The sequence below is a fragment of the Clarias gariepinus genome, chromosome 10 (assembly GCF_024256425.1).
Source record: "Clarias gariepinus isolate MV-2021 ecotype Netherlands chromosome 10, CGAR_prim_01v2, whole genome shotgun sequence".
In the NCBI taxonomy this organism is placed as follows: domain Eukaryota; kingdom Metazoa; phylum Chordata; class Actinopteri; order Siluriformes; family Clariidae; genus Clarias; species Clarias gariepinus.
Window position 1 is genome coordinate 17,132,427 of NC_071109.1, and position 144,179 is coordinate 17,276,605.

General features: G+C 37.2%; 6 protein-coding genes across 16 annotated transcripts in view; 3 read left to right on the forward strand and 3 right to left on the reverse strand.

Moving 5' to 3' along the window:
* Nucleotides 1–5,427, reverse strand: part of sh3tc2 (SH3 domain and tetratricopeptide repeats 2) — a 14,233-nt gene extending 8,806 nt beyond the window's left edge. Inside the window, exons 1-7 of one of the 4 annotated variants that reach the window (XM_053506004.1) lie at nucleotides 5,093–5,427; nucleotides 3,478–3,578; nucleotides 2,910–3,008; nucleotides 2,365–2,487; nucleotides 1,909–2,036; nucleotides 1,677–1,782; nucleotides 1,441–1,584 (exon numbers count right to left, since the gene is read on the reverse strand). In XM_053506004.1, coding sequence (XP_053361979.1) covers nucleotides 1,441–1,584; nucleotides 1,677–1,782; nucleotides 1,909–2,036; nucleotides 2,365–2,487; nucleotides 2,910–3,008; nucleotides 3,478–3,556 — 679 coding nt within the window. In that variant the 5' untranslated portion in view covers nucleotides 3,557–3,578; nucleotides 5,093–5,427. The other 3 variants (XM_053506007.1, XM_053506006.1, XM_053506003.1) reach the window with 3 other exon arrangements.
* Nucleotides 5,428–16,958: 11,531 nt separating this feature from the next.
* Nucleotides 16,959–95,077, forward strand: ablim3 (actin binding LIM protein family, member 3). 6 transcript variants are annotated; one of them, XM_053505918.1, is made up of 22 exons: nucleotides 16,959–17,396; nucleotides 29,188–29,325; nucleotides 46,867–47,050; nucleotides 56,203–56,318; nucleotides 58,850–58,976; nucleotides 59,360–59,453; nucleotides 65,382–65,469; nucleotides 66,298–66,428; nucleotides 66,982–67,137; nucleotides 73,632–73,661; nucleotides 73,786–73,915; nucleotides 74,374–74,472; nucleotides 75,586–75,636; nucleotides 84,049–84,183; nucleotides 86,092–86,162; nucleotides 86,379–86,532; nucleotides 90,746–90,775; nucleotides 91,008–91,063; nucleotides 91,156–91,216; nucleotides 91,352–91,359; nucleotides 93,317–93,397; nucleotides 93,600–95,077. In XM_053505918.1, the coding sequence occupies exons 1-22, from the start codon at nucleotides 17,390–17,392 to the stop codon at nucleotides 93,711–93,713; spliced, it is 2,061 nt and encodes a 686-aa protein (XP_053361893.1). In that variant the 5' UTR covers nucleotides 16,959–17,389; the 3' UTR covers nucleotides 93,714–95,077. The 6 variants fall into 6 exon arrangements, with proteins under 6 accessions (XP_053361893.1, XP_053361888.1, XP_053361889.1 ...); XM_053505913.1 differs by lacking the exons at nucleotides 93,317–93,397; nucleotides 93,600–95,077 and having other exon boundaries at nucleotides 73,771–73,915; nucleotides 91,352–91,849; XM_053505914.1 differs by lacking the exons at nucleotides 93,317–93,397; nucleotides 93,600–95,077 and having other exon boundaries at nucleotides 73,771–73,915; nucleotides 84,064–84,183; nucleotides 91,352–91,849.
* A 5,756-nt stretch (nucleotides 95,078–100,833) lies between these two features.
* On the forward strand, nucleotides 100,834–127,206 carry afap1l1a (actin filament associated protein 1-like 1a). Of its 3 annotated transcripts, none has more exons than XM_053505976.1 (19): nucleotides 100,834–100,944; nucleotides 115,594–115,719; nucleotides 116,781–116,864; nucleotides 116,955–117,037; nucleotides 117,831–117,942; nucleotides 118,905–118,988; nucleotides 119,383–119,591; nucleotides 119,836–120,018; nucleotides 120,247–120,348; nucleotides 121,738–121,807; nucleotides 122,050–122,202; nucleotides 122,410–122,624; nucleotides 122,814–122,959; nucleotides 123,058–123,115; nucleotides 123,545–123,650; nucleotides 125,250–125,417; nucleotides 125,865–126,040; nucleotides 126,124–126,249; nucleotides 126,499–127,206. In XM_053505976.1, the coding sequence occupies exons 1-19, from the start codon at nucleotides 100,923–100,925 to the stop codon at nucleotides 126,526–126,528; spliced, it is 2,253 nt and encodes a 750-aa protein (XP_053361951.1). In that variant the 5' UTR covers nucleotides 100,834–100,922; the 3' UTR covers nucleotides 126,529–127,206. The 3 variants fall into 3 exon arrangements, with proteins under 3 accessions (XP_053361951.1, XP_053361952.1, XP_053361950.1); XM_053505977.1 differs by lacking the exon at nucleotides 100,834–100,944 and adding an exon at nucleotides 101,426–101,539; XM_053505975.1 differs by lacking the exon at nucleotides 100,834–100,944 and adding an exon at nucleotides 112,109–112,418.
* A 1,332-nt stretch (nucleotides 127,207–128,538) lies between these two features.
* On the reverse strand, nucleotides 128,539–131,093 carry pttg1 (PTTG1 regulator of sister chromatid separation, securin). The gene is made up of 6 exons (XM_053505978.1): nucleotides 130,978–131,093; nucleotides 130,232–130,332; nucleotides 129,994–130,133; nucleotides 129,856–129,919; nucleotides 128,784–128,936; nucleotides 128,539–128,711 (listed from the first exon to the last, which is right to left on the reverse strand). Exons 2-6 carry the CDS (start codon nucleotides 130,317–130,319, stop codon nucleotides 128,629–128,631), a joined length of 528 nt encoding a protein of 175 aa, XP_053361953.1. The 5' UTR covers nucleotides 130,320–130,332; nucleotides 130,978–131,093; the 3' UTR covers nucleotides 128,539–128,628.
* Nucleotides 131,094–137,544: 6,451 nt separating this feature from the next.
* Nucleotides 137,545–139,533, reverse strand: foxi3b (forkhead box I3b). Its single transcript, XM_053506288.1, has 2 exons — nucleotides 138,792–139,533; nucleotides 137,545–138,653 (listed from the first exon to the last, which is right to left on the reverse strand). The coding sequence occupies exons 1-2, from the start codon at nucleotides 139,381–139,383 to the stop codon at nucleotides 138,103–138,105; spliced, it is 1,143 nt and encodes a 380-aa protein (XP_053362263.1). The 5' UTR covers nucleotides 139,384–139,533; the 3' UTR covers nucleotides 137,545–138,102.
* A 1,023-nt stretch (nucleotides 139,534–140,556) lies between these two features.
* On the forward strand, nucleotides 140,557–141,499 carry syce3 (synaptonemal complex central element protein 3). The gene is made up of 3 exons (XM_053505046.1): nucleotides 140,557–140,638; nucleotides 141,000–141,108; nucleotides 141,215–141,499. The coding sequence occupies exons 2-3, from the start codon at nucleotides 141,000–141,002 to the stop codon at nucleotides 141,385–141,387; spliced, it is 282 nt and encodes a 93-aa protein (XP_053361021.1). The 5' UTR covers nucleotides 140,557–140,638; the 3' UTR covers nucleotides 141,388–141,499.
* The last annotated feature ends 2,680 nt before the right edge of the window (nucleotides 141,500–144,179 follow it).

Consider the following 144,179-nt stretch of genomic DNA (forward strand, 5'->3'; position numbering starts at 1 on the left):
AATTTATACTAGCTATTATTGATACATATTTTTTTATTTCATATATTCACGAAAGTAGTATGATATGGTCTTTGGTTGTGATCCTCATTCACAGGTACAAGGGGATATCAAAACGTTTTGAGATTTACGTGCCACAGATCAGGTTGCTTGCTGTAACGTCCTCCTTCAGACACCTTAAAACCTGGCAGTGGAATTTGCTACTGAGGATCTGGCCCCTGGAGACGTATTCTCGATGCACAATGCTGCAAATGTTGAAAAAGACGATGAACATGAACTTGGTCTAGCTGCGGATCTGCCTGACCTTATTCGGTAGTGGAGATGATGCGATCTTTTACTATGAAAACTGTTGCTTCGTTTTAGGGTCATACACATACACCCAAGTATTGTCACCGTAAATAATCCTTGAAGGATTCAATCATGAAAAACAGGTCATCCACAGCATGGGGACGGAGTTCTTGGCAGACTTCAACGTGATGTTCTTTTTGCTCCTTGGTCAGCAACCTGGGGACGGGATGAACTTGGCAGCAGCACGGCTAATGTTAAAATCACACATGAGGATTTCCTGTGCTGTTCCGTATGACATACCAACAATGGCAGCAATGTTGTGGATTGTTCTCCGATGATCATGCACAAGTTGCCGAATGGTTTCGACATTTTCGGGGGTTGAGGTCTTTCTGATCTCTTGTCATCTTCCAGTAATGTTCTTCCACTCTTTAAGTGCTTGTAACAACTTTGAACGACTCATTCACAAGTCTTTGTGCCAGATTTGCCTATTTTTACTTAGACCTTTTTGTTTACTTTTTGTTCTAACTTGTTTTTTATGAGGAAATAGCAGATGTAGCAACACATGTGGTCAGAATAGCACCAGTTGCGCAGCTCTAGATTGTCACAAGACAATGTCTTTTGGCACACCGACTTATGAAGGTCGGTGCTCCCTTTGACATGCGTGCAGCCTTGTGCTGTCATTTGTTGGTGTGTTACAAAACTAGTCTCGAAACTTTTTGATACCACCTTGTATAACTGAATAAATGTTGACAATCTTTACTGACCAAGTATTTTTTAGCCTGGAATAACAGTCTCTGTGTTCCTAATTATATTAACATTGAAAAGTTATTTTAATATGCCATCAAATGGATCAAATAAATAAACAGTGTGGCCAAAATGGTTTTAGAAGACACAACAGAACTGTTCTTGGTCACACTTACACACAGCAGTGAAACATGTTGTGACTACCAAAAGGACAAAGAAAGATATGGATCTTCCAGAAAACCTTGAATGGCTGCTGTGTCTTAGTGTATAGAACCATTTTAGCTTTGGATTGATTGGCTAAGAAGAACTTAAGTCTAAATTAGAAAGGTTCTTAATTATAAACCATGAATTAGAAAGGTAAATCTTAAAATACATTACAATACAACAGTAAAGTATCGATATATTTCTTACCTTCCTGAAGTAGAAGGCCCAGATAGAGGGTAGCTAGATGTTCCTCGTCTACTGTCACACAAATCTCTACATCACTGAGCAAAAGAGGGTCCAACCAGAAAGACTGGTCACACAGGAAGTTCTCCAAACATCTTGCCACATATCCTGAGACACCAACACCAAGATTGTATATTGCGGTAGATCAGTGTTTCTACACAATTATGGTGAATATTGCTCATGTGCATTTGCTGGCTCACCTAAAGCCAGGTATGTTGAAAACTTCCAGATTTCCTCCACTGTCTTGAAAGTAATGACAAAATGGTCTTTTTCAGCATGCACTGAAACCAAGCGTGCAGAGAGTTCCTAAAAACAGACGACCAAGAGTAATTAGAAATGATTGAGCGCTGTAAAAAAAAAAATATATATATATTAATAGTATTATAAAGTATTAATTTGATTTTAGTTTGCACAGATACTTAAAAAGCTTACTTTAAAAAGCTGAATGACGTCTTGGCTGTTGCTCTCTACGACCCTCAGTCTAGTGCGCAATGCCTCCTGCAGCACACTGTCTGGCTCCAAATTGGAGCGCCTTCTCCCACTGAACAGGAGTAGCACATCTGGACCACAATGCAGCAAAGGAAGTGGACTTTTAGAAGTCAAAAGCCTACTGTTTATTAACATAAATGGTGCAAACACGTAAAGCACAATGAAGACTTTATTCACTATTTATGTATAGAACTGACAGTGGAGTCTTCTTTGTGCATGAAACATTCTACTACACTGGCCTACTTCTGACAGGATATGATTATGCTGAGTGCAGGCATTAGGGTTGTCTGAAAGGGCATTAGCTCTAACATTTTGCTGAATCAGGCCTGCCATTACTGTCCATTATGATGCGTTTTCCACTCTGCTCTAAATGGCAATTGAAATCAAGAATGCAAGTACCTGAAGAGAAGTGATCACCTACAGCCAAGGAGACAGTGCGAAGAACTTCCTTCCTCTTCCAGTAATTCTCACCAGTGATCCCATCATCCTCCACCTCAGCCTCTGTTTCCACTTCCTCATCTCCTGTGCCAGACAAAGGCACAGCAGAAGAAAGAAAAGAAATACTTGTCAGGCCTTTGCACTGAACAGCAATGTGTCTTCACACACTTGGAGAAATTTGTTTTGTACTAATCTTATCAGAGATTATTATTCCTGTAAAGCTGGTTTGTGACAAGGTCCATTGCTAAAAAAAAAAAAAAAATGCTATATAAAAGAAATAAAATTGTATTATTTTTTTTATTAAACTATGATCCAATATTATGAAATGTGCAACAGATAGTAGTTTTATCTTTAGAGTAGTATATAGTACATTATATAAGAACATTTTAGCCTGTAAACATAATGAGTATGATGTTATATTGGGAAGCAAGTAATAAATTAATTTAACAATGTTCATTTCATGAAAATAAATTGTTTTACATAAAACCTCGTCTTGTTTTTCTTACCAGTGGCCATGATATCATTTCCTGGAAAGAGCTCATTGGCTCCTGTTAGTGCATATGGGTACTCTTCCCATACTGTATTGAGTTCAGGAGTTGTTACATCTATGAAAAGGGCAGTGAAGGCATTTGTCAGAAGTTAATGCAGATTAATTGTGCAAAAACTGAAGGGATCAAACAAAAAATATTTTTTCATAGAGTGGATACACACATTCGATATTATATACCTAGAAAATGCTTGCACTCTCTAAGCAATTGATTTAGGCACCATTAGTTTTCATCAGAATCAGTGCAATTTTAACCTGCACTGCACATTTGTACAGTATTAAATTTCAATCTCAGTATTGATTTTAGTGATTTGGAATCATGTAATATAACTTTTCAGGTATGATATATGCAATCACATGTAATTATGCCAACTATTAATGCATTAAGTTAATGCACGTGTAAAAGGCAAAACATAAATGTTAGAAGGTTTTCAACACAATATTAGATTTTCACACAGGGTAGGAAAGCAATATAAACAGAGGCGCACATTCAGCCTAAGCAAAGGTCACAATGGAACGTGCATTACCTTTATGGGTTGGTCTATTACCCATATTTCTTGGAACTGAACTGACATCTGCCTGTGTACAGTGTAAGTTCCATTTCATTGCAAAAATTTATGGGACCAACCTGAAAGCAAGAAGCAGTTTCTCAGACACAGAGGTGGACAGCAGCAGCATGCCATGATGTGGACAACAAACTCGCTTACTCCACTGATGAATGGCTCCCATTAAAGCAAAGATCCATTTGAAATGTGCTGGAATTAGCCAGTAAAATATCTAATAGAAAGACTCCTTTTCCATTTCTTTTCTTTTTTTGTTTCCCTTAATCTTATGTTCTTTCCATCCGTCTTCATCTTGAGCATTTGATACACTCTAACTTGTTTTCTGTATCTGATTCCTTCCCCCACTACTCTCTCTCTCTCTCTCTCTCTCTCTCTCTGGCTGGTCTGCGAATGTAATGTACAAAGAGCGCGTTGCTACTGGTATGCTGGCGTGGGTTGGTCAGTAGCTCTTTATGCCGGGGATTATGGGGGGTGGGTCTTCTGTAAAGTACGTGTTCTGGCCCTGGATGTTCTACATACACAACAACAAAAGACCATTGGAAAAGAATGCATTTATAAATATACTCCTGGATGTTTGGCAGATTTTCTGATTGTGATTCTTCTCCTTTCTGATTCTCAGTATTTTTTCCTGTCTGGCTAAGCAGTATTCAGGCTGACAGCTCCACATTGTCCATGCCAGGATGTCAGCCCATGCTATGGGCTCAGCAGTCTTTATGCCAAAAGATCCACATTATTTTCCTTTGTAAACTTCTAGCAGGAAGTGATGAAAGGAACAAGCAAGCTCTCCAGCATCACCCAGTGGCTTTAGCACACCAGTGTAAATCAAGGTTTCATTATATGTATTATATATATTATAGAAAGAGTAATTGCACAATGCTGCTAAGTGTTTTTGCAGAATGTTAAGGCTCATTAAATAATTTACACAAATCGATAAACGAGGCATTCTGAGTCTTCCTGTAACGACTTAGCCCTTTTGCCGAAATAAACGTCTAGATAAACACTCTTTACTATAGCCTCTTTATCAAATTTGAGCTTTATAAGACTAACTAGTTGTAATCTTCTGGGAGGCATGTCTCTGTATATGTCAAAAGTGTAATAGTATTTTGCTGTCACAATCTAATAATACACAACTAAGGTGATAAGTTGTTAGTTGTCTTTTTAGTGTCATTATGCTTCATAAAATGCCGGTTATAAATCATATGTGCATTTGTTAAAGTGGGGATGTGTGTCACTGTCCACGAATAGGGAGGGAAAGCTGGTAACTTGAGTATGAGGCATGGGCACTAAGTTTAGAATATCTCCCATGCTGACCAAATAGACAGGCAAGCATGTTGAGAGAGCTAACAAATTAAAATATAATAAGTGATTATTAACAGAAAAAAGGCAGATCAGATAATGTAAAAAACAGAATGTTAGAAAAAACTAAGAAGAACTGACATGAAAAACTATACAGACTCAACACTGCCATGAAGTTCAACCACAAGTTTAAGCAGAAGAATGTAGATAGAAAGGACACACATTTACAGCAGCCCTAAGACTTATCTTGCTATTTGATAAACCGACAGTTGTCACTCTGTACCTCTGTCCTGCTGGTTCCTGCCAGTGTGATCGTCCTTCATGAGAGCGCCAATACGTTTTCAGCACAGGAAGCAAGGACCCTCCAATACACACACACACACACACACACACACACATACAAAATTCTTTAACTTAAACTCTTAACATTCTCTGAACAGCCTCTGTAGAACGGTGTTCGCAACGCATGCATATGGAGAGAGAAGACACTACAAAAAGGAAGTATGTAAACTCCACCTCTAAATATCACTCCCTCTCTCTCTCTATCTCTGTTTTGCTCTCCTTCTGCCTCTGTCAATATCCCACTAAGCTCTCTGAGCAGCATGTGTTTGTGTGTTGCTTATAACTATTTGGTTTTCAGGTAGCAAAAATGGAGGGAAAAAAATTGCACATAACAACATTTATAAAAAAAAAAAAAAAATCCCACTGAGTGTTACCCAAAGGTTTAAATTTCCTTTCCTCATTTCTTAATTACACCTTATTATTTAACAATGCAATGCCTGTAAAAAGAGAAAGTGAGAAGGAATAGCACCGGTTTTCTATAACTAGTACAGTAGTTAAGCAATCCATCTGGTTTGACTTGTTCTATGTGCATAATAACCTTTGGCATTACAGTCATATTTCTTTTTCTTACGCACATTCTGAACGCTCCTTATCTGTCCAGATCCACGCCTTGTTTCATTAGCATTCCAAACCTGCTTTTAAGTCCTTTTGCATTCGTTTTAATTACAGAACATAAGCCCCTTTACAAATCATCAAAACTATGAGTTTCTGTCTTGTGTTTAAACCAGTTTTAAAAACTGACCTCTGACAAAATCTGACAAAATCTCTGTGCTTTATGGCTCCATATCTCAGAAGAGTAGATAATAGGTTGTGCTCTGTCACTCCAAAAGTCCTTTCTTCTTTCTCCCTGTTGGTTAAAAGTAAACCATGAAACATGTTATTCATTCTGAGTTTTCCTAGTAAGCCATTAGAAACTCCCTTAAGCAGAGGGGACCAGATCATGTGACTGCCACATGGCCTGAGAGATCATGCATTCTCTTGCCCTGTGGCGAATTAGATATAACAACTGTGCGGCTAAAATTCACACACAAACACACACACACACGCACACACACACGCACACACACACACACACACACACACACACATGTGGTGGGGTACAACCAACCATACATATAGTTGGGATGGTGGGAGGATGGGATCATGCAATAAAATTACTTCTAGATCTGGAATTATACTACAATGTATAGAGATCCCCAAATACAACTGCATTACATTACTACATTCCGTATACCACTATACAGTACTTGTGTGTGTATACAGGCCCCTCAGAAATGGCTGGAATAGCAAGCCCAATTTTATAGTTTTTTTTCCATGCACTGAAGACCTTAAAAGATAAGGACAACCTGAGATAGAATTTTCACTTTTATGTCTAGATATTTACATCTAGATGTTCTAAACCAGAGTTTCTCAACTCACTTTTTTTTGTGATCAAAATGATACAAGATATTTGACCATGACAATGACTGACTGGCACATGTGTGGTTAAAAAGAATAAACCAACATGAAGACTGGAGAGCTGTCTTTTTGAAGCTGAGAAAACAAGTAAAATAAATTGGGCCATTTTACAATTATTGGGCATAAACAACACAATGTATTGGAAAGCAGTGAAAAAGAATGAAACCACTGCTGTACTAAAAACCAGACATCAAACACAACAGCCAGGGAAAATAACAGCAGTTCATGACAAAAGCAATATTAAGTGTCATCACCAACAGCCTCCGGAGGGCATGGGTAAAGGTATGCATTATTAGAAGAAGACTTGGAGCAAAAAAAAAAAAAGATGATGGTACAAGAAGAATTAATTCAAAAGCCTAACTGTTAGAAACTTAAGACAAAGACCAAAAAAACCTGGCCAGTGTGCACTGTATATGTTTATACTGTCTGTGCATACAATATTATGCCATCAAAATTCTGCTCTATCATCTCTCATTCAACCTTTAATCTAAAACCCTGTTTTTAGTTAGTTCATTATAGTTATAGCAAAACAAATTAATTTACCTTCCCATTCCAAATCATTTGGAGGGCATTGTAATATTTTTCTTCCTTCTGCTTCTTATGGTAGGCCAACATGTACAGTATTACACTGTCTGCAAATACATTGGGTAACACAGGTTGATCTCTGGATGCAGTTCTTGACACAACCCTCCCCTTCCTCCAATTGCACTAAAAATGCATTGGATTGTGCAAGCCCCAGAGGCTGGGGTTGGTTCCCTGACCGAGGAAATGAACCTAGGTCATGGCATTGACAGTGCCAAATGCTGAGGAACCTAGGCTAGACAAGGTACTTAATGAAACCTAATGGCTAAACTGGGTGCCTAATATCCAAACTCAAACTGTTGACAAAGAGTTTGAATATTGAATCAATATTGAAACAAATCTATTAACTTATTTAGTATTTTGTTAGGCTGTTCATACTCTGTTTACAGCGTGATCAGTATCTAATATTAGTCTGATTAGATCCTTCTCCTAAACCAATCTGCAAGCACCATGGAACAATGCGTCCTGTGATACATTCAACTTCATTGTAAAATGCCATTAATGCCACTTCTTTGGTTTGGCCATTAGTTTTCTGTTTGGTTATTTATTTATTTTTTTTTTTGCATAGAAACTTTTAAACTAGATGTCCTTTGGCATCATTACCAATTTCTCCCATAGTTGCATTTGGCCATTTCTATTGTGAAATCAAATCAAAATCAAAAATGAAATCTGAAATTTTGCTTGTATAGCAACATCACCCTAAATATTTAGAAGATCCTTTATCTCACTATTCCACCACTCACTCCTTCTTTCCTAGCACAAAATTATGATGAATGTCAAGTTGAATTGATAAAAGTCACACGAATTTCCATTTAACTGTTCAGACTGGGGTCACTGGGGTACAATACTATATTACATAATACACTACTTATTAAGCACAACAGAAGCAAGTGTGACAACACTGTACAATATGTTACTTGTCCTATTATGTATTTCTCTGCTGTTGACTGCTCTTGACTGCTTGGTTAAAAAAATCACATGTTCCTGTAGACATGGCAAGCTGCAAAACTGCAAAAGGATGTTAATATAAATGAAGTTCAATAGCAGGCCATCGGAGGAGTTTCCCTCAGGGAAAAAGAATAGTTTCCTGTTGTTTAGTGTTCTGTCAGATTTCAACAGGATGGCAAACCATGTGCCCTACAGAAACTTTCAGCCCACCGGGCCTTTCCAAAAGGGAAATAAAGACATTGTACCAAAAAACCATCCACTTATTGCTATGATATAAATAAAACTGTAGTCCTGTAGTCATGCTAAAATGCTTTTGCTATTAGTCATAGCTGTGATTTCTACTGTCGATCTTTTAAATATGACCTCTTCTTAGTCACTAGCCTTTTGGGCCTGTCAAAATATGAAAGTGCATAATCAGGCAGTGAACCATGCAGTGTGCGCGGGAAGCATTGGCCCTCATATCCCTCCATTGTCCTGTTTCCTTTCTTCCTGACATCCTTTGTTTTCAAGGAGAACGTGGACACATTGCGGAACAGTCACTGAGACTTTATACAATATATATAAAGAGGCAGCAGAATAGTGGCTTCCTGTTAAAAACTGTCACAGTAGCCGAACTGTCTCCACAGAAGAAAAAATTATATAAAGACTTTAAACCTGTCCCATATGTTGAGTAAAAGTACAGTAGAGTAGTTCCATGCCAGATTCATCACAGCATCTACCAATTATTGGATAAATATAGCGCTTTTTCCTAGGAGGTGGGCATGGCTCAATAGAGCCAATTAATGTGATAGTTTACCTTGAATAGACAGAGTATGCGGAAGACACAGAATGCGCCTACAAGCATGGGCTCCAAAAAACAAAACAAAAAAAAAAAACTGCAAGTAGACTGTGAATATTGAATCCTAAATATGAATGGACATATCAATGTATGTTCATTCTTCCTGAGGAAACTTCAAACTTTAAAAGTTTAAAACCAGTTTGTTGCATATGTTCCTGAAACCATGGCATTAATAAAAAAGCAGTAATGTGAAACACCACTATGAGATAAAACATGAGTAATTAAAGCCAGACATATCCACAAAAGTTTGAGGTGAGGGCATTTTAAATACCCAACCTGTGACCGCAGTTTAATGCGCTAAAAAATGTTGAGTAGAAGAAAAGTTATTCTAGATGAAGAATTTAATTGGGACTACATAATGCAAACAATGTACAGTATAGTATATGTTTTTTTTTTTATTGAAATGTGAGAAAACACTGCCCTCTGGAGTATACTAGTTGTAACAGGGCTAAGGGTTGCCCTACATTCAGCTCTTATTCTCCTTGCATCTTACATTTGGAAACTATAGGGTTAAGACATTAAATTTAATGAATGGTAGCAATTAGCAAATAAAAACAGTCTACAACAACTATTTACTCAGGGTAATAAGAGCCTACTGCCACAGCTATTTCATGTGAAAACTGCTTTGATAAACTAACACTAACCGAATTTTATATGCCTTATGACTTCTATGTCCAGGTTTTCTAAATAAATAAAATCATAAACAGACTATTAAGAGATACAAAATTCATACCTGTTTCCTTTGTTTTTTGTTACGTCTAAACTAAGCAAAATTCTAAGATTTTTTTTAAGTGACGTTGTTTAAGATAAGATAAGATAAGATAAGATAAGATAAGATAAGATAAACCTTTATTAGTCCCACAAGTGGGAATTTGTTTTGCCACGGCAGCAAGTGGACATTTAAAAATTAAGAAACAACAGAATAAAGTAAAATAAAATAAAAGTAGGGGAAATAAAATAAAATAACAAATACTAACAGTATAAATGTATACTATACAATCTGGCTATAAAATATGGCCAAAATATTTATATAAATATATATTTAGACTATAAGTTAACACAGTTGACTAAGTAATATGTTTGTACTCAATAAATATGTGTATCCATACAGAGAGTAAATGACAGGCATTTACAGTAATATTCTAAATGTTTTAAATGTTTTAAATTGCACTTTGCCCAGTTATGGTGGTTCCCCGAGACAGAAAGAAAAATTGCACGTTCCACCATAGCATTGCACATGACTGGAGATATTGCACATCACTATAAAGTTTAAAATGTTCTGTCATAATATTGCACTAACTACAATGGTGTATTTGATGTGTGTGTTTGTTCGTTTGTGCTTTTGCTTGTGCGTATGTGGTCAGAGTCTAAGTTGTACAGTCTGACAGCAGTTGGTAAGAAAGACTTGCGGAATCTCTCCTTCCCACATCATGGGTGCAGCAGCCTGCCACTGAAGGAGCTGCTCAGTGCTGTCAAATACTCCTGCAAGGGGTGGAAGATGTTATCCAACAGGGATGACAGTTAGCCACCATTTTCCTGTCACTCACCACCTCCACTGGGTCCAGAGGGCATCCTAGAACAGAGCTGGCCCTCCGAATCAGCCTGTTCGGTCTCTTTCTGTCCTCAACAGAGATACTGCTGCCCCAGCAAACCACACTGTAAAATATGGCTGATGCCACCACAGAGTCATAAAAAGACTTCAGAAGTGGGCCCCGCACTCCAAAAGACCTGAGCCGGTAGAGCCTGCCCTGCCCTTTTTTGTAGAGTGCATTTGAATTGTGAGTCCAGTCCAGTTTATTGTTTAGATGAACACCAAGGTACCTATAACTCTCCACAGACTCAATGACCATGCCTTGGATGTTCAGTGGTTATAGTGGAGGATGTTTGTGCCTGCGGAAGTTCTTTGGTTTTTCCAGTGTTGATCTGGAAGTAGTTCCTTTGGCACCAGTCCACAAAGTCCTTGTTAAGTTCCCTGTACTCCTTGTCATCCCCTTCAGCGATCAGGCCGAGTCATCGGAGAACTTCTGCAGGAAGCAGTTGGTGGAGTTGTGAGTGAAGTCTGCAGTGTATATGGTGAAGAGGAATGGGGCCAGAACCGTTCCCCGCGGAGCCTCCGTACTGCAGACCACCATGTCCGACACACACCCCTGAGATCTCACATACTGTGGTCGGTTAGTGAGGTAGTCCAGTATCCATGTTGTGAGGTGATGATTCACTCCTGTGTACTCCAGCTTGTCCCTCAAGATTGTTGGAAGGATGGTGTTGAAGGCACTGGAGAAATCACAGAACATGATTCTCACAGTGCTCCCAGCAGTCTCCAGGTGAGAGAGGGAACGATGCAGTAAGTGAATGATGGCATCCTCTACTCTAGTGCCAGGCTGGTAAGCAAACTGAAGTGGGTCCAGTGATGAGCTCACCAGGGGCCGAAGCTGAGCCAGGACCAGTTGCTCCAGGGTCTTCATCAAATGGGATCAAAGCCACCGGCCTGTAGCTGTTTAGATCCTTGTGATGTGGAGTCTTCGGCACTGGTACCACACAAGAGGTTTTCCAGAGCTTTGGAACTCTCCCCAGCTTTAGGCTCATGTTGAAAATGATCTCATCACCCCACACAGTTGATCTGTGCAGGACCTGACAACTCTTGAGCTGATGCCATCTGGATCTGCAGCCTTCCTGGCTTTGATCCTCCTAAGTTCCCTCCTGACCTGAATGGTTGAGGGAAACAGACTGGAGCTGTGTGTTGGATGTGTACTGGATGCTGTGGTTTGTTGTTTGAGAAGCATCGCACAGTCCTGGTGGGTACTGTTATCCACACAGAAGTTAATGTAGTCCATCAGGCAGGTGACAAGGCTATCGGCGTCACAAAGCACCTCCCACACAGTAGACTCAAAACAGTCCTTTAGAGCCTCCTCACTCTGCTCCGACATCTCTGAACTCTTCCCAGCTGTTCACACCATTCTCTTACACTACTTTATTCAGTATTTTACCCCTCTCTTTTCCTTCAAGGCCACAAGCTTTGCCACCTTGAGAGCGTGGTGCTTAGTGTGCTTTTCTTATACAAATTAAATTAATCGTGAGAATGATTTCCTTGCTGTTAAAAAGTTAATTATTTTTATATAACATATTTACCAATCAGCCTAATACTACTGTATGTGGGTCCCCCTTGTGCTGCCAAAACCCCTCTGACCCATCAAAGCATGGACTTCACAGGACAGATGTATTGTAATATCTGGCATCAAGACAGCAGATCCTTTTATTTTAAGACAAATTTTGAGGTAGAGCCTCTGTGGATTAGACTTGTGTTCCTAGTTCTAGTGTTTGTTTACAGTCTTACTGTATGTAAATGTCTTGCCCCCTCTTTTAATTCTGTGGGTTTTTGTTGTTGTTGTTGTTGTTGTTGTTGTTTAAAAAAAAAAAAAAAAATTAAGCCAAAAAGAAATAACCTTGTGGACAATTGTTGTATTGATACAAATTTAAACGGTTATATAACCATTTCCAAACATATGTTGAAAAAAAGTGCTACATCGCAGATCCTACACGATTTACATTTAGAATTAAAAGAGGCCTGAACAAGTATGGTTTGCTAGGAAGCATTGCCAGGAGAAACTTCTTCTGTCAACGAAGCACGATTGAGCTTTGCAAAATTGTATCCAAATAAACCACTAGACTTCTGGAACAATGTCCTTTGGATCTTTGGACCAAGATCTATGTTATTTACCAGAGTTACACATAGAATTAAACGAGGGGTTACTAACTTTTACACATAACTGTCAGTTTTATTACAGCTAAGTACTATTACTAATCAAAAAAGGAGAGTAATTAAATAAGGAAAGCTACCTGTTTGTGAAATGTATTAGCTGGGTATTCTTAGATCCCAATGAACATCAAATATATGTTGTATTTAAGATGTCTGGGGTCACATCAGTGCTGCTTTTGGCACTTAATATGGACTTCAATTCTCAAAATGCATTACAGACTACAAACAAGGCCACTATGCACTACAACAGTAATGAAACTTACTGCTCAAAATCTATAGAGCACAGCTGTTTCCAATTCACACTGCTTAAACACACAATGTTCAGAGTCCCTTTGTTAAGTATTGCTCAGTGGTCACCAAGTACTGCTCACTCACGTTACAGTACTCTGCCATACTACGTGTTGTTAATGGCTTTGATCTTTTTCTGTTTTTTGACTGTTGCTCATGATTCTGTCTTCATTGTTGTTTGCTCATTGTTTGACCCAGTCAGTGATTTGACCTTGACCTTGCCTGTCATTTTAGATTTGTTCGAAATGTGTTTTAAATAAAATGCTAAAATGGACACTGGCATCTGTCCCAGGTTCTCTTTGTTTTAAGCCATTCAGCTTATCTTTGACGCTCTAAAAAAGTGTACATGAAATTAGACAGAAAATGCTTTTATGTCTGTTTTTAAAATGCTTTTAAAAGTGTAAAAGTACAAAATAAGGACAAAAATGGACAAGAAATGTTCAAGTTTTTATTATTGTTTTTGTTTCAAAATAGCGATGACACTGTATTGCATAAAACTGGAAACAGTGTGAATGATTAAAAAAATTCATGCACCATGCATAAAAATAATGTGATTATGCATGGTGCATAATACCATTATTTACCTGTTAGAATCTGTTTATTGTTGTTGTTTCTTCCTTAAATATTATAGGATAAATGTGATCCCTAGATCCCTAGTCTTTTAGAAAAAAAAAAAATTACACATGACATGAGGCCAACCATTACTTGTTTTTAAACACTCATCAAACATAACAGGAAAATAGAACATGTATGGAGGAGGATGGTATTTTTTAAAAGCTATGTGAGCAAACAAATGACATAGAGCAGAGCTAAATGTACTCCAAGTACATCTTGATGAAGATATGCTGCTTGATAGTGTCACACAGGAACTTAAAGAAAGTGTATAAGGTAGGTAAATATAGGATTTTAATGATAATCATTAATCAGTCAACTTATCCAAGAACAAAATCCTTACAGGGCGGCATAGTAGAGTAATGTTACCTCAAACCTCCAGGGTCGAGAGTTTGATTCCTTCATTGGGTCTGTGTGCATGAAGTTTGCATGTATTCCCAATGCTTGGTGGGTTTCCTCTGTGTACTCTGGTTTCTTCCCACAGTCTAATGTAATACAGATTAGGTTAAATGGCATTCCTAAAGTTTGTGTGTGTGTGTGTGTGTGTGTGTGTGTGTGTGTCTGCTTGAATGCGTGCAAGCTCTGCGATGGATAGGGACCTTGTTCGGGGAAAACCCCGCATTGTGCCCATAGAAGTGTTATTAAATAATTATTAGCCTATAGAAGATAAATGAATTAATGTTATTTATTCATTACTTTTTTATTTTTTATTTAACAGTAAAAAACTGAATTTTCTTTTCATTTCTAAAACAAACCCATGGTTTTATAAGCCATAATTTATTTATCGGTGAAATGATCCATTTAATTCATCTGGCAAAGTAAACAATTTCTTTGTGTTACAGTTTCCCATGTCATAAACATTTTAGACAGTCTCTTACTGACTCTATAACTATTAAGCAATGATAGTCTATGTTTCTAAAAGGTTAGTTTTAATGAGCTTAATAAAAGAAAATTAAATTATATATATATTTGATTGGCCCACTCCAAAGTAATAAAACATTTTGCCCTTTTGTGTATATCCTGTGAGACATCCAAATCTTGGGATTCAGTTCCAGTCCAAAATGGATAAAATAAAAGAGTTGCATCAGGAATGATATCTAGTGGAAAACATGTGCCAAGTTGTGTGTGGATCGGAGGATCTGCTGTGGTGACCTATTGATGAAAGCAACTAACAATATTTCATGGCATGTAGAAGAGAGAATCTTGAATAAACATTGAATATCCCAATACAGTTTTTCTTATTTTTTTATTTCATGTCAGTTGATAAATACACATTCAGAGTCTACGCTGAGAAACTCAACCAAGTGTAGTGTGCTACTGACATTAACAAGGCCTTTTTTTCTGACAAATCCTGTCTTTTGCATTATGATTGGTTACAGGAATTTAGTCTAATCTATAATTGGTTGATTACATGTAAAATAACACGTGTATACATGTATATACCAATAACATGTATGTTTATTTTAAATGGCAGATATAACAGCTTAAATGAAGGAGACAATCTATTTTTAAGTCAAACAATTAATCCTTTTAGTAGTACCACCAACTTTGCCTGTGTCGATTGAATAACAACAACCAGAGGTGTCACCCATAGTGCATACAAGGCATCATGAGCAGCAGGAATAAGGTGAATAGAAAAGGCTTAGTAAGGAATTTTTGAGGCTGGTAACTCTTAATGAACGTCTCCTCTGCAGCAAAGGTAAGTTTTAGTCTTGCCCTCTTGGAAGGGTCTTTATGAGAGCTAGTTTCATCATGGTGCTTGATGGGTTTTACTTAATTTTACATTTACATTACATTTAGGCATTTGGCAGACGCTCTTATCCAGAGCGACTTACATTTTTATTTCATTACACATCTGAGCAGTTGAGGGTTAAGGGCCTCGCTCAAGGGCCCAACAGTGGCAACTTGGTGGTTGTGGGGTTTGAACCTGGGATCTTCCGAACCGTAGTCCAATGCCTTAACCACTGAGCTACCCCGAGCAACCCTAACCCCTAATGCAATACTGTTCTTGCAAGAACTATTTCAGAAAGGCTGACTTCTGTGTCTTAAAACAACAACTGACTCTTGTCCATATTTATTATTCCATACAATTCCATATTTGTTATTTCATAGTTTTGCTGAGAAATGTAGAAAATAAATCACTAAACAAAAACAATGAAATTTGCAAGTGATCTTTTTTTACAGTATATACTGTGTATATGTGCACACTCTCCCCTTTTTTTCTTTCCTCCCTCCTTAAACCCTTTTCTTTCCCATTATCCTAAATAAAATGGCCCTTTTTCTGTAAGACCTTGCTTCGTGTCTATTTGTTTGAGGTGCCACCCGTGCATCAAACCTGTTACTAAATTGCATTGATGGTAACTTTTGCTTTGATGTTATATTTATTCAATTTTAGCATTTTGTTTTTACTCAGTTCTTTAATTTTGTTAAATAATTTTTATACAAATCTGACTCCATGGGCATGCCTGTTAAAAGGTATTAAAGTTAGGATAATATCATAATTTTATGTTATTCATCATTAAAAATGAGGGGCTACTAATATGTATGCAGCTAGCAAAGTTAAAATAAAAGTTTTCATTTTCCTTCAAAGGTTAAGCTTAACCAGAGAGGCAGATAGGCAACTTTAACTCTGCCTTGTGCCCGTCCATGATTAATATGTAATCTTTGTGAATACTGAAATATCAATTAATTCATCTTCTATACCTCTTATCCTATGTACAGGGACAAGGGGGGGAGGGGATGGGGGGCTTGAAGCCTATCCCTGGAGAGCACAAGGGCACAAGGCGGGTACATCATGAACTGGATGACAAGGGCACACATACACTGTGTGGGCTGGAAACTGTGGGAGTTCCTGGAGGAAGCCCACCAAGCATGGGGAGAAAAAACAAACTTTTACGCACACAGACCTGTCAAGAGGTAGGAATCAAACCCAGATAATGTGAGGCCACGCTGGAGGTATGAGTGCTATAATATAATTTGATAAATCGGTATAATATCCAGTTAACAAATGTTAATGTTAGGCTTTGCAGTTGGCTTCTACAATTAGGCTTGACAAATGTTGGTTTGCATCGTCTCAGTCACTCTTGTGTCTAACCGATTAGCTCAAGAATGGTTCATCTTCTATAACTCAAAATTGCTTGACTTTTGTGATGAACGCATCTAAAGGCAGTGATGTATTTACTTATATAACTCAGGAGGGGGCGCTATAAATCTAAACGATGCTTGGGAGTGGTGAGAAAATACCCAACCCTCCGTTAGACTGGTCTGCTGCACTCTTCCTGCACCAGAGGCAGTTTGTACATTCTGCACGCGCTGATGAGGAAATACGATGCGCGCTCGCGCTCTACAGCGCCAGTGAGCGGTGTGACGTCACTTCGCCCGAGATGAGGGCGATCACTCCCAGCAGCATCTCCCACTAATGCACGCTGTACGAGGACTCTACTACAGCGCGTGAACACATCAGTAGCGCGGAATGTGACTAGGCGACATTGTATCTTAATTGTAGCCCCTTTGTTGTCTTAACTTCAGACTGAAGGCTGTCACAGGGAGAAGTGTCGTCCTGAAATCGCTTCAGTCAGCGCGAGGACAGCCCGGTCTTTCCATTTCCCCTGGATTTGATGTCAGTTTGCAGAGACAATGCTGGATTTTTTAAACCTTTAATCGGGGTTAATCTCATTTCGGGTGCTGTTGTCGAACTTCGACAACAATATTTGCTGAAACACTGCCTTTGATTATTGAATGTTAATTCTCTGAGCATAATGAGCGGTAAGTAGACACTTTGCGTTCATTCTGCAGTATGATAATTTTGACTGATGATTAACTTTTGTCTAAAGGAAAATGAGCAGTCTGTAAAATGAGATGCAATTACAAATGAATTTGCACGGGGGAATCACGTCATTAGCAGCCGCTGTTCACTCTATATGACTTTCCTCCAGGGTTTCATTCTCAGCTTGTAACAGAGCCAGTACTTACTGTCGTGCTGAACATCACCCTGTGTCATCTGGTTCTGTTGAATCAGTACATTTTTAGCAGGTAGTAGTTAGTTTATATATATATTAGGTATATGAGCTATGGCTTTGATATGCTTTGCTTAATATCTTTTATTATGCTGAATGTGATTTTGCCCATTGAATGTGATAAGAACCAGGATTGAGGGCATAGAAATATGACCAAAATCAGCTGTCATGTACAGTACAGTATTATAAATGCTTAGGCAGTCGATTTGAAAAGGAACACCGGCACACATTCACTTTCATGTGGTTATCCAATCAGCCAATCAAGTATCAGCAGTGCAGCACATTAAATCATGCAGGTACAGGTCAAGAACTTAATGCATGTTAATGTCCACATCAGACATTAAAATGGGGAAAGTCATCTTTGTCACTTTAACTGTGGCATGGTTGTCATGCCATATTGGTTGAGTTGGGTATTTCAGAAACTGCAGATCCCCTAGAATTTTCACATACAGCAGTCTTAGTGTTTACACTGAATAGTGCGAAAAACAAAAACAATGAGTGAATTACAGTTCTGTGGGTAGAAGCGGCTTGTTAATGAGAGGGACAAGAGGAAAATGATGAACTGTCATGAAGTCTTTAGTAAACTCAAACTATCACTCTTTACAACTGGGATGAGCAGAAAAGCATCAGAACACACAACACATCAAAACTTGAGAGAACGGGGAACGGAAGACAACATCAGGTTGGTGATAATTGGGTTACAGGCGTAGGATCATTAATGCCCATCAATGAGACAACACCCAAGCAAACAGCTAAGCATACAACTAAATGAGCTTGTATTTCTGTTAAACTATTCTATTCCTGGCTCTGTTTGGCTCTTCCTCCCACCAAACCAAGGCTTGGTTTGCTTTGACATCACATGTCTGGCATGTCTATAATGAGATCCTAAATTCCATACTCAGCTGATTAGGGCATGATCTGGCCTATCACACTTACAAAAGAACATTGTTTCTGTTCAAGCAGCAGACGATCTGAGAGAACCTTTAAAATTTACTTAGTTTAAGGGATTGTCCTTCTCAGTTAACGTAGTGAAGACTGTCACCAGCCTCCAGCTGGATTAAAGGTCACTGTTCTCAGTTTAGGACAGATGGAAAATGTGTCAATCCTTTGGTTGAACGAAGAAGGGGGAAAATTTTTAAAAAATCCATTAAAAATATATGTTGCAGAACATATAGCTTAATACTTTGATTTCATTTTATGTTTATATTGAAATTTTTTAACTGATAATTTATAATTAGTTATAAAAAGCAACAGTAACCAATAATAATCATAAATACAATAAGCATACAAATTCATATCATATGCCCACTTTCCTCTGTAGCAACTGAGATTTATAGGAAGGGTTGGCACATGAAGACCTTACCAATGCAGTATTTGCATTCAACTGCTGAAGTTGGAAAACTGGCCCCAGTTTTTCCTGAGACCTGATCATGAGTTAACTCCTTGTGTTAACAAAACTGTCTGTAAATTCCCTTGATTTCACACATTTGTTTGACATATGTTTTACTTAGGGCTGTTTTATTCTGCCAAAAATCATAATCAGGATTACTTTTCAATATTGATAGAATTAATTAATATTATTATATTATAATTAAGATCACTTATTGACTTTAAAACATCATGCATTAATGCACTTGTGTGGATTTTAAATATAATTAAATAGAAAACAAATAAAAGAAAATGTTTGAAATTTTTTTTGGGAGTTTAAGTAAGTTTGGACTTTTGGTGAGAAGCAAAAGTGCAGAACTGTAATGCAAATAGATGCTCTGGATTATAACACAAAACCAAAACATTATTGTGCAATGTTATGTGTATATAATTATAATAATTATTTAATCTGGATTATCTTATTTTGGATGTAAATTAATGTTGGAAAACAGAATTGCAATTGAAAATAAACTCTGTTAATAGTGCAGCCATAGTTTCACTCTGCTCTTTAATAATTCTTTCTTTCTTTCTTCTATTATTAAGTAGAAATCTTTGTAATGCTATGGACATAATACTGAATTATGAACTACTTATGAGCCCCATTAACAGAGCTTTTAATTACTAAAAGATGTGCCTATGACTTTGTTGACATGGAATTTAATTGAACACTCACAAGCGCTTTTTTCTTTACCACGCATCTGTTGAATTTTGAAGATGTATTTTAAAAAAGTGTTACAGTGATATGTGTGGAATGAAGGTGTGGAATTGTGTTTATTAAGTAGATTTCAAATCCACACACATAATCGCATATTAATCGCATATAATCTGTTGAATTTTGAGATAATTTCTTTTGTAATATAAGGGGATTTTCCATTAAAACATTTATAGGGCTGATTGCGATGAAACAAAGCTTACGTGATACCTCAAGCTCAGCCGAATACACCAGTGAAAACCGCATTAAAATACATTTGATAGTTTTTATGTAATGTGTGCACAAACAAACAGACAGATGAAAATTACAAAAACAATCTTGATGTGTTCCATTACTCATCTTACATTCCCTCAAATATATTGTTCGCAAACATCTTCAATGTTCAAACACAGCAACTTTACAGTTCCATTATATGTATAGATATAGTGGAGCTAAACATAAATGGAATCTGACAGTGTTCAGTCACTTCCTTCTGAGGAACAGGGTGGGGTTTTCATATTTTCTGTGAAGTCTCCAACACATCATAGTGTCATTTACAAAACAATCACAGCTGTTTACTAATGGTTAATCACACTGAACCCAAATCATACTAACCCAACAGGATTTTTTGAATGTCAACTTACAACGTTGTGGTGACGCCAGTTTGACCATTTTACCTACTTTGCAACAACATTGTTTTTTTTTTTTTTAATTTAGAATGACTTTTTTGAAAAGATGTGGGAAAAGCATTGACTACATTAAGACAGAAATGAAAATGGGAATGAATGGCCAACTACAATGTTTCAAATGCGACTTTAAAACAACATTAATAACAAACCGATTTCCTGACCAGGACTCAAACTGCGATAAGAATACTATGCACTTACTACTGGAAAACTAGCCTCTGGTGATAATAAAAAACAAAATAACAAGCAACATGAAAAAATACAGAAAAACAGCAATTTACCAAAATATTAAATTGCGAAGCAGCCAAAGAGTAAAAAAAAAAAAAGCAATTAATATTTGAAAGCTAAAATGATCTTCAAAGTAATATTTTTTCAAAAGAAAATTAAACAGAGGTAACACTGTAAAACGAAGTGATGCGTGACATGAGATACACTTGCTGTGTGTGGGAAGCTGTTGTGTCTGGGCGATCTCTGAGCGGAATTCGAAACCCTGTTAGAACCTTAAGAAGCATTGGATGTGTTCGGACGTCATGTGAATTGATGTTTAATGGCATAAATGCTCCAAATAAAGGTTATAAATGTTTATTTGCTTTGAGGTTTTATTTTATTTTTTTCTCAATGTTATGTCAACATCAAATATAAAGTTGTTCTGATAATGAATGTCATCGCAACATCATTGTATTTAAATATGTCACAACGTTTATCCAACATAAGGCATCTGCTGTGGCAGAAAATAAAAAAAGACTTTTTTTCATTAACATTAAGTTATCAGATATAAGCCAATAACTTAAGAGAACTTAATTAATGGAACAAATCCAAACTAAAACACAAACTGTCAAACAGAAACATAATGATGGAGAAATTCATAGTAAGCACAAATGTGTTTACTATGACAAAAGCCCCACCCTTGTCTTTGCCTTGTCAGCAACTGTATAATTCTTTTTTCCACATTTTATAGGAAAGTTGGAATACTTAAAATTTTTTCTTTGGGATCAATAAAGTATCTATCTATCTATCTATCTATCTATCTATCTATCTATCTATCTATCTATCTATCTATCTATCCATCCATCCATCCATCCATCCATCGCCTCACCAATGATTTCAATGCATATGTAGCATTTTCTATCCTGTATTAGAAGTATCACCTTCTGCTCCTATGTTAAATAGTATGAGCCTCAGGAGACCATTTTTAATATAGATGAATGCAGTGATGGAACATAGGCATATTGACCTATTTTCGAAAAATATCACTGGTAAACAAAGTATAGCACAAGGCAGAGGAATACATCCGTTTATTGCAAATTCATTACAACTGGATTGCAATATTTAATTTTGATACATTTTCCCGCCATTATCTCATTAATTATACTTGTGAAGTCTGTTCAATGACACAATGCAAATAATAAATGCCAAACCTGAAACTAAATCTAATTTTAATCTTAGTAACCAACGACACCTTTCTGCTAGTTCTGCTATGTTTTGTGAAAGAATTTTTGTAATTAGACAAAAATCTCTGCAAGGTCAAAACTGTGTAATATTCCTGTCCTTGTGGCCTCACCAAGGTATTACAACTAACCTGTACAAGCAAGACAATTCCCCGGTGTACAAAGCAAGGTCCATAAAGCTTTTGAAAAGGTTGAAATAGAAAAAAGATTTTATGGCCTGCTCAAAGCCCTGAACTCAACCGCAGTGATCACCATTTATGATAAACGAGAACACCAGGTGTACCTCAGACCTCATCGCCTGACATCAGTGCCTAACTTCACTATCTTTATGCCTGAAGGGGAAAAATCCCTGAACCAGAAGAGTTAAGGTTATTGTAATAGCAAAGGGAGAATATATCTGAAATGAAATTTCCAGTAGCATATATGAGTGTGATGTGTTGGCAATGAAACTTATGACCTACTCAACATATGTTTCATAATTACTCTTACTTTTACATTTACTTAAACTATATATCATTTATCCTGTACAAGGTTATAGAAGTCCTAGAGCTAATCCCAGGGGACTTTGTTTCCATTGCGAGCACACACATACACATACCAGGCAATTTGGAAAAGCCATTTAGCCTACTCTGCATGTCCTTGGACTGTGGAAGGAAACTCGAGTACCCAGAGGAAACCCATCAAGCGCAGGTAGACTGGGCTCTAAAAAGACTGGGCTCTAAAAAGACCTCCAGGCCTCTGGATGATATTTGTTATCACATAATCTTGCACTGATTACCGTATATGGCAGGACAGTGGGTGTTATTAAGTTGGGAACCCTTGGAAGGAAAAGTAGGCTAGATGAGACATGTAACGGGGAAAGAAAATAGAAAAAAATATATTTTTACTCTGACTAAGAAAATTATATGGATAGTGTTTTTGAAGCAGATGGTTCATTAACCATTATAATAAACATTTGCTTAGCTGTATATTTGTTTTAGTGTTTTTTTAATTAAAAATGGAAGTTGATCCTACAGTATATGCAGAAGATTCATATTTCCTATTGTTTCTACAATATTGCTTATATGAGAAAGCCATGTGTCTGAAAGAAAAAACCCGCATCCTGTAAATGCAGGTTTATTGTTATTTTATATAGGTATCAAAGAACTAGAGCACCTACATTTATAATGCACAGGCCTGATGCCACTGGGTTATTACTCACAAGACGCAGGGATATTTAAATAGTAACATATAGCATTCTTTCAACAGACTTTTTGGTGTGATACAGATTGCCTGTACTGCATCTTAATATGAGTGGAAAATTTGATCTCCCTTATTGCAGTAAGAACATGCAAAACAAAAATGAACATATTGTAAAATAGATAAATTTATCATATGTCTTGCTTCATTTATTGATCAAATTAAATGACACTGAATGGTCTTAATAATCTCTTAGTTGATTATAAGTCTTCATAGTCCAGATAATGTCTTATGTCTCCATTGCATTTAAAATGTGAAATTAAGTTTCAATTTCTAAATTTAAAGCCATGTTCAAAACAGTAAGGCCATTCCTTTACAACATTTGTTGTTAAAAAATAAACATACTTAAAGAATGGAGAGCTGCCTTTGAGAGAAAATTAAGACATTTTGAAGTTGAGGAAAAAAGGCATCATAAAGCATTGGGCATACAATATGATACAATATAATATAGAGTCTGCTGTCATCATGTCCAGTGCTTTAATTTCTGTGTGCCCAAGATGTAATGATTTTACCTAGTTAGGATGACAATCTGGCCTGATTTGTCGATGGAATTTATTTGATTGGTTATATAGCTATGCAGACAGCAGGTTGTGTTGATTTGGGTTATGTTCACATTACCAGTCTGAAGTATCTCCATTCTGGTTTTAAAACTGATGTGACACAGATCTGATTATTTCTTGAATTGGATTTTTTGTATGTGGTTCTAGATACATAACTGATATACGGCCATGCAGCTTGAATGAGAACTGTTAGATTGGACGAAATTCATATGACTTTTTGCCTCTGTACATGCGTGGGGAGCTTGCTGACCTCAGTCAGATTAAGCATCACAGGGATTTCATATTAGTGCTAGCAATATTTACTAAAACAGCTACAGTAGGCATCTGGCTTTCTGGACTGCAACAAATACATCAAACTAACTGGCATCCATCCTCTAAATCACAAGCATATTAGCGGGAGCGTATGGATGTGCCGTATCATAGGACAATTGTATCCACATTAGAATTAAATGAAAGTCACTGGTAATTATGAATGAACTGTGAGAAACAGTCATGACAATCTGAATTGATCAATGTGAATGTAGCCCTAGCTGGGTAGCAGCAGCCCTACACCATGTATGCTCAGCTAGGGGTAACAACATAATAGTTGAATGTGTCTTGATTATAACCCCGGTGTAAAAATCCAATTAACAGAAACATGTGACGGGAAATGTTGATGATGGTTATGTTTGTCCACCCTACAGCTGCTACTCATGTCATACGACGCTTCTTTGTTTCCTAGGCAACCTGAGTTTTACAGTTTTACTTCCGAGCTAGAAAACTGAAAAATCACCCTCCATTTTAGAAATGTTTTCTATGCTGGCCATTAGGGTAGTTTAAAGTAGTGGAAGTTTAAAATATAACAAGTGATCACCATTCCACTGTGGATGATACAAAACAAGCACAGCAATTTCTACCTCAACTACTCTTACCACACCTTCTGCTTCTATGGACACAGGAACTTGACTAGGACATGAGTAATTGTGAATTAGAAACTGTATCATGCTGTGTTACAATCCCTGGAGGGAAAAGTACTAAAACAGGGCACAAGTGACAGGTTTTTTGTGTGTCAGTCACATTAAAATTGTGGGAACAGTCAATGCCAGTCTGGGAATACACCTGATGGCTAGTTTTTTGACTAACAGATCATAATCGATTCTGTCAGACCTTGAGTTAGATGTGATTTAAGTGATCATTGCGAGAATGGGTGAGTTTTACTTCTGCCATTGAGTTCTCTGAGGAACCAATACTTGTATACTTTGATAGATGATTCCCTTTAGTATGTTAAAACTGCTGGTGAAAGCTGAGTGGCAAGCATTCCCTGTGTCAATTTAATAAAATCCAAAGACAGCTGAACACCGTTGATACTAGCTCAAGAAAAAAAAAAGGTTTGTTTAATCCATCATTTGTTTATCAATTTTAAGGAGCCAATCATTATATTATACACAGAGTTACAGCCAATGGGTGTGTGTGTGTGAGTGTCTGTATGTGTGTGTGCCCTGTGATGGATTGGCGCCCTGTCCAGGGTGTACCCTGCCTCGTGCCCTACGCCTCCTGGGATAGGCTCCAGGTCCCCGCGACCCTGAATACAGGATAAAGCGGTATAGATGAGGAGTGAGATGACACAGTTACAGCAATTCTGCTCTGTCTTATCTACTATGCATTCTCATCTACTGTATGGCTCTGTGTCTCTTCCACTCTCATATAATCCTCTGTGACTGTAATCTTCTTGGAGTCTTCTCAGCTCAGTGCAGAAATAGCCACAGTCCTTTAAGCCCAGCGGTTATCACCTTACACCTTGAACTGGTAGTGAGTGGTCTTGTGCTAAATATTGCCCTTCAATAAACAAGCTGATCTGAAGTGGTTTCAGGTTTTATAATTTCTGTACTAATACTGAGGATATGAGTTATGAAGACATAAATGCAGGTTATAGTCTGTTGTACTTTTATCATGGACATTTACAATTTTTACTCAAATTAAGATTAAATTAATTGTCATTCTTGCTGGTTTATATTCCACTTAATTGTTGAGTTATGGTGTTCTGGATTGAGTACTGATTATGTTCTTTATTTAAGCATGCTGTGCTACTAGTTGTGAAACAGGTCAAGGCATCTGATTTTATCACTGTATAGTAGTTTCCTGCTGCTTTCTATACTTTGTTATGATTTTCCTGTTTTCTGCCGTACTGTACATCCTGTGCTTTCATTTTTGTTTTAGTTAATGCTTTATACATTTACTTCTGCACTAACATTGTGCCATGCCAATAAAGCAGCAATCCTTTTTATTTTTGGCAAGATAACAGTAAATATAAGTTTTAAAACATACTTTTTATGGAACAGTAGTGGACCACTGTTTAGAACATGGCTTTATAAATGCCGTCAATCTACTTCAATATCTCTGTGAGTGTGCAGCTTATTGATCTCATTTTCCAATCTACACAGCCACAGCTGATAAAGTAGGAAGGCAGATGAGATGATCGCTTTTGACATTTTTTCTGAAGTATTAATAATATTCAGCAAAGCAAGAATGTTGACTGCCAGAGAGTACACTGCATCAGCAAGTGTAAATAGGCAAGTGTACTCGGGTACTGAACATTACTACTTTTTGTAATTATACTACTAATGTAAAACTCTGTCAATTGGGGAGACGGGAAGGTAGAGCAATTGAATCTTGGCACTGTATGAAACAATCAAACCGAGTGCAAAAAGCTCCCTTAATGTAGCAGTCTGCTGCTTACTCTGATTGGCACAGAATAACATGTGGAACAAAAGCTGCCAAGAATACACTGGTTGAAGTTAATTCTAATTTGCTGTTGTAGATATACAGACACCTGTCTGTCAGACACCCAATAAACGCTATGCTGTGATTTCTCAGTGATTCAGTCCAGGGTAAGGAAATCACCACAGGGATTGAAATAGTCATATTCAGTACTGGAGAATGCAGGATTAAGACACACATCTAAAGTTTTGTCATATTTTTGAAAAAAAGAATTATTTTACTGCATATATGGTTGAGCTTTACATAATCAATCCAACTAATTCTACAAAAGGGAAATTAGGAATAAAGCACAGGTTTCGTGCACTCATATATGGTTATTTCTGGACTTTTTAATTATAACCATCATTACATGGCTCACTAAGTGATGTGACCAATTTGTCAAATTATGAATTATTTCTTGAAATGTTCACATTTTTTTTATATTATGAGTTTATATTTCAAATATTTTAATATTAACCTTTATATAATGGAAGTAAGAAGTGCTTTTGAAACTGTTCATGTACGTACATTGTTGTGGGAAATATGCAGTAACTCATGCGAATTGACAGCAGAATAGAAAACTGGCTTTAAATAAAATGAAACTATTAATAATATTCAATGAAATAAAACTGTACGTCATCTTTACAACAATTTATAACGTCTTTTGTTTGCACAAATGCCCCAGTTAATGATACTATTAAGTGAATTTGCCTTGAACCATTTAAAGCTCAAATGCGAAATGAACTGGCCATGCGTGCCCTAAACTGCATTTGGCCAATGAAGTGTCTGAATAATTTACATATAAATTGTGCAATTAGTACCTATATCTCTTACAGAAAATGTGACACAGAATGGAGCTTTGTGGCTTTTCTGCATCTTTAAAGTGTGCTGTAGTTGTGTATTATTTGTGTTCCAATGTCACAGTTGGGCCAAATCCACAATGTAGAAAATAATGTAGGCAGAAGTCCAGGTCCAGAGTCTGTCAGAGGAATATTACTAGTGTGGGCAAGAGTCTCTGTGGGAGCATAACCATATTAATGGGTCATTGTTTAATGGCTTTTTACAGAGTCAGTGGAATGTAGTGTTTTTCAATAGGCTGAATTTCGTCAAATGATTTGTTGCGCATAACACATGGTTTGTTTCAGTAACCGGCCTTTAGAAGTGTCTTGAGGACTAAGTGGCTATTAATTAGTCCACATTAAATTTAATTTAACAGGCATGTAGGAGAACTGCAAATAAATAACCTGCACCATCAGTTTTGTATTTAGTGTTCTTCTAGTATGTATGTTCTTGTTTTATGCATCTCGAATCCTGCCATGTGTACACATAAATGAAGTATAGGCTACATCAGAATCAACTAAAATCAAACCATCACATATACATGAATAACACTTACCAAAGCCTACCAATGAGTTAAATCGAAGTCAAATATTTTGTATAAATAACAACTATTATTCATTATCTATAATTTGACTTGCTTCCCACCCTATTATGTTAGCTCCAGGAATCATAGTTAATCTAACCTGGCTTTTTAGTTAAACACAGTCGGTAAATGTTAGTGAATCATATTACAAGGAGTTCATTTCCTTTAAGGAGACATCTCATTTTATTTTTGCTCACTACACATATTAAAGCACTTTACTGAGGTAGGATCAGGTGTTCATTTTCCCATTGTGGCTTTAAATGCACAAGGATGCTTGTATTGCCAACTACATTGTAAAACATGGAAAGGTTATAAGAGATTGCAAATTAGTATGGTTTCTTCATTATTTTCCACAATTAATTTGAATGGGGAAAAAAATGGGACTTCAATATACTGGCTGGCCAAAAAAGGTCACTGTTTTAAAAGGGTCACATTATTGACCTGCATCAAGCAAAGTGCATTTTTAAATGACTAGAATATGGTTAAGAACTGTCCAACAAATTATTCAAACTTGTTCACTCTTAAATCAATCATATCGACACAGGCCAAGTGTTTTACCCTGTTTCCCAACATTACTTGAGCAGTAGTATGAAAAGATGTGGTCACCCGGGGTCACATGTCTCCTTGATTGGTTGTTGTCTTTGAATCACTTTGAATGGGAGCGTAGCCCAACAGACAGACAGGCGGGAACTAGCTACAACTAATTTGGGGAAAAGAAATCAAACCAAACACACACACACACACACACACACACACACACACACACACACACACACACACACACTTTTTGGTAAGGCTAATCAAGAAAAATCAGGCTTTGATTTGCTAGGGATGATAACAATTCCAAGACCCACATTGTGAAAGAGTGGGAACATGAGGAATTATTTTCACACATGAATTGGTGACCACGTTGCAATCTGTAGTCAAAGCTAAAGGCGGTCTCACCAAATTATAGTGTGTTGAAGCTGGCAATGTACAAAGTCAAAACTAGTGAGTAGAGCAGATTTCCTAAGTACTAATTACAGTGCAGTAAACAAAGTTTTTAGTTATGGGTACAAAGATATTTTTTAAAGTAGGATCAAAGCATTATTAGAAAAATCTCATTCGACCCGCTCCCAGATACAAACCAATTCAAAATAAACACTTGAGAGGAGAGAGAGAGAGAGAGAGAGAGAGAGAGATTTGGCATTCGCCTTTGGCTCAGAATCTCACACAACCTACTACCCAATGTCCCAAAGACATGAGGATCTTATCACTATTATCTATCGTTCTTTAACCTTAACTACTGCTAGATGTTTCTTAGTGTGGCATCTCTGTTCTTCCCAACAGTATCTCACCAGCAGAGCTGTTATGGCAGCGAGCACAATCCTGGACCTATTCGCTGCTTTCGCTGCAGAGAGGTGTGTAAAGGAGAGGTTGTACGAGTGCAAAACGTCCACTTCCACATCAAATGTTTCACCTGCCAAGGTAAGGAGTTGCTATGCAAGTGTTTAACTGATTTATTAAGTTTTATGTTCAGTCCAGTGTGTGGAGTAGCTAGCCGATTAGCTATAATTAAATATTTAGGTTAAATTAAAAAAGAATAATAATGATGGAAAAAACTTGTTTATTTATTTTTTTTCTTTAAATGTATTTTATGTAGTGTTAAATTTCTATTTAAAACAACAATATACATAAAATTAAAAAGAAAAAGAAATTTAATGCTTTTATTTTACACAAATAAACCAGACAGCACGGCGGCTTAGTGGTTAGCACTGTTGCCTTGCACCTACAGGTTCCAGATTCGATTCCTGCCTGGGTCTGTGGGCATGGTGTTTGCATGTTCTCCCCGTGCTTGGTGGGTTTCCTCCGGGTACTCCGGTTTCCTCCCACAGTCTAAAGACATGCAGGTTAGCCTAATTGGCGTTCCCAAATTGCCTGTAATGTGCGAATGAGTGTGTGACTGCCTGTATGTGTGTGTGTCCTGCAGGGGATTGGCACCCTGTCTGTGGTGTACCCTGGGATAGGATCTAGAGTACAGGATAAAGCAGTATAGACGATAAGATGAGACAAATAATTATTTCACATAACTGGGGATCCTGGCATTTACACAGGATGTGAGCGCAGAACACAACTGGGGAAAAACAACAACTTTTAATTATTTTCTCCCTCACAGGGCAAAGTATACCATTGATAATATAAATACAATTATTAGAAAGTCAAATAGTGATTAAAGAAACTGAGGTTAACATTTTTTTTTCTAAAAGTAAATTCCAGCTTTGTATTAACTTCAAACTCTAGTTTACTCTAAGAAATTAATATACTTTCAACATATTACCTTTTTATCTTTGTTTAACTGAGAAAATAATATTTGATCCCTTCCCTAACCGTTTTGGGTCTGCCATAGTGTTTGTTCTTGTCTTTCTCCTAGTCTGTCTAAAGCAAAGACCAGTTCCAGTGAGATAATTTGCTTTTGCATCTCTTTTTTTTTTCAGTGATTAACTTTAAATTTGTGAAGCTGAGTGCGTGACAGGGAATAATGCCTACCTACAGTACAGTAGATCACCTAAAACAAAATGTTCCTCAGGTTGAATTTTGTCTAGTGAAACACATCGTTAAATATAAATTTGTCTGGTATTACAAAAATCAAATTGGCAGAGCTTTTTAATTACAGATTCGATAGATGTTGTGTTTATGGCTGCCCATAAAACGCTGTTCTAGTGGCTTTCTCCAAATTGCTTTTTTTCATGCTGAAATTGCTGTTCAATGGTTCCTGTGGTAACTGTGGAAAGCAGCACCCTAGTTCGTGGTTATTCTTAGCAACATTAAAGCAAAAGAAGTATAACCTTTAATGGAAACATTTTATATCAAAACTTTAAAAAGAGGCAAATGCAAGCAAGTGGGGTTTTTCCCCATGATATTGTCTTGGAAGAAATTAACTTGCTCAGCAATATCATTCATTCTGTTGTTCTTTCTGCTTTCTGGCCCTTCCCTTAATATTTAATTAATTGAAACGATCTTTTTTGTATTTTTATTTTTTGTATTATTTTTTTGTATTTAATATATATTTTTTTCATGGTGCCGTTTCCTCCGACAAATCCCAAGTGGGATCTCTCTAGGAATCTGGAACCATAAGGAAACCATACACATACATTTACACACTCATTCATATTTTAGGATATTTTACTGTAGCTAACCCACCTCTCTGCATGTTTTGGTGACGTGAAAGAAAAAAAGGAAAGCATGGATGAAACACACATTAGGGGGAATATAGATAACTCCACATAAACAGACCCAGGGTTCCCTAGGGTTACAATATGGCAAGCAGTCATTCAGGGTTTGCTTTGTAGATCAGGATGTAGCCACAGGGTGTCATAATCAAAATGGGAAGGTGCACTTATGATTTATTTTTCTGACTGTGGAAAAAGTGTTAAAAATGTATAAAAGCAATGAGGGAAAAAAACAGACCTTTCTCAATTCTTTATAGCAATGACGTGGCCCTGGTGGTTGCCTGTGCCCCTACTCACTGGAATTTCAACAAGCAGAGCTCTATAGATAGATTGTTCAAATCTCCCACTTTTGTTCATTCTTTTTTTTTATGTGGCTGTTTTGTTTCTCTGTAATGTTGCCTTGTTCAGACTGAGCTTTATTAGTGTGGGAGTCACCAGCGCACATGTTCTAGTACATAACATTTTTTTGGTTTTTGTTAATACATTGATGTTTATTTCTTTTTACAGACCCATTTCCTAGAAATCATTTTAACAATATAAGGCCTGTTTTCTAAAACAAGCTGATTATGATGATGTCAGGATGAGAAAAATGTCCAGGCAAACATTTGTCACCTCACACGTAGTATTTGTTTTATTTTCCGTGACATCTGACTATTCTCTCATTCCTTTAGCCGCTTTTAAGATGATGCAACACTGCATCATCAGCTACTCTTTTCCATCATTGCTATTAGTTAGAAGGTTCACTTTCATAGCAACAGGTTCATCCTTGCTTGTTAAAGCAATTATCCTTCCGTTTGGCAGCAGTGCATACAATTATGCAGATGCAGGTCAAGAACGTCAGTTAATATTCACATCAAATCAGAGTGGGGAAAATGTGATCTGAGTGAGAGACTGTGGTACCACTGTGCGTTCATTGGTGCCAGATGAGTATTTCAAAAACTGCTGATCTCCTGGTATTTGATATTTAGACAGAATAATGTTAAAAACTAAACATAAAAAATTAAATAACAACTGCGGTGAGCAGAAAAGAATCTCCGAATGCACAACAAACTCGAACCTTGTTAGACGGAGTAGGCGAATAGTAAAGCATTTAGTGGGTATTTAAATTATGTGATTGCAAATACACTACCGCTTAAAAGTTTATGTCATTGTTTTTGTTTAGTGATTTATTTTCTACGTTTTGCAATAATACTGGGGATTTCAAAACTATGAAATAAAACACATGGAATTAGGCAATTATGTAACAACAATAACAGTCAGTTATTATTTTAAGACAGGAAGGTCAGCTGTTCTAAAATAGTTCTTGCAAGAGCAGTATTGTCAAGTGCATTAAAACCTATCAAGCACCATGATGAAACTGGCTCTCATAAAGACCTTTCCAGGAAGGCAAAACCCAAACCTACCCCTGCTGCAAAGGAGAAGTTCAAACTCAAAATCAACAATTAACACCAGCTAAGATTAGAGCTGTTATAAAGGCTTTACAGATCATGAGTAGCAGATACTTCTCAAGATGAACTGTTCAAAAGAGATTATTGCATATTTTGAACGCCTTCAGCATTGCTTTACAGTGTGAAAAGAAATACAAATTAGGAACGACCGTGGAGTTAAAAAGTGATCCCAAAAAAAGCACAATTATCATGGCCAGGTGGATCCACTGTCTTCACTGTCATCACTCCACTTTATCCAATTTGGTTAAAAAAGGTGGCACAGTGATGTAGTATTGCTGATGTTTTCCAACTTTAGAGCTTCAGGTTAGAGTTTTGCATGTCTTTACAGTGTCGGAGTGTTTTCTCCAGGGTTTGTTGTTTCATATGTGTAATTCTGCACAGCGGTCATAGAGTACATGAAGCTCAACATTACTCAGTTACTGTGCTCCTATTGTGCTTTTATTTCTTCTGAATAATTTATGTTTCACACAGCAGAAGGCATTGGTGTGTAACTAGGTTTGACAACTTGTGTTGTTGTATTCATTGAGCTAAAATAATATATTTGTCAAGCAGTTGATTTTCCTGTTGGACTGACTGCTATATAAGTATGCATTACAGTAGCTTCAGGGCAGAGAGTATCAATATACGGTGTGAATATACATACAGGCAGTGTGACAAAGATTTAGAGGTTTTAGAAATTTTGTTTCTAACTCCTGCTCTGTGCTTCTGTTCTTCCCTTTCATTCTTCACTTAACCCTCCTTTATTCTTTTGCTTCTTTTTTATTTGTACATTAAAAGCAGTGAATTATGAATTAATGATTCATTTTCATGGATAAGAGGTTAAATGAGATGAGCATTAATTACTATAATTTGTGTCTTAGTTAAAATAATTTAATGGAATTGCAAGTAGTGCATTAGCAAACTATTGTAATGGGAATCTAAATGAGGATATGAAAATGTGATTTTATATCTTCTTTAACCTCAAATACTGGACATAACAATATTGAATAGAAATGCTACATTTAAAGATTCTGTGTGTCATAACCAGACGCTGTATTTTAGCTGCCTAAAATGTTTGCCATTTTGCTATGGTTTTGTGCAAAGAGGTTGGACTGTCCCATCTTCTTATAAAAAAAAAAAAAAAAAAGTTATTAACATGCAAGTATAAGCTGTAAATGTTTCATATGTGCTTCTTCCACATCACAAAGCAATCTTTTGGCTTTGTAGGATTAATAATTTATTTCCACTCTGTCCAATAGACTTCTATCATGTTTTCTGTCATGCTAAAAAGGAGAGCGTTTAGTTTGAATGTGTGGTCAGTCTGAAGCCTGAACTAGATTTAAACGGAGCCATAGTGGTGGAGTGGTTGCATTTTTGTCAGTAGAAACTATACTGACATGCCGTTCTAGTGACATAATAAATGCATTTTCCTTTTCTCATTCCAATGGTTTGAACCAAATTATTCAGTGGCTGAATATTATCTACATTTTATTCAGATTGTAGCTATTTATGTGTTAGGAAAATTTGACTTTATGCACTGGTTGTGGCTACAAGTGTTCAATCTGTGTGACATTTTTTGTAGACAGGATGGAAAAAATGCTCTGTCAATAATCAGTTTGTCTTTACACCAGCTTTAACTGTGCAGAAGTTCAGCTACGGTTGTGCACATAAAACAGCATTGTGCATTATCCACCTTTAGTTCAGTTTACTGCACACAGGATATGTTTAATTCGTATTTATTGGTCTATTTTTATTTAAGTCCCACTTGCAGACTTGGCGACATCTTGTCTCAGAGTAAATGTAAATATGATGTATGGCCTGAACAAAGATGTAATTGCAAACATACTTATATACACAAATAAGAACATTAGTTTAAGCATGCAGTGATGCCTTTCTTTATGGACTGAGGGTCTCGTTATTTATGTTGTTATTTAGGTGTTGGTACCAATATGTAGCAAAGACTTTGCGTGCAGTATGGAGAAAGTGTTTGGTTGTGAAGAAGTGTGTATGAATAGATAGAGAAGTTTAAGGAAGGACGCACAAGTGTTTAAGAAGTGCTATCAAGAAGCAGCCGGACACATCCACAGTTCATAGGAGACGACCGCACACCTCTGCCCACATAGTCGACACTGTGCAAAAACTTTGTTTTAAGGTGTTAAAGCATCCTTCCTGATCTTGCTCTATTAAACTTTCTATTAAACCATCTGATTCCCTCTTGAAAGCAGCCCTACAAGTGGAAAGAGTAACTTCTGATGAATTGAAGACAGCTATGCATTCGTGGCTCACAATTCAGCCTAAAACATTTAATAAAAATGAACGAATACAAAAGCTTGTTGACAGACGGACGAAGTACTATCTAATATCAAAAAGCATGGAGGTGTCTAAAATATGCAATAATCTCATTTAAATAGTTAATGTGGAGATTTGTCTGGTACTTATAATCTGTGAAACCTTCATAACGACTCTAATCTGAGGTGCTGTTAACTGTTGTTTTTTTTGAGACTGGTAACTAAATTAACTTCTCCTCTACAGCAGAGCTAAGTTTAGGTCTTGCCTTTCTGGGATGGACAGTTTCCTCATGGTGCTTGATGGGTTTTGTAAATGCACTTGACAATACTGTTCTTGCAAGAATTATTCTAGAGCAGCAGACCACCACTGACTGTTGTTGTTGTTGTTGTTGTTGTTACATAATTACCTAATTCCATATGTTTAATTTCATTATTGAAAAAAAAAACAGGACTGGCACTGTATAGATGCATTTCTGAACAGATTATGACTTTTAAAAATCCTGTTTCTTCCAGGTACTCTGGGGTTTCCTCCAATAGTCCAAAGACATGCAGATTAGGCTAATTGGCTTTCACCAAATTGGCCATAATGTGTGTGAATGAGCATGTGGGTGTGTATATGTGTGTGTCCTGCGATGGATTGGCACCATGTGCATGGTGTACCCCACCTTGTGTCCTAAGTCTCCTGGGTAGGCTCCAGGCTGCCATTGACCCTGGACAAAGGTTATAGTGGCATAGAATTTAAAATAATTTAAATGAATCGATTTTTCCCCATCTTTAATATCTAATATCTATTATATCTAATATTTACTGTAATCTCTCTGTCTCTGTCTCTCTCTCTCTCTCTCTCTCTCTATCTATCTATCTATCATTTTATCTATTGTTTTATCTATATATCAAGTATCTATATATCCTAATAATATAAGGACCTAGTTGATGAAACAAAAAACGATAAACTAAACTCAATGACCTAAACAGACAATAATGTTGTTCATGTAGCAAGAAGGGTGAAATATGCAGAATGCTTCTGTTTTTCTGACTTGTCTTGCACTGTGGTGGAGGGGGGAGAGTGAACTGGAAGGGAGCTTCCTGTAGCTATGGCAACATATGCTTGTCCAATCATTAAGCTCATGCAGTGGTTGCTGGGGAGAAATTCCCAGAGTTAAGGGACCTGGCAGCATGATAGCATCGATGTGGTAGACACAGAATTCCCTTTGCGTGTGATGTTGTGTGAGATACTGGGCGTCATCAGTCTTACCAGATATTTTCCTAGTGTTTATAAATTGGAATAGAAAATAGAAATATGACAGATATTTCAATAGTTTCTATTGTGATATAGGTCATTTTGTTCCATTATTACTGAGCAAAATCATGTTTTACTCACACACCATTTCTTTTCCTAAATATTATTCAGTATTTCATATCCAGTCTTTCGTATTAAGTGTAACTTGAGATCCACAGGGTTTCATTCCTGTCTGCTGTTAGATGGAAATGGTTGTATAGCACCACAGTCTACAATTAAATAAGGTTAAATAAATTGTATGACATAAGGAAATGAAACAAAGCAGCCTGCAAGTAACTCACACTGATTCATATCAGGTCCACTGGTTAACATGGGTTTTATGAGACAAATACCGGACACATGGGAAAATTCTTCTCTTTTTTCTTTTTTCTTCTTTGATAGAAATGCAATTCTGTGTTTGAAGGGAAAATGCATTTTAATACCAAAAACATCTTTGTTTCCTAAAGAGGAATCATGCACTTTGCACTTTGTGTACCTTACACTCACTGATGGAAAATATAAATATATATATATATATATATATATATATATATATATATATATATATAAATATATATATAAAAAATTATTACAATATTTTTTTTATTATTATTTAATATTAAATTATATTATAAAGTAATTTATAATTTAAAAATTGTAAACATTTGTACATTCTAATAACAGAAGTGAAAACTCATCTTTCAGATTAACATTTGATTACAATAATTACTGAAGAATATTTTTTTTTAAACAGGCATAATCAGGATCCTTTTGGGGTTGAGCAGGTGATCTGACCACGGTGTGTGAATTTATACTGGATTATTCACTAATGGATTTTTTTTAAATTTTTTTTTTACAAATTTTCTTTTTCCCTGCTGAACTGCTTATATTTTCTCATAGGTTTAAGTGCTCAGAAGAAAATGTTTAGTTTTCTGTTGTTTACTTTTTTCACCTTTGCACAAGTTCTACTTTCTTTGTAAGAAACCATCTGGTGGCTCACTAAATGGCCATGGAAGAACAAGGGGAGAGCAAATGCTCAGTTAGTTGGTCATTTTTCACCTTCATTCCTCAATGCTGTTGGCTCAGTATATGCACAATTACAGATAATGAGTAGCTCGTTAGCACCAGTGTGGCGTGAGTGGACCAGGCAGACACTGCTGACAGATGTGGCCCTTAGGATCAAAGCACTTGCTGCTGTACTGTGTCACTTGACCTTGTCATATATAAAGGAATTTCATGTAAAAATACTAATGACCATGTCCAAAGCTACCAAGCTGATGGCTTGGCATATGTCTAACAACAATACTTATTATATATTGGATGGTAGAGCAACATTTAGAAGTGGAAAGATTTATACACCTTATCTTAATACTGTAAGCTGAAATGTCATGTTTGCTATTTTAGGAATCTTAAATGTTTTAGGATCTTAAATCCCAAAATTTTAATCTTACAGTCACACAAATTGACTGTACACATGGATATATACTGTAGATCACGGCATGATGGTGCCACTCCTATCATAATGGTTATGCCACTACTGGAAAGGGCACTACATCATGTTTCTTACCCCAACTCAGAATGTATGCCCTGAATAGTTTATTAGGGACACCTAGTAGGAATATCAGTGATTCTTAATATACTGTATGCAACAAACAATTAAACCAGGACAGCAGACAACAAGACTAGAGCAAACAGAGACTAGGTTTAACTTATAGAGCAATTCTCTACAAATATTTTTGGCATCACTAGAATTTATTGCATGCTTGGAATATGGTCCAATCTACAGTTAAGGAAACGGTTTTCTTTACAAGAAAAACTATATGATATAAAATATAAATATAGTGATGACTGACCTTGTAGGCATTCAAAAAATAACAAAAATCAGCCTGGTAATGGGTGTTCCTGTCATTACTCTATCTAATGGCTTTAAATCCAAACAGGTCAGCAAAACCTGATCAAACTGAGGTATAAAAAAAAAAACATTTCTATGAGGCTTTGAGTTAATTATTGTGAAATACAAACTACGGTATGAATGTGTAATCACCAATGGAAATAACACAAACTTTGCATCTGATAATTTACACACTTCTCTAATAATGTAGCAGCAGCACAGAGCATAAAATCATGAATATACTGGTAAGAAGCTCGAGCATCAAACATCAAAATTAGGAAAAAGGTGTGCTCTCTGGGGCTTTAACTGTGGCTTGGTTGATGGTGCCAGGTGGGCTGGTTTACATAGTTTGAAAACTGCTGAGCTCCTGGATTTTAATCCTGTCAGCCAAGAACGTGGAATCTGAAGCTATCTTGGGCACAGGATCATCCAAATTAGACAAAGACTTTTTTTTTTATCTCCATCTGTCCAGTTTCGTTGAGCCTCTGTCCAGGACTGTCTCAGGTTCTTGTTCTATGAGACATGACATAAGTGGAGTGTTACATATGTAGACTTCGATTGTCATTATTTAAAAATTTTAGAATTTTAATAAAACAATGTGAAGGGAACCCAAGGTTTGTGACTTTGTATTCTTTAGAAAACCACTTTTCAGAGAGGCTAAGCAAGGAAAAATGCCTTTTTTTAGCTAGGGAGTATAAAGAATGGACTGTGGAGTATTGGGGAAAGGTCATGTGGTCTGATAAGTCCAGATGTTCCCCCGTTCCAAAGTGATGAGTAAGAAGAGAGGCAAATGAAGTGATGCATCTATCATGCCTAGTGCCTTCCGTACTGCCTATGGCGGCAGTGTTCTGATCTGGGGTTGCTTCAGTTGGTCAGGTTTAGGTTCAGCAATGTTAAGTGGCCAAAAGATAAGGTAATGACTACCTACAGTGAGACAAAAAAGTATTTAGTCAGCCACCAATTGTGCAAGTTCTCCCACTTAATAAGATGAGAGAGGCCTGTAATTTTCATCATAGGTATACCCTAACTATGAGAGACAAAATAAAAAAAAATCCAGAAAATCACATTGTAGGATTTTTAAAGAATTAATTGGTAAATTCCTCAGTTAATACGTATTTGTTCACCTACAAACAAGCCAGATTTCTGTCTCTCACAGAACTGTAACTTCTTCTTTAAGAGGCTCCTCTGTCCTCCACTCGTTACCTGTATTAATGGCATCTGTTTGAACTCGTTATCAGTATAAAAGTCACACTAAAAAACAGTCACACTTCAAACTCCACTATGGCCAAGACCAAAGAGCTGTCAAAGGACACCAGAAACAAAATTGTAGACCTGCACAAAGTTGGGAAGACTGAATTTGCAATAGGTAAGCAGCTTTGTGTGAAGAAATCAACTGTGGGAGCAATTATTAGAAAATGAAAGACATATAAGACCACTGATAATCTCCCTCGATCTGGGGCTCCACGTAGGATCTCACTCCGTGGGGTCAAAAAGATCAAAAGAACTGTGAGCAAAAATCCCAGAACCACACGGAGGACCTAGTGAACGACCTGCAGAGAGTTGGGACTGAAGTAACAAAGGCTACCATCAGTAACATACTGCGGCGCCAGGGACTCGAATCCTGCAGTGCCAGACGTGTTCCCCTGCTTAAGCTAGTACATGTCCAGGCCCTTCTGAAGTTTGCTAGAGAGCATTTGGATGATCCAGAAGAGGATTGGGAGAATGTCATATGGTCAGATGAACCCAAAATAGAACTTTGTGTTTGGAGGAGAAAGAATGCTGAGTTGCATCCAAAGAAATCATACTACTGTAAAGCATAGGGGTGGAAACATCATGCTTTAGGGCGGTTTTTCTGCAAAGGGACCAGGACGATTGATTCGTGTAAAGGGAAAAATGAATGGGGCCATGTATCGTGAGATTTTGAGTGAAAACCTCCTCTACAGCAAGGGCATTGAAGATGACATGTGGCTGGGTCTTTCAGCATGATAATGATCCCAAACACACCGCCGGGGCAACGAAGGAGTGGCCTCGTAGGAAGCATTTCAAGGTCCTGGAGTAGCCTAGCCAGTCTCCAGATCTCAACCCCATAGAAAATCTTTGGAGGAGTTAAAAGTATGTGTTGCCCAGCGACAGCCCTAAAACATCACTGCTCTAGAGGAGATCTGCATGGAGGAATGGGCCAAAATACCAGCAACAGTGTGTGAAAACCTTGTGAAGACTTACATAAACCGTTTGACCTCTGTCATTGCCAACAAAGGGTTAATAACAAAGTAATGAGATGAAATTTTGTTATTGACCAAATACTTATTTTCCAACATAATTCTTAAATAGATACAAATTTGCAATGTGATTTTCTGGATTTCTTGGACCTATGATGGAAATTACAGACATTTCGCATCTTTGAAAGTACAAGAACTTGCGCAATTGACTTACTAAATACTGTTTTGCTCCACTGTAAATATACTGAATGGTCATATAATATTTTTCCATTAATGGATTTTTTTTTAATTCCCTGATGGCACAGGCATATTCCAAAATTATGACTGAGCTCAAATTTTGAAAAAGTGGTTCAGGCAGCATGAGATATCATTTTTACATATGAAAATTGGCCACCACAGGGTCCAGACCTTAATCCCATTGAGAATCTTTGGGATGCGCTGGGATGTTTTGGCCATAATCAAAGAAAAGAAGGTCCAAAAACATATTAGAAGGTTTTTTTTTTCGGCTGGGCGTTGTAGGTACTGTAGGTAGGTAGGTAGGTAGGGAGGAAGAAAAATGAGCAAAAGAAATGGAAAGGTGTGATAGCTGGTAGTAGGAAAACCCATATAAAGTGATTTTACTAGCATGTATTGGCTGCTGATAAATATTTTTTTAACTCGACCAGCTACTATGCAAAATGTCAGATTAAGGAAGTTGTTTTAAAGTACGGTAAACACCAGCATTGAACTCTGATTACCATACGATTTTTGAAATGACTGCTGATTGCATAATAAAGTGACTTTTTTACTACTTTAAAGTGTTTACTTAAACTGTACAGTATTTCATTTTAATGTATTTACCAGTCGTTAAATCCATTTTTTAAATGTACGATAAATATAATGATACTGTTATAGAATATAGTTTGCTGATTTTTCTTCTGTTTCTCCTGTAGTTTTTCCCCAAACAGAAGTTCTGATATTGATTATACAGTAAGTGAGTTCATTATCAACACAGTAAAAAAAAAAAATTATACCAAATTGGTATCAGAAACTTACCAGAAGAAATGAGCGAAGCCACATAACTGCTAGTAAATCTGCACTAACCTACACCTGCATTGTCATTGTGAAATCTTAAGCTGTATACGTGATGCTAGCCGTGGCATACGTTTGACATTCACAGTCAGTAGTTTCTGGTATAATGCTTTCTCTGTACAAGTTATCCAAATGACTTTGATGAACACAAATGACTAGGCACCTGTTCTGGGCCCCTGCTGTCTCCAGGACAACTGTAGAAAGTTCAGGTTTCCAATGGTAACCTGGAAGAGGTTGTCCATCTACAACACCCTTTTAGCCAGTGAACCACTCTAGAAATGTAGTTATTAATACTTTTAACACTTACCTAGAATTATAAATTTATACATTAAAATGTGATGAAATGATTTGTTGTTCTTTGAATATAATTGCAGTGGGCGCAGTGCCAAGGGTGAAAAATGGTTCATATGGCACTTTGTACTTTGGGTATATTGGATATTTACATATTTACCCCATGATGTGGTGTAAAGGTTAGAATACCCATTGCAGTTAACATACGACACACAGTATGTGATCTTCTCAGACTTCAAAGTCAGGTTCACTGATTTTATTTATGGTTTATTTTCTGATACATGTAGCCACAAATGAAGCGGCTCCAAAAACTTTCAGTGCATCTAAAATTACTGTTCAGTTTATTAAAGAAGTAGCTTATTACAAAAACTGCACGTGGGATTGCCTTCATAATGTCCATTGGAAGTGGACCAAAGAGAGTTCAGAAGCTGTGTGCTTAACAGGGAATGAAATTTCAGTGTTTAATTGCTTAAGTTCTTATTAAGTGCATTGACCCATTAAGACCAGTTTCATATATGCTTATACAGTATGAATATTTAAGCCTGAATGAGATATGAGCGTTAGTGATGCGCGGGTCATCTGGCAACCCGCGGGTCGGGTTGGGGCGGGTAAAGAAATTGTCACTTTATTTGCGGGGCGGGTTGGGGCGGTATGTATGTTGCGTGCAATTCCCTATAGCCTATATTAAATATTTGGGAATATCTATGTTCAAGTTCTTTGATAGGGTTACGTCACGTGAAAAGTCACGGAAGCGCCAAGCAGCTACCGCTGCCAGTCACAACAAAAACAAAGAAAGTGAAGATGGAAGACGAGGTGCGGGAGAAATTGAGGTCGGGAATTTACATCATTAAAAGAAAAAAAGGTCAGGCTGCTAAATCTAACGTTTTAGCATTCTTTTTTGCACAGCGAACGTAAAAATGCTAAATGAACATTTCCGTGTGATAAATGAAAAAAAAATGTCAATGGTTATTTAGCATTGGGGTGGGTTGTAAAAATATATACAGTGGTGTGGGGCGGGCTGGGGTGGGCCAAATAATTTTATAAAAGCGGGACCCGTGGGTTGGAAAAATACCCGACCCGCGCATCACTAATGAGCGTGTATTTGAATTCGCCATCATATTCAAAATCCTTGACCGATTTATATGATGCAGTTGTTTTCAAAACCCATAAACAATGAACTGCAGCTTGATTTACAGAAACATGATCAAATGTTGTCTCAAGTACATCAGTTACTTACCTGCTCCCTGAACTCTTCTCTTTTGGATAAAAAGCCACAAAAGCACCTTTATTTTTTGAAGAGGCTCAAATAAGGCCCTTCTTAATCTTTTTACTAGGCCAAACCCATTGCATGTGCTGCCTTTCAGTACACCACTCTTGTGGTAGCAGAATAAACAGGTACAGAACCATAGCCTGAGAGGGAACAGTTTGCTGCTAATTAATCGATCGAGGATTGCAGGACAGATTTAAAAAAAAAAGAGTGGCCAAATAAACTTGGGCGCACATCAATACACTTGAGAGGGTAACACTGCTTCATGACATTATATCACTGATATTTCTATACCATGAAGTTCTATATAATTTCACTAGTTCTTAAAAATTAGTATAAAGTGAATTCATTCAGAGTTGAGTATATGTGTTGTGCCCAAGGGTTTTAAAATCTTCTATGCCAAAGAAAACATTTAAAAGACTTCGCCATTCTTTTGTGGTTTACTAAATGTGGCTCGCATGAAATCAGTTACAATCTCACATACACAGATGTGGGTCTGAAATTTCCTTAAACCCACACTGCCAAAAACTACAGAGACCTTTGTGAGCCTTCCTGTAGTTTCCTGTAGAAAAGTAAATGTTCACAGTATGAAAAAAATATTCTGCTTTCTTTTGGTTTGTATAGTCAACACCTTTCTCCCAACCCCTATCCAGTGAAGAATGTGGAGCACATTTAACTGTGTATCTTGTCTTTTATTGGACTAATGTCTCAAAAAGTTAGTGGCCCATTTTGCAAAAGGCAGTAAAGGACAATTAATCTTTTGGTAAATAATGGGTGTGGTTGTACCAAGTGTGTGGTTGTACCGTATGTCTGTGTGTAGGAATTCTGCCATGGGAAAAATGCAGTTATAAATAAGCAGAGACTTGGATAAGTTGGGATAACAGGAATTAACACCATCTGGTAATCACTGATTACAATGATCTTAGTCCCTGAAAGCTTAAAGGGGTCATACAGCACTACATGCACTATTTTAAGCTGTTTGGACTAAACTGTGTGTTAGGAGAGAGCGTACACAACCACTCTACGATGATAAAGAGCCGCCCAGTGGTTTTCTTTTCGTTTATTACAGTAACATCCCCCTTCTGAAATCAGGCCAATCGCAAAAGCCTGTCGATGTGACGCCACACCACAAGAGGGCGTTCCTACACAAGTTGATTGACACTGGTGTTTTAGCAAAGACCCGCCCCGAGTGAGAAGACGCTGTCGGCCATTGTTTTTTCGCCGCTGGAGCAAAATGTTGCCTAAGCGAGTGTTGTGTACAGTTGTTGGGTGTAATAGCGAACACAGCAGTCGTCATTCACTACCTAGGGTTAGTGACCTAGGGTACCTACCTAGGGTTAGGTATCTGAGCCACTGAGGACGCAGTGGCTGAATTTAGTTTTTGAGGCTAACGTCCCCGCCGATTTACCCAAATGCGTTCATGTTTGCGATAATCATTTTTCACCAGACTGCTTTATAAACGCGGGTCAATATAAAGCAGGTTTTACTAGGAAGCTGCTCCTAAAAATAGATCTGTACTAACGCTTCGTGTTCCTGCTTCATCTTCACTAGGCTCGGTGAGTGTGATTTATTTTACTATGAGTCTTTGCAGATCGCCTTTTCTAATAATCACGATGAATGCGGAGTGTAAGTTAACTTATACTCTCATAGAACATGGTTATGGCTTCTTCTCTGTGTATATCCGTCTCTATATAATCCCTAATCGCCCGTTTATAATAAACAATGCATTGAGGTGATTGTCTAGTTGCAAACTGTGTACGTAGTCGGAAAACTATATTATGCTTACCTTTGTTACGTTAGATGGTTTATAACGATGTCTGTCGAAGATTAAGAAGTCATGTAAACACATCAGTAAACACATCGTGTCCGTATCTCTCTCGGTAAGTTTCTCCGCTTTTGTTGTTGCTCGCGGCAGCGCAACAGCCCGTTAATTCATGCCCATGCAGTGATGAGAAAGACAAACGGGTCGATGCATGTCCATTCTTTTAATTTCTGCGTTGTCAGGCGATATTACAAACTTCCGCGTAGGTTCCGTACTTAAATCAAACCAAAAACGACTGAAGAAAACAGACTCGGGCTCTATAACCCATAGTTTTCCAGTTTGGACTGCATTACCCACAAAGCACTGCGTTGTGGCAATGCTTTGTGGGTAATGCAGTCCAAAGCATTGCCCGCACTGGACTACACTTCCGTCGCTATACCCGACGTGTCACGCCCCACAGAACGGGGGGGGGGCGGGCTCAGCAGAGGTCATGAGCATTTAAATTAGCATGTACTGAAACAGGTTGCTGAGAACAGAGCTAGTTTTTACCAGGTAAAAGTAGTTTTTTTTTTACACAATCCTTTTGAATTTTTAATTAACGTATAATACAAACTTTTCATTAGGACCCTAAAGATCATATTAACATTTAATGAAAAATATAATGTGTAGGACCTTTAAGTTAAACGTGTTGTTCTTTTATCCATGCTTAAGATCTCTATAAGGCCAGGAGAGGCCAGGTAATTATCAAGAGCTACACATATACTGTACAGTGGTACCTCCGCAATGTAACCTTTGATTAAAAAATATAAACATTTCCAAGAATTTTGCCTCAGCATGCAAAGCATTTTTGGCATACGAGTGGCCGAGCAGGTCGCGCATACTTCTGCTTGCATGAACTTCTGGTAGACAAACCTTGTTTACGTCAGTAAAAAGCCAAGGAAGTTCAGATATTTTTGGTGGAGTTTTTAGCTTTTTGTGCCAGTTTTAGTGAAGACAGCACCATAGACACTTATAGTAGCACTTACAGCAATCATTGCCGGTGCAGTTCTTTATGTTTTAAATGCAAAAGATTAAGTAATATCTTCAACAGTCAGAGACGTGTGTGGTGGTAAGTTAAATAACTCATTGGGTTTGTTTGGTATTTGTAGACCTTAAGTACTGTAGCATCAGAAAGCTGAGAACTGTGCTCTTGTGCCTATGACTGTAAAGCTGAGCATAAAAAAATTCTCAAATGTTTCAGGATTGTACGGTAAGTTCAGATTCCAATAATGCTACAACCATCTGTGGTAGGGAGCTAAAGAAAGCACATTGGCCTGGACTCTGGGAGAAGGGCATGACACACTTCCTTCCCTCTCAATCACAGCAACAATTAACCACTCACAGGTGTCTGTGAGCTCATGCATGCTAAAGGAGATGGTTAGTGCGCATGCTTTTCTCTAAGTGTTTTACACTACTCTCTGAGCAGCAGTGTGGTTGGTAAGAAGGAAGAAATATTGGTAAGAACGGAAAAATAAAGCCAGGGCTTGGAGGTACTTGTGTAACCTAGAGAGAGAGAGAGAGAGAGAGAGAGAAAATTGGCTGTCAGGGTAATTGATTAATGTAGGGCAAACAGTATACTGTATGTGGCTTGTTGGGGGAGGGTGTAAAGCAGTTTGTATAGCAGTGGGCTGTGTAGGGTGAAGGAGTTATGTTATATGTTTTATTGTGGGTTGAATAATGTTAGCAGCATCAGGCAGCTTTTACATTGTCTAGATTAAAATTGTCTACTGAAGAGATGATCTTTTGCATGATGCTTGCAATAGCAGATTTCTTCCAAAATGCGTCTTTTCTGTGCGTTCTGCACACATCTGGCCAAGTAATCTGAATGGACAAGAGGTAAGTGATAAAAATAGAGCATAACAGTACTTAAACGCTTAACTATATGTGATTACAGGACACAACTCTCGGGTACCAGGATGGGTGAAAGTCAATCGTTATGAGCAAAACTGAAAAAAGGGGAGAAATATCACAGTTGGGGTTGCGCTGTTGTACTGAATATCTTGTGTGCTCTCGTGCCTATGACTGCATCACATGCTGATATTTACAACCCAGAGTGTGATATTGCTTAATTAAACTTTTAATTGAAGGTAATTTGTTGTGTGTGTGTGTGTGTGTGACAGCTTTCTATATCAAATAACTAATATGGACCATATTAGTGGATGGAAGATTTGCATAATTCTAAATAATTGCAGGGATAGATGGAAAAGAATCTATGGAAGTCTGGGTAGCTGTTCTATGGTAATCATGAGCTTTTTTTCCCCGCAGTGTGTGGCTGTAACTTGGCCCGTTCCGGATTTTTCCAGAAGAAGGGCGAGTACATATGCACAGCAGACTACCAGCGACTGTATGGAACAAAGTGTGACAGCTGTGGGGACTTCATCACAGGAGAGGTGGTATCAGCGCTGGGCCACACATATCACCCGAAGTGCTTCGTTTGCAGTGTCTGCAGGTGAGCCTTTAAAGACAAGTAGTTGAAATAAAAAGTTAACAGCTTGCCACCAAAGTACAACTTTTTTTTATTTATCCTTTATTAAAACAGCAAGCTGATCACAGCGTAGCTGACAAATTCAGATATACCTTTGTCAGTGTTAGCATGTCTTATAATGGTACATGGGTCACTTCAATATCCCTGTCTGAACTCTTAATCAGACATTAGGTCGTGAGGGATCTTTACGTCTGTGCCACATTAATAAGTGTACAGTGGTACATCAGCATATGAACATGCCTTGTAAATTTTTGCCTTAAGGACTAAATCTTGAAAGAAATTTGCTTCAACATGCAAAGCATTTTTGCCATACGAGCAACGATGCACATACTTCTGAGAGCTGATCAAAACTATTAAATATTTTATATAAATAAATCAAGGTTAAGTAGGGTTCATTTCAATGAATTGGGGTTAATTTACATATCTTTCTTTAAATGTTTTGATTGTATTTAAATGCAAAAATGAAATTGGTAATATTGTTAAAATTTTTGGGTGGCTGGAACAGATTTTTGCATTTACATTATTTCCTATGGAAAACATTTTTTCGCAAAACAAAGTTTAACTTTAAGAACTCATCTCTGGAATGGATTAAATTCGGATGTCGAGGTACCACTGTAAATGCTCTGCACTTGTATAGAACTGCCTATATTCTGAAAGCCAATTAAGATAACATTTATAACAGTTACACTTATATTACCACTGCTTGATAAATGTATCTTCAAAAACGCATTTTTTTATGGAAGACAAATAGCACTTTTTTATATGCCTGTCCTTGTCATGTATATACCCTACTTGGATGATTTTTTTTTCCCCCTTGAAACGGTTTGGGGGGAAAAGGGGCTAGGCACTTGTACCATAACCTTAATTAATTAATTAAACACCTGAATGCAGGAACATAAAGATACCTTCATCAGGGTAGATACAAAAGTAAAAAAAATGGTGGATGCATCACATTTTGTAAAACAACATCACATCCTGTGAATTTTAGCCACTGATTTTTAAGCAGAACACAAACAAACCATAATATGATCAAATTATTATTTATAATTTTTTTTCATTACTATTTGTTTGTTAACATAAAGGGTTCTGTCTAAATGGGGGCAGAAATGACATGGAAATAACTGATTATTATGGCGTAGAGATTTAGGGTTACTGTGCACATGAAGTTTCTTTACATGTTCTCTTATGCCTGTGATTTGGGTTCACCCTCACACCCAGTGTCCTTGGTACAGACTTAGGACACACCAGCAATCTAAACTCTTATAGGTACTGCTGTGGCCAAAAGATTTAAGAATGACAGAAATGTACATTTTCATAAATTTACATTTTTTTACGTCTTTTAAATTCAGTATTTTTAGATCATTTTGTCAGGTATTACTACAGTATACTGAAGTATAATTACAAGCATTTTAAGGGCTTTTATTGATAATTAATAACTAATAACTTTTTTTTTTTACCTTTATTTAACCAGGCAAGACAGATTAGGAACAGGTTTCTTATTTACAACTGTGGCCTGGCAAAGGCTGAGCCTTTTAAGACAATGCCTTTTCCAGCACGATGGAGCACCTCGCCATAAGGCAAAGGTAATAACTAAGTGGCTCGGGAGACAAAACATTAAAATGGCCAGGAAACTTCCCAGGGCTTAATCTTATTGAGAATTTGTGGTCAATCCTCATGAGGTGATTAGATGAAAAAAAAAAAAAAAAAACACAAATTGTCACAAACTCCAAGTATTGATTATGCAAGAATTGGCTGTTGTCAGTCAGGATGTGGCCCAGAAGTTAATTAATAGCATGCCAGGGCAAATTGGTCTGAAAAATAAAGGTCAACACTGCAAATAGTGACTTTTTGTAATTGTGACTTAATGTAATTGTCAATAAAATCCTTTGACACTTGAAATGAAATGCTTGTAATTATATTTTAGTATACCATAGTAACATCTTACAAAAATAACTAAAACACTGAAGCAGCAGTATTAATGTGAAAATTAATATTTGTGCCATTCTTAAAACATTTGGCATGCCTATCAAGAATTAGTAAATGTTTGGATAAAAAGTTAATATGGCAGAATGTTTGGGCATAGGCAACTTGTATTTATGCAGTCATAACAGCAACATATTTATTTTATTTTATTATTTTTTCCTCCTGATGTTGCTCTAGCAATTTTAGCCTTGACTCAGTCACACACAGGTCAATCACTGGAAGCCCAGGGCCACTACATTCGGCCCCCTCCACCCCCTGCTTATCTCATTGCATGCCCCTTAAAGTATTTCGCTGAACCATTAATGTGTAAAAGCGTCCAGCTCGAATGTTAGCTATATTTCTTTAGTTAAAAGTGATTCAGAATGCACCGAAAGATCTGAATTTTTCAGCATGTGGTGAGCAAAGCTTTCACTGGGTGAGTATGGACTATGATTCCTCACCGTGGCAGAACTGCTCACTGAACGGTGGAGGAATGATCAAATCAATCTTGATGATTTAATTGATATATTCATTCTCTATGACAATTTGAACAAGAATTAGCAATTCAAATATTTTAGCCTTCTTCCCATTACAAAAGCCTCTCCTCCTGAGGCTACAGTACTGTATACCTTTGAAGACAAAACAAGACAAGAATGATCTGGCTGCGCATACAGTATGCAAGAACTCATCTCCCAGAACGAATTAAATTTATGACATGGCTCCACTGTATTTTACAATGTGGCTATTATTATTTCACTAGCTGTGTCCATACTGTAACTATTGCCCTTTTATTACCCATATAATTTTGGTACAATAAAAAGAGAGAGAGAGAGAGAGAAAGAGAGAGAGCGATAGAAAGATAGGGGTAAAAATTCTATATAGCCAGAATAAAAGAAAATAAGTAACAAAATAAAAAAGAAGTAAAATAAAGTACATATAATGCATAAAATAGCGAAAGATAGTTCAGGTAATCACAAGATCAGTGCAAATTAGATTTGGTAATAGTGGTAAGAGTGAGGCTAAAAAGGCCAAAATGCCCATTCCCTGTATCCCTGGCAATGTAGACAGGTTTCAAAGAATCGCATAGCGCTGGGGACAAAGGATTTCCTTAGTCTGTCTATTGAGCAGCTCTTTAACAGAAGCTTGCCACTGAACCTACTTCTCTGTTTAGCAAGCAGAGAGCAGGTTGTTTGTAGTCCTTCACTTAAGTACTGACTCCAGATAGTGTATCTCCAGTCCGACTACAGAGCCAACTCCCCTGGCAATCTCGTTTGGACATGTGCTGTTCTTAGACTCCTCACCACACTGCAGCATAGAAGAGAAGGCTGGTGAAACATCTATAAGAGGTTAAGTGCACCATAACCTGCCCTTGGTCACAAAGTACTCTGTCAGGCTCCTTTACTCCCCTGTGATGCTCATAGTAGAGAGCTCATCTTGGGTAGAGAGACTATGCCTTATTCACAACCTCAGGTAGAAGATGTGATGAATGGCCTTACTCTGTTACTCAGCACAGTCCTTCAGTCCACATGGAAGTTAAGGTAGTTGGTCATGTGTAATATTTTCTCCATAAGGCTCCTGCAACCAACTCCACTCAGTACTCTCAAACATTCCCTCTAGATATCGTAAAACTTTTCTGGTGGGGTAGCAGTGAGTGTATCACATGAATAAAGTCTCCAGACATCACGGGGAAGGCCTTAGGGTGTTGGGTCAGTGCGTTGGGTCAGTGCGTTGGGTCAAAGGGATAAAAACATATTGTAAAAAAAAAAATGCTCAGAAGATGCTCAGAAGCAACTACAAAAAGCAAAAGTATCTACCAAACTAAACCTGAAGTATAGTCACATATACATTTTGGTGTACATTCAAAGGGGGACAAATGGAAGACTACCTCTAGCACCATCTCCGGCCACTACCAGCATGAGATAATGCAAATGGATATCTTTAGATTCTGTGCTTTTCTAGTGTCTTTTCAATAATATTATATTGGAGATGCTAGAGAAATTTGTCATTAAATGACAACTTAATATACTCTCCAGACTTTCCTGTGTATATCAGCCATGTGAAGAAAGTCCTAGAATGTCTTGTTAAGAGCCAACTCTATATTAAAGGATAAAAATGTAGATGTCACATCCAGAAGGATGTATTTCTTTGATACATCATTGGATAAAGACAAGGTGTTAGCAGTAACCAGTTTCCACCACCATCAAGGAGCTACAACACTTCTTAGTAAGTTTATTTTTTTTACTGTTGTTTTATCAAAGGTTTTTTTTTTTATATTTACAGCCCCATTAATCACCCTGCTCAACACAGGGTTCCTCCCAGTGGGCCCTCTTTGCATGCTTTAAATTCATGATCTGCTATTGCACAGGATCAAAGAAATTTCAACACTGTCTTACTGTCTCATTTATATCCAGTATTAAGCAAAACCCTTTAAAGAATGAACACAGCTAGAATCACAATTTGTGGAAGCAATTACTTGGGAGGTGGGCAAAGAGCTTTTCAGTACCCCCACAGATCTTCCAAGGGTAAAAAGTTTATACCACCCAGCACAGAGACAAACTAATGACTAGCCACTTGGTACCTTGGCCCTTGGCTTGGTACTGGCTCTAGCACATAACGCTAAAGGCAAAGTACCCTGAAACCTGCTGGTCGGTAAGCTCATACTTTTCCCCACACCTCACCCTGACCACACATAGCAATCAACTTTTCCCTGACCTTCCTCCATCTCAGGACAACATCTCCATAATGGTTATGGCGAACAGATTTTCCAACTCATTGCATCTAATTCCACTGAGTGGTCTACCCACTGCATTCTGAACAGCAGAGCTCCTGTTTAACATGTATTCAGGCATTTTAGCATTCCAGTGAACACTGTGAGTTCACAATTATTGTCTGGTGCAGAATACAGAATACAGCACATATCCTACAAACATGGCCGCCTACAGCTTCCAGTACACACAGTTGACCTAATTACCAGCTGTGAACATCTGGACTCAATCTCTCTCTCTCTCTCTCTCTCTCTCTCTCTCTCTCTCTGTCACACAAACACACACATACACACACTCACACACACACTTGCGCTCTCTCTCTCTCTCTCTCTCTCTGTCACACAAACACACACACACACACACATACACACACTTACACACACACTTGCTCTCTCTCTCTCTCTTTCACACACACACACACACACACACACACACACACACACACACACACACACACACACCATCACCATATATAAGAACTTAAAAACTCAGTTTAATATTTTTTGAAAATAATAGACTTTACCAGTCACTGCAACGTCTTTTTTTCCTATGCAGATGTACTGTTATTTTATTTTTGATCTGTTTTAAGGTTTCTTGTTTTTGCTCCAATGTTGCCTTGATTCTGCCTGTTTACCAGTTTTGATTCCAGTGTTTGTTAAACGACTTGATTATTAAAGATCACCCTTGCATCTGTTCCTAATAGTAACATCTATAGTACTACCTTTTTCATGCAAAGCATAAGTCCGTAGAATTTACGTACAGTATCTACCTTTTTTATTACGTAAAGGATTTATAGTAAATAATAATAATAATCATTATTATTATAAATAATAATTATTGCCAAATAAACTTAAATAGACCTTTTTAAATGATAAAAAAAGGAGAGAAAAATCTGAGCTTTGCAGATAGCTTTATTTTGATCCAATAATTCTAATGCTCAGACTAATGATAGACTCGCTTCTCCAAAACAAAGTGGCTCAATAATGATTAATTCTCTGAGTCCATAACTAATACTGCATCAATTTGTCTTGGGAATGACAGATACAAGTCCTGCACTTTCTATATTTTCTATATTTTCTATATTGTGTATTTTTGTCGTACAGTTATTTATGTATTTTTTTAACTTTATTTTTTATATTTTAGTTTATTCTTTTCTAGTTTTATTTACCCTATATTTTAATTCTCATATTAGTCTTCTATTTAAGGTCATGAGCAGTTGCCTAAGCATTTCACTGCATATCGTACTGTGTATGACTGTGTATGTGACAAATAAAATTTGAAGTTGATATTGAATTTGCACAGTGGCCAGATGGGTTTTGAGCCATTCTTCTTACAGAATAGTGGCCAGATGCAGAATAGATACCTGATGCTGGTGGAGGAAAACGTTCAGACTTGCTTCTCCAAAAGACTCCAAAGTGGCTCAATAATATTTAGATCTGGTGACTGTGTAGGCCATGGGAGATCAACTTCACTTTCATGTTGATCAAACCCCTCTGTCACCAGTCTTGCTGTGTGTATTGGTGTGTATTGGTGTCTAATACACGGCACCGCCTTTAGGATACAATGTTTGAACTTTTGGGTGCACATGGACCATTAAAACCAACATTTGGCATTGGCACGAGTGACCAAAGATTTGGCTATATAGTAGCAGCCTGGCCATGTACATTGACTGTGGAGCTTCCGACGAACAGTTTTGGAGGAAACAGGAGAGTTGAGGTGCACATTTAATTCTGCAGTGAGTTGTGCAGCTGTGGTTTTATTTTTTTTAGGATGTTTTTAAAGTCCTCTTTTGAACTTTGATATGTCACCCATAATGTTATGTGCATTGCAATATTTTAAGCAAAACTGTGCTATTTCTCTGTTAATTAAACCTTCACACTCTCCTCTAACTGGTGGAATGTGCAATCAATGAAGATTGGCCACCAGGCTGGTCAAATTTAGCCATGAAACCTCCAACACTAAATTGGTCAGTGTGTCAGTTTCATTGTCCAACCTCTGTAAGGTCCAAATAAAAAAATCAGGAGTTTCTTTTACTAACAAATACATTGAGTACATGCCTCCTCCCATCTGTCTCTTTTTTCTCCCACTCTTTCTGTTCATTTCTGTTGTTTAACCGAATGTGAAGTAGAGTACTACGAGAGAAGTAGTACTGACAAGGAAATTAAATGTCAAAATAGGTAGAAAAGCAAAGAGGTTTAATGTGACTTTTCATGACTGAAGATGGAATATATTGTAAGAACCAATTCCTAAACCACATCATCAGAATGACAAAAAATGAATGAGGAGCAAGCTCAGGGATGCCCTTCCTGGTTGATCCATTACCTGCCTGCCACACTCTGAACTGCCATTACTCAAATTGGATTGCATGTTGAAGATTAATTGTTCCCCTTAAGCTGAAGGAAACAGATCTAGTCAAGCTGAATGGCGGGGTACATCTTCTGCTTTTCATAAACTTGTTTATTGGCTTTTGTAATTTCATCATCTATGATTCTTTTGCAATTGTTTTTCTCCAGAAGTTCAGTTCAGTGCTTAGAAGACGATGTTACATCATGTATCCAACCAGAAGACAATTATAGAAGATCTTAACTACAGTATGAGTAAGGCAGTCAGAGCAATACTGTATTCCTGTCTGCCATTTAACTTGTTTCCTACTGTTTCCTAATTTACAGTGTTAGGGGAAATTAGTTACATTAAATCACTTACTTAATTCTTTTATTTTCCTTACATTTAGCAACAAGGGACAGATTAACATTTGATAAATGTACATGAAGAGAAAAATCTGTTTGCCAAGAAAGACTGGAACTGCTTCACAGACTCCCACTGGCAGTGGCCACAAAATAGCTCAGCGGGATTTTTTTTTCTTTTTGGAGTAGCCTACAAAACTCTTATCAGACGGGCCACACAGTAAATGGCAGCATGACAGCCTGCTACCTCATGAGCAAAGACTGCCATTCACCAAGCTGTAGTTCTCCTATGATCCAGTAATTCTAGTTCTGAGGGTGGGAAGACATTTGTGTACCAATGTTTAATTAATATTGATTGTGAAATGTTCATAGACATGGAAAAATCAAAACAATGTAACGAGTGCAACTGATATCAACAAGGTCAGGCAAACTGGTCAGACAAGTGGGCACGCAAAGGCATTACTGCATAGCACAAGAACATCTCTCTGTATCTACAGGAAGTCTATGAATAGATGTGGAATATAGTATTTACTGTGCTAAAAATAAACATTACAAATAAATAAAAGTGCTGAAAGAACATAAAAGGATCAGGGTTACTGTCTGCAGTAGTGTAGCTCTGGGATTACTTCCAGCGCCATTAAAGCATTTTTCACTTTTTGTGGATTGCTTTACAGGTTTGTGTCTTAGTGTGCAATTACAGTACCACACAGAACATTTCTGGACATTGTAATTAAACCAATCAAAAGTTATTCTGCTCAGTGGTTGACTTAATGCTTGGGTCATGACTGACTATAAATATAGTTGAAATCTCACTGTAGGAGTTTATGTCTGTAATAGGATTTGTTTTTGGTGAAGTGTGATTATAGCGTGGATCAGGGCTGCTGGAGAGCCAGTGTCCAGCATAGTTTGCCGATTTTTCTTCCCAAATGCAGCTGATTCAGCTAATCTGTTAATTGCCAGGTTTGGGTGCATTCAAGTGTTGGTAAATTACAAACAGTGGTGAAGGTGTTCGCCAAGGCCTCGAGAACTGGATTTCAAAACCTTGGTGTAGATGAAGATGGAAGTGCTGGATTATTGCATTACTCATTACACACTCATTAAGTAATGATCTGAAAGAGGATATCTGGGGTAGCAATTCTATCCTGTCCGCAAAATAACTATGCGTGTGTGTTATATTTTGCTGCCTAAATCTGATTCACCCATGTTTTTTTTTTCTGCTGTTGGTGTTGGCAGGGGCCAGCACCAGCAAGACCTGGTCAGGTTGCTAAATATTCAGCATCGCACATGTGTTTCATTCTGGGAAACCCCTGGGACTATTTTAGGCGGTGAATACTGTAAATGCAAGGAGTGAAATGTTCAAGAAAAACTACTGAACAATGCAATTTTACATTTACTGGTGTGACTATTCATGTGGCTAAAAGAGTTAAAAGTGAAATGTTCTCTGAACCCCAGCATTTTTAGAATTGTAATTTACAAAGAGTGTTAAATCAGATATTAAACAATTTTCTTTCTTTTTACAGCTGGAAATCAACCCAAATTTAAAAATGCATATTGACCTCAGATGCTCTTGTTCTTTATAATTGACAGTTGAGCATGATGTGTTCCATGGCATTCATACACATTCGGATTGTGCAGATTGTGTGCTGTTATTGTTTTGATGTGTAACTTTTCTTATATAAGTATTCCTTGTTTCTTTCCATTATAGAAAACCCTTTCCAATTGGAGACAGAGTAACATTTAGTGGGAAGGATTGTATGTGTCAGCAGTGCTCCCACAAGCTTGTTCCTTCAAATGAGCCGGTTAAGATTCACGGACCCAGTCGTAAGTTCCTCTCTAAATAAGAAAATGTTTTCTGAATGAAATGTCTTTAAAATTCCCAGTGCAGTTTATTCTTGTTATGGGCCTTTAAAGTTCTTCAGGATGTGTAAATATGTGTACTGTACATCCTTTAAAAACTTCTAAGTATCACTTGAATATAACACTTTATGGTCTGACATTACGGATCTATGCATCGTTTGTTATGTTTTAACTATCAAATAGCCATAACATTAAAACCACACACGGGCAAAGTGAATAGCATTGACTATCCTGTTACAAGGGCACCTGTCAAGGGGTGGGATACAGTATATTGAACAGTAAGCATATAGTCAGTTCTTAATGTTGATGTGTTGAAAGCAGGACAAATGGGCAAGTAAGCACCTGTGACAAGTGACATTTATTGAATGGGCAAATTGTAAACAATTGTGACAGAGACACGGGCCCCCAAGTCGCACTGAGGTGGTCGGGGTAGACAGTCAACAAATTAGTACACTTACAGTGGTTATGTGAGCACCAGAACTAGACCAGGAGTGTGTACATCAAGGGGGAGAGATGGCAAAAGGTTATATGGGAAGAAGGTAAGCCAGCAGAAGCAATAATCTGCTGGGAAAGAAAGGTTCATGGCATTCATATGTATGTTATTTTCACACAGAGCACCTACCCAATTATTGTTGCTGACCAAGTACACCCCAATACCAGTTCATGGTATTGACCTGGCTTTCACATTCCCCAGATCTCAGTCTGATCAAGCATCTGTGGGATGTACTGGACAAACTAGCCTGCAGTATGCATGGAGGCTCCACCTTGCAACTGACAGGACTTTGATGCTGTTTTGGAAGCACAAAGGGGAAATACACAGTATTAGGCAGGTGGTTTTAATGTTATGGCTAATTTGTGTATAGTCTTGCATGTCTTTGAAGGGAGAATGGAGCAGGTGTTAGGTGTAAGGCCTCTTTGTGTGTGTGTGTGTGCGCGTGTGCATGTGTAAGTAGTATTAACCAAGATCAAAGAAGTTAGTCTAAGGCTTAAGTCTAAGTCTGCTTTGTTCTGGGTTTTTTCTCAGTGCCACACCGATCTTTCTAATATCAGTAAATGTACAGAGTATGCAGATGATAGTAGTATTAAGAGATGGATATTAAATAATACAAAATACAAAATGAAGTTGTGGTTTAAAAGGGAATTACATTTTGGAGTGTGTAGAAGAGAGTGTTGAGGAGAGTGTACCAGGTTACTACATCTAAAAATAGCTGCAAATGTCCAAATGAAAACAAATGACCAGCAGACTTTTCAGTACAGGAGTGCCTGCTTACACTTATGCTTCACACACCTCCACAGTCACCTCTTACTGCTACTGTGTCTGTGTGTGAATGTGTGCACAAGACATTATACTGTATTAGGCGGCTTTCATGATCGTGCACAGAAACACAGCATAGGTAATACAGAAAAAAATTTTCATTATAAATATTGTCATGGTGTGCGCCTGTAATGGGCGTGCGCCCAAATCAGTATTGCTCCTCGCTCACTCTGAAGATCACTAGCTAGGCGGCCTACCCTTCTGCAGGTGCGCGAGGGAGCGGGGCCAGGGAATTAGGTATGGCTGGTGAGTTATCGCCTCTAATGATCTCGGGCTTCTCCCCACGCTATAAAACATGGAGAGGTGTGTAGCTCGGGGTCTGTTGGGTCGCTGGGGACTTTGTAGAGGAGCTGCTGTCTACGCGGGCACACGCTGCCATTCTGCCATCCTAAATAAATTACTCTTGTTCCCTTAAGACCTCACCTCATGTCTGTGCTTTATGGTGCCGTCCGTGCAACATGGGTCGAACCCGTTACAATAGATTTTCATTATTTCTTCTTTTTTTCACAAAAAAAAAAACACTAAACTGTGTATTTTTAAACTGTGTCAGGTAGAACCAAAGTTATCACTTTTATATAGAATAAATGTTACCACTACCAGAATATGGGAACGACATTTCAAAAAGGTAAAACTTCAATTTGATTATGATTTTTATTATGATTTTTTTTTGGTCATAAAAACAACCAAAAATAACAATAAAAACACTGTGGCCTATTTATCTGTGCTGTTTCTTTGCCTATGTGCCCAACCTTTTTCCCCCTCTGTCATTTTGTGGTCAGGGGTAGCTCAGTGGTAAAGGCATTGGCCTGCAGTTCAGAAGGTTCAAACCCCACAACAGCAAAGTTACTCCTGTTGGGCCCTTGTGCAAGGCCCTTAACCCTCAACTGCTCAGATGTATAATGAGATTAAAATGCACGCCTACTCTGATTAAGGGTGTCTACCAAATGCAGTAAATGTGTAATTGCTTAAAATATATTTTCATATAAAAATTTATCATGTTGCCTATTTTGTGATGAAAAAAGGATATGTCACTCTATTCTGCAAAATCCTGAGCCTTATATTGTATGTATCAAAACAAATAATGACGAAAATTGCGGTTTGCTTTAATGTTTCTCAGATTTATGGCCTGATTTACTGGACAGTTGAAATTCCCTTTCTCTCTCTCTCTCTGTCTCCCTAGACTGTGCAGGCTGTAAAGAGGAGATCAAGCAGGGCCAGTCTCTCCTGGCGTTAGAGAAACAGTGGCATGTCAGCTGCTTTAAGTGCCAGACCTGCGGAATTGTTCTCACTGGAGAATACATAAGCAAGTGAGCATGCAGTTTTCCCTCCTATTTTATTCAATGTAAATGCCTCATTTAAACAAACTTGCAGTGTATGTGAGCCAAATGTGTTTTAAGACCAAACATGATTTAGTCATGCAGTAATCTGCAGCATAACCTAAAACTAAACCTAAGGTTTCCATTACACAGTAATTATTTTTACAGTTCAGTCTGTGGTTTGAGGTTTGTCATTGGAGATTTTTCATAGCCCCTGGGTTGTTATGCTGTTTATTTAAAAATCATACTTTTCTTACAAAAAGAGCCAAATGAATACTTTTGGCAGTTTCAAAGTGGTATATTTGTTGTACCATTTTTGGTTTCTTTGATAATTTGTGTTTTGCTTTTTTTTAATTATTTGCTGTTCTGTTCAGAGATGGGACTCCTTATTGTGAATCAGATTACCATGCCCAGTTTGGGGTAAAGTGTGAGACCTGCAGCAGATACATCAGTGGGCGAGTACTTGAGGTGGGTATGATGGCCCACTAACCTATAAAATAAACCCCTAATTTTCATGTCTGTTCAGGTTCTCACATCTTATGCTCTTATGCTCCAGCAGACCTGTGGCTATGTACTACTGGCATTGTTGAATTGCGGGTTTCCTCACCATAGTAAATTATTCACTCATGCAAGTTACACTGGTGATATTGAGGCATGTAAGCATGCAGTTATCCCTGTAGGACCTACAGAGCCCAGGTTTGATTCCGTGCATCGCGGTCTGTGTGCATGGAGTTTGTATGTTCTCCCCGTGCTTGGTGGGTTTAATCCATGTACTCTGGTTTTCTTCCACAGTCCAAAGGCATGCCGATTTAGGTGTTCCCAAATTGCCCATAGTATGTGAATGTTGTCCTACCACGGATGTAAAATGAAAATAAATACAATGGTCTGCCTTGGCCCTTCACTGCCCCTAGTTACAGAGGTCCCTAGATGGATAGATGGAGTGATGGTTACTGTATATAAATAGCTACACAGGCTCCTGAATGGTGGAACTTAAAAGCATTCACTCAACTTTTTACAGATCTTAATTTCAAATTGGCTGGAAGCAAAGGGAATAAAATTTGCTTTCCTCTGTGGGAATCTATCTTTACCACTTATCCTATGTTGGATTACAGGGAGCCGGAGCCTTTCCTATTGAAATTAGTGCCCAAAAACAGGAGGGCATGCTGGTTGGTAGACAACCCTTTAAAGCTTACAACCACACACAATTTACACTATAGGCAATTCGAAAACACCAATCTTAAACTGCATGGCTTTGGACTGTGGGAGGAAACCAAAGCAACCCGAGGATACTCATCAAGTATGGGGAGAACATGCAACATCTATTCACACAAAGGGGGAGAGGGGTGCCAGTGATTACAATTAAGCCATCATGATGTCTGTGTGCAAATCAGCCCTGCAAAATCTACCCTGTTTTTATGAAAACTCTTTGGATCTGCCGCTAAAGAAAACCAGAAATGTAAGAAGAGGAGAACAGACTTAACAACTGACCAAATTGTGTTTCCACATGACACTTTTCAGTTTGGTTCTTTGAACTAATGTAGACTGCAATATGTGTTTTCTATTCATCTGTTTGACTAGAAAATAGGTTAGTTTATTTTTTAAACCATTGGATGATATTTTGGCCAATAAACTGATGATTAATGATATACAAGATTAGCAAGACAACAAAGTAACCATAACCAGTAACCATGGCATAAGGTAGGGCATGGTGGGTAGGGGCAGGACATAGCTCGGATGGCACACGGCATGGCTCATTGGACAAAACAACTTGATAAACTTGAAGGAGAACTTCTTGAGCAACTTGAAGACATGGCTGTGTCTGGGTAGTGCTTGGCTTGAACTGACCCAGGCATGGTTGGGACAAAACAGGGCATGACAGGAAATGAGCAGGGCTGCTCAGTAGCAGGGCACGGCCAGAACATGACCAAGACAGTCATGAGAATGACGGAGAGTCAAACACACCCTACCCCAACTGCCTAAAATTTAGGACTGGAAAATATGAGGTCACCGATTATACCTTCTTAAGAAGTTAGATAAACTTCACTAGATAAGAGCATGTTTTGGCTTAAGATCCACTATGCTCATCCACTATGCTCATAAAGCCCCTTTTAGACATGCACTCATTTCCATAAATCTTGCTGAAATGTAAGGGGGCAGGTTCATATAATTCCATAGTTCCAAGTCTTCCCTAGTAACATTTACATCCTAGTGACATAACATCTGGAATGCATGTGGGAACATTTACAGATAGGACATATGGTGGGCCTGCCAATGATAACAGTCTAGGAAATGATGCTGTAAATAGGAAAGGATGCTGCTGCATACACATCATCCCAAAGTAAAAGTGAGTTTAAATTTATTTTAATGTTTTAATTCATTTTTATAGTTATGAACAGAGAATTTAAACTAATCCGCACCTGGCCTCTGGCAGGACATGCCTATAAAAAGATCAAACGTTAGATATGAAAAGATGAATGGGTGATAAGAATTGCTTTTAAAGCACAGCTCTCCAGCAAATACTTAACAGACATTTATTGGCATTACCATAAACAGAGAACACTAAAAAGGACTCAGGGGAGAGGAGTTCAGAATGGAGAACACCTAGAGAGAGTTAATAAGGTAGTGAGAGACAATGAGATAAAGAGGAGGAAGAAGTATATTAAATGTGTGAACACAGAGAGTGCGAGAAATGAGGGAGAAAAACACTGCACAAAAAGAGAATGTTTGGCATCACATGTGCTACACAGGATTGCTTTTAGCCACCATAAGCCAATTAAACCTTAATTTAAATGGCTAAGGAAGAGGCAATGCTCGTGTAAAAATGTATAAAAATCTACAGTAACAACTGGTCATTTCTGATTTTTCTTTCCTAATATTTTTTTGTCCTTTAGTCTGCCAGGACATTTTGTTTAGACCAGATAGTGTTAGCATTCTAGATGGTAAAAAGTACACACATTAAATAAACAGACGGCTTAAGTCACTTTTGGCTGTAACTAAGTTTAAGATACAAGCACCTTCTCAAATTCAATATACTGTAATACAAACTCCACACTGAAAATACATTAACATATCATCAATGACTTTCCCATAAATCAAAGAACAAAAAAATGCCATAATGTTTTTAAAAAATAAGCTTTGGAAAAAAAAATGCAATGCAGTATTTTTTTTAATCAAGTGGACTTTTAAGAAGCAAAAATTATTTTACAAAATGACACAAGGGTCTCAAATTCCAAAATATTCTGTAAAAATAGTTTTGATCGTAACTATGAATTTAGGGTTTTTTTTTTTTTTTTTTTTTGGCAAAACACTATAAATTCACAAACCCGCACTTTTTTAAATTACAATGGTACTAAAAGTCCGTGTGTAACATTAAAAACAATAAATACAGTTCAGTTTGTAGACAACATTAACCCTTTTCCCTGTAAGTCAGTTCAGTTTCACTGTGGTAGATGACAGAGCCCTATCGTAGTACAGGGTACCAATGCATAATATCCATTCTGGCATAATTGCATCCCAACCATACAATGATTGCTTCTCTTTAGCTGGGGTGATGTTCTAGTCATGAATATACTCATGAATAGCTCCAAATGCCAAAGTACTTAAACACAAAACCTACAGAGCCTCTGTTAGAGAGCTGGTTATCTCACCATCCATCATGTAAGAGAAGAAATCCAGGTCATCAAAATAATGCCTCCAGAAGTCGAAAAACGTTTGAATGATAGATCTTTTAGAAAACCTGTGAAATTACTTTAAAAGTTTATTGAACAGGCAATTCTTCAGAAATTTGAAAGGTCTAAAAAAAAATCAAGATTAAGTTCATGGCATCTTACCTTACTGTGCATTAACAAAGTACGATATTAGCTAAGTGATGTGGATACTTGCTTTACTAAGTTTTCTTTAATATCTTTAAAAGAAATTCTATTTTCTATTTGTATAATTTTAGTTATACATCTATCTTAGCTTCGTTTTTGTGGACTAATTAAAAATTAAAAAGCTGTTACAGTATAACAATGCTCAGGCATTTGAGGCTGTAGGTTGCTGATCAGAGGGTTGAGAGCCAAGCTCCGCCACCGCTGGGTTGCCACTGTTGCCAAGGCTCTTAACCCTATTGCCATAAAATAATCACTTTACCTTAGGAGGGTTGGGTATCAGGCTAGCAACCTGGCCCAGCAAAAACCACCATTGCTATAAAAATTACTGGGTTAACTGGCTACAAAAATTAAATGAAACAATATACAAAATAAAAAAATATTATAATACTGCTGAATAACAGGTTCTGCCTTACTGATCTGCTCCTCAAACTTTTGAAAATGCTAACAGGATAAAAATGCTTTTAAGCATATTTCATCTGAGTTCACTAAAGAGAGATCCAAAATTGTCACTTTACCATTATTAGTCAACTCAAAACATGCTCTATTTACAGGGGAAGAGAGCACCACTTCAGGGCATCTTTTAAGCCCAAACATAAGGGAAAGTTGTAGCTTTTAGACAATGTGGTTAACTGTAGACAGTTCAAACAACAAATGCAAATGATAATCGATTTATTTATCATTTGTTAAGTTCTTTTCATTTTATTTCTCACCTTCACTATTCCCTGAAATTTTACATAGTTTGAAGGAGAAATATGAACTCATACCATGTGAGCAAAATCCCTCTTTACATTGTAACAGAGCCATCCATTTTCTACACAATTAGTCACCTGTCTGAATACTTCTCCTGGATGTTTGATTTGCACTTGTTGCCTTTGTTGGATTTTTTTATTCAGACCGAGTGTGCATTTTGTAACAAATTCTGGCCCCGCATTTTGCCATCCTCTACCTGTTTTTATCTGCTCTAAACAGTCTTACTTTAGGTAGTATTCATTTTTGGAGAATGGTTAGTTCGAGGATCAGTGAGCAGGTTAAATTTATTGAAAGAGTGAAATGGTTCTGCACAGAAAAGCAGGAGCTTTTTGCTTACTTTTTCAGCTGGGAAAAAGATGTGAGGTGTTATTAAAAATAGCTACAGGGTAGTCTAAGGCAGCTTAGTGGGAAAGGGCCTCCTCCAAGCTGCAGGAGACACTCATTGAATATTTCATTTTTTTCCCCCCACATCTGCATTTTTACACAGCAATAATTTCATGAGGGCATTTCATAAAGAGGACATACATACAATCACAAAACCATTCTGAAATATGTGTGAAATAATCCATTTATTCAGTACCCAAGAGACATGTGATGCATTTTCACATGTACATGGGACTTTCACAGTCAAGACTGAAATTTTAGACATCCTGATGACAGCTGTATATTCCAGAAATAGCCAAAGTATAAGATGGAAAGTGTAGACACTGTACTACAGAATGTAACAGGAAAGAAACAAGAAACCAAGCTTTAAAATATACGTACTGAACCATGTGATGAACCCGGCAATAGTCCATATTTTGTTCTTGACATTTTCTCTGTTAAACTTAGAACACCTCTGCTGGTTTCTCACTATTTGTAGAGTGTTCTTAGGTTATTATGAAACATGAGGAAATACTATTAAGGCTATAAGTACATTCTATTTTTAGCAACCTCCTGAGCTACTTGCAGAGAAACAATTATGGATGAAGTTAGTGCACTATCAGTTGAGACTGAAAACTCTATGAAGCTGTAGAAAGGTGGCTCCAGCTATTTTTATTTTTATCAAACATGTTATCTTACCGGCATTGTCTATGTTTTTTTTTTTCAATAAAATGTGTGATGTCTATAAGCACATCACAAGCACAAGTGTGCTTGTCCAATAAATCATGATTCTGATTCTATATAGAGTGTGTAAGTATTTGTATTACTGACAGGAAATGGGAGCGAGCTATATATTCTGTAAATATAAACAATGAAAGCAATATTAAGGACATTCTTTAATAATAGATACATTTAAACATACTTACAAAAGGAAAAAAAAATATGATTATTCGCCCATTTAAATTATTTTTTGGCATTATTTGTGGTGCAAAACAAAAGCTAAAAAAAATTAAGTAATTTGCAATTTATCAACAGTGAGAATAAGCTTGTGAATGAAAATGGTTCTTTGTTTTAGTCACTAAACTTATTGTCAATATCATTAGACTTAGAAGAATTACTGACCTCTGGCAATGGTCAAGAAGGTGACTAAGTGTTAATAGTTGATGATGGTTTTATCTTAGCTGGAATAAATAATTTCACTATCTCCTTTATTAGAGCATGACTTGTAATCATATCCTGTAGCAGAGGTCAAAATGCTGTCAATATCAAACAAGGGTAATCCAGAGTCAAAAACCAAGGAATGCAGGTGCAGACACAACCTGAAATCTATTCAATGCATTATGCCAAGGTTTAATGCAATCAATTTAGCATAATTACTACAGGTTAACAATATTTCTCTTTCTCTCTCCAGGCTGGAGGAAAGCACTATCACCCCACATGTGCACGCTGTGCCTGGTGTCAGATGATGTTTACAGAAGGAGAAGAAATGTACCTGACAGGTGAGGGAACACCCAAAGAGATTAAACTGACTAAAACCGGGCATGATCAGTTCAGTGTGGGGCAGTGTGCTTCCTCACCCATAACACAGCAATTTGAGAATGATTAGAGTTTCCATATGTTAGCAATTTAAATATTGTTCATTTTAGCAATGTAATGTCATATGTACCTGCCATAAAATTAGTCCCTCACCAGCCTTGCTCTTCTTTTTCTTCTCACTCTCATATTTTTTTATCTGTTTGTTATTAATCCCAGGTTATAAAAAGCATCTGCCATACATGGCCTGTGTACTATGTAAACAATACATTAGAAAAAAGCAATATTTTTCATGTTATAGCCATAAGTAACTGTGCTGTGATACAGTAGCTTATGCCTTCTGACCAATCAGATTCAAGCACTCAACTGCACTACAGTATAAGTGTTAATTTTCCCTATTCTGTATGCAAGTATATTTTGTGGTATGTTGCCTAGAGTGTTACATACAAACACTGCTCTTTTTTTAGCCACCCTGATGTTATAACGCAGCAGCCTACAGTATAATTGTAACACCTTAGTCAACCAGCTCTGAAGTGATAGTGTTAGTGAGCATAAGACCGAAGGTGGGACATGGGCATACTGTAACAAAAACATCTTAAATTGGTTGTGTATTCTGATTAGTGAGTAATATTCATGCCACTAAGCAGTAATCAAGCATTAATATTAAATTGGGAAAATGCATACATTTACTGTAAACACATGTACATACATTTACTGTAAACCAAAGTTAAGCCCTAAAATATTTTTACCTTAAATATTACTTTGAAAGTCAGGATGTGATCTGTCCTTCTCAGGTTGTGAGGTTTGGCATCCTGCATGTAAACAGACGGCTCGGGCAGAGAGGAAGCTCAGAGTGCGGCGCATGTCAGAGACGTCCATCTCACCCCCAGGGTCCAGTATCAGTTCACCCAGCCGAGTCATCTGTGTAAGTAGATGATTTAATCATTAGATAACGCTGTTTTACCAGTATGGGAATTTCTGTTTTCATTTTGGATATCCTAAAATATATTTTACTGGTGTTTTTATATGGGAGGTAGTGAACTACAGATTACATTTAGCAAACATTTACATAAAAATATTTTTCACAATTAGCAGCTTATGATGAGAAACAAATTGAGAAGTAACATGGACAAACTTTCCCCACCTTTGTGTGATTGATACGCATCAGTTATGCTTATCACTTTAGTCTGATGCATTTCTACCATATGTTCAAACTTTTAGATTGTGTCGTGCTGAACACAATCAAGGTTTGGGTTTGGTGTGTTTTCTTTTTAATGTGGTATAAAAAAAAAAGAAAAAAAAAACATTGGCAGCCTCATGAGGAGTGAGATTTTATAGAACTTTTAGACTCACTACAATGAAGCACAATGTTGCTTTTGACATTTTCAATTAGCATTTGTGTTCTCATTGCATTCTGACATGTGTGAGTGCGTGTCTGTGCGTGTGCGTGTATGTCTGTCCTGTGTCCCTTTCCTCAGGCCAGAGTGGAGAATGAGATCCTAGAGTACAAAGATCTGGCCGCACTGCCTAAGGTTAAGGCCATTTATGATCTGCAGAGGCCTGAATTCATATCCTATGAGCCATATTACAGGTTCTACTCGGACGACAGACTAGAGCGCCTTAGCTTCGGCGAGGTACTGCCCTAGTGGCACTTTAGCTCCGTGCTGTGTTTCTCTCCAGCATGCCAGTCGTAGGTGTAGACCAGCTAACCCAAACTACTGTAGCCTAACAGAGCCTGGCCCTATTTTCCCAACATGCCTTGGTCTGTGTCTTGTCTGTTTGTCTTTTCAGTGCTTGCTGATTAATAAGTTGGCAAAGTTAATAAATGCATGCGCTCTTTTTACACATATTGTATCCATAGAAAACAATTTAGCATATATGTCTGTGGAAATGTCTTTTTGTTATGTATGTGACCTTTGGCATGCATCGATATGAAACTTCTGTTGTTGCCAGTTTGGGATATTTCAAGTAAAAATCTGGGGGAAAAAACATTTAATTCGTATTTTAAGCAGTATTTGCCTACAGCAATTCTCACTCCTGCTGTTGCTGTAAACTTTTTTTGTCAGCACTTTTCATTATGGTTCATTTTCAAACAATTCATACTTAGATATTGTGAGTGTGGATATGTAGTGTCTGTCCTTTGAAAGCCATGCATCTGCAGCAGAAGCATTTCAGTGACATTCATTCAGTACATGAAAGACAATGCATTTCAAGCTGGTAATGAACTAAACATGCTTCTGTTTACTGGAGAGTGTTTTGTTCTTACCACAAACAAAAGTTTCTGATGTGAGACTGCAGGAAAGAACCATGTTACTTTATGATGATGGGGTGGAGTGTCATTGTTGTCTCACTGCCCAACCAAATAAGTCACTGTTTGAATTTAAATAAGCTAATTCTTATTAGAACTATTGAGATCTCTAAAATTACTGGAATTATGTTATGTACAGTCTTTTAAACTTTTAAACCTAAAAGGATAGAGAGGAGCCATTAATATGACCATGATCATAGATCACGTAAACATCTGATGAGGTTGCGTAGTAAAATATCAACAGTAGAAACTGTTAAAAGAACACTTTTCTATTTTATTTTCACGCAAATGTTATGCAAATTATTTAATCCACATTGAAAATGAGTTTTTTTGACCAAAATTACTAACTTGCCGCTGTTTGTAATAAATCAGTGAAACAAGAGCAATTTAAATAGTGCAACACAACTAATATAACAAGTGATTCATCAAAGTCAACACAAAATGCTTTTTATACTTTTAATGATTGCTGCAGTATCAAAATTATGTAAGTATTTTATGGTACTGTAGTTCAGTACGATTCTTCGGTTTGTGTTCTGCAACAGATTTTTTTTAAATACCATTCTTACTGATGGCATAACGTTTTCTTCAAGAATATTTTGAATCCATTATGCCTTGTACACGATGCAGGTTCCCGGTGCCAGAGGAAGCAAAGCAGCCCCAGAGCATTACGAGCCACCACCATGCTTGACTGTAGACAGGGTTTACTTTTCTGCACAGGCTTCATTCTTTCTCCTCCAAACATACCGCCAAATTATTAATTCAAAAAGATAAAGTTTAGTTACCCTTTCAAAAGCTACACTCAATGCTGTGTGAAAACACTATGGAAACGTCTCTTTGCTCCACTGGTTGTGAAGCACGTGTGTGTCAAACATGCCAAAACTTTGGCTTATATATCCTCAATCAGGTGACATCTTCTAATGAGGTGCACCTGCGGGTTATAAATAGGACTGAACCAGAAACATCCTCAGGTCTTTTTGTCTTTAAGGACCGCATTGTGTGTGTGCGTGTGTGCAAGCACTTTTCAAGCAAAAGAAAGTGTCTTATTACCAGAAAGATGTCAGAGTTAGACAGGAGATGCGTGCCTCCGTGTGAGAGATATCTCGCGGAGGGCAATCTCCACGCTTTTTTGAGTGTTTAGGGGAAGAGCACGTTATCCTCGGGCTTTAGGGAGGATGTGAGCATTGCGATCTTCTCCCTATTAAGGTCCTTTGTGCCCGGCTTGCCATCTATAAAATGAAACAGCAAGCTGCAGCGCATACCGGGAGTTCGCGTGCTGATCTGGCGGAAGCGCATGAGACCTTTTACCGTCCATTTTATCCTTTCTGAAAAGCCCACACTCCCCCATCAAGCCGTGTAGACTAACATCTTCGATGGTGGGGAAAGCTTTTCAGGCAGCGGGTCAGGCTGGTGCTGTCCTGCACACCATAGCTGTTTTTTGCAGGCATGCCAGGCTGACCTACTGAGAGATCTGAGCACTGGCGGGTCTATTGACGACACAGCGTTTGCGGAGCTACGCCGAGCCACAGATTTGTTTCTCTGTGCCACCAAATAGACGGCCCGTGCTATCGGACGTTTTATGGCTTCCATGGTCGCCATGAGAGACATCTGTGGCTTAACCCCACAGGCATCAAGAACAGGGATCGCACTTTCCTCCTTGATGCCCCATCTCGCCTTCCGGCCTCTTTGGCAACGCCGTAAATACTGCCGCCACTAGGTTTGAGGAGGCGAAGCTCTATGAATAGGCCTTTGTGAGGCTTCTCCTCCGCCGTGCTCAGGAGTCGGGACCGTTGGCCACCCAGTCTCGACCAGGTCCGGTTCTTTCCAGGTGTGTAGCGCAAAAGGAGAGTGTGGCGAGCCGAGCACCCCCTCGTGGAGATTGGGGCGGGACTCGCCGCACTTCGCAGTCCAACCTCAAAGAGGCCGGACCTGAGGAGCATCTTCTCCTCTAAAAAGAAGCCCTGAAGCTTACGTTCCCAGGACCATGGGGTGTTTCCCCCAAGGAAGGGGCGGGTAAATTCCAATAAGGAATATAGACTCCTTCCTGGCATCCTCAGGAGGCCGTGGTTCAATCTCAACAAAACTCCACTGGTGTTTGGGGAAGCAGCAGTCTCTAGTGTAATGTTAGGTGCTCGGTTCCCTCCTGCCATGTTTCAGGATGCCGAACATTTAACACACCAACCGAAATGTCAAAACTTGTGCCCCTTGTGCCCCAGAGAGGCTGGAAGCGGGTAACCTACTGCCAGATATTTCTCTTAGGTACAAAGCACTGTAGAGAGAGGCCACAGGATTCATTTTGCACATCGTCCTTCACGCTTTAATGGTGTGGTCTTCACTTCCATGAAACCGGAACAAGCGCATTTATCGACTCTTGCTGACTTTGCTGGAAAAAGGGCCATAGAACTTGACAGAGAATCAGGCTATTATAGTCAGTATTTCTTCTTTACTTTATCTTTGTGGGCTGAATATCAAAATGTTGACAGCCAAACAAAGTTCCTCAAATCCAACCAGAGGATTGGTTTGTGGCAATCGACTTGAAGGACGCATATTTTCATAATAGAAATATTGCCACAACACAGGAAGTTCCTGAGGTTCGCTTTCATGGGTGAAGCATACCAGTATCGGGTCCTTCCATTTGACAACTGGCTGATTCTGGCTCAGTCTTAGCAGCTAGCGGTTCGACATTGAGATGTCATCCTAGCTCACTTCGATTCTTAGGATTGAGACTTAATGCCACGAAAAACGTTTTCTTTCCTGCTCAAGTACGACATAATATGGGTGTCACATGGTATTCGATCGCAATGCGGGCACAGCTGTCTCCTGCGTATGTTGAATCCATTCTTAATACCCTAAAGGAGATCAAGCTAGGCCAGAAAGTAACTTTTTTTTTTACTTTAAAAAGTGTTAGGTCTTATGGCAGCTGTATCCACAGCGATACTCTTGGATCTTCTGCACATGAGATCGCTTGAGGTCTGGCTAAGAGCCAGAGGATTTCATCCAAGGGCCAATCCCCAGAGGCAATAAGGGTAACGCACCGAGGGCTTCGTACCCTTTCTATGTGGTTCAGACTTCGGTTTATGACTCTGGGTCCCACTCTAAGTCCGCGTTGTCGTCGCAAACTGCTAACGACAGACGCTTCCCTCACGGGCTGGGGTGTGGTCTTAGATGGTCTTAGAAGGGATCTGGAGAGGTCATCTTCTCGCGTGGCACATCATTTGCTGACTCTATTTGACTCTTTTTCTAGCTCTGAAGTACTCCCTTCAGCAGTTGAGAGGCTACCATGTCCTAGTGCAGGTGGACAACACTATGGTAGTCTCGTAAATATATCGCCTGGGCGGACTGCTCGCGCCGCTGGAAAAAAGCTGGCGCACCAGGTTCTACTTTGGGTACAGGACAAGTTCGTGTCCCTCAGGGCGATTTACATTCCCAGTGGCCACATCACAGCTTTGCAATGTCATCATGTTCTTCAATTTTTTGAACAACAGATATAAGCTCAGGTCTAATATGGCATTTACAATCATATGAAGATGGGAGCAGACTTGCTGTCCAGACAAGCTGTGACACACAGGGATTGGGAACTCCATCCCGAAGTAGTCAGTCAAATCATTTTATGTCAGAGGTGGACCTCTTTGCCTCACAGGAGTAGGCACTTCCTCCGGTAGCTCAGCTCCTGGGAGTCCTGGCAAAGGTCCATCAACAAGGCTTGCACCTTGTATTGATAGTGCCCCATTGGCCGACCAGTGTTTTTTTCAGATCTAATATCTCTCCATGTGAGGAGCTATCTTCTGTTTCAGGCCCAGGGGACAATATTTCATCCCCTGCCCGACCTCTTCTACCTTCACCACTAGCTCCTGAGGGGGACCAGACAAGAGAGGCTGGTCTTCCAGCCAGTGTAATTGAAACTATACTAAGTGCTAGGGCTACCTCTACTAGAAGAACTTATGCCCTCAAATGGAGTGTATTTGAAAATTTGTGCATAGTAAAACATGTAGACCCAGTCCACTGCCAAATTGTTTCAGTGCTGGAGTTTCTACAAGAAAAATTTACCTCTGGCTTATGCCCTAGTACTCTCAGAACGTACATAGCTGCTATTTCGACTTGTCATGTTCTGACTGATAGGGTTTTTGTGGAAAGAACCCTTTAGTTGCCCTTTTTATTCGTGGAACTAAACGGTTGAGGCTGCCCACTAGAGCAACAGTCCCTTCTTGGAATCTAGCTATTTGAACCACTAGAGTCAGCGCCTGTCAGGCTTTTGACCCTTAAGATGGTTTTTCTCATGGCCGTTCTGAAGAGAATTGGAGATTTGCAGGCTTTGTCAGCCTCCCCATCTTGCTTAGACTTTGCGCCTCGGCTAGTCAAAGCTTTTCTGCATCCTCCTGTTCCTGAAAAAGCGGGAACGAGATGCTGCGCTCCAATGCCGCACTGCTGGCGTGACTGGACGTCCTTTCATACAAAAATTGACCTGAGGATGTTTCCGGTTCAGTCCTATTTATAACCCGCAGGTGCACCTCATCAGATGACGTCACCTGACCGAGGTTATATAAGCCAAAGTTTTGGCGTGTTTGACAAACACGTGCTTCACACAACAAAGAGATGTTCCCGTTTTCACGCACCATCTCGATCCCGCTTTTTCTGGGAACAGGGTTACAGCAAAGTAACCCAAGACGTTTCTTTAGTCTATAAAACAGAGTTCTCAGACTTCAGTGTCTTTTTTTGTATGGTTTTTAGCATATTGGAGTGGACTTTCCTTGTGTTTTAGGGTCAGTAACGGAGTACAGCTTGTAGCGCCCTTCTCTGTTTAGTTATAGTGTTTTGTAGCAGAGTGAAACGTCAGTACCTGCTGCCATGTCTAGGTAGTGTGGCCCCTGTTTGTGTGAAACAGGCTTCCTATTGTATTTAAAGGAACATTTGTACCTGTTTATTATATCCTTGCCCTTGTTTGTGGAGGCAATGATCTCTTCTCTTTATAGACAACTCTCTTGACTCAGTCATTTCTGACTTGTAGTCAAACATCCCATCTACAAATCCCTTGAAAAGTTTAGGTATTTGATTTCTGTTTTAAATCAAGTACACCCAAGGCATCTAATCTGCACTTGAGACAACACCTGATTCATAAATGTGTGCTCTAATGAGGGGTTTTATTCAAGGGGTTAAATAATTCTGAAACCGCAGCAATATTTAAAAGTGGCTATTTGTGTTGGATTTGGAGAATCACTTGTTATATTAGCTGTGTCGAGCTATTTTAATTGCCGATTTCACTGATTTATTATAAACAGCTGCAAGTTCGTCATTTTGGCCAAAATAACAATTTTTTTAATGAAGGTTAAATCACTTCGAATGGGAGAACTCATAGGATTTGAACTTAACTTTTGTGTGGCCATCAAAAAAACACTTGTTAGCGGGGCTAATTGGTAAAAAATTTGAATCTGGAAATTGGAACAATAAAAATGTTTGACCCTATTAAAGAAGGATTGATCCTTCATCTAGAGTGCACACTGTACAAGTTTATTATGTGGCAATTAAATAAAGTCAGCTGACTACCTGAATGTACTGAATGACCAGGTTATCACTTTAATGATTTTTTTTTTTTTTATGGCATGGGAGAAAACAATGCCAAGATTCATTTTCACAAATTAATTGGCCACCACAGATTCCTGAGCTTAAAGTATGGCAGTCTAACACAATATTAGAGTGCATGACTATTTTCTGGCAAGCCAGTGTATTTAAACAGAAGAAAATCTGGAGTCTAAAAAAATCACTTTAAACATGGCATGTGTCTTATTTTTTGTATCTTATTGTCTGTCTTTTTCCTGACTTCCACAGTCACTGGGCACACTCTCACCTTATTCTCAGGTAATAAACCTTTGCCTAAAATGTCTTCTGTTGGCCAATAATAAGCTTAAAAACAACATCTCAACATTGAAAGGGAGTAATCAGCACACCTTGCTTTCTCTAAGAACAGCGTTTGTTTGGGCAGGACATGTATGACCGAGTGGATCTGAGGCAGCGGAGATCCTCCAGTCCCGGGTATATTGATTCTCCCACGTACAGCAGACAGAGCATGTCCCCTCTCCTGCCCTGCTCTCCACAGCACTACTACCGATATGGTAAGTCACTGCAGAGTGCTCATGTGCATGTGTGCATGGGTACTATTGATATACATTGCATATATCAAGTATACAAGCTGCATCTTGATGAAAATGTGCATGAACTGTTCTTGGTAGCAAACAGGATAAGCATGTTAATTATTCTGCTTGAAATGATTACAGTTTATCAAATCTGATCAAGATCAGCATTAGGTGGATGATAGGTGAATGGCTTTTAAACAAATAATACACATTCCATTGCTTGATGCCTTTTTGCTTAGTTTTGTTGCTATATTTGGCACAGAATAGATTGCCTGACTTTACTGAAATGCATTACATATTAACCCAAGATAATTTTGTAAACAGAGAGATTGCCAGGTGTATGCTGTAATGGAGTGTGTATGACTATGGGGGTGGAGTGATTTTTTTCATTCATTGCTCTGCTTCTGTCACTCTCATTGGCTGGGGGTTTGGCACAGGCACTGAAAGTGGCAGGAGCTCACCCTATTACTCACAGCTGGAGGCCAGGTCAAGCACACCCACTACAAATCAAGCTCCAAAGCATTTCCATGTGCCAGGTATGCCGCAAAGCTACACCATTGCTTTTAAAGCCCCTGGCAACACGGTTTAAATGTTAAAAAAAAAATTAAAAAAAATCGAAAAATGTAAAATGATTTTCTTGTGATAGATTTAAGAAATATACACTGCCTGAGTAAAAAAGTGATGTCTTAGTATTATTTTAGAATTGTATCATTTTGGAATTATATTTGCTAATTAAGAAGCTAATTACTTCATATAATAATTACAGGAATGCATTATTCAAATCTGTAAGTATAATGGTGACCTATCAACAAGTGGAAGGAATGTGGTCAGAAAACACACACACACACACAAAAATGGCCATGATTGGACAGATTTTGGCCTTCGGAGTAATGGAAAAAAATTGTGTTGTCTAATGATTTCCAGTAGATGTTATTCCAAAGCAATTGGTGCATCAGGAAAGCTCATAAAACGGTGCACACATCATGCCTTGTGCCTATTGTGTACAAGCCTCTGGAAGCAGTGTTATAATATGAGATTGCTTACATGGATGTACAGAATGACCAGTTTAGTCCATCACTAGGTTTTGTCTTGCCTGATGGCACAGGCATACTCCAGGACTTTGAAAGAGTGGTTCCGGGAGCATGAGGAATCATTTTTACACATGAATTGGCCACAACATTGAGTGCTGAGAATCAAGCTAAAGAGTGTGCGACTTTTTTCACCAGGCAGTGTACATTCTTAACTACAATTTAATCTCAATTAAGTCTAGCCAAATTCTAGTGTAAAAATGTTTGTAGTAATGTTTAAGCAGAGCTTTCATATTGCAGTCTTGAGTCATAGCACAGTGTGTTCATACGACATTTCTTTGTTTAAGAAGCACATTATTAAATAAATTTGACAGTGGCTTTAACATTATTTACTACTTTTTCTTTTCTATTCATTTTGCTGAGCCATAATGCTAGTAGCATCCACTGATGATGGCTCCTTTTTCAGCTCTTGTTCATATTTATACTGTCTTCAACAAATAACCTCTTCCTGAAAACAGAATATACAGAGGAAATGTACATGACCTTAACTCCTGTTTCTTTTCCTTTCCCTTATTGGTTTCTCCTCCATCTTTCAACTCTCACTTCTCTTTTTCTTCTCAGCAACAGGAGAACCTAACATCTACCGGAAGCCTCCCATCTATAAGAGACATGGTAGTGTTCTTGGCCCAACCTGTTCCTCTGTCATGGCTGTTGGCCACTGGCAAATGTGTGTTGATTAGTGTTGGATATTCCTTTAGTTTTAAACAGGGTGCAGTTTAACAAAATAGCAGAGCAGTGCTATAAATGTGTACTCTGTTTTTATCAGTCTGAAGCAGAGAGGGCCATCAAGCAACATAGTTTAGGGTGAGTTGAGCGAGGTATATGGTGCCTTGCAAAAGTATTGTTACCCCCTGAACTTTTCCACATTTTGTCACATTACAATCACAAATGTAAATGTACTTTCCTGGGACTTCATGTAATAGATCAACACAAAGTGTCACATAATTGTAGAAAGAAAATGATAAATGTTTTTCACATTTCTTTTACAAATAAATATCTGAAAAGTGTGGCATGCATTTGTATTTGTATTGAGTCAATACCTTGTAGAACTTTTCACTGCAATTACTGCTGCAAGTCTTTTTTGGTGTGTCTCTACCAGCTTTTCACAACTAGAGAGTAAGATTTTTGCCCATTCTTCTTTACAAAATAGCTCAAGCTTAGTCAGATCGGATGGAGAGTGTCTGTAAACAGCAATTTTCAAGTCTTGCCACATATTCTCAATTGGATATGAATATGCTTCAATCTAAACCATTCCATTGTAGCTCTGGCTGTTTGTTTAGGGTCGTTGTCCTGTTTGAAGATGAACTTCCACCACAGTCTCAAGTCTTCTGCAGACTCTAACAGGTTTTCTTCTAAGATTGTCTTGTATTTGGTTTCATCCTTCTTCCCATTAACTCTGATCAGATTTACTGCCCCTGCTAAAGTAAAGCATCCCCACAAAATAATGCTTCCACCACCATGTTTCATTGTGGGGATGGTGGTTCAGGGTAATGTACAGTGTTAATTGCAATTGGGCAAAAACTTCAACTTGACCAGAGAACCTTCTTCAATGGCTTTCTCCTTAAGCTTGCTGGTGGTAGGATTTGCATAAAAATAGAAAGAAGCGAGTGTGACAAAGTTACCAGAAGAACTCATATTTTTGTCACACTCGCTCCTTTCTATTGTTATGCAAATCCCAGAAGTATACATTAGGTTTTTTGTTTTCATTTAAAAACTGACTTGTACTATATTTCTCTCTTTACAGCCAAGCATATGTTCTCCTGTAATGTTATTTATTTATTTATTTTTAATTTAAATATGGAAATATTAAATGGTCTTGTACATAATTATGCAGACTTAATAAACATATATAACAAAATTGGTACAGCATATAATATGGTGCCTAAGACGTTTTCACCGTACTGTATATATTTTATAACCTAACCCTGCTTTGAAGTTTTTTCACTTCTCAACTTTATCCCTGACATGTCTGGTGTGTTCCTTGTGCTTCATAATACTGTTTGTTCAATAATGTTCTCTAACAAACCTCTGAAGGCTTTACAGCAAACAGATGGACTCTATTTACTAATTATTTGCCATTCTGATGGCAATTGGTTTCACAGGATTTTATTTAGGGTTTCAGAGTACTGTGAAGGTGGCTGAATACAAATGCATGTCACACTATTCAGATTTTTATTTTTAGCAAAATTTTGAAAAGCAGATTTTTATAAAACCATTTACTTCCACTACCAGCCATCCACATACAATTTTTGTCTATAAGTAAAATCTCAATAAAATACATTTACAGTTGTGATTGTAACGTGCCAAAATGTGGAAAAGTTTAAGGGGTATAAATACTTTTGCAAGGCACCATACAGACACATGCACATGACCACCATAAGGACTTGAAAGTTGCAATCATTAGAAGAGTAGTCTTTAGAATTATTTGACATATGGCATGTCGTGGGATTGTTGTATTAACAATGGATATTGTATCTGCATTTTAAATGAAAACACTACTAAAATATAATTTCTATAATCTGTATGTGGTTCGGTATTTAGGTGAAAGTTGCTAGCACTTGTAAAACTAGACAGCTCTTTCTTAAGAAGTTTAGTGCAGAAGCTATTGTTAAGTGGCTTATTTTAATGAATATGCTATAAATATATCTATTTAGTTCTTTATAACGTTTATGCCCCTTTTATGTCTCAGTGGCATTTATTAAGTTCTTTATAAAGCTTCATAAAAGTGAATCAGTTGTCTTTGAATCTTTGAATAAGAATAACAATGCATTGTTTTTTTACTGCATAGCAGTCCACAGAGTGTGTACAGATGGGTAACTAATTAAAGGCACATATTATGATTTTGTTATTCTGTGGGAGGCATTTTGTCCACTTATATTCTTATAGGGAAGGGTCAGTGCAAATTTATACAAAGTTATTTTGTCCAACCACCTTATCCTGTGCTTAAACGTTTTAGTTCTGTGTGTTCTTTTGCAAGATCACTTTGCCCTATCCCCAAGGCATGAGGCCTGAACAAATGGTTTTAACGGATATATATATTAAAAAAAAGAAAATATTCGTCCCAACACCTATGAGATAATTTGATGTGTCAGACTCAACCGGTCTATCTAAATTCCAAATCAAAGTATTTTTTGGAAGTATGATGTTTATTTCTCCAGCAAAGCTCCAGCAATATGTAGAACCTGTGCCATTAAAAATGCCCTGGCATGTATTGCGCCCAACACTTTACTAACACACTTTTTTCCTTTTTTAATTAGTCACCCATCTGTATGTATGTGTGTAGAGTAGATAGTATAATAGATTTTCCCATTGTGAGCTCATGTAATTGTGCATTGTCAGTACAGGCTTGTGATATTTTATTATTATTATATTATTAACATAAAATAAATATCTGGCAACCAGGACCAACATCACGCTAAAATATCCTGCTTAAATATATTTATATATTTATATTTATATACAGTAAATATAAATATATAAATACATTTTGGCAGGATTTTAGTCCCTGGTTGGCAATCATTTCTTTTAAAGAAATTTAAGTTTACCAGCCATATAACTTTTAGAGCAACTCTTTATAGGAATATATTATAGGAATATAGTTAAACTTTACCTTTAAAAAACAAAAATTAATTAAAGCATTAACACTTATTATTTATTTTATTTGGACCACTGGGACACTTATCAGTCATCAGAATGAAGAAAAAGTGTGATTTCTGTGACTTCATGCTCATAGTACGTGTGTCTCGTGTTACACATTGTTTAATTTTCTCCTGGAAAAATGACTGTAAGGGGCATGTTAGCTTCTAAATCTACTGTAATGTGGTGTTATCACAGCATAAAGACTGCATCATGTCTGGTTCACAAAACAGATCTTAGATCTCAAGCATTTTTACTTTTTTTTTTTGCTTTAAAATTTAATATTTTGGTAATTTGCTGTTGTCTAGTATTTTTGTGTGGCACACATTGTTATGCATGGGCATTTATGAGCTACAACAGCATGTTCTTTAGTGGTCCAATGGTAAACATGCATGCGGGCCTGTGGGGCTGTGAGGCCCTAGGCGAGATCATGAAAACTGAGCCCACTGGTGTAATAGTGTCATTATAATGTCATTTCAGCGTCTGCAATTAAGAATGTGTATAAAACGTCCGTTTTTTTTGCTTGAATTAACTGCTAAAAGGAATCTCAGACATAAACACATTTGTTTTTCTCAATCTACTTATGTTTAATTCTAAGAAGAATTGTCATGTTAAAATATCATACAAACCATCTCTATTAGCAAACTGTACCACAATAAAATTGTGACAGCAACAATGATGAGAAACAGATTATGCGCTGTTAAGCCATGGGCTCTCCGTCTTAGAATCTGATTTATATTTCTGTGGACGTTTTTTTTTTTTTCGTTTACTTGATGGACTTTTTGCCATCCTGAGCTGCTTGCTACAGTATACAGTAAAAATTTCTTTCGCTGTCAGCTAGCATCCACATAACGTAGCAACACCCAACGACAGAGAGCACTCACTCTCACGAGCGCGCGCAATGACATGCACATTTAAATTTAGCAACTGTACCTACTGCTACATTGCAATGACATTAACTACACATTTAACGTATGTACGTTTGCACTGTGTGAAATCAATTAAATCCATATTACCATAAAGATTAAAATATTGGGAACTTTATTATTGACAGCATCTTTTTTTTTGCCATGCAACTGCCTAATAAGCAATGAACTAGTAATAAATGCTAAGGGCTTTTCTAAAATAGGATATTTCTTTGATCAAACTTGAGCAATTTATATGAGATATACAGTAGTGGAATTTATTGTCACGAATACTATGATCATTACAGCACTCCAGTTCTCCCAGTATGTTGTTTTGTATTTATTACCGTTTTCAGCAATATATCATGTGTTGATTATACAGAGCTCTGCTTTTTATTTAATGTAGTGTATATATTTTTTTCTTTGAAAAAAACAAAAAACAAATCAACAACAACGTTGTTGTGAATCGTATCATGTTTAATTCAAGATTCAAGATTCAAATAACTTTATTAATCCCAGAGGGAAATTGCTTAAATGGGTCCATGTGTTGTGTGGTGCACTGCAGGCAGTAGGTTTGGTATGAATATTGTTTTAAAGTATTTTTTTTTTACTTATTTTATTAATTTACTTATTATTAATATTTTTTTAGCTTTTGTTTAAGGTTATTCCATCATCATGTTGTCATTTGTTCACAACGTTTTGACAACCAAAAATTCCTGCTTGGTACCCTCGTTTCATTGTGAGTAGCTGTGTATAGTACGATTGTGTCTCACATTACTAAGCCATTTATTCTGCTGTTCAAGATTTGGTATTTTTTCCCCCTGTTTCCTGTTTTCCTTTTGTTACTGGATTTGTTTCTGGATGGAGTGAACTCTTGCCTGTTTTTTGGATTAGGTTTTTGATTTGTACTTAAAAAGAGATTTCTTTGTTTTCTTTTTTTTTTCTTTTTTTTTAATAAACAACCTACTCAAGCAGCACATGCACATGTCTCCAACCATAACACCTGACAGATTGATTTACCAATATGGGCAAGAAGAAGAGAGTGAAAACCCCAAAGTTTTCATCTCAGCATTTGGCACATTTCACTTTCCCCAGCAGGATCATTACATGGACATTCTGGTCCCATATGACAGCTGTGAGTTCCTGCCAGATGGACTCCTTCTGCAGTGCTGTTTTTACTGGGAGAGCCAGGTGGACCTTGCACCCACATAAAAAAAATTAGATTATGTTTGCACTGTCCCGGCTCATCAGACCTGTGTGCAGATGGCCAAAAATTTTGATATTCAACAGACACCCAAGTCTGGGAACTGGCAAAGAACATGAAGCACCAAGTTCTGATGTGACCCTCCTTAAAAGATGATTTTCATGGGAGGGTGCTATGGCTGATGAAGTGACTGGAGCTGCAGAGCTCCAGGGTAATGTCAACAGTGTGGTTCCCTGCACAGAGCTCCAGGACAAGACCACTAGCCCACAGCTCCTAGGTGGAGTTGCTAGGGCAGCTCCCTGCACAAAGTTCCTGGGGAAGACTGACAGCACAGGGCTCCAGGGTGCAGTCAACATTGAAGCTCCTCACACAGAGCTCAAGAAGGAAGCTGACAACTCCAAGCTTCAGCCCAACCCCACCAAATCACCTCTGGTCAAAGTCCTAGCCATGCTTCTGTTCCTAGCCATATTCCTTCCTCTGTGCCATGTAGCAGTCAAGCTGGTGTCCACCACAGACACACTCACAGTTCTGCTGCTTGCAGAGGTCAAACTGGTGACCTCCCCACTCGAGCACCCTGCAGATGTCAATGAGATGACATCACACAGCAGGCATGAATGCTGTCCTGCCTGAATCGTGATCTGCTTTGCCTAAATCATGTCTTTCTCCATGCTAGGGTATGTATAAATCATACCGTGCTTTACCTGATGTATGGCTTCTTCTGAATGAGGCCCTGTCATGGTTTGTGACACCCTCTAACTTCAAAGACATCCTCTTTGCACCACCTCATAGAATCATAACATAAAGAGTGTGCTTTAATGTGCTTCACGAAAGTCATGAAGGTACCACCACTTGGCTTGGCTTTGACGTCATGCTAGCTCCACACCCTGGCTCCACTAATTCAAGGCACTTTTAGAGCAGTGCCTTTGTGGGGGATACTGTGACAGTTTTGCACTGGACACTGCATGGCCCTTGACTCAGATGCAGTGGCAAAGACTTCTTTATTGAATTGTTTACTTACATTTAATTACATTGTTTACAACATCTGTCCTGTCTTCACCCCTGTATAGTCGCAGGTTGGCTATCTTATTTTCCGGTAGTTTAAAGACATTTTCAGTCCACCCTTTGATATCTCTGGGTCTATATACCCTGTTGTTTCATTGTATCTCTGTGACTTAATGTGTAGTTAATGTGGGGCCACATAACGAGCTGTTTATTCCTGGTGTTTTGACCTGTTTTCTGTACCTGTTTCCGGTACTGTTAGGCATATGCCCCAGATTCTTGTTTTTGATTGACAGGAGTGTAACCTGATGTAGTCTTGTGCTGTTTCAAGCAATCTACAGTACATTACGGTTAAATGTGTTGTGCATTTTGAGATGCCTTTGTGCCAACATGTTTTTTTAATTTATTAATTTTTGGTTGTTTGTTTTTGCGCTTTTCTGTGTAAACTGTAGATTTGTTTAAAAAAATTCCAGGAAATTCCACCCGTTTCTGAAATACATAAAACCAGTCTCTCTGGCAACAACAATCATGCCATGTCAACTGGTAAAAGTCACAGAGATTACACATTTTACCCACTTCTGATAGTTGATGTGAACATTGCCTGGTGTTTATACATTTTTAAGCAGTCACATGACTTTCTGATATATACATAAATACTGACACAAAGGCCCAATTCATCACCATGGGAAATATTAGACAACAATATTATTATTTTTTTTATTTAAAAAGTCCATATTCACTTTTAGGGCTATAATTAAAAAGCTTTAAACAGAAAAACCTGCCAAGGAGAGAATACAGTTATATTTTCTAAGCATGCACAGTGAGGAACGTAGTTTGACAAACAGGAGTAGATGAATACAAAACTACTTGACAGTCGTGTTAGAGGAAAGATTGTTCTTTTATCAAACTATTATTGTAGGCACCTGGAGTTTACTCAACAGTACTTGACCTGGTCTGAAAAAATTGTGCAATATTAATCAAATTAAAATATTTACAGATTTTATGTTGTTGTATTGTTAAAGTCTATTGTGTGATTTCCTGTTACAAATATTTGCCTATAATTATAGATCATTATGTTGTTTATAGGGTATGAAAAGGTCTTCAGCAGTAGAAAAAAAACAGCACAACTCTGTAAATATTTTTTGTTATACAGAACTTAAATATTAATCTGAATAATTATACTATAATTCTGTTTTGTCGGCTTTGAACTGAACTGCCATTCCGAACTGCCATTCTCCTTGTCTGAGATTTAAGGTCTTGGGTGTAAGGGCTGTTGGTTGTGTGGTTGGTGTGTGGCATTTTATTCTGAGCACAACTGCACAAAAGTGAATAAATGAGAATTTAAAACACAAAGAACATACGATAAAGTTTTTAGGATTCTATACATATTTTATTGTGGACCAGGCATTAACTAGCTGACCACACACACACATACACATTCTACATATGTAGAATGCTGTTCATTACAAAAAGTATAAATACTCCTGATGAGATACAAAACTCTAGGGACAGATTTATTTGCATCACAAGCCTGTAATGAATTCCTCATACAGAAGTGTTTGGTGCCCATATGGAGGGCAGATGACAGAGACAAACTGGTGTAATTGAGAGCTGTCCTCCCATCCGATTGTTTAACTCTGTTTCTTCTTCATGTGGGTACCAAACTTAACTCGTAGCAACTGTTTCTAACAGGTTGCAAATAATTCCCTCTTTTCTGTTTTTCCTTTTTCATTTCTTATCATCTTAATAAATATTCCCTCCACACTTCTGATGTACTTTCCTCAATCAACCATTTACCCCGTAAGTATAATTTACCCCCTGCATCATGTGTACTGTACATGTCTGGCCTTGTTTCTCTAATTATGTTGAGTCTGTCCATCCACCTCCCCTTTTTCCTTATGTTCTATTTTGTGTAAATCATTGTGTTATTTGCTTTTTTCCATTATTTTAGTGGTTCATACCAATCGGAATAAAAAGAACTGAATTTGGTCTTGGAGGAATCATTATATGAACTAACTATATGCAGGGATATTGTGTAAGAGCAGATCAGCATGAAGAGTAGTCGATTTAAGTCAATCATTTAGGCTTTTGGAGTTGGAGCCATTTTTTTCTCTCAGGAGTGAATAAGGTCTGTTGTACTGACCATAGTGTGCTTTTTCTTGTCCATCTGTTTTTGTGTCATTTTACCTGCTAGGTAAAGGAATAAGGAATGGCATATTCTGTTGCTATAACAGACATCATTTTATTGTGATTCTGTTTTTCTTTCCTCCCTTTGTGCAGACAATCATGATACAGCCACAAAAAGCAAGACCAGCGAAGATATCCTCCAGTCATCCAGATTCACCACAGCCTATTCACCCGAGCAATACCAGCACTCCCAATCTGATTACTTCCAACCCACTGGCTCCCCAAAATGTAGGTAACTAATTATGTGCTTGTCTGGAATTTCCTGTTATACTAAGTTGGAATTTAAACTCTGAATTTTAATAAAAATTTGAGCATAATTATGTTTGTTTATTTGCTTAATTACAGAGACTCCCAACATATTACAGATATGTTGTATAACAGCCACTTATTGGGTTCATAAGTGCAAATAGCAACACTCTGACCAATTCACACATCACACATTATATATTGTACATAATATGGATATTATGTACAGTATATAATACAAGCATGCGTCATTCTCAGCATTAATATCCTAGTGTCCGCTATCAATAAAACAAGGAGAATGGAAATATCCTATTTTTATAATCTGTAATTACAGTATACAGTAGATTAATGAAAACATGTTATGAGATATGGAAATTGTATTTAAACTGTATGTGTCTTTATTTCACATTTCTTTGTCTATCCCATGAGGTTACAGAAACATAAGATCAATATAGATTTAAATTTTAAATAAAGTTTATATATCGTCTTTATTGCAGTTTTTGCTTCATTCACATTCACAACTTAAAATTGAATGCATTTGTATCTATACATTCTCCAGAAATATAACTAATGTGAGTTCACCATAAATGTAAACAAGCTTTACAAACATGGACAGTAGTCTGCAGTATCAAATTTCCTGTCCATGTGTACCGCTTTTCCTGTCCTGGGGGACCTGAAGCCTATCTCAGAAATACGTACACACACTCACACATCCAGTCATACAGTGTGTACAAATTGGAAATGCCAGTCAGCTTAGACCACATCTTTGGATTGAGGGAAGAACTCGGAGTACTCAGTGGAAACCCACTAAGCATGGGCAAACTTACACACACAGACCAGTGTGAAGATTCAAATCCTCAACCCTAGAGGTGTGAGGTAGCAGTGATAAACACAAAGCCATCATGCTGCTCAAATGTCAAATATTTTGTTTAACTTTGCTCACTTTTATCATTGCTAGCAGTGTGCACAGCTCAGAGGATACAGGATTTTATATTGTATAGATTTATATAGTCTAATTCTGTGTAGCTCTTCCTTGTTGCTTGTTCAGCTCATCCTCTAGATTCTCAGTCAGCTTGAGATCTGGTAGATAAGGGATTAGTTATTAAGATGGGTCCCAGTCATTTACACAATGTAAAAGAAAACATGATGTATCAGACCAGGACACTTTGTCTAGGACCATGTCTATTGGTCCATGGTCCAGGTTTGAGGGTCACCCGCCCATTGTAGGCTCTTTTAGTAGTTTACAGGGGGTCAGCATAGACATTGATCAATCTGTGGCTATACAGATGCATGTATTCTGAAACCCTTTTATTATAGCCTTTATTATATTTTTCAGCTGTTTGTACTTTTCTGTAGGATTGGACGAAAGAGGCCCTCATTTGTTCCCTGTGTACATTAATGAGCCTTGACAACCCTGTCACTGGTTCATTGATTGTCCTTGCTTGGACTTCAACGTCCCACAAGGCTTGACATTTTTTGAGAGTGCGCAATTCCAGTCTCGCCCTTACAATTTGGCCCTTGTCAGGGTCACTCAGATCAACTTCAAAAACTGATTGTTCACTTGCTGCCTAATACATCCCACCTGTTAAAATGAGCAATTTTAATGGACTACGTAAATAAATATTGTTCATGTTATCGCTCAGTGTTTTAATGTTATGGCTAATTGGTGTATTGTTATAGCTACTTACAGGTGAAGTTCTTATGGTTCACTGCTTGCTTTAGTTCAATTCAATATATATGTGAATGCTTGGTATAGTGATAGACAGTAGCCTGTTTTATCTCATGTATTGTACTGTTAAAGCAGTCTGATTTACTGAGTCACCTAGAAGTAATTCTTATTGAGCTGCTTGAACTTTTCACACGGTCATTTATATCTGCTCTCTTGCACAGCTCTACGTATTCCACGAAGAAGATTTTCATCAGGAGGAGAGGAAGATGGATGGAATTATGGTCTTCAAAGAGTATGAAACTCTCTCATTTCCTCTCCCTGTTTCTCCCTCTTTCTCTATTCAACTTTATGCCAACAGGTCTTTCTGCATGTACTATACTCTATAATAAGTGTTTTTATTCCTTGTAAAAAAAAAATATCTGTAGTAGTTTTGTTGTTGTTGTCATCGTTCTTTTAGTTGTTTTCTTTTCAAAAAGATTCTAAATAAATGAACCCTTTTACCTTTCAGATCCAGGGTGGGATTGGCAGAATGATCCTGAAGGAAGAGATGAAAGCCCGCTCTGGTTCTTATGACAACGACCCCTGGGGCAGCACACGGAACTCCCGTGCTGGGAGCAAGGAGACTCTGCACAACACCAGCTACAACAACACCATCAATGGCTGTAAGTACATCAACTGTTAACGTCTTCTAATCCAGTCATCTGGAAAATGGATATAGTCTTATGGATATAGATATTTCATCACTTATGTCGGTGTAAAACTGATAAAGGTTTCGTAGCGGAACATTTTCTAATTATGGACTACTAATAGACGCTTAAAATGACCTGGTAAACAATAATATTTACACCATCGTAGGCACCAGTTGATGCTTTCTAATATAGTGCATCACACAGAAATGAAAGACACCGGCATACAAATAAAATGCAACAGTTCGTATTTTACAAACGTTTTGAGTCACAGCATTGTAATTGATTTCCAGTGTTGTGGAAAAAGCCACTTCTCCCTAAAGGTCTCATCTCTAACCACAAACAACACAGGAGAGAATCAGCAGAAATGAAACACATGCAGGCCAGTTTGTAAAATACTAAGTGTGTTGATCGGTTGTCCTGAAATTTTAGTCAGAGACTTGTGGTGTTATTGTCGGTGTTAGAATACTGATGACATGAGCTGTCTCATTAAGACAGTAAAGTCCTGGCATAAGTTACAGTAAATGCATGATGCAGTATGGTTTAAATACAGGAGAGTTATTACAGCACAAATGTAAAGACTCTCACTAACCCCACATTCACATTATACTTGAACTCTCATTAGTCTGTTTTCCTTTCTCTCATTTCCTCACTGCTTCTTTCTTAGTTTCCTTCTAAATGCACACTCTCTGTCCCTCCTTTGTGTCTCTCTCTGTTGCTTTCACATGCATCTGCGACCTGCTCGCCTCATTTCTATTTCTGTGTGCCTCATGGGAAAGTGCACAAAACAGCTGAATTTTTCCCTGTACCTCTCTCTCATTCCCTCTTCCCTACACCTCTGCAGTCATAACCCCTGATCCTTGTCCCTGTTCCCTTTGTGGCTGTGGGTTTGTGTTATGCATTGGGGATGGTTGCAGGTGCAGGAAGAGATGTTTGTTTAAAGACTCCTAATCAATCCAAAAACAGCAGAAAGGGACAGAAAAAACATAGACAAAATGTCAGGGAATTAGCATATGGACTAAAACAGGGACTACCAAAATTCAAGATCATGATCAGTAGGAATTCCCAGGGAACACTAGATGTTGGTAGGACGGATAAATCTAGGTCAGATTTTGCTGGTCATCAATTGATATTTTTTTATTATTTTTTTTTATTATTTAGATGTTTTTTGATGGGCTTTAAATTCCGATCTCTAAACCTTAGAAGAGAAAGATGTTTACATTTGAGGTGACGAGGTGGTGCACTCTGACCTATCAACACATGTGCAGGCAGCAGGCAGTTTCCCATGTGGTAGGATCAAATTATTTTGTTTAGTAACAACAATTATAGCAGATGATATACCAGAGATGATATTTTATTTACTGTTTGGTAAAAAATAGCTTTTTTTTAAAGATTAAACACTTGTATTTAAGTTATTTGCATTTTTTAAATGGTACAGTGGCGCATAGGTTAACACTGTGGCTTTACACCTCCAGGGTCAAGGGCTGAAGTCACACTTTGTATCTGTGTGTGGATTGGGCTAATCGGCATTTCCGAATTGTTTGTAGAATGTGACTGAGAGTGTGAGTGCTTGTGTACCCTGCGATGGATTGGCACTTCGTCCAGGGTGTCTGTTTTGTACAAAATCATTAAGAATAATATATAATCAGATTAGCCTTGACCCTTAATTAGGAGTGAATAATAAATAGAATGAATAAAGTTAATGCCATCATGTGCCGAGTTTAGGGGGGAAAAAAGGCAAAATACTAACAAAATGATGAAGGGTCTGCATCAGTCATCATTTTGTTAGTACAATAATTAGTTAATAAAGGCTAATATTGCAAGTAATGCAACTGTATGTTTCTGATTATTTATTTGTAATATTTCAAATGTCTAAATAAAATGTTAAGGCAAAAGGTGTTTCTGGATGGGAATTTGCCCAGGGTGCCACACACATTAGATCCACCACTGGTTCATAGAAAGGCATCTTTTCCATGACTGGTCAGGACCGCCTAAAGATGTCCAGAGTACATTCACTATAGGGCCTTAAAAAGTACTTATAGTAAAATTATACTTTAATAACATTTTATTGCACAGTAATTTAAACTGCAATTTGCAGAACATTATTCAAAATTTACAAATAATACATATTTCTATTTTGTTTATGTTTACTTTTCCATTTTTTGTGGCAAAAATATGCAAATTAATAATTTTCCATACTGTGCCAGGCAGTCTGTGATAGAAGAAGTCTTCACAAAATGGCCAAATACAAATCTGCTTACCAGAAAAGAAAATGAAGGCTATGTACAATTCAATATGAAAATTTTAAAAAATTCAAAAAAATTTTTTTAACAAAAGGTCTGTTAATTTTGTATTAGTGCACTTACTCTATTTGCATGTGATCTATCTGTGTGGTAATTTTAATTCTCAGTATAACTTATGTTAACCTAACATTACCATCAGTGAAGGTTGCTCGCCCAGCTGATAACTACATAAACAATTCCGTAGTGGATTATAATTATTATAATTTTTTGGAAATTTTGTTGTCTGTATTTCGATGCCCAAGCTAAAAGTAAAGTAAACCGCTGTTATGCTTTTGAATTCATAATTCAAAATTTGCATTGCACAGGACAAAAACAGAAAGCTAAACTGAATTTTTTAGTAAACATCCAGAAATAAATGTCTTTTGAACTAATACTGAATGTAGTCTAGATGTGTTTGGGAGGTCCTGACCCGTTTGTGGGACACAGAGAAAGGCTTGGTATGTTATGTAGGCACACGCTGAGTGATAGTTGCTATTTATAGTGTGTGTGTGATAATTGGCAGATGGGTGCAATCAGTAGTCAGGTAAACTAGAGCATATATGTATAATATCAGGGCATAACATTATTATGTTGAAGCTGTTTCTTTTAAATGTGGTTATATTTGATGAAACATGACCATGCTTCTGCTTCCCCAATGCTATTTTTATGGAAAATCAGTTTTTCATTAAAATAGCGTTTCATCTCAATTTTTTTTTATGAGATCAAAGCCAGATGTATTTTTGTTAACAATTAAGATCAAGTGTGATTTAAGTTTCCATTGCTCCATTTCATTGCAGCTTTATTTGATTATTTTCATTCTGCATTTTTCCATTTATATGAGCATTAATGAAATCTACACCTACATTTACCTTGATTAGTGTCCCTAAGACAAATTGTATGTATTACGAGTTCAGTCACAGTTTTGTTTTTTATGTCATATTATGCTGTTAATTTAAAATAGAGCAAGTGCACTCTACCACACTCACCATCCGCTTTAACAGGAACACATGAACAGAACTGAGCAAATCCATACCGATACAGGTGGAGAGCTCCTGTTAATATTCACACCAAACATCAGAATGTGATAGCTGTGACAGAACATAATGGGCTGCTACCACTATTTAAAAAATGCTGAACTCCAGGATTCCTCACTACAACAGACTAAGAAGATGAAGAATAGTGTGGGGGGAAAATGAGTGAACAGCAGTTCTGCTCGTCAATCTTTACAGTTGTGAAGAGCATTAAAGAATCTCAGCATGCACAAAACATCCAACTTTGAGGTGGTTGGGCTACAACAGCAGAACACCACATTGGGTTCCACTGTTGACAAAAAAGACCAGGAATTCGAGGCTATCATTCACATGGCCTATCTAAAACAGAACCCCAAAAAGAGTAGAACCAGATGTGGTCTTGTGCTGTTGTAGCTCATCCACCTCAAGATTTAATGTTATGCTTTCTTTGCAAAGTTACAAGAGTGCTTATTAAAAGTTACTTGTCAGCTCGGACTAGTCTGAAGGTGAACATTTTTTTTTTTTTCATAAACGGGGTTTCGGCTTGTAGACAATATATATATATATATATATATATTTTTTTTTTTTTGCTTGTTTTTCATTCTGTATAAATTGCATAAAAAATGCATAAATTGTTGGACAGGTTTTTCTATTAAGGAGGAAGGGTAACTGTGTGTCTGTTCTACTATTTGGCGAGCTCTGCATTCCCATTTAGTAGTGGAACAAAATAGACTTTTTAACAGATAATATTAATAAAGTTAATGAAATTTGAAATGTGTAAACACTATTTTTTTCTTTATAATGCGCTATTTTCATTACAGTAATATCTGGATGAATTTCATTTCATACTGCTATAGACACAAAAGCAAACTGTCACATATTTGTGTTCTTTTTCAGCTTCCCAGGTCCTGTATCCCCCTGAAAATGGTAAGCAACTGAACATCTTCAATTCTTATGTGTTTTTGATTAAAAGAAGTCTTGAAGTAGCCGAAATTTAGTAGGAGAGAATTAGAATGAAAGCCATAGTTCCACAGCAGAACTAAGCAATACAGGCCACGTTTTTTTTTAGTAGCACCCCCTACTGTCCATGTGAAACTTGTTGATCTGCATTGTTTTTTCTTAATTTCATGCTATTCAATGCTTTCTGGATCTTTTCTAGAGTATATATCAAAATCTGCATCTTTACCAGGGTATGGCAGAAATGGACTACACCGGGTAATACAAAACTGCTACTTAGCAAAGAGAACATTTAAATCTTATAAAGTCAACCTGACCTTGATTGTCTTTTGATAATCTTTATTTTCTAGCAGCAAAATACAGACTACTTTCAGTATGACAGTGGCAATGAGGTCAACTGGGGAATCAGAGGTTAGTTGTTCTTTGCTCTGGAGTTATCTGCGGTGCAAAATTCCAGTAAATAAAATGTCATAACATAACAAAACTTTCATTGATAAACAGCAGCTAACAACGTGTTTCTTGTTTTTTAAATGATCTTCTTTTCAGAGTACAAGGTGAGTCCTGAAGCCATCCTAACACAACCACAGCTTCTTAACCTGTAGTTCTGGTCATAAACCTGAAAGGAAGGTAAACTACAGTACTTCAGCATGATCGGACAGATTTTTAGAGCAAAATAGAAAAAAAACAGAAAATAGGGAAACCGGGTTTCCTGTCATAAGGTCACAGGGATTCTGCCTGGTCTTTTCTTTGTTGTTACTCAGGGGTGATGGTGAGGTCAATAGTTTAACTTCGCATAGAATTCTACCATGTAGTCTGATACAGATTCCAGGCTTTGTAGCAATTACTTTGTTGTTGGTATGAAAATACATTTTAGGCAAAAGATGCCTAACATGCAAGAATCTCCTTATCCTCAAATAAATATATAAAAGACATTGAAGAAATGTTATTGCATCACATGTTCATAATATGCAGTATTAAATTTACATAGAAATAGTTATGTTACTACATTTGGTGGGAACTCTGTTGTTTGCTAAAAAAAATGTCTTTAAAATAATAGTGTTTGGTTCAGGCTTTGAGGAAATGCCTTCATTCTTCACAACATCTGTGCCATGTGTTCACATTTCACCACCACGGAAGGAACTATGGCAAACATAGACAGGAACTGTCAGGAAGTGTTGTACTGATGCTAATAAGGTTGATATGTGCAGTAACATGTTTCACTGCTGAAACTATAAGAATAGAGATGGTATAAAGGTACACACTCTAAATATGTTTGACTGATTACATCATGCAATGTGGTGCCCACTTTGAGTCCTGGAATATGTAATATAACATATATAATAATAATAATCTATAGATGGGATAACCTGGCCATTCACTACATTCAAATAGTTAGTTGGGGTATCATGGGAAAATACACACCTCAACTTGACAGTTGAAGACGGGAAAAAGACCCAAGTGAATTCCCATGGAGATCAGTAGTTTCTCAAATACTTAAGCCGGTTATCCCGATATTTACAGCCATCCTATGATAACAGACATTAAAATTTTTGTCCATTCTGATGTTTACTGTAAATATTAGAAGCTCCTACCTTGTACCACATCTTTCTGCTGCTACATGCATGACTGAATAGATAACTGCATAAATGTGCAGGTATAAATGTGTTCATAATGAAGTGGATTGATCATGTTCACAATAAAAAAAAATTATATTTATAGCATAGTGTCTATTATCGCAAATAGCTGAATCTTGTGTTGTTGCTATCATCCATTGGGTTACCTTGATATTTCTATTGAATAACGTATTTTGGTAATAATATAAAAACCACAGGGGCGGCACAGTGGTGTAGTGGTTAGCACTGTTGTTTTGCACCTCCAGGCTCCGTGTTCGATTCGCGGCCAGCTTTGATTCCCATCTCTGTGTGCACAGAGTTTAAATGTTCTCTTCATGCTTGGTAGATTTTCTCCAGCTACTCCGGTTTCCTGCCACAGTCCAAAGACATGCAGATTAGGCTAATTGGCGTTCCCAAATTGGCCATAGTGTGTGAATGAGTGTGTATGTGTGTGTGTGCCCTGCGATGGATTGGCACCGTGTTCAGGGTGTACCCTGCCTCGTGCCCTAAGACTTTTGGGATAGGCTTCAGACAACCCATGACCCTGCGGTATGAAGCGGTACAGTCGTAGTGAGTGATAAAACCACATAATAGGATAAAACAAAAATTTAAAAGCTTATTTACATATTGACACATTTTAATGGAACTCTAACAACATTTGATAATAATTAGCATAATTTGTACTTGTGTAACTATGCATACAATTCAAAAATAAACTGAATTTTAATTAATTGTATTGTAATAAGTGGCACTTTTGCAACATAAAAAAAAAAAAATATATATATATATATATTAAACATAATGGGGGTCACCATAGGGTCAACATTTTAAAAATAAATTATAATAAGTTGTTTGCATTTTTTATTTTAATGTGTGATTAATGCATCTGTCCCCACAGGTTTACCCATATGAGGCACTGATTGTGACCACCAGGGGGCGAAATAGGCTGCCAAAAGACGTAGACAGAGCCAGGCTGGAAGTGAGTGATTGTGAAATTCATTTACACAATTAACTGCATAAGCACTTTATCCTGGTCAAGCTTGCAGTTAATTTAGAGCCTATCCTGGGAATACTGGGCTAATGCCTTATAAATTCAGTATTTTACAAGAACACAACCTGTCTCCAAATCAGCTGCACATTATTTATTTTAACACACACTTGCAATCCCATGTGTCTTTCAGAGGCATCTCTCTCCTGAGGAGTTCTTCCAGGTGTTTGGCATGACCATGGCTGAGTTTGACCGACTGGCACTGTGGAAGAGGAATGAGATGAAGAAACAGGCTAGGCTATTCTAAATGTTCCTGCTTCCTACATGCAGAGCTAGAGACAACTATCCATGACAAGCCAAAAAGATGCTACCATTTTCTGGCTGCACACTCACAAGCCGACTGAGCGGCAGATCACTGAGTGCAGGAAAGAAGAAAAAGCAGGAAAAAGCAACAGTCTAATAAAAGAGAAAAGCTAGAAGTCATGTTAGATTCTTTCTTGCTTTAATAGATTTTTATAATTTCTTGTTGATAAAAATAGAGAATCAGAAATCAGTAAGTCAAAAATCCATGTAAAAATTTGGGAGCCTTATATTTTGTGTTAATTATGCACCAGCAGAGTGGCTAGAATGTAGATACTATATTAATACTACTACTACTAATAATGAGATCTTGTTTTGTTCCTCTCTTGTATATTAAACTTGTAAACTAATATCTTATTTTACTTTATGGACCATTTTTAGCTTACAGTGGAAACACATAGCTGAATAATAATTAAGGTTAATGCAAACATGAAAGGTTTCCCATGAAAATGAAAACCAAAGGGTCAGTACTATGTGTGATTTTAACAGAATCCAAAAAGTAGGGATTCAGCATTACCCATGCTATAGATGATTCAGGGTAAATCTTGGGCTTAACCTCTAAATGTAATTTTTTTTTAAAACAATTAATTAGTAGACACAGTTTAAAGATTGCATTGAGCCATCCTTGAGGGTTTTGTAATGGTAGCCACGGTCATTTGCTTTTGGGAATATTCACAAGCACTAACAAACACAAAGCATTAAAACACATTAGACTTAAAAGAAGGTGTTGTGGTGCATTGTTTCAGTTTTTTTTTTCTTCTTCTTTATTTTGTTGATGAACAGGATGGAAAATGTGACGGGAAATTTGGTGATTTTCCGAAATAAGGCATGCAACATTTTTGATTAGATTTGAACTGATTTGTTAAGTTTGTGTTTATGGTGCTAAGATGATGTTATGCTGCATTAGTTGCTATAAGCATGATTATACAATTAGGACAATCAGAAGGGTCTCTAGGAATGTTTTTTACATCCAGGGTACATCCATTGCAACAAAAAATTTACCTCTATTGCACTTAATTAGGACCTAATAGTGGAATCTGTAATGCCACAGTATAAATAGTGTAGAATATGTTAAATTTGGACCTCACAAAGCAAAGACGAAATCTGTCTTTGTTTTACACCTCTGCTTATGTTGAGTGTTTTAAGTTGTTGTTGTTTGTTTGCTTTTTTGGTAACTGGAATGTATTATATTGTAATACAAATTTAACAGTAGCGAGTGAGAGAGTGAACATATTTTTTATTCTTCTTTTTTTAAACAGTACAGCTACCTATCTAGTTCACTTTATTTATTTGTCTGCAGTTTCAACAAGTTATGTAGCTATCTTATAATAAATAAAGCTGTTTCTGGTGTATTTTGAATTTGTTTGTGGCAGGAATAATGGATTAACTTCATTAAATTTAGTACTAAGATTAGTTTTGCAACCACAAGATAAGTTGCAAAAGTCTTGAGCCACCCTTTATTTCTTCATAAATTCAATGAAATGATGTAGCAAAATTATAGAAATTGGAACAAACACAATTTAAAAATTGATTATTTACAGTATGTAACAATCTCAGCAGCTTCATTTTTTATGATGCCTACTATGGAAAGAGAAACAGCACTGGGTAGCCCTGATGTGGCCACAACTTGTGCTTAAATTAATGTAAAATTCTTAATGGTTGTAGCTCATAATAAGTACTGCCTACTTAAAGATCTCAATTATTTATTTAATATTGTCTCTATTTTCCCATTCATGTATCTTAGTGACAGCCTCCTTAGCCTGATCAGGGTCACAGTGGTCTGTATACTATCCCAGGAACACTGAGTGAGAGGCAGGAATACACACCAGATCAGATGCCAGAGTCAACTGCAGGGCCACACACATTCACAATTTTTGGACAGTGAGAGGAAACTATAAATGTGGAAGAAAGCCACAAACAGTACCACTGCTACCATGTGAGCCTTGAGGACAATTAAGTGAATAAAAATATTTTTGCATAAATTCTGTAGAAATCATACATATGACATAGACCTATAAAGATCCAACCATTATGCATGCCATTAACGTAAACCTGGACAACACGGCCAGCTGTTGACCTGACAATTTGTGTATTAGTGTACAGTATTTTCAAGTAAAATATTTCATTAGCAATGCTTTCCATTTCTACACCCATCTGTTGTTCCAACTTTTACATTTTAATCTCATCCTCCTTCCACTTCATGTGTAAAGGAGTGGGGGCGTTTGAGTGGTGTTATGTGTACAATGCATAAATTATAAATTTAGGCCTAAGTTTCGAGCATTTTTCAACATAACACCCAATGTTTTTCAGTAGGAATGAGTCCTAATTAATCAGGGTGAAAACAGCCCCAAATCTCATTTGTGATTTCTGACAGGAATTTGATTCACTCATTGATGGATGTTGGAGAAGTCCTCTCTATATCTCATTTAGTTCTTTAACCACTTCTTTGCTGTTTTGGAAGTGTGTGTCTTTAAGGTGTTTGGCTCACCATGTTGTTTAAAAGCTCTTACATAGTAAGAGTTAGCTCTTTCTCTGTAGTCAAGGCTGACTCCTGGCATATGCAACCAAAATTGTGGACAAAATATTCAGGTACTTGGCAGAATTCTTGATGGCGTCTTTATAGGAGCCCTTGAGCTATAATACCATATTTTAAAGTGGTTATCAGGTGCTTTTTTATCTGCAGTGCTGCCTAAACCTGTAATTATGTAAGCACTTTAAATGTGCAGGCCATTTAGTTTATAAGATCCTCCAGGGAAAGACAAATTGAAGCAATGCTTCCACAAACAATAAATTAATACTTATCTAATGCATTCATAGTAGAGAATAAAGCATTGCAGAAGGTGCTGTTATATGTAAAGGACAGCTGGTGTGACGCCACGCTAAGTGTTATTAACTGAAGTTTTGAGTATTTTCCTATGGAGTGACTGAAGTTTAAAGTGTAAGATCTATTCAAGAAGACTTATATATATTTTAAAAAGCTTACCTAAAGTAAAACTTACATTTATAATACATTTTTTAAAGGATAACTTTACATAGGTTTTTATTATTATTATTATTATTATTATTATTATGTGTAAATAGATCCGCTTCCTCTGAGATCATCAGACGTCTCAGGATTGAATGTATGCCATCCAGTTTAAAAAGTAGCATAGTTCATGTTGCACAAAGCAAGGACTAACATCCTGAATAACTATCATTAAAGGTCACAAGGTTAATAGACTGATTCACAATGTTACTTCTATATACAAATTCCAGATCTAATCACAAAGGTCATTTCAATGACCAATAATGCATAGAAGGAGAGTTTACTGCCAGAGCATTCAACTTCTCACCTTGTTTATCTAAAGTGATTGCTGGCAAGAAGGCAGTTTTAAAGACACCAATCTTAATTGCTTCCTGGACTGATAGATTTTCTTGAGTTAATCCTACAGACAATGACCCCGCTCAAATCCCTCTTGTTTTGAAAAGCAGATTTACTTGGTGAGGAATTCTCAAAGCTGTTCCAACAACTAGAAAAAGTAGCAGTAAAAAGAACCAATTTCTTAACAGCCATCTTGGGGCCACAAGCAGGTCTCTGTTGCCTGCTACCCACAAACCTGTACAGTGTGTGCAGAATTACAGCAGAGCCTTAAGTGTTTACCAGCTGGCAGGGGCAGAATTAGACCCCTGTTTCTCCAAAACTGCGGAAGTACAAATGGAAAGTGATGGCTCAACTGGTAGGTTATTTTCTGCTAGGGTGATTCTAGAGTTTAACATTTAGGCTCCTAGTATATAATGTGACAAACTGATGATGAATGAATGCAAATAAGGAATGCAAATGGACACACTATGAGTATGTGTTTGTGTGTAGCTAGTATGGTAAGTGACTATTCATGTTTTTTTTTTTTTGGTGGCTGTATTTTTTGCCTCTCCGTCCTACTTTCTCACTCCTATTTCTTTTCTTCTTTGTCTGCATACCCTTTTAGCATGGTCATCCTTTATTAATCCTTATTTATTTGCACATATATTCATTCATTCATGTTCTGTACTGCTTCATGTTCTGAGTGACAGGAAGCCCAAAGCCTATCCCAGGAGACTTCATGCTCAAGGTGTGGTACACTAGGGGCAGGATGCCAATTCCTCCCCGGGCACACATGCAGTCACATAATCATTCACACACTCATTCATGCACGGTGGGCAATTTGGGAATGCCAGTTAGCCTAATCTGGATGTCTTTGGACTGTGGGAGGAAACCAGGGTACCTGGAGAAAACTTACCAAGCACGGGGAGAACATGCAAACTTTGTGCAAAATATTACAGGATCATTGACCAAAATCCTAAGAGTGTGCAAAATCATGCACTGAGCAGAGCAATGATTGTGAAAAGCTTTGGATTGGTTTCAACCATGCAGTAACAAAATGCAGCCACAGAGGAGTCTGGGGAGTGTTTGCACATGCCTGACTTTTGCATTGCTTTTTTCAGCTTTCTTGCTAATGAGAAGATATTACAATATTAATGGAAGTTTAGTAAGCAAAATACCATTTTAATGGGAATTAGATGAATAACAGGGTCTAGAACTGCCCATGATTATAAGCCTAAAACATCTCCCAGAATCAGCTATAGAAATAGCATCCTATAGAGCTCCTCTGATAAGTGATGAGAACGATGGTTAGCCTCTGAGTTATAAATCCCTGAATTACATAATCTAAGATCCTGGACCATTGATAATGAGCTGAGCCATGTCTGCTGTGAAGCTGTTGATTCGGTGGACAATAATCCTGACTGTTTTCTGGGATTTTTTTGACACATTCAAACAGCATGAGCACACGTCTTGCAGCATGGTTATTTGTGGCTACTCATTCCATATAGCATGTACTGTACTATAAAAAAGCCTGACCCAAGTATAAGGAAAAAGTATGTTGTCTCTCCAGTGTCTAGTAGCAATACCCTCTCCAAAACTAGAAAATGTAAACAAGGAATCCATTTTAATAAGCAGGATCCACAAGTGCAACTCAACAATGCTGACATCCCGCTATTTACAAGCTCTGCTGCTCAACTACTTGGAAGGTCATGTGGAATATTCAGGTGAAATTCTCAGTGCATATTGAATAGAAAGAAAGTGCACTGTGCAAGCTAAGCTATCAACACTATGAGGAAAAGAAAGGAATAAGATGGGGCTATAGCTTTGGAGGTCAGGATACGTGACCTCTCAATAATAAGGAGTTTTCTGCCTTTCTTGGTTATACTTTTCTTTGTAAACATTAGAGATTGTGGAGGTATATTGTGTCATTTATGATGCTCAGCACATGTGGAATGTAACTTGCTATTAAAAAAAAATTTGGTTACTCCACAATCACTCACAAAATGAATCCTAATGAATAATGTACATAATTATTGAAAAGTCTTTTATATGTAATATACAGTAAGTGACCCACATATAGGACTTGACAGAGACATTTTAATAGAACCGGATTATGTTTTTATGGGTAAAAAGAGATCATTGTCAATAGTAAACAGACATTTGCCAGCAATTTCAAATGTTTCAATTATCTTTACAAAATACAAAAATATTGATAACACATTCAATGCTTTTGCATGAATAATGTGTAATTTCACATGCTTATAGAAGCCATTAAAAAGCTAGCAAATCTTTCAAACTTCTTGTTACTGTTTTCCATATTAGCTAGTGGGTTAGATCATGATTTGATTCATTGTGTGACTGGGGTACATGAAAAAACGTAATTTTCTGCAAGATTTGATTAGCTGAATAAACCTGTTTTTCTCAAGACAGGTGGAGGCACTCCCACTGTAGTAACACATTTATTGGGTGGTTCCATCATTATGAAGGTGATATGTGGATTTATAGTGGTAAACAAAAAGCATCAGAACAGGATTAGCATCAACAAATTCATTAGCACAATATTTAATGTAGTCTCTTCATCTAAAAACATTATGGAAAATTATGTAAACATTTACACCATGAAAATATATAGCATACATCAGTGTTATGGAGGTGACATTAAATGGGCAAACTTCCCAGAAACAACAGGTTTTCTACAGACTATGTGAATTTTAAATGGTGATATGGCTGTGACGTGTCTGAATCAGTCCCCTATAAACTACATAAAGAAAAAAAATTGAACATAACACATTTGAAACTGTAGTTTAAAAAAAATTATGATAAATTTATTAAATGAGCAATTGTTGATGACATTTTTTCCTTGCTGACATTTATTTATCCTTTATACTGCTTAATCTGTACAGGGTCTAAAGGGTCCTGGAGCCCATCCCGGGACACACCCACAAACTGAGCAATTTGGGAACGCCAATTAACGTACTCCACATGTCTGTGAACTATGGGAGGAAACCAGGGTACCCAAAGGAAATCAACCAAGCACAGGGAGAAATTGCAAACTCCATACACACAGAAGCGAGGTAGAAATCAAATCCTTTACCCTGGAGGTGCCCTCACACTACACCACTATGCCAAAGTGCCACTTCCAGAATGGTACTTTTACTGCTTAATTTACAAATAAATATTTAGTTGATATAAGCATATTAGTGAAATCTGGTAGAAACCCTATGAATTATGGTTACTTATTTCCCATGTAAGGTTGACTTTTTATTATTATACTTATTAGTATAATATTTTTTTTTATGTTTAAACCAGCCAACAGGCAGTGAGTTGGCTTAGTGGTTAGCACTGTCGTCTTGCACCTTCAGGGTCCAGGTTTGATTCCCGCAACGGGTCTGTGTGCATGGAGTTTTCATGTTCTCCCCGTGCTTGGTGGGTTTCCTCCCACAGAGTGAAAAGACATGCAGATTAGGCTAATAAGCAATCACATATTGTCTATGGTGTGTGAATGAGCGTGTGAGTGTGTGTATGCCCTGCGATGGATTGCCACCATGTCCAGGGTGGAACCCGCCTCGTACGCAAAGTCTCCTGGGATAGGTTCCCCGCGACCCTGTATACCGGAATAAAGCGGTATAGATGGTGAGTGAGAGAAACCGGCCATAACTATGCACTAGGACCCAGGTGCCACCGTGAGGGGAGGTTCGGCGCATCTTCACTGGGTCTGTTTAAGCTGCAGTGGGGAGGATTTGTCACAGAGACTGCACGGTCGGAGGAAAATACTCCCGTTGGAAATGTCGAAGAATTTTAGCTGACACTCCAGACATGGAGGGAAACAACAGGAAAAGTGAGTAGCCTGTAGATATTCAAGTCCGCATGGCACGTGCGTTGTGGTAGTATGTGCAAAAGTTGTCGAACAAGTGGCTTTCAAGAACGCCATGATTCGTTTGCTGTGTCACAAAACAATAACGTGTCTAACATTAGGAAATCAAAGTTACATTAGAATGGGACTCAGCTGTCAGTTCTGCAAGGCGAGGTGTGTAAGTAACTATGAGCTTTAAGTACAGGGGGCGCTCACGAGTCCACCTGCATCAGTACACCTGTAAAGAGCGTTGCTTTTCTCTTCCAGAACACGATCATGGTGTACTGAACAATAAAATGCTGTTTATTGTCATTATGTATTCTGAGTCACTCAGGGAGGCCAGTCATCTCTCGTTTTAGAGAGAGAGAGAGAACATAGCCCTTGTATTTCAAAGTAGATCAAGAAGAAACTGCCTGCTTTTACAGACCCTTATTGTAAAATTAACCTGTGTGTGTGTGTGGTCAGTTTCCCTAAAACTCCAGGATTAAGCTTAGGACACCACATTCCTCTCTTGTATTTATAAAGATAAAAGCCTGTCTTTGTGAAGAGGGCAGTTCTAACAAGACACCACATGCTGAAGGTTTGTGTATTTTAAACCCCTGGATGTACTTTGTTTTGGTAGCTGTGCTCTGCACAGGCATGGCAAAATGTTGTCGTTTTAATTTCTGCACTTCCAGCAGCAAATAGCAAGTGTTTGTATTTTATATGCTTGTTTGCTTGCTTTTTAAAGTCCCTTCAAGACAACGTGTTGGTTCCTAAGGCATGTCTGCTTACCTTAAAGCAGCTTTTGTTCCAAAAGGATCACTATCTGCTTGGTGTATGTGTGTGTGTGCGCCTATATAACCTTTTCTTCCAATTTTCCTCCAACTTTAGAGTGAGTCTGTTAATACAAACACTAATGAGAGAAAGAAATCTCCAGGTAAGCATGTTGTTCCTTGTAAACTCATCGCATAGCTTGCATCTGCTCTTTTACTTTTTCTAGTTAGCAAACTAAATTTGTTGTGGATTATTAAACAATGAACATGCTGTCTTACATGAGTGTATCAGGTAGGCGTGAAAGGGAACAGCTCTCCCTATGGAGCTATTTCATGTGTGGGATCGTCTTTTTATTCGTAAAAGCAGATCTCAATCATATGTATTGTTTTCTTGGTCTTTCCCTTTCAGCATATGGAAGAGTTTATAAGTGTCAAGAACGAACATCTCCTGTCTTTTAAAAATTTCTAATAACCCATGAATCAGATGTTAATGCTGCTTCTTTACTCTCCACTCTACCATTTTTTTATTTGACAATGGTGTGATCAAAATCCCAGTGTTTTATTTAATGAAGCACTAAAAGTAAGAATGTTTTATGTCTTGTGCAAGACAGGGCCTGTCGTGATTTGTAACAAGCACGAAGCTCTCCGTTTGCTCTGGCATTTGGGATTAACATAGTTGAATTAATACATGGATTTAGATGTGTACAACTGTAGTACAACAAAAGTTGCTCAAACCCTGCCATTGGTTGTTTTTAAGTCTGAGATTACAAAATGTTAGATTTTTCTGGAAACAACCTTGGGTTACTTTGTTTCTGTGGGTTGAATTTATGCAGTATTACAGCCATTAACTGTCCAAGACCAGACAATAAAGAGAAATTCCAGCTGGTTGCATGGTGCAAGGAAAGAGTGGACCTGGTTAATTTTCAGGGCCTGTATTCACAAAGCTTCTTAGAATTCTTTCAGAGAGCTCCTATCTTAGCCTAAAATGTCAGATGCAGCAATTCAAGGACTGTGATTGGTTAATAAAAAAAATAACCTCTGACCTCTGCAAATGTCTTGAAATACACACTTTGTGAAAATAGAATACATGATATCATAATGTTTGTATAGACTAAATATATTAAAGTTAATTAAAACAGCCAAATGTTGAAAATATATGTCTACTTTAGAAGCAACCAATTTCCACACAGTAGTTACTATATTAAAGTTCTTACATTTACCATACTGATTTTATTATTACCTTTATTATACCATTTCAGATTGATGGGAGCAAAATGGCTGACCTTTTACCAATTTACATGATTGCATGTTTTAAGTTGCACTTTTGAAGATGTAGCAAACAATTCAAGTGAGATGTAAGGAAGTAAAACAACAAGAAAACCAAATTGGACAGAAAGGCAGTGTTTTCATTTATCTTTATGTTCAGTATTTGGAGGAATATTTTTTCTTTCCACCATTTTGTCCTCTGCTATAGAAACTCTTAAGCCTCTTAAAAGTCCTCCTCTCTACTCTTAACAATTTTTACTTTAGGAGCTGTTTTTAGGGCTAAGATGTTTGGTAAATCATTTTTATCGTAACTAAGATTTAATCCTAAATTTAAGGGAAAATTCTAAGAAAATGTCATAATTCTAAGAATCTTCTTAGAATTTCGTCACTAGGAGCAACTTTTAGGCTTAAGAAGCTTTGTGAATACGGGCCCAGGCCTTTTGCAACCAAACTAGGCAGTAATGTTCACAATGCACCTGCAGTTGGTGGGAGGGTCTGCAAATCTCATGTAATTTTATGAATGCTTCTTTAGCCAGTCTGACCTGCAAAGCTACACCGGGGAGCAATGATCCAAACTTGATTTTGGGGGGTGTATTTAATGGTGAGGCTAGAGGAAACCCACTGGCTTTTTAAAAACCTGAGTCTTTATGACCTGCAGACATGATTTATTATATCTTTTTTGTGGCATAAATGGCTCATTTAATAGCTTATATAGTGGTGTTAAAACAGGATGTCCTTATACTTTCTAGACATTCTTTGGCTGAAGCTTCCTATTTGAGCTGATATATTAGGAGAGGGTAAAGGTCAGGACTGCACCCTAGTGAGGGGAATTCTGCTTTCTCTGACGTTGCTACATACACACACAGTCCTATTGACATTTTTTCCATGAATATTCCCAGACAAAACCTCTAGTCTTTGTGTAGCCACAATGTCAAATGGCTCTGCACAGGCTTAACACTGTTTGTGGAACACTGTAGTACTTCACATTGAAAGAAGCAATGGCCAATAGAAGGCATAGCTGCAGAATGAAATCATAGGGATTTTGGATAATATGAAATATTAATTTGGCTGACAGAATGAAGGCTCGTTTTTGTCCAGGGATTGCTGACTTATCCTGTTCATGTCATATTAGGGGAGACTGTAAAAGATTGCTAAGCATTGCTGGTTTAGTTGATGATGGGTTACTAACCTTAGTAACCTAAGGGCATAAGCGCCTGCATCACCAGTTTCCACATTCTTTCACCACCTGACATTAACTCTAAGAGCTTGAATTAAAGGCATCATTATACTGTATTAAAATGATGGTGAATTCCACCTGCCTAGTTACTTAAAATGTAAATATGGTTAAGTGTATACTGCATTATCAACAAATACATACATGCATATATCAACATATACATGTATGTATAAAGCTAGTAATATCTTCACTGATTCCTGTAATTCTTTAGGTCTACAGATCCAGGTCACCCATGTGTCATACTTGGGGAATTTCCACTGTTCTTAAGTTTCATTGCTGGGAAGACATGCAAGAATATTGTGATAAGACCTTCATGTTAACATAACAAAAACCATGGAACTTGTTACTGAGTCACCACAAAGCCGAGCATGTCAGAATACTTATAGGAAAAGCTTTATCTCTGACTGTAAAATGTTGACCATGTAGACTCCTCCCTAAATCCATAAGTTGTTGATATAGGCATGATGACATGGAAGACGCAATGTCTGGGCTGTTGTTAGAAATTTATAAACACAATATGAAGAATTTAAGTCAAGAATTCAGAAGTGCAATGGTGAGAAAAATGTGTGAGAATTGTACCATACTGAAATCTTTTGGGGTGAATTTTTGGTTATTTGGGGTCCTGATAAAATCGCACACTAGCCTGAAAAAGTTTATAAAAAGTTCTGGTGCATGTTATGCTTTTGTGTCTGGCATGACTAAGTGTTGTATTAGTGGTATAGAATTACTGCTTAATCAGGAAATCTATTGAGACCTCTAGTGGCTGAATAATGAATTGCTAATGACTACCAGAAGGACTATTTTTGCTTAGAGTACATGGGTGAGACATAGATAAATAAAATAAATAATACAAAAACAATTACGTTTATCTTATTCGGCCCCTTGCCAACTTCTTAAGGGTAAACATTTGCATAGAGTTCTCTTTTGAGGGTGTTCTTTCCTATTCAAGACACATACAGTATTTGTACTGTGCAGTACAATAAAAGTGCAGAAATAATAGTCCATGTAGTAGTGGCTCCTTGGGCCAGAAAAAATTAAGGGGAAAAAAAGATCAAAGCTCTTTGCACCCTCCTGAGCAAAGAATGGCTTTCAGAACTAATTGATGCAGGTGAGTGGGAGTATCAAGCTCATAAGTGCATGAACATCCCAACCCCAAGGAGGCCTCCTACTAGTAACCAGCCATTATAACTACCCTCACTGGCTAAATCCTCCTCCAAGAGTTTGACGTATTAACCATGGAAGAGTCTGTAAGGAACTAATATTATTGAGGAGCACCATTCTTTTTATCGACAAGCATTAGTGGCACGTTAACAGTGACAATTAGGATTTAATATATATTTATATAAATGTCATGTATTAGAGATGTATGTCCAAAGTCATCTTCCTTCAGCTTTACGTTAATGCAGCCACATTTAAGCAGTTAAAAAGCTTGCTCTTGCTAACCTAATTCACATTGAAATGTGTAATTTTTTCATGGTTTTCTGTTTTCTGTACTTTTTGTGCATTGGTGCTTTACTTTATGTTAACCTGAAGCATGTTTCCTGAATCATAAAACAGCAGGAGTGACTGGTACTTTCCTTTTTCCACAAACTTTAAGAATGTTTAGGATGGGCCCAGAGACCTGTATAAGCCTGCTCACTTCAGTGTTTGTGCTTAGGATAGAGGTAAAAGGAGTCATGCTACTTATTCATTAGTCTGCTGACACTGCATACACATAAAAAGGCAAATGTATGTCACCATCAGGGTAAAACAAAACCACTGTCATCTGTGTGCCTTAGACCTCATAACTTTGTTTTGCATGAAGCTTAGAATTTAAAATAACTACTTTCACAAACAAATGTTTAAATGTAAGTAGGCCTGAGTGATGGAACAATGATGATATACACTGCAACAGACACTTCCTCAATAACATGGTAATTTTACACCATCTCATTTTATTTCAGCCTTTGTGGTGTATACAGTCAGCCGAGACCGTATAAGGCCTTAATGTACTCTAAGGCCCCCGGAATAAAACACACCCAACAACAAAAGCAGTGTGGAATGAAAGGGAGAAGAGGAGTACAGAAAGAGAGGGGAAAAAATGTAAATAAAAAAAAGAACAGGTTAGCTCTGCACAATGGCAGTTTTTTGTACTCTGTCCGAGATCAAAGCACAGTTGTGTGTAAATTGTACATAAGAGAACAGTTATGACTAGGGAATACAATAAATAAATTATCGATAATTATCAACATTGACACAGGTGAAATTTTTTTTTTTGTAAAACGTTTACCCTATCACCCAGCCCTAATAGTAAGTTGAGTAAATGGTTAGGTATGAACAAAAAAAGGGAATACTAGTTAAGGCCAGTGGAGCAGAAAGAAAACATCCAAATGTGTAAATGATATTCAGCATTTTTTTTCTCTTTTATAAGCCATTCGTTATACAGCAAGTTATTTTCATTTATTTATTTAATTAACAAATGTCTTCACTAACTCACCAAAAATAAACCAACATTCGAAACCCCGGCTCGGGGGAAAACCAAGTGCACACTAAAATTCAGTAATTAATAATAACCAAAAGTAAATGTTTTTTGTAGGAGTTTACCGGTCTTACACATCACTCTAAAAACTATGTTGACCACTTTTGTTTACAACATTGTCTTAGATTATTGATGTTTTGAAGGTCATTTATTAACAGCTCTCTTAGGATCTCACCACAGCATCAGTGGGGTTGAAGTCAGGACTTTGGCTGGGCCATTCCATCTTTTAAAATTTTTCTTCTTTGCCTTTGTCAATTTGCTGATGTGCTGTTACATGTCCCACTTTCAGCCCAGCCTCAGCTGCTAATCCCATGGCCTCACATTTATCTAAAACATATTCTAATATAAAGAGGTGTTTATCATTGTCCTAATGACTGCAAGTTTCTCGTTACAAAGCATACTTAAAATCATCATCCTTGATCCACTATGCTTAATAACTGGTATGAGGTGTTTTTCACTAAAGGATAGTGTTTCAGGTCGTTTGTGGTTTGTTCAGATGCAATTTTGCAAACCTAAGTTGTGCTGATGTATTCCTTTTTAAAGAAGGGGATTTTTAGCCTCCTTCCACATATGCCTTATTTGGCTTTTTTTTTTTTTTTTTGCTAACATAAACATGTATTGTGCTTACAGAAGTCAGATAGTAGAGTGTCGCTCTTGGCATTTTACCTAAAATATGGATATATTAGGCATAGAATGAAACTTAACTTCCTTGTTATCTTCTTCTTCTGTGTTTAATGGCGGCTCTCAAGCCAAGTAGGTGCATACTGCTACCTTTTGTATCAGAGGATGTAAATAAGCAAGCCATGAAAACATGCATGGAACGAATCAATTGTGCCTAATGTGAAAACGCCTTTGGGCTCAAGTAATTCTTGGATCCCGGGCCTTAATGTGAAAGCGTTGCTTGCCTGAGGTAGTGGTTGATGTTCTTTCTTTTTGGAATGATGTTCAGTATACACACATCTGAGTGTTCTAGAACACCACACTGGAGTTCTGCTTTATATAAGGAAGTCATCAAGTCACTTCTTGATGATTAACCAATCTTCAGCATTTCATTTGTTACATGTGGCTGCTACTTAGTCTTTTTATAATTGTTGAAGTAAGAAGGGTGTACATGTTTCTAAATGTTGGTTTACATTTTGGGTAAAAACTACAGGGTTTTTTGGTGTTTGATTATTAGACAATTTAATTTATAATTTTTAATCCAATTTATCCATTTATCTTTAAGAGCTACTTAATCATTCCTAGTTAGGGTTGTGTTGGACTCATAGCCTCTGATAGAATTTGTGCGAGATGGGAATACATCTTGGATAGGAAGCTAGTCCATCACAGGGTACAGCACACACACGCTCTCACAAATGTGTTCACACCTAAATGAGATTTATCCTACACTCATTCACACCTACTGGTGATCTACCAACCTGCAGGGTTTTTGAGAGGCCAAATAAAACTGGAGAGCATATTCAAGTTGGAGTTTAATTCCATGGGTATGTGGCTTTTAAGTTATTTGACCTGAAAAAAAATCTGTTAAAGCAAAACGCGAAGGAAAATCAAATTAAGATTTTGAAAAAATATCTTAAAATCCTAAGGGCCCTACAAATCACATCTTGTTAGTTACCATGAAAATGTTGTGTCAAGATGTCTAAATAGTAAAGTTTTATTTTTCACATATTTCTGTGGGACTTGCAGTGTGAAAGTCTGCTGCTCTGGAGCTATGCATGGGCTCGCTTCTCAGTCTCATGGAACTTTGGATGGTGTTGAACTGAATATGAGTTCAGGAGATGATCATAAGGCAGAACTAAATGCTGGTAGTCTATTTAGCCAGTCTGACTGTAACATCAGTTCCATCTAAAAACAGCCCTGTTGCTTTATCCGTTACCCGACTGATTTCGTAGATTATCATCCTGATATCCTGCAAGTACAAAAATGACTAAACATCCTAACATCCTGCTTGATGTCACACAACATGATACTAAATATTATGACTGTTTTTTCCTATGTCCATCATATGAAATTGCGGGGGGCAGGGGAAGCAAATATTACACAACAGCTCAAACATCTGTTATGCCACAGCATATCCATATTTAATGAGCGATGATCCAAAGTTGATGTTGGAGGTATTTCTCTTGCTGTTGACTTTGGAGCAGTAAAACAAGGTGTCGTCTCACACAAATCTCATACACTCTGAGGGAAAGCTATGGGGGATTATGTGTAGAAATCTAACCCCCAGGCTTTGAGCTTTGAGCCTTCATTTTGTGCTATTTAATATGGATGGACTGCAGCTGTCAGTTCATGTCATGACCCTTTTTGTGATTTCATTACAGCATGCAATGTGTTTTCAATAGGCACTTTAACACAAATCTAATCGATCAAATTAAAAAACCTCTCCTAACATGCCATCTTCACTTGCGTTTTGCAATTCGTACATAAACCAGGAATTTGTGCTTTTACACAGGATCCACCCCAATGTGTGCTTTTAAGGAGCACGCCAGCATTAAGACTTAGAGCCTAACTAACTCAGACCCAGACTAACTCAACTGCCTCAGCATTAGGGCTGCACGATTTGATTACAAAAAATCACATTGCAATTATTTTGACGCATGTTGTGATTTAAACTGTGAAATGTAACTGTTAAATGTAATATTTTGTTTTCAAACATATGCATCCATGGTAACAGCAAATAATGGCACAGATGATCTTATTAAAGAGGATGTTTATCAATATCACCTTAAAAGTATTTAAAAATAAATAAATAAATAGTTTGATGATTGACAAACCTTTTGGAAAATCCACACTTTTCCGATTAAATAATTGCACAGGTCCATAGTGCAATTTTTAATTAAGATATTGATTGTTCAGCATCAACCATGATGCATCAGAAATACTTTGTGTACCAAATTTATTTTATATTGTATTTCTTTTTTGTTCATACTTATTTCCTATTAATAATCTTTTATTTTTAAGGTCACAGGCGGTCGTATAAGCATTTCACTGATCTTCGTACTGTGTATGACCATGTATGTGGCAAATAAAATTTTAATTTGATTTGCTTACCATTACACATGCTGCGTCAAGTTTGTGCTCTGGGATTGGTACAAATTTATGCTCAATTGCACAAATTAATGCATACATGCTCAGGCAATTAATAATACATGAGTCCAACCATTTTAAGCATTTATAATGCAGAAGGCAGGATTCGTGGTGAAAGAAAAAGTTTATCTAGTAATGCTAGAATGAGCCCAGTGCTGTCAGTTAAAAACAACTTACATATTTTTAATTTGATAAAAAAAAAAAAAAAAAAAAAAATCCTGACACTGCTGATCAGTTTCAAACTTTGCTGTTACTTCAGTTTATTGTTTTTTATGCACTGCGTGTTTAGCACTATTTGAGGGCAGTGGTTATGTCTACTATATAAGAGATATCTATTGGTCAGGTGCTAATTGCCTGTCACTACCTTTGCGTCTGGTTTAAAGAAGGAACAACGAAGACCCTGGTTTCTTCTCCATGTCTTTTTACTCACAACTGCAAAGTGCAGTGATTGTGCAATATTTCTGCCTCAAACTGGCTGGGTGAAAGGGGCTATTGTGATGCTTGTGACTGTGTATGTTTAAGATGACACCTCTTGTGAGGCTGTAGGCCTATATTCCCCCAGAGTGTCATGCTGTTCAGTAAATGTCAGCTGGGGTAATATGTAGAGTACAGTCAATAGGCAAGCTCTGGAAAGATAATGGTGACTTAGGGTTAGGTTTACGATAGATACCTACATATAAGATCCAAATGACCTTATATAAGGACATCAGGGAAGGAAAGGTCTTTTTAAAATGATAATCGTCTCCCAGCTACATTGTTATACACCAATCCACCATTATATTAAAACCCAAATCATTACGTCCAAATTTGTTAATGTTTCCCTTGTGCCACCAAACCTTTAACCACTCAATGGATCACCCCACAAGACCTCTGAAGGTATGCTGTGGTGTCTGGCACCAGGCCATTAGCAGCAGATCCTTTAAGTGCTGTAAGTTGCAAGGTGGGGCCATGGATCAGTCTTGTTTGTTTGGTACATTCCATGGATGCTTGATCTCATGGAATTTGGTGGGCTGATCAATAACCTTGAACTCTTTTCCTGCTAAGCCCCATGCATAGCAAGCAGTGATGAACTGGGTGCTCTGATACCTTTCTATTGTGGCCAGCATTAACTTTTTTCAGAGTGATGTTCTTCATAGGCTTTTCGATGAGATCGGACCAGATAGGCTGGCCTTCCTCCTCATCCTTGGGTGCCCATGGTACTGTCAACAGTTTACTGGTATGTATTTAATAATCCGTGTCATTCATTTCACCTGTTGGTGGCGTTAGTGTTGTGGTTGTGTATTTACTTGTGTGATGCTCATATGAGGACCATTTGGTATACATCTTTTTTCAAACAACTTTCTGTTTAAAGACATTAAGTTCGAAGTTATCATCTTCTAATACAGAGAACAGTGAGGAGAGACTGTGGTGTTCACAGAACTTGTTAACTGTAGAGAAAGGATCTTAAGAGGTTAAACAAACCTCAAGTCATAAAATGTAGAACAATATCCAAAGGAACTGTGACTTAATGCCCTAACAAAGATATTTTTTCATACTGCATTCATAGTTTCTTGAAAACTAATAATAAGCTTTCAGTTTGGATATCTTGCATATTATACATTTTGTTCGAGATATAAGACCATCAAATGTAATACTTGTATATTACACTGAGAAGAAGTCTTGTCTTTATATCCGATATCGTTTGTTTTGGAGTGATAGAGATCTGAGGTGCCTGACTAACACTAGCATCATCTTAGTGTTTCTTCTGTACCTTCTAACGGCATGTTGAGATCTGTCCTGTTGGAGTATCTTAACTGTGCAAAGAACTGAAAGTGTGTGATGTCATGCTTTCAAAAGGTAAAGCGATGGAGCCACTGATACAAAGAGCTTATCTGAGAGTGTACATGCTAGTGTGCACATACGCTGAGACACATGCATGAGTGTGCCCTAAACTATTTGGCATGTCCCATCTTGCTCTGTAGTCCTCAAGTCTGTGGGCTGGGGAGGCTTATGAATTCATATCAGTCAGCTCCGTTCCAAAAGAAAAAACACAATGAATGGAATTAAGGCTCCAACCTTGGTTTACTTGAGCGCAGAAAGAGAATGACTTCTTTGTGTATTACCTTACACACTCCATTGTTGCAGGCATTTTGCATAGGATGTAAAAGCTGGACAAATGGGAATGAATGGAAATTCAACACTTACAAAAAAAAAAAAAGCTTAAGGGGAGGTGTGTGTGTGTGTGTGTGTTTACACAAGGCCTGTCCTAGGTCCTGGGTCAATTAGGTTTGCAGATGGGGGGAATGGGTGCCTCCCCTGACTAAACAGTGCACACACACGCACCCACCCTGTTGATCTATCAAAGGAGAGAGCGAGGGTAATCCCCCAGTAAGCTATCCTTAGCCATCTTTACAGAAGAGAGAGAGTAAGAGGAACTGGAAGGAAGAAAGGTGATTGCAAGACATCAACATTGAGTCGTTTGATGTCTGACACTGCTGCAGTTTGCAGTTCCTTTGTCTACAAGAAACTTAACAGTGCCTTCTTGGATGATTGTGTGACTTTCTTCATTTTGGGGAGAAGATGGTGGGTCTGACTTCATCTACAGAACTTGTTACCGGTATGTTCTTCTTTATTCCAGTCTTTTATTTTCCAGTACTCGGACTGATGTGTAATTAACATGTCAGATGTGTTCTAACATATACCTAAATATCTTCATGTATAAAGCTGTTTGAACTGCTTGTGTAACCTGAAGCAACCCAATTTGGGGTGGCACTATTCTAGTAAAAACAAATGTTTACACCTCCATGTTGAATGCATACCTAGGTTGTTCTGTGTTTATCACACTAGTAAGTGAAATGCAGTGTGCCTGGGTTTTTAGCTATTGTACAAGTTTGTGTTTTCCATGTGTTTTAGTTCAGCTTTGGGGAAATCACCTTTGTGAAACACAGCCTTCAGTCCTCAAGGCACTTTTTTTAGGGCAGCTTGGAGAACTCAGCTATCCAAGTTCTTGTAATGTGAGCGAGAAAGACAAATAGATGACCAGCTCAGATACGTCTCTTAGATCTCACTGACGGACAACCTGGAGTGTAAAGACAACACCAAAACTTCTCTACCATCAGCAAACCTTTCAGATTGTATGGACTTGACTTTAAAGCACCGGTGTCAGTTTCTGTGTTTGCAGCAAAGTGTTTTTGATGTGGTGTTTTATCAGAGAACAGCACATGTGTAGTTTTTGGGAGGAGAGTGGGCATGCAGGGCTGTGTTATGCTTGGCTTGGGAAGTGACCCTCCACAGGTGCAGCTGAAGATAAAGTGCTGCTCAGTATGTTTGATGTTCTCCGCTGAGAGGTACAGCTATGGGAATCAGATATGCTCTGCCTCTCTGGTGTTGCTTTAACCTGGCTGTAACTAGCAGCTTTGTATATTTAACGTTGTTCTTAGTATGTCTGTTTGACCTAGGCCTACCCGGATGATCTACTGTAAGGCTGTTATCTAAAATCCATGCCATGGTCTCTTTGGGAATGAAAAGATTCTTTGTTCTAAGGATTCTAGTCTTCTCGGATACATCAAAAACACTGTACTGTCAACACAGAAATGGTCACCGGTGCTTTAAAATCAAGACCAAACAATCTGCAAGGTTTGGAGATAGTCTGTGTCCACACACGCCTGACTGCTTCATTTGGTCTTTGTGTCAGACTGATGCTTTGGTTAGATTCCATATTGTGTCCATGAGTAATACATGTCATTCTACCATTGTAATCCAACTGTAACTTTCTTTAAAAGCATATTTTTATTTGTATTGATAAATTTTTTAACCATTTTAAGTATTCTTATTCGGTAAATTAAGTCGCTACTCGGCCATATCTCCTGGAAGAGGTCATCTTGAGGGCAGTTAAACTAAACTAGTGTCCTTGTGAATGCAGGGGCCTTGTGTCAACAAGTTTGAAAGCCAAGGGTTAAATGTTGAAATATGAACACATTTACATTACATGCTAGGAGTCAGCCCTGAAGTGCAGCAGAAGGGGATGAGTTGTAGTAGTAAGAGAGGTGCTTTGTATAGCGTCAAAATTAGTATCAGCTTAACATGATCGTAAAACCAAAGAACGATGAATGTAAAAATAACATTTGTGAATGTATTATCTAAATCATAACCATGAACATTCTGTAAATGAAAAGCGTCAATTAGAAACTATAAACTGCACCAAAACAACTGATGCTCACTTTTGCTAAGTTATGTTTGTGTTTCTTTTCCTAGTTTGCTTTTACAGTTCTTTAGAACATTGTTTAGGAGAATTTAGGTACCCCTCCAGCACGAGCATGTTTTACCTTACACTTATCGTCGTGTGTCTTACTGTATGTATTATTATTTGTTGCATCATGTGCTTATGTACAGTATTTTGCGTCATTACAGGCCTGGGTTCAATTCCCACCCAATGACCAAACTCCAGGCAATAATGCAGTGCCGGTCCCGAGTCCGTATAAAATATGGTACAGTAGGGATACATCAGAAATGGGATCCGGATTAAAACATGTTCCAAGTTGTGTGCGGATCGGATGGTTTGCTGTGGTGACCCCTCTCCAAAAGACTAGCCGAAAGACTTAAATTACTGCACCAGTATTAACACTTAAAACCAAAGTCTGGTTCTAAACTACAAGATAAACTACGTCAAGAGCGTTGCTCTTGACATTTTTAATTTTTTCTCTTCTTCTCTGTGGTGGCTCGCAAAACAAGTAGGTACATATTGCCACGTGCTGTATCAAGCAAGTGTATTTACAAGTATGGACAAAAATAATAATGTGAACGCTGGCCAGCTGGGGAGTGAGCAGGGGGGACAATTGTTTGTGGGCACGGTACAAATCAATCATGCCTAGTGTTAAAGTGGCTTAACAAGACTTCTGTCTCCAGAGGTCACTGCTAGTATTCTTCTGAGATAGATTGTTTTGTTTCAATACGGCTTTCGGATAGTACGGCCAGTCTATGGGTTAGTGGCAGCTAACCGTTTACAGTTTTTTCAAATCTCCCAGGGTTGGGTTACATACATCACACATCTTCACATACAGTATCAGATCCATATTCCGCGATGAGGGGCTCACCCTTGTCAGTACATTCCCAGCTTAAAGGCGTGTAAAAAAAAAAAAAAAAAAAAAAAAGTAGCCCCACCCCTAATTTTGCCTCTGCGCCGTTTACACAGACCAAGCAAACCTGACCTGAGCAAAAGTTAATTGGAAGCATTTTTTTACCATTTAGAATAGTGGCAAATGAAGAATGACACCATGAAAAATAAGAGGTTGCTTAGTAATGATATTATGCATGGGTTTTTAACTTTTGATGGCTTAACAGATTTAAGTACATAGCTTAGTCGGTGTGCAGCTGCATGAACTCATGTCCACTGAGCCCAGACGTGTTTGGACTTTACCCCAATGATAAGCTTCAGGTCAGAGAGTTTGTTTCTTAGGGAGATTTTTTTTATTCCAGCATTTCAAGGGTATTAGAATCTGCAAGGTTGTTACTAGCAGGACAGATGAAAATTCCACCAAGATCTTAAACAGAGCTTTGGAGCCCCATTGAGGGCTTCCAAGGTCAAAGCATTACAAGTAAACTTGTGTATCTTTTCCCACTGACAGCACAGAGCATATTAAATCAAGATCACTGATCTACTACAAACTGCTCTTTTATGTTACTATTGTCTTATTGTGTTTTTTACATGTTTGCTGACTACTTAACCTATGACATGCATAGAAAAATGTAGTCTCATGTCTGTTCATCTCATACCTTGAACTTTGCCCCCTTAGCGATGGATCATTTAGTGACTGAGCTAAATGAGCTGCTCAAGCTTCTGGACCAAGAGACCTTGACCTTCGCTACAGAGGAGAAGAAATGTGCAGTGAGGAACATCCTAAAGCAGCTAAAGCCTTCAGGTGGTTCTTGATGAAAATAATAATATACATAAAAATTCTATCTTAGCAAGTGAAGATATCTTGAGTAAAGGAAAATTATGTAATATGTACCAATATACAAATATAAGATAGTTGAGCTAATTTGTAGGCATGCAGTAGACTTAGTGTAAAAGGGCTACATACCATTATTAAAAGGAAAGTTTTGATTATTAAAAAAAAGTAAAACCAAGATGTATAATAGCAGATATTTTTAAACTTTTAAAATGACATCAAGCAAAGAAAATATAATATAATATAATGAATTTTAATATAATATAGTATAATATAATATATTATAATATAATATAATAAAAATTATTAATATAATAAATATAAAAATGTTTTTCCTAAGAGTATACCAGCTTTTGTTACATATTAATTTCACTCTCCCCTGTAAAATTACCCATTTTATTACATTTTGGTTTGAGATCTCATGGACCCCAATTTTTTTGCTAGGATTTAGAACCAGGGTCTGATTTAGCATTTGCAAAGATTGATTGAAGGCATTTATTTGTTAAATTGGATTTGTGTTTTGGGTCATTTTTGTGTTGTACGGTGCAAAATTCTGTATGCTGTCCAAAGAAGGTTGCGATTTTTATGCCAAAATAGGGACAATCATGGATAGCTACAATTACTCCAATGCTAAAAGTTGTATACATTTAAACATGAGTTAATTTTTTTCTAGTAGCAAGTAGGCACCCACATTAATGATACTTTTAAGCTTAAATGAGTAAGATTTTAAAACCTAGACTTAATAAAACTATTTGTGAAAGATAAAACATATTAGTTAGAAGTGCTTATATTTAAGACATTATTAAAGTAATTTATTAAATGTAGCTAGAGGGGAAAACTGTAAAAATCTATATTTGGTTACATGAAGTCAGGCTGCTGCACTAATTTACTTAAAATGAATAGAAATGGGAGCCCAGTACAATGTTCAAATTAAATGTTTATTATTTAAAAATATTAATGGCTTGTTTCTTATCCTATGGATATCTTGATATTTATTGTCTCCTTTTATCATCTCCTTTTATTTAATGTAGTAACTGGACCAGAATACATGTATATGAACACCTCTGTCTGCAGAAATGGCACTAGCTTTGTGGAAGCCCTGTTTGAGAACTTTGGTAAATAAGACCAGCACTGATGTATTTGACTCAGCACTTCCTCTTGATGGCAATATTATACACTAAAATGCTTATGTATTGTTTTCACAGACTGTAACCTCAGTCAGCTTAAATCTGAAGTAGAAGAACAGAAAAGAGACCCAAGTCAAACAACCCAGGCTGCATTAAAATCTGTAAGGTGCCATAAAATAAAAAATAATCATTTTGCAAACAGTTTAATAGATATTAAATGTGTCATTATTCACATCATAATCTACTGTATGGAGGCTATCAGCATGTTTGGCAGGAATGAAATTGAGGAAGAGAACAAGAAAAAGAATTATTAGGCCTGTTGTAAGCTTTGATAGCAACATGAATTTTGCTAACCTGCAAAACCCAGTAACCTCTGCCAAGAGGGTGGGGATTTGGATGTAATTGACATTTTAACAGAATAATGACCTCACATGTGTCTAAATCAATACAGAAATGATTCAACACAATTTTTTTTTTGTTTCACAATAATCATTTCTAGGTGAAAATTGACGATAACAGTAAACACCAACAAATTGTAAAATGTTCTGTATTGAGTTTTGATCCACAGTGGCCTACAAGTGTTGTTCTACATTACAGAAAGTGGTAATTCTGTGCTGTTTTTCTCACAATAGGAGGCTTCACAGACAAAAGCTTTGAAATTAGTGCAGGCAAATTGCAATTGTTTGAGCTAATCCTGTGTTAAAAATGTATTTGATTTCTAACTTGCACATTGTGGATAATTATTCTTTATACATTATCATTTCCATAAAACATGAGGCATTAAGCATTTTTCTTCAGGAGGAAGGTGGTTTTATAAAATATATAAGCTAAGTGAATACTTGAACACTGATGGGTGGTCTATTTTCAGAGGCAATGGTACTACCATTCAATCCTCTAACAACATGCTTTTTTACAAAAAGCAACTCTTTTTGTTGCCCCTTGCTTTTTGAATAGACTGCACCAGATTCAGCACCTCCGATCCCCAACACCCCACCTCCAGAGGACTACTATGAGGAAGCTGTGCCACTCAGCCCTGGTACTTTGCCAGAATACATAACCAGCCGCAGTGAGTTTTACCAGACATGTTGTTTAAATGAAATAAACATGAGCAGTCATAGCTATAGAATGCTTTTTAAAAAAAAATCTAGTTTGTTTAACTAGTATTAGCAGAAACGACATACTTAAAAAAAGGAGGGCAAGAACATAAAGCGTTTTTAAGAGAATTTAAAAAGAAACCAACAAAATCTGATTTAGAACAAAAAATTGTTTTTATTGGTGCCGGTTTCAGCATATGCAGAGAGGTGAGGACTTTGTAATTAGACACAGATTTGCCATTACAGTATTTCTGTTTGATTGCTTAGCTGCAGTTGTCGACTATTTTAGCTGAATCTATTTATGATCAGTTGAATGTCTGTTAGTCCACTAAGTTCCGGAACTCCTGGGACTGTGGCCTGGCAAGACGCTTGGAACAGCTATAGCGATATTATCTTCCTCTGTGCAGTTATCACAGTGATGTCAGATTCAGCAGCATGTTTAAATTAATTTCTGACTTGTTATTAAACACCATGTGTCCTAATTGTGATGGAAAAACCTGAGTACTGAAGTGTGTATGTTGTGATCAGCTAGGTGTTATTGGTTAGGGTGTCTGGTAGCAGATTAACATTCCCAAACTGCCAGTGGTATGTAGATGAGCATGCGAGTGTGTTTCTATGTGTGCCCTGCGATGGATTGGGTGTACCCCGCCTCGTGCCCCAAGTTTCCTGGGATAGGCTCCAGCCCCCACTTCACCCTGTAAACAGGATAAAGTGGTATAGATGATGAGTCTATAGTGATGATTGCAACTTAATTTTCAAAAGTTGCATATTGTAGATTTATGTTTAGTAGTTTTTTTTTCTTAGAAGTTCCCGTAAACTATGGTAAAGCTAAGGTAGCCATTTCTGATTATATTGATTGACCAGGACATATGCAAAGTATGCCATTTTATTACTTTTTTTTTAAATCTAACTTTTACCATCTTCTGACCTCTAGGTAGCTCCAGTCCTCCTAACTCCATTGAGGATGGATACTATGAAGACACCAACAACAACGTGAACAGGCATCGCAAAAACTCATGTAATTACATGCATTTCACTCTTAGTTAAAAAAAATAATAATTTTTTTTATCAACAAAAGAAATTATTTAAAAATAGACCTAAAACTTAACATCTACACAGACAAGACACTTTACTAGTATATTGTTTGCTATCTTATTCCTTACATCCATCTGTACATACATTGTTGTTGGTCAGGAAATGTTCACATGTTCCCGAATTCCAGAAAAGCCCTCCCTACCTTGAGATATGTATTTAAAATTACATGATTTTTAAACAAATATTCACTATATTCTTATACTATTTTAAAACTGACTCCAGATGTGTTCTCACAACACTATATTTACATTTGAAAGTTTGGTATATTTTTTCTCTAATTGTAGTTTATTTTCTTATAATACATATTTAATCTCTAGATAATGATTCAGATGCTTTGAGCAGTTCCTATGAGTCATATGATGAGGAAGAAGAGGAGAGGGGTCAGCGTTTAACCCATAAGTGGCCCTCAGAGGAGAACTCCATGGGCCCAGTGAGGGATTGCCGTATCTGTGCCTTCCTGCTAAAGAAGAAGCGGTTTGGTCAGTGGGCCAAACAACTCGCAGTCATCCGTGAGAACAGACTTCAGGTTGGCCATATTAAGATTTGCCTAGTGACTTCTTGTTTTTCACCCTATATAAAAAAAGGGATACTTTTGTACAAAATTTCAGTCAGCACTTAAAATAAAAGATAATAAAAACAGTTAATCAATCAATCATTTGTTCTTCCATTATTAGCTTTTTCATCACTTTTGTCACGACTTTGTTGGAAATAGTTTTAAATGGGCATTCATCTGATTATTGAACTGTGACATTTCTGGTTTCTGTTTCCAGTGCTACAAAAGCTCCAAAGACCAGTCCCCCTACATTGACCTGCCGCTTGATCTCTGTAATGTCATATACGTGCCAAAGGATGGACGAAAAAAGAAAAAGCATGAGCTTCGCTTCTCTCTGCCAGGTGGAGAGGCTCTGGTGTTGGCAGTTCAGAGCAAAGAACAGGCAGATAAATGGTTACGGGTAAAGCTGTTTTTCTTTTTTGTTATTAATAAGAACTTTTCAGGTCATACAAGCCAGAACTGTGCTTAAGTGTTTGTTAAGAATACACATACAACTCAATATGCTACATGCAATCCAAAAAAAATATTGCACAAGAAAGAATTCCTTTGGTCGAGGCACCTCCTATGTACACAGAATTATTCATTTGCTGAGACTGCTGATGTGTTGCTTCTCTGTGTGGGCTTTTAGGTGGTGCGTGAAGTAATCAGTTTGGGGAATGCGTTGGACATCTCAGCATCTCCCATGATTCCCCCAAAAAAAGAAAAAGAGACGGAAAAAGACTTGAACAAGGTAGGGATCTGGTGTATTTCAGATTTGGTGTGTCTTTTGGTGCATGCAATGCACACTGATTCTTTTACAGTCCTAGGTAACACCCATACCAGAACAACAAAATAAGTATTACAAATGTTTGTTATTTCAGGTATGCAATCCTTATTTCTTCCAAATTATGTCTGTACTAAAAGCACCATGCTAATAAACAATCATTCTCTACAAGATTTTTTTTTCGTTATTAATGCAGTTGAAATAATGTTTTTGTAATATTACATTTAAAACGCAACCAGTGCCCTGGAATCAAACTAAATTTAAATATATGCAATTATGGCTCTCATTTTAATGCTTGTGTGTGCAGAGTGGCAGTGGCTGAAAGGCTTACTTCTTAGAAGAGCTAAAGTGTGAAGTGTAGACTTTTGGCTTTTATTCAAGGGTGTAAACAAAATATTGTGCTAACTGTTTAGGAATTATAGCCATTTTTCACAGCCTCATCTTAATATTCATCTCAGGATTCATCTTAATACCTGGATTCAAAAAACTTGCAGCAGTTGCCCTCTTGGTGGCCCTTTGTTTAGTTTAGTCTTTAGTAAATAAAGAGCAGTCTCCGTTAGTTGTGGTCAGGTGACTGACTTCGCCCTTTGAGAATGCTCCATTGGTTTGCTTTGGGGTATATTTTGGGTCGTTATTCATCTGTGCAGTGCTGCTTTATTAGTTTTGCATCATTTTAAGGGATCTAAGCAGAAAGTGTAGCTTTCTACCCATCCTGCTACTTTTTATTAGGAGTCACAAGATCAATAAACACCAGTGACCTGTTAGAGTTGGCAGCCATACATGCTTATGTCATAGTATTTGAATTTTGTTGAAGTGGCCACTCCTAAGATATCTGCTATCCTTTTAATACAGCTGTTTGATGGCCTCATCCACTTGCATCAGCACCTCTTTGGATTGCGTATTTAGTTTCCATGAACAGCTTCCAAATTCAACACTTGAAATCACTACCACACCCTTTCCCCCTCCCCTAATAAATATAAATGAAATAACTAAGAAACATGTCACATCTGGTCATTAAATGACAAATCGGTTGTCCAATTACTTTTGTGTCTGATTAATAAAAAATAAACTTGAATTCGTAAATGGGTAAATCAATTCTTTTGTTAAATCCCTTGCAGTGGAAAAGTGGAAATATTTGAGAGTGTAGCAGAAAGCAGAGCATATTTTGATTGATTGACTGTCATTACCTGTGGAAGCTTGTTCTATTATTTTGCATCTTGAGTAATCAAACTCTGCAGCTGGCTACATACATTTTTGTCTGCATAAGACTAAAAACATTTGTCTAGACACCTAATTGCTGATGCTGATCATCTGTATCTTGTATTACTTGTTGTATTAATTGTTCTTTTCTTCCAGCGGTTGTCTGGGGAGAAACATGCATCAGATTCAGATAGCATGCCTAGTGGAGAAAGTAATCGAGAGAATGGTATGTTGCTCTTTCTTAGAATCAGAATTCTGCTTTTAAAGTTTACTTCTATTCTTGTAATTTTTAAATTCTACATTTACAACATTTGAGTAAACAGTTTCTTTTAAATTCAGCATGTTTTTTATTCAATCGTTCCAATTTTAGTGGTTGTGTCAAATCTGTATGTGCTTTGCACACATTATAATTCCTGTACAGTTTCATGCTTTTTTCTCTTTAGTAACATTACTGTGTTTACATATTAGGTAAGCCCAAGAGGGTTGCTCTGTCGGAATTAACAGGCACGATGAGCAGAGCAGCAGGGCGCAAGATCACTAGGATGATTAGCTTTTCCAAAAAGAAGCCACCATTACCCGGAGATACACGAATACCATCAATTGATGTGGACCCTCGTTGTGGTGAGATTCAGTTGTTTCTGTCACATGGCACCTACAGAAAGACTATTATGCTAAAATATATTTTAAAATATTATGCAACATATAGAGAACAGACAAAGGAGTTTTTGAATGCCACTAAGTCAGACTATTTTGGGTGAACAGAGAAAAGTTAATGAATAAATCTGTGTTTGTGTGAACATGTGTGATGACTGTATGTGTTTTTGCTAGGCTATCTGAGTGTATTGGTTAACCAGTGCTGGAAGGAGCGGTGGTGCCACGTGAGATGTGGCTCACTCCACCTTCACCATGAGAAAGTAGATGGATGGTGGATCCCACAAACCTCCATTGTCCTACGTGACTGTGAAGTGGTGCCAGGCCTTGGACCCAAGCACCCCTTCGCCCTCAGAATACTAAGAGGTGGCACTGAGGTGGCAGCATTAGAGGTACAGCACGTTTCCAGGGGCAAAGTTTGCACGTGTTCATTCTAAACTATTTCATTTGATCACTTTCAGACTTGAAATGAACACACAATTGCTCAACACAGTAATAAGTAATACAGTACTAAATAAATCACAGTACATTTCAAAGTCAAATCTGTGGTTCTTTTCTCAGTGTTTTGTTCTGTGTGTCAGGCAAGCTGCTCTGAAGAAATGGGGCGTTGGCTTGGAGTGCTATTGGCAGAGACTGGTTCTTCTGCTGATCCTGAGTGCTTGCACTATGACTACGTGGATGTGGAAACTATCGCCAATATTCGCACAGCTGCCCGTCATTCTTTTCTGTAAGTGACCGAAAAACTAATAAACATAACTTTATCGATGCTTGTGTGTATGAATCTGTCATTCACTAAGTGGGTGATTATTTTTCATTCCTGTCCAGATGGGCTACCTCCACAGAGTCAAGGACTTATGATGAAGTTCCTTATGAGGAAAGTAAGGTGTGTGAAAAAACACATCAACAAACCAATGTCTGTCCATACTCACATTTTTAACACTTACAGTACATGCTAAATGTTATTTATAGTATAAGCTGTCTTCTCGAGTATATCTCTTTCCTAGGTCTGAGTATCAATATCAGGATGGACATTACATCCGTGTCTGTAGTTGTTGGTCATCACAGACCAGCTCAGCCATCCATATCAAAATATTAGGGTCATTGAATCAGATTAAATTGTAAAGAAGACAGATTAGGCACCTTATACTATATGTCCCAGCGTGCCCTGTATATATGTACCATTGTAATGGTTTCTGAACCCTCTAACAGAAACAGCCCCCTTACTATTTTTTATTACTCCAAGAAATGCTCTTGGCTACAGTTACAATCACAACCATTTACTATTTTTATATTTCTGTTTTTTGTCATACAGCAGGAAAATAAGAGGCTAAAGAATGGGTATTTAGTAACGAACCGGTCTGCTAGCAGTAACAGAAGTGTGGCCAAGTCTCAGATCACCATTAATCGCCACAACTCCAGTGAGTCACTTCTACAATCTACGTACTGCTTTGTATTTAACATTTACATTGTCACTGTGTCTTTTGGTTAACTGTTCCTTATTGTACATTGCATCTTGAAAAATTAGAATGTTGTGAAAAAAGTTTATGTGCTTTTGTAATTTAATAAAAAAATTATATATTCTAGTCATTACATGTATGTTCATATATGCACTCAATGCTTGGTCAGGAATTACTCATCACGAATTACTGCATCATTGTAGTGTGGCATTGAGGCAATCATCCTGTGGTACTACTGAGGCATTACTAAAGACCAGGTTGCTTTAACAGCAGCCTTCAGCTTATTTGTATTTGTTGGGTCAGGGTGTTTCTCATAGCCCATAGATTCCCTATGAGGTTCAGGTCAGTTAAGTTGGCCGGCAAGTCAAGCACAGTAATATCATGTTCAACAAATTAGTTAATTCTAGTTTTGGCACTGTGGGCAGGTGCTAAGTCTGGCTGGGAAAGGGAATCAAAATTTCCATAAAGCTTGTCAGCAGACAGAAGCATGAAGTGCTCTAAAATCTCCCAGTAGATTATTGCGTTAACTTTGGACTTGAAAACCACAGTAAACCAACACTGGCAGATAAAATTGCACACTAAACCTTCACCAGCTGTGGAAACTTCACCCTGGTCTTCATGAATCTTGGATTCTGTGCCTCTCCACACTTCCTGAACTGTTTCTGAAGTTGTTAACTTAAAACTAGGAATACAACAGTGTGTGATGTCTCTTGATACATTGACTCTAGCCTCATTTCACTCCTTGTGAAGATCTCTCGAGTTCTTGAATCGGCTTCCCGAAGCCTGCGGTCATCCTAGTTTTCGCCTTCCAGTGACATTGGATATCCTTTGATATGGCACTCTTTGAAAATTTTGCCCTTTTAGCAATAACCTTCTCTGGTTAACCCTTCTAGTGGAGGGGGTAGATGATCATCTTTTGGACAACTGTCAAGTCAGAAGTCTTCCCTATGCATGTAGTAAACTAGACCAAGAGATACTAGCTATTTATACTTTATGAATGGTAATTTACTCAAAATTAAATATTTAAATATTTTGAGATCCTGGATTTTTGATTTTCATGACCTGTAGCCCGTTATTATTAATCCAAAAAATCATCACCAAAAAAAGAAAGCCTTGAAATATTTTACTTTATATGTAATGAATCTAGATTATATGATAGTTTCTCTTTTTTAATAATTTATGGTAAAAAAAAGGTACTGTTGTATGCCACTTGAGGTTTTGGCTTTCTCTCATGGTTAATAAGGGGTGTTATCCTAGAGGGTGCAATAGAAGGCAAAAATGCCTAAAAAAAACCTAGAAAATTTTAACAACCATGCTTAAAGCTTCTTGTTCTCACCGGTTTCCAAGAAGTTGGAGTTGAAGAGTTTTCCCACACTATTACTTCAAAGGCCTCTCCCGCATGGGCCGGGCAAAAGATGCAACCTGAGCTTTATAAGGCGTTTGGTTTGATATATAGCTCACGCCACCCTGTGACTTTGCTGTGGCCTTGATGAGGGCGTTAAAAGCATTGTCACTCTTCCCATAGTTAGCTTCAGCATGACTTCTGGCCTTGTCTTTCAGACGCAAATCAGTATGGAAAGTATGGGAAAACAAGGGCTGAAGAGGATGCACGCCGCTATCTGAAGGAGAAAGAGGAGCTGGAGAGAGAGAAAGACAATATCAGGAATGCACTGGTGTTGCTGCGAAAGGAAAAACGAGACGCCAAAGAAAGAATGAAGGTGGCAACAGGTGAGAAAATCATTTAAGGCATAGGGCTTCACCCCAACAAATCACTGTCTACCAGAGAGGTGTGTTTCTTCCATTCATGCCTCAGTACAGCTGATTTAGTAGGCAATAAAAGCAGAGTACATTTCTTCAGATAGAAACATTATGAATTTACTGAACTGTTACCACTGTCCTTTTTTTTAAAAGCTCTGTGGATTTTCCCAAGAATATACTGTGACTGGAATCTTTAGCAGCATTTCATGGCCAAGGTTTACAGTGGTCTCCATAGCATACTTGGAAAGCAAGCAATCCAAGATACACAACAGTAGATGGGTTTTATTGTTAGTGATTTAACCAAGATGATACTCATTCTGTTGTCAGGATTTACCTTAAATTGAAATTTTAAAAGAAATTATGTGAAAGGTTTATTTCTGTTTATTTAAGTGATTTAAATAATTGTGTTTGGTGCAGCTAATCAACGGCTGGCACTTGGAGAGTATTTGGTCCAGCTGGAGGAAAGCTGCCAGACAAAAGAAAGTGAACGTGTGGACCTGGAGATTAAACTCAGTCAAGTTAAAGAAAATCTGAAAAAATCTCTGGCAGGAGGAGCTTTAGGGTCACCTGTAGAGACCAAACCATTAGGCAAGGTACAAAAACAATAAATGTTGTCTAAAATGAACTTCTTCTAAAGTATGTGAAATTTAACTTGCTCTAACTCGTAATTTTACAGAAGACTTCAAGAACTGAGGTACCATACATTGAGTCATTAGTTCCAGTCAACCGTGCCTCTGAAATACGAAAGCGCCCTCCATCCATCTGTGTATCTACAAAGGGAAACGTTATGCAGAGAGCCAAGGTAAACCGGCACATATGTACTGTGAAATTATTTATCTCTACTGAACAAAGAAAGTGAAGAGTGCAGTTTGTGGGATTAAACTTAAATGCCTGTATTTAATCAGTAGAAGCTTATATTGTCAGAACTCTCAGATAGGTCTCCAGTATCGCTTTGTAACGTCACAGAGATAATTTTTTTTTTACCATAGACACATGTATCATTACTATTAGCTATTAGTTGTAATAATAAAATATCACTTTCTTGTTTCAGGAATGGGAATCTAAAAAAGGAAAGTGCTGAAGATGTCCTGGAATGTGTGTGTCTGTTCCTGTGCATACTCGTGTGAACACAAGATCCTGTGGTCATCAGTCATGTAAACATAAAACTGCACATTTATAAGCGCAGTACTTGTTTCTGTACTACTGACAAATATGTATGGGATCACATCAGAGGAATTGATCGCTCTTTTGCAGGGTGGGAGGAGTGGGGGGGGAAGCACAAGGTACATGTTCCAAATGTCTTATAAATGCTTTAAATCAGGGAAAACCATCATATATATTGAGTCCTAGGGTAGATGCAAATAACCAAAAATACTTTTTCCACTTATTTTTTACAATGTCTTGTACCCAATTTAAACACCAACAAATTAAACAATAAGATTTAAGATTTTATATGCAATAAACACTGATCAGACATTTTATATGTATAAATTATAGAGAAAGTAAAGAGTTGGTTCTCAAAATTCATGATAATTTTGCAGCATAATATAGGTATCGATATAAATAAGAGAAAGGACAAATTTTGATAACTTGACTGGATTAGCGGATCTTCTAAATGTCAGGTCTTATGGGGTGTTCTTGGCATGCAGTGGTTAGTAAAGTGGTCTAAGGAAGGCCACCTGGTGACATTGTCAACGGTGCTCAAGGTTCACCGTTGTGACATTAAAGGCTATAGCTCATCTTGTACAATGCCACATAAGAGCTATTGTACCACAGTTTACTAAAATATACTACTGTATATGAAGCTGAGTAGCCACAGACTGATCAGAGTGCCTGCGCTGACCCTTGTCCATTGCTGAAAGTGAATTATACCATGAAGTGATAGAAGAACGTGGCCTGGTCTGAGGCCTCGTGTTTTTTTTTACATCATGTCAGTGACTGTGTGGGTTGCTTCCCTGGGGAAGAGTCGGCACCAGGATGTATTAGGGGAAGACTGGCAGCCAGGGAAACCTTGGGTCCTAGTATTCATGCAGATGTTACTTTACCTACCTTAACATTGTTGCAGACCAAGTGCACCCCTTCATGGCAGCATTGTTCCCTTATAGAAGTGGCCTGTTTTTGGATAATGCAACCTGACACACTGCAAAAAGGAATGGTTTAAAATGAGAGAAATATTTTTATAATAGTCTGAGTGAGAATCTGTGGGACATGATGGAAAAACAAGTTCGATCCATAGCAACTTTAAAGGATCTGTTGATTGAACATCTTAATGAAAGATACCACAGCACAGCTTTACTGGACTCCATGACTTGAGTCAGAGCTGTTTTTGGATGTTCACAATGGTTAGGTGGGTTAAATGTTATGGCTAGTCAGTGTAAATATTGCAAAGCATATTGGACATGAACGTTTGGGATCATAGAAAGTGTAAGTTGGGATCAGTATGCTAGGAAGAGTGGTAAGTTTGTGTATAGTGAAGAGAGCTGTGCAAAACCAAACATGAGCTTTTGTATCTACTTACCGTAGAAATTGGCTTTTCAGGAGGTCATAGCTGCTGTTATCATTTATTTTTTGTATTGGTTGTTGTAAAACCTTCTGGAAAACCATAACAAAGTGGTGCTACTAATCTCTTTTTAAAATATAGGCTACAACATTAACAGCAAATGACAAACTACAAGGGCTGTTCTTCTAACCAGCCAAATCAGTATTTTACCAGTCTTTAAGTTTCCAAGACTACAATTTCAATGTGATTAACACTTGCACTTTATGGTGGTGGAATAAATAACATTCTTAAATACCTCTGTGATGCAAATTATTCTTTTGGAAGCAAGTCCAATGTAATTGTAGAAGGGTATTAACTACTGAGTGTCTAAGTATTTGCAAAGAGTTTTATTCTCAGTGCTTTCTGTTCATTTGGAGGACTGCTGAAGGCGCAGTTCCTCCATGACCAATATTTGAGCATGGATTTTGAGTTTCTTGGCTTATGAGTTTAAGCTGTGTTCCATTTATGTACAACAGTTACATAATGTACTCAAATCAACTAAAAGTGTTGTATACTCATACACAGAACATTGACCATAAAAATGGATCTAAATCAATTTGTTAAAAGAACTTTATTACAATAATATTATAAAAAAAGGAAAAAGTAATAGTTCAAAGTAATGCTGAAAGTAATATTTCAGCATCATGAGTCAAACTCGGGTGGCAAATCCACAGTCAGCTCAGTGATGGTTTCTAGGAAAGCTTCCAGTTCATCTCTGCAGTGCTCTAAAGAAAGACAGAACATTTAGTTGTACATTTACTCAAGTTATTCAGGCTAATTTGGGTCAAAAATGATACCTGAAGGCATCTTAAGCGGAGATGGAGGCAAACATGGTTGAATCACACTGAAATCCTCTTCAATCACGTTTACAGGCCACCGCTGTTTTCCCAAACCAGCCAATGACAACTGGCTGAGGCAGACTTCTTCTGGTACATGGTATACTTCAAAGTCTGTAGATGGAGCAAGGAAATAATTTGCAATCATGACAAATGTTCTAAAATAATGCTGATCTGAGGACATTTAATTCACTTATGCCTTTAAGTAATAAATCAAATGGACTTCACAAACAGCTATAATTTTAACCTTTACAGCACATTGTGTAGATTTTACCTCCCCATATTGCTCATGGTTCAGATGGTTTATTATGAATATATTAAACTATTTTTGGACCACTTAAGTTAGAATATTCCATACAATATCTGGGGTTTTTTTTGTTCCAAACCCAGGACCAAATAATTTATAATTCCAAATAAATGGAGAGATTCCACATAATTGAAAATTCATGAGGTCTCCCACAGTCAATCTACTTCTAAAATGTAGATGTGCAAGACCTGACATTTGTGTTTAATTGCTTCACAGTCCTCCCTGTTGCTTGTGCTTTCTACCACATCCCCCCTATTCAACTTTCATGTGCTTGGATACAGCATTTTGAACAGCCAGCCTACTGAACTAGAAAGGCCAAAAAAAGCTGTTTAAAGTGTGACACTATGATCTCAAACATACTGAAGCACCTTCATAAGCTATAATCAACAGAATTAAAAGAAACACTTGAAATATCAGTCTGAGTAATGCACACATGCACCGCTTTTTAACTTAAATGACTGAAATAAAATCAACTTTTCAAATGATATTCCAATTTGAAATACGCCCATGTGTCATTTATAACTAAAACAAGCAACATTGCATACAGTAATACAATAGAACATTTCAAAAAGGGTCCTTGTCAACCCAGAGCCAGGCAGATGGCAAAAAGTGTAAAGAATCAACTATACAAAGATACATTTGGTCTAAGGATACAGACACGTTTACATGTAGATCCATTTATACATGCGATTTCCTTGAATCATTCATATTTTCAAAGAAGCTTACCACTTGGGTCATATGGGAAGCACTTCTCAATCTCTGGATAGTCCTGGGGAGCCTTTTTAGACTGCTATAAAAAGAGAAGCAAGTTGGTAATATCTCTGGAATAAATAAAATATTGTTCATGCAAGTTCAGCAACCAACCTGGGCTGGTTTATTCAGAACATCGCCTTTATGAGTGGTTGCAGGAGTGGCTTGAATCTTATTAACTGTTCCCAAAGCTTTGCGGCCTGGCCGTGCAGGAGCTCCAAGCCATGTCTTCAGTGGGGTTTTTAGGAGACGTTCTATAAACCAAAACAGTTATGCAGAGCAGCATGTAAAGAAAATCAAATCACTCTACCACAACCTCAAGTCAGGTTTGTTCAAAATGACTCCAGCTTACCCGGTGCAGACTGCAGCCTCTGGCGAGCTTTTATAGATGGTGCAGCAAGTGTGCCGTTTTCTTGATCAAGGTAAACCATAGCATCCATGGCCTCTTGCACTCTAGCACAGACAAAACATTTCAACTCAATCACAAGTGCACAAGTTCCCATACCTAGTTCTGAAGAAGGCTTCACATTTCAGTATTTTCTACTGCTGTATTACATGAGATTCAACATCAGCTCATTAACAGGAGTTGAAAAAAAAAAAAAAAACTTAAATGGTCCAGATTTGGGTTCCTGCGAATACATTCAAAAAACTACTATAACGTTTACTTTGAGGCATTCGAACTGTCGGTGCTGAAAATAAAGCAGTTAACTGCAAAGAAAATACACATAATATTCTGAGTACATACAAGTTCGACTGCAAGAAAATTTACCACTATTCTGAATGCTCATATATTCCAGTGGATTATTGAGATTTTATGCTCTTGTAAAACATAATTCGTAGCTATATTAGTACAATGAAGATCATAAATCTTAGTACATGTGACAAATAATTGAATATTCTTCTTCTTCTTAAGAAACCCAGAGAAAAAGTCATGAACACCATGTCTTTAGATAGCATCATCCAAACAGATTAGCATGAACGAAAATGCTTAACTCTCCTAAATGAAATACTGGCTAACTGTGGATTACTAACAGTTTATGTCACTTTTTAGCCAACATTTTTTTGCTTTAGAGTTTGACAAATTGACCTATAACTTACCGACCACTTGTTATTTAGAAACCTTTTACCACGCGCAGTGTTTTCGTTAAACTGTAAGTGTGTATTTACGTTTACTTTGGATTTCCCGGTTTTAAAAGGCAACCTGCCATCTGATTGGTTCGTGCGTATTTTTGTTTTCTTCTGTGGTACGTCTAGTTATTTTCGCTAGCATTATACTGCCATCATGTGGCCAGTGTTGTTTACTACAAATATGGCAGACTTGTGGCAAGATTGGCATTGCAGGACATTAAAAGGTGCAGTTTAGGGTGTATTTATTTATAGTTCAACCAAAAATTAATGATGCAGATATGTTTCCTGTGAAGAATAAATATTTGTAAATTAATAATCACAATTACACAATTAATTGTATTCAGTTAACCCAGATGGAGTTGTGAAGTGAAACAAATGGATTGCACACATAATTTGGCAATCCAGGATATCTTGGCTAAATGATGATATGTAGGGGAAACTGTGGAAATTTCCTTTAAAAAAATGAATGAATGAATGAATGAATGAATGAATTTTTTATTCATTCAATTTATTTGTCTACTTGATTATGTAACATTCTATTATAAAAGAACGAAAGATGTCCTGAATTTCTGGGTCTAGGGACCATTAGGTTGATTAGTTCAGCAAATATCTGCATATAATGAACAAACAAAACAACAAAAGCTCAGCTTAGTTAGCCTTTTCCCTGGAGACATTGTTCCTGTTCTAAACACAATAACTAAATGGCTAGTTTGATTGACTTTATGCAAAACATGCTACTTGTTGCCATAGAAATTCCAGGCTCTAAATGCCAAAGTCACGGTCCAGTGAATCTTAACAGTCTTGATCCCCCTGCCGTCTCCTCACAATGTTTACTTTAGGCCTGCTTACACTTCAACTTAAGGGCGACCGGTAGCTTTTGATCCTGCACAAAATATAAACAGAGTTGAACGCTTCAAATGTACACTCTATTAATGTTTCTTTATTAATCTAGCTCTCATATTGATATATGTTTATAGCATGTAGGACTTTCTTTTGTATATATCACATCTCTATCTCCCTATCTCAATGTATTCAGGTACATACTAAATAGTCCTCATAGTCCCAGTAAGTGCCTGAGTAAAAATTAGGTTTAAAAATACAATTTAAATTTATTTTGGAATACTCTGTCAAGTTAAACATAAAGTAAATGTAATCATGTTATAAGGCTATGAAGATTGACCCGAAAGTAATAGGGTATATTTTTTAAAAATCAACTTGCATAGGTTATTTAAATTGCACATGTTGATAGATTAACTCTTCCTCTATATAATAGGTCCTATTCAACATAGTCTCTATCATAAGCGATTCATTTGTGCCATTGTTGAGCCCAAAATTCAAATCCCCTTTTTAACAGGTGATGTTCTCCTATTGTGTTGCAGAATGTTTACAGAGATGACACTACTAACAAGTTCATAGTTTAGATAGAAGTTTAAAGAAGGGGATGCCAGTACTAAACACAAACCACGCAGTGGAGTACTATTAACTGCACAATTTCATTCAATTTGGGCATTGGATGAAATTTAATCAATCAATCCCATTGCCAGCATATCCAAACCAACAGTTCATTTCAATCATAAAAAAAACAAATGTTGATCATATGCTATGCAGTCGTCAAACTTAATTTTTTTTTACAAATGAGGCATTTTCAATAAACATGTTAAATAAAAACATCAAATGAAGGAATTGTCAAAATATTTCACTCATCTGTATATGTATTTAAATTAAAAGTATATACCACACACACACACACACACACACACATAGAGTCCACATATTTAACCACAGGGAGGCACAGCAGGTACATTCTTCAAGTGTAATGTATGCTTTTGTGTCAAGTAAGAATTCTTTTTATGTCAATATTTAAAGTCTATTAAACATTTTTTAATGATCTTTGGAAAACAATTTTACACAGCATATTCAAGTAGTTGTATGTGCACACTGTTGCTGAGGTCATCATCAGAAAATGTAAAATAATCACTCCAAGTCTATTGTAATCAATTCCTGAAATAGTGTTTGGTTATAAAAAAAAAAAACTATTTATGCTTTGTCTTATTAATTGGTTACAGGCTTCTGTTTGCACCATGTAAAAAAATGACATATCACACATGTTAGGGTGAAAAAATTTATCTCATTTTCCACGTAAATATTCTATAAAAGCCATGCCACACAGACAGAGCGCTGTGATACCCTGAAGTATACGCTTATATAAGAAGAAAGTTCATCTGGGCTTGTATCTTTTGGATAAAAACCGAGTTAACGGACAAGGTAAAATTACCTGTTGTTTTCTATATTATGTTAAATCTATAGCTTTATTAAAAAAAAGTCTTATTAAAAATTATTTTAAAAAAATCTTATTTAGTAGTGTTTTAAAACCATTTTATACCCTTTTAAAAAAAACAAAAAAAAAACTTTTTTTAATCACACTAGGAATATGTGTGAGTGGAGGGGGCAGTAGCTCTGCATAAACTGATTAAGAATTTGTAAAGTTGTTCAAACCTTGCACACTTAATGTGTCTGGAGCGTGTGCAAGTATTTACAGACAACAGAGTGCCAGAACTGGAAGTCCTTCCCCTTCCATCATTTCTTCCTAGAGTTCTCAATCTGAGTTTACTAAACACAACTAAAAGGCCAATACTGTTTTACTCATAACAGTGCAGCGTGTGGTCATTGTTTGCTGTTGTTTTGCCAGAATGGCAATTTGCCTTGTACTGCAGTGAAGCAATCGAAAGCAAAATTAAATTTTTTGCTAAAATTATGAAAAAAATGCTATTATAATGGAATTAACAATTCTGTTGGTATCATATGTAATTGAAAGTATAAATTACTATACAATTTCTGAGATTTATCTCAAACTTGGGCCCATCTACTGGGCCATTTCTTTATCTTGATGGATTTAACCCCGTCTGTTTACAGTTTGTGGTGTCAACACTGTACGAATACCCATCACCTGAATGACGCCAACGTTTGCAAATGACCAGTTTTGTGCTTATGCACATCAGTTGAAGTGTTGTTTCTATGAAAATCCTGTATGAAAGGGGGACTGCATAGGTAACTTTTTGTATATGCAGAGATCAAAACCGGTTATTTTCTATTTCCATTTCATTCAACAGAGTAAAAGCAGCTTGCTTTGTCTCTGTTTTATACACTCAGTGAACACCTTATTATGAATACCTGCACAGCTATTTATGCATGTGATTATAGAAAAAAAAATAATTTGGCAGCGTGCAGTGCATAAAACCATACAGATATAAAAAGTGGGCCAACAGCTTTAGGCAATGCTCAGATCAACCATAAAAATGTTGAAATAATGCGTTCTCACTTATTTTAACCTTGGCATAATTGCTAATGCCAGTTGGGCTGTTTTAAGTACTTCTATACGTACTGATTTCTTGGGATTTAGAGTTTATTTATAATAGGGCTATAAAAAAATAGCATCAAGTGAGCTGCATTTCTGTGGAGAGGTCAGACTAGTTCAAACTGACAGACAGTTAAAAACTGGGAAAACATACCCTGTTCTGCTGAATCTGTATTACTGCTGTGGCAAATAGATGAAGGGGTAGGGTTTTACAACAACAACATTAATCCATGATCCATGGATCCAACCTGCCTTAGCCAACCTGCTTGTCCAAACCAGTACTAGCAAGGTGTTCATAATGAAGTGGCCAGTGAGTGTGTTTCCTGAGTGTAATAGTCCTGTTATTTCGAAATAATTTATATTTTCCCAGTCTTAAATTTCTAGATTGTGTGTGTGTGTGTGTGTGTGTGTGTGTGTGTGTGTGTGTGTGTGTGTGTGTGTGTGTGTGTGTCTGTGTGTATGTGTGTGTGTGTGTGTGTGTGTGTGTGCGCACACGTCTGTGTGTGCACTTATTTACAGGCAGCAGGTCCAGTTGGAGATTTTTAGATTTAATCATGCTAAGCTGTTGAACAATAATTCTCCACCCCTACGGCACTGTTAAGCTTAAGGAATCAAGTAATGAATGGCAAGGACCTTATTGTTTTTGTAAAGCATACAGTATATAATCAACTACATTGCCACATAGTCTGAATGATTACACTAATATACTAACATGTAACATATTGGTAGAAACTACTCATATTAAGACAACAAAAATATTATTATTATGAAAGATACTTTAATAGTTATGATCATTCGAAATAATATTGGGAAAATCATCTAGAAGTAGGGAGCACATAACTAAATTAGTTAAATAATTTATTTTACTGGGATCCATAAAAAGATGAAATATAAAAAAAATGTCAAAAACTGTATCCTTACTTTCTTGTAAATAGACCACAGTTTGTCTAACATGACAACCATACCTCCTCCAGTCTCACCCTCAAAACTGGAGTTCCTCACAGATGCATATTGCCTTCTCTCCTATACTCCCTTTTCACCCATGACAGCACAGTGATAGGCCTAATTAGAGGTAAAGATGACACAGTCTATAGGGATGACATCCAGCAGTCTGTTATTTCATGTAACATGAAACACAACACTAAGAAAACAAAGAAGGTCGTCAAGGATTTCAGATGGGCTGGAAACCACATAATCAGATAAACCATTCTTTAGCATGTACCAGCTTTAAGTTTCCAGAGGCCACATCTCACCCAGACACTTCCTTTATGGTAAAATGGCACAATAGTGCTTTTACTCCCTGATGAGATTAAAAGAAGGCCCACACGTGCTCCGAGATACTTCTGAATGTTTACTATTGTGCCATTAACAACATCCTTATTGACTGCTTCTCTGTATGAATCACTGGCACTATACGCTACCCACCATGGAGAACATTAATAAAATACTCTTGTTTCAACGGGAGCTTCAACTCTTTTACCATAATCATGGACTATTTACCATCTATTTACAGTCACTATTGGTGTCTCAGGGCCCACAGAAACAGATTAAAAAAGTGCCTTTTCACAATGGCAGTTTCCACTCAAGAGCTGATCACGGTTCAATAACCTTTACACTTTTGGAATTTCTTTGCTGCACTATCCACTATGCATCTAAACACTGCCCTTAACTTAAGCTGTTTTTGCACTATTTAATATTTTATCCTTATTTATTTTTATGGTGTATTAATATAAACTTATCAGCCATAGGAATACCACCACAGCAAGTAAATTTAATAATATTAATTATCAAGTATATTCAAGTAAACTGGTATATAATTGATTATAACCCTAATTGTTTTGTACTAAATATATAACTTCAACTCTTGTTTAGATGCTAACTGCATTTCATTGTCTTTGTAGATGTACTTTGTAAAACAAGAGTAAAGTTAAATCTAATCAAATTTAATCTATTTTTAGCCCATATTTCAGATTATGGCTGCCATGGAAGAGCCAAATTTTTGTAACTGTCATCTCAAACAACAAGAAGCTAAAAATTACACTTAAATACTATGATACACATTTGTGTGAAACAGTTGATAAAATAATATTTTGACATTTCTTACTTATAGCCGAACAAGAGCTTCAAATTTGTTATAACATTATATTCTTCTGCTCCTGAATATCAGGTATGTTATGAGCTGTTATGCAAAATGGTTGCTACATGATCTGATCAGTCTAAGCACAGATCAGTTTCTTGAAGAAAACCTTTTAGCATATGTTTGGCTGTAACAGACAGACAAATGATTAAAGTTGAGTCAGTAATTTGGTCAAACATTTTACCTGTTTGTAATCCTAAAGACTTTAAGAAAGTGAATATGTCTGAGCTCTATCCTATATCACTCCTCCAACCTGTGTCTAGGCTTTTTTTACATTAACTCTGGCATCTCTGAGAAGAAGACTTACTATGATCTGTCGCCTGCAAGACCTATGTTTAGTGGTAAATAATGCCCTTAAGTCAGTATGGAGAATTATGGAGGTTGAAAACACAAAGTGAAATTTGTGTAATCTGACAGATAGTCCTATATCTGGTATTTTCAGGATTTAAATGAGGTGATTTTAATAATTAATCATTTCACATTAGTTACAGGGAACTCCTAAAAATTTGGGGAAGGTCCAAACATGGCTTGATAGTCAAGTGTCCACATACTTTTGGACACATAATGAAAGTTTCTTAAATATCATAACAGGAAATTAACTTGATATTTATTTTCAGTTTTTTGTGTGTTCATTGTTTTATTGAATGTTTAGAAGTTCAAGTTATCTCATATTGTTTAGGTAATAAATGAATTAAATCAAATAAAAAGAGAATTTTCATTGACAGTGCATTTTTTTTGCACATGATCTTTAGAATAGCAGCTTGATCTTTCTGATAAAAGCACATGCTCTGGTAGTGTTTGTCTTGCTTTTGGCCATATAAAAAAATATATTTTTTTAGCTATTAGCTAGATTGCTTTTATAAAACAGAATTCTTTATTATTATTATTATTATTATTATTTTAATAATGAACCAGATATGTCGGCTATATGTTTTATTGTCATACATGTAGTCTTTAGTCTAGTTGTTTTGAATTAAAACCTCACTACTCTCTCAGAGTTATAATTTAGTGAATCATTATTGTTGTCGGTTGATTAAGCATCAGATACTGTTTAAAAAAATTTATTAAAAAAGTCACAGAAAGCATACATAAAATTCTGTACAACATTTTGTCATATCCTTATGAGTAAAATGACATCACAACTTTTCATTATGTAGTCAAGATAAAATAAAAAACAAAACAAAAGGATCAACATATAGGCAAAGAATAAAGAATGTTGCACCTCATGCACTTTCTCTAAGGTTACTCTGCTTGTTAAAGACTTTTTTTTAGTTCGGTGTGCATACAGGTGCTTACAGTTTTAGTGATATGATCAGCAAAGATAGCTGGACGGAATGGCATGATGTCAGCAGCACACCTCACATCGAAGCTGCTGGTGTTCTTTGTTAGTATCACGCACATCATGATGCTGACTGAGCTGTTCCTGTGGGAATCTGCTGTAATCTTACACTCACAGGGCCGTTTCAGCATTCAACCAAAACCACTCAACTGGTAGTATTATGTGAGATCTATGTGTGAAGCAATTTTCTCCCATCAGTCTCTGGCTTGTTCACTATGCAGCTTGTGCTAATTCGTATTGACTGTAGATTTTTGTGCAGTTCTGTCACACCTCTGTGCCCTCTCGGGCATAGAGAATGCCGGTTGAGTTCAATCCAGGGTAGAAATGGCCACTAAACTGGTTGAGAGCAGGGCTGTTGTAGCCTAAAGTGGCATGAGACCCTGAGGGAGAGATGGAAGGAGGTGGTGGGAGAGCAGGTGCCCACTCATTGATTGTGGAACCTGGGGAGTAGGAGCCAAAGCCTGATGATTGTGTTGCTCTTGTTGTGGAATCCCCCGGCAGGCTGAAAGGGGTAGGGCGATTAATGGGTTCTTCACCCCCTTCCACAGACCCGGCTGATACCCCAGACATTTCTGCCAGGAAGTTGCTCAGGCAAGGCGGGGGGCCCATGGCCGGAGCTTTCTCAGTTGAGGCTGAACTGTCAAGTGTTGCATTTTTGGGGCTTCCACTTTCATCTTCTGGCTCTGAACTTAGAGTTCCACCAGAGCTGCCCTTCCCGACAATACCATCAGTCTTTCTTTTCCTCTTGCGCCTGAAGTTGCCATTGTCAAACATCTTTTCACAGTTTGGGTCAAGGGTCCAGTAATTACCTTTGCCTTAAGAGTGAGAGAGAAATATATTACATGAATTTGACTGAAGTGTGATCAATCAAAAAACATAAAGAAACCCATACACAGGAGTAAATAAAAATGCTTAGGATAATTTAAATTAGAAACACACTTAAAAATTCTTACCAGGGTCATCTTCATCTCGAGGAACTTTCTTGAAACAGTCATTCAGTGATAGGTTGTGGCGAATGGAGTTTTGCCAGCCAGCTTTGCTCTTATTGTAGAAAGGAAAATTATCTGCTACATACTGATAAATCTGACTCAGAGTCAGGCGTCGATCTGGAGCACCATGTATTGCCATAGCAATTAGTGCTGAGTATGAATAAGGTGGCCTGACAAGCTTCATTAGGTCCTCCTGAGAAGGCATGGAGAACCAACTCAGTTCTCCTCCGGCACCGCCAGGACCTCCTTGCCCAAGGTAGGGCCTCTGCATGCCATAGTGCTGTGGCATGAAGGAGGGTACAGCAGGACCTGGGGCACCACCCAAATATGTAGAAGTGTTGATCCCAGTACCACTAAACCACAGATATGGATTAGAAGATGAAGTTGCGTATTCCCCAAGATCATATGAGGAGGGGTTTGTCCTCTGTGGACTTGGCAGTGATGGAGGAGGATAGTAGTTATCGCTGTAAAGGCTCAGCTCTGGAGGCTCCTGTCCCAAGCTGGGAAACTGCGGACCACACCGAGTTGGAGACTGACCTTGCTCATAAGATGTCATGATTATTCGTTCGTTAACTTCTCCTGCCCTGACTCAAGCAGCTTAGGTGGCTCCAGATGTAACACTCTGCTTCTTCTATGGTCCAGAAATTTTTCTTTTTCACTTCTTTTAAAAACAGATGTCCAGTCTAATATCTTTCTTCACGCTGCATTTCCCCTTGCACTCTAGTGAGTGCTGTTACATGTTGCACCTGTTTTATTCAGGCATACCTGGCACCTCCCCACTTGCTTCTTATTGGTTAATTTCTTGTTTGAGTTATATTACTATATTTGGTATTTATCAGTTTTTGGTCATCTAAAGGACTAATGTTAAGATTTGCAGAGTGATTTTACCCTGCATACTTTTTGTTTGTTTAATTTGTAAATTCATGCTTTTCTTTCCTTCCTGATAAATAATGAGTATTCATGGATGTGAATGCAAAATCTGGGAGGAAATAATAAAATAAAGGCAGAAAACTAAAGACAGAAAAAAGATCTTTATTTTTAAAGAGAGGTCAAAATCATGTTTAATAAAATAATGTACCAAGAGTGTCAAAGTGCAAAAATAAATACAAATTTTAAACATTTTAAGCTAAAACAATTTTAATATAAAAATTAAGCTATTATATAGACCAAAACAATAAAAGTGCCTTAAAATAAATTAGCAAACACATATTTTTAGATTTAATTTTAACAAACAAACAACAAACTAACGTTGATTCCTAAAAACAGTAGGCAAGATTAGCTTTTATAAAGCAGCTTTAACTTTCCAACCATCCTGTTGTGAAACCCCAGCAATTGTGTTTCATTAGGAATTGGTAATAGATAATTTGATAATTGTACAGATCATTTGGAGGACAGGCGTTGTACATAACAAACGTGGACTTTCTATGTATTTATATGCTGAGAAATCCTGATTGGTTTTACCAGCTACCAGCTGTCCAAACACAGAATGAGATGGTCAGTGTAGTACAGAATTTTTTTTTTTCTTAATCAGCTGTTAAGTCCATTTCCACAGAAATGTAATAAGTACATGTTTAGGATTTTAGATTAAATTTTATTAATTAGCTTATAATTTTTTTTTTACTTTAAACGTCTGATATATAGGCGTTTATATACGAACTTTATCTTCGCAGCGCGTGCAGATGCCAAGTGTATGCGCGCGCTTCAGGAGATCTGTGCGTAACCACAGAAACGGAGAAAAAAAAGCTTATGCAAAGATTTCCTGCAAATTTCTCACAAAACTCACTCATCGAAAGTTAACTTACTTTAGCAAGGTGATTTAATTTTGTATGAAAATAATATAATCTGGTACATTTAACTAACCGATAAAAAGCTGAACATTTAAAAAAAATGCCAGAGAACTGTTTGTTTCTGTTTGTGTCAGATAGCCAGATAAATTTGTCGGTAACGTTAGCATATACACGTAAATGAATTAAATATTTATAAAGTTAGACACTTTACCAGAGTAATTAACAGTTTTAGACTGCGGTTTCACAGGGCCAAACCTGTAACGGGTCACTTATCTTAATTTGCTTCTTGTGTAATAGGTGTATATTAACATGGCTGAATAGTGCGTACATGGGTTAGCTAGCATTAGCTAACTAATTCAGCTATTTTGCTCATCTCGGTTTTTAGATGGTTGACAAAGCTTCATCTGGCAAGCAGTGCGAGGATTTTGGTCGCGAAACTTTAGAACTCAGTAAAGATTTAGAGAGGATGACCGAGCAGATGGAGACTATTTCAGGTGACATACAAAAACAGCAGCTCACAAGTTTATACTGCACTTTGGCAGTGAGATACTGTTTGTTAGCGAGGTAGCAAGAGTGTCTTGACTTATTTTCTGCTCCTAGTGAATCTGACGTGGATGGCGTACGACATGGTGGTGCTGAGGACTGACCCCGAACTCGCAAAGTCCCTCACGAGGCTGGAGAACGAATTCCTTCAGTGTAAAGCTGTTATCTGCGGCTTTAGACATATAGATTACCAGTGTGAAGTTGCAAACCAAAAGACAGCTCAAGAGTAGACGTTAATTATTTACACCCCCCCCCCCCCTTTATTTGGAGATGCTTTATTTTTCTTAATGATTATTATTATTATTTCGATTTTAAATGCTGGTAAGACATTGTAAAAACACACGTGGGTTTAACAGCTGTTACACTGTTACATATTTCAATAAAAGATTATTGAATTAAAACAATGAGTCCAGTGTGGACCTCTTATTTTTGTTATTTTATATATATATATATATATATATATATATATATATATATATATATATATAATTTTTTTTTTTAACAGATCCCCAAATCTGCAGCATGATTTTTCATCTTTTGCATTTCAATACAGGTTTTGTTTCATTGGACTTAACAGATTCAACTCTGTACACATTGCATGAATGTATGTAATAAAAATGTCATACTGGGGTATGCAGTTACATTTAAATGTAAATCTATGTATCTTTGTTGAATGTTTATTTTATCTGTCCCAAAAGGAGAGAATGGAAATGTCCACAGATGTACTGATTGCACCTACTGTTGATCTGGATTACATATGGAAGCAGCTGGATTATTTATCAGAGACTCTGGATCAGTTGGAAGGTGATGATTTAGCCTACATTATTTATAATTTTCACTTTTAAACATTTTTAAAACAACTTCAGCTGTACCCAGACTATTTTGATGATAATTGTGGAGGGCTTACATTTGATATTTTTTAAAAATGTATTAAAATTATTAGAATCCAACAATTAAATGCATCTAACATATAGCCAATCTTCAAAAACTTATTTCTCATTAAACCTGCTTTAATCATTGTTTACTTTAAACAGACCAGTCAGATAAATAAAAACATAATTATGTTAATTGCATACTATGCAAATATGCAAAGGTCTGGTCTCTATTTATTATTTTAGTTTAGATTCAATTTAATTCAATTACATTTTATTTATATGGTGCTTTTAAGAATGGTCATTGGTGCAAAGCAGATTTACAGAATCAAAAGAAAATTAGTAAAATTATTCTGAAAATATGTACAATATTCAATGCACACAGTATATTTAGATTCAACTGCACATAAGAGCCACCTTATATTAAAAATAATAACTATCTATAAACACTTTTATTAACAGTTATCAAGAAATGTGATTCAATTTTACACCACAGTTATTTGAGAACTGTTTTACTGTCCTTTTGTTAGATTAAAATTGAACAATAATCACTTTACTTTAGTCTGTAAGTAAGGTCAGTGTATGGTAGATTGAAACGGAGAACTCAGCTGCCGTGTTAGAAAAAAGGCTTGGTAAGAATATGACAGTTTTACCCTAGGGGCTGTACATTTTTAGGTGATCTGAAACAGCACAGGTCACAGGTTGGCAAACTGCTTTGGGCGAAACTCCTGTTATACCAGTGCTCTAACTCTGATTAACATCTGCTGATGCCTATCGGTTGTGAGGGTTTTCTGCAGAAAAAAGGAAAGTCAAATAGGAGTCATATTTAATTTTAAAGGTAGTGCATGTTCTAGTGGATGCACACGCAAACAGCTAAAACACAGTTTTAAAATTTATTGTTAAATGGTTTGTTTGTTAGTACCCTACAGTATTTACAATCAATACAGTTGAGGTCACTGAAAATTACACATTGTGCCCTGTATTAGTTCGTCTGAATTTCCTTGATTACCTAGTTTAATTCATTGTTCATTCTCTGTTTCCAGTAAAGACTCAGTTGCTGCAGTGTAATTTAACTGTGTGTTTCACACACTCTAATAAGATGGCATGTCTACACTCAGGTGTGAATGACTTAATGAAATTGACAGCATCTTCAGAATTGGCAGAGGAAAGAGGAAATGGTAGCAACATAAATTAAATATGCATTTGCATGTTAGTCACAAAAACACATTTTAAATTATCACACCTAAAATGACAATATAAAAATCTATAACAATATACTGGCTATTATTATACAGACATACAAATACAAATGTGACATACAAATGTAACCTAATATAAGTTTAAAGGGTTTAAAGTGTGTGTGTAAGAGTTGTAATACTATAATGTATTAGTTGTTTTTTTAGTATGTTTTATGTAACAAGACAGTTAACTTGTGTTTTATGTTCAACCTGACTGTACTGTAGTTCTTAATTCATTGTTGGCTTGAAGCTTTTGAAAGCTCAGCCTCTAATAGTTTATAGAGCTGTCTGTAATGTGGCAGCATTTTATTTTTTACAAGTAAATTAGTGTAAATTTTAACTGTAGTGTCATTTAATGTGTTATTTTCCTAGCAAGTAGACATTTTTTTTTTCTTGTTGGTTAGTAAATTTAACATTATTTTATTGCTGTGACACTGCTTCTGGTATTTTTATTCAGCACTTTATTCCTTATTTTCTTACCCTAAGGGTGTATTTCTCACCTTGTTATTTTCTTTCAGACAAACATAGTCTTACATCACCATGTGTCTTGTTTTAATGCAATTAAGTCCATGGTTTAATTAAATTACTATTTCCCCTCCTTATGTACAGTATATACAGTAGGGTTCAAAATATTTTTTCATTCATAATCAGACACTTAGAATTTTTGAACTCAAAACAAAGAAAGTAATATTACTTATCCAGGACTTGTTCTAAATTCAAATTTTAATGTAAGCAAATTTAAGAAATTTACTATGTGTACTCCTTTGTATAAAAGGTGATTAAAACTAATCTTTTGAAACATTGAACTGATGCTCAAAAATGGATCAGACATGTTTGCAGGATCCTTGTAGAGTACATGCTAGCTTAATGAAAGAGAAAAAGTCTTGAAGGATAAAGAAATCCTAAAATTCA

What these genes read in the sequence shown, in the direction of transcription:
- ablim3 (XM_053505918.1), top strand. An exon ending in TAAGATTCACGGACCCAGTC is followed by an intron (nt 56,319 to 58,849) that starts GTAAGTTCCTCT and finishes CTGTCTCCCTAG; the next exon opens with ACTGTGCAGGCTGTAAAGAG. An exon ending in ACCCACTGGCTCCCCAAAAT is followed by an intron (nt 84,184 to 86,091) that starts GTAGGTAACTAA and finishes TCTCTTGCACAG; the next exon opens with CTCTACGTATTCCACGAAGA.
- afap1l1a (XM_053505975.1), top strand. Translation starts at nt 112,382, where the DNA reads ATGGTGGGTCTGACTTCATCTACAGAACTTGTTACCG. An exon ending in AAAGCAGCTAAAGCCTTCAG is followed by an intron (nt 115,720 to 116,780) that starts GTGGTTCTTGAT and finishes TATTTAATGTAG; the next exon opens with TAACTGGACCAGAATACATG. An exon ending in ACGTTATGCAGAGAGCCAAG is followed by an intron (nt 126,250 to 126,498) that starts GTAAACCGGCAC and finishes TTCTTGTTTCAG; the next exon opens with GAATGGGAATCTAAAAAAGG.
- pttg1 (XM_053505978.1), bottom strand. Translation starts at nt 130,319, where the DNA reads ATGGATGCTATGGTTTACCTTGATCAAGAAAACGGCACACTTGCTGCA. An exon ending in GAGGCTGCAGTCTGCACCGG is followed by an intron (nt 130,134 to 130,231) that starts GTAAGCTGGAGT and finishes TTTGGTTTATAG; the next exon opens with AACGTCTCCTAAAAACCCCA. An exon ending in TTCTGAATAAACCAGCCCAG is followed by an intron (nt 129,920 to 129,993) that starts GTTGGTTGCTGA and finishes CTCTTTTTATAG; the next exon opens with CAGTCTAAAAAGGCTCCCCA.
- foxi3b (XM_053506288.1), bottom strand. Translation starts at nt 139,383, where the DNA reads ATGACATCTTATGAGCAAGGTCAGTCTCCAACTCGGTGTGGTCCGCAG. An exon ending in TCGAGATGAAGATGACCCTG is followed by an intron (nt 138,654 to 138,791) that starts GTAAGAATTTTT and finishes CTCACTCTTAAG; the next exon opens with GCAAAGGTAATTACTGGACC.
- syce3 (XM_053505046.1), top strand. Translation starts at nt 141,000, where the DNA reads ATGGTTGACAAAGCTTCATCTGGCAAGCAGTGCGAGGATTTTGGTCGC. An exon ending in GCAGATGGAGACTATTTCAG is followed by an intron (nt 141,109 to 141,214) that starts GTGACATACAAA and finishes TTCTGCTCCTAG; the next exon opens with TGAATCTGACGTGGATGGCG.